General features: G+C 39.5%; 9 protein-coding genes across 10 annotated transcripts; 4 read left to right on the top strand and 5 right to left on the bottom strand.

Moving 5' to 3' along the window:
• Nucleotides 1-10968: 10968 nt before the first annotated feature.
• eif2b2 (eukaryotic translation initiation factor 2B, subunit 2 beta) lies at nt 10969-15506 on the bottom strand. Its single transcript, XM_054618784.1, has 8 exons — nt 15256-15506; nt 13348-13468; nt 12453-12604; nt 11878-12041; nt 11673-11768; nt 11458-11595; nt 11308-11374; nt 10969-11171 (listed from the first exon to the last, which is right to left on the bottom strand). Exons 1-8 carry the CDS (start codon nt 15425-15427, stop codon nt 11020-11022), a joined length of 1062 nt encoding a protein of 353 aa, XP_054474759.1. The 5' UTR covers nt 15428-15506; the 3' UTR covers nt 10969-11019.
• Nucleotides 15507-18455: 2949 nt separating this feature from the next.
• tmed10 (transmembrane p24 trafficking protein 10) lies at nt 18456-25251 on the bottom strand. The gene is made up of 5 exons (XM_054618590.1): nt 24988-25251; nt 23620-23740; nt 22978-23051; nt 20870-20996; nt 18456-19841 (listed from the first exon to the last, which is right to left on the bottom strand). The coding sequence occupies exons 1-5, from the start codon at nt 25162-25164 to the stop codon at nt 19720-19722; spliced, it is 621 nt and encodes a 206-aa protein (XP_054474565.1). The 5' UTR covers nt 25165-25251; the 3' UTR covers nt 18456-19719.
• Nucleotides 25252-31927: 6676 nt separating this feature from the next.
• On the bottom strand, nt 31928-34312 carry LOC129107117 (protein c-Fos-like). Its single transcript, XM_054618501.1, has 4 exons — nt 34043-34312; nt 33414-33632; nt 33195-33302; nt 31928-33074 (listed from the first exon to the last, which is right to left on the bottom strand). The coding sequence occupies exons 1-4, from the start codon at nt 34175-34177 to the stop codon at nt 32385-32387; spliced, it is 1152 nt and encodes a 383-aa protein (XP_054474476.1). The 5' UTR covers nt 34178-34312; the 3' UTR covers nt 31928-32384.
• A 4984-nt stretch (nt 34313-39296) lies between these two features.
• Nucleotides 39297-42428, top strand: LOC129107352 (protein c-Fos-like). Its single transcript, XM_054618816.1, has 4 exons — nt 39297-39425; nt 39968-40183; nt 40829-40936; nt 41120-42428. Exons 1-4 carry the CDS (start codon nt 39297-39299, stop codon nt 41846-41848), a joined length of 1182 nt encoding a protein of 393 aa, XP_054474791.1. The 3' UTR covers nt 41849-42428.
• An 8694-nt stretch (nt 42429-51122) lies between these two features.
• On the top strand, nt 51123-62349 carry LOC129107310 (jun dimerization protein 2-like). 2 transcript variants are annotated; one of them, XM_054618766.1, is made up of 5 exons: nt 51123-51225; nt 52460-52512; nt 59596-59810; nt 60887-60991; nt 61277-62349. In XM_054618766.1, exons 3-5 carry the CDS (start codon nt 59616-59618, stop codon nt 61466-61468), a joined length of 492 nt encoding a protein of 163 aa, XP_054474741.1. In that variant the 5' UTR covers nt 51123-51225; nt 52460-52512; nt 59596-59615; the 3' UTR covers nt 61469-62349. The 2 variants fall into 2 exon arrangements, with proteins under 2 accessions (XP_054474741.1, XP_054474740.1); XM_054618765.1 differs by having other exon boundaries at nt 59593-59810.
• A 1086-nt stretch (nt 62350-63435) lies between these two features.
• On the top strand, nt 63436-67749 carry LOC129107572 (leucine-rich repeat-containing protein 74A-like). Its single transcript, XM_054619075.1, has 13 exons — nt 63436-63592; nt 63698-63873; nt 64285-64392; nt 64557-64650; nt 64751-64800; nt 64905-64986; nt 65798-65883; nt 65990-66184; nt 66311-66406; nt 66513-66641; nt 66778-66882; nt 67046-67131; nt 67728-67749. Exons 1-13 carry the CDS (start codon nt 63436-63438, stop codon nt 67747-67749), a joined length of 1386 nt encoding a protein of 461 aa, XP_054475050.1.
• A 3851-nt stretch (nt 67750-71600) lies between these two features.
• LOC129107201 (dihydrolipoyllysine-residue succinyltransferase component of 2-oxoglutarate dehydrogenase complex, mitochondrial-like) lies at nt 71601-78186 on the bottom strand. The gene is made up of 15 exons (XM_054618615.1): nt 78058-78186; nt 76051-76084; nt 75702-75744; nt 75373-75437; nt 75208-75282; nt 75010-75065; nt 74787-74895; nt 74515-74652; nt 74331-74398; nt 74128-74225; nt 73759-73889; nt 73539-73612; nt 73353-73436; nt 73092-73259; nt 71601-72761 (listed from the first exon to the last, which is right to left on the bottom strand). The coding sequence occupies exons 1-15, from the start codon at nt 78118-78120 to the stop codon at nt 72627-72629; spliced, it is 1341 nt and encodes a 446-aa protein (XP_054474590.1). The 5' UTR covers nt 78121-78186; the 3' UTR covers nt 71601-72626.
• A 1111-nt stretch (nt 78187-79297) lies between these two features.
• LOC129107384 (prospero homeobox protein 1-like) lies at nt 79298-85708 on the top strand. The gene is made up of 4 exons (XM_054618865.1): nt 79298-80641; nt 81076-81177; nt 81779-81970; nt 84680-85708. The coding sequence occupies exons 1-4, from the start codon at nt 79298-79300 to the stop codon at nt 84845-84847; spliced, it is 1806 nt and encodes a 601-aa protein (XP_054474840.1). The 3' UTR covers nt 84848-85708.
• Nucleotides 85709-86696: 988 nt separating this feature from the next.
• Nucleotides 86697-105897, bottom strand: ylpm1 (YLP motif containing 1). The gene is given in 22 exon segments (XM_054618381.1): nt 86697-87010; nt 87589-87773; nt 87956-88077; nt 88667-88718; nt 94338-94412; nt 94501-94584; nt 94691-94774; nt 94860-95036; nt 95183-95302; nt 95490-95552; nt 95647-95798; nt 95982-96187; nt 96434-96614; nt 96703-96792; nt 96890-97025; nt 97205-97328; nt 98340-99675; nt 99678-101107; nt 101441-101952; nt 102220-102408; nt 104073-104294; nt 105030-105897. Coding segments are annotated over 21 exon segments (6075 nt in total). The 5' UTR covers nt 105603-105897; the 3' UTR covers nt 86697-87010; nt 87589-87626.
• Between the last annotated feature and the right edge of the window lie 948 nt (nt 105898-106845).

Below are 106845 nucleotides of genomic sequence, written 5' to 3'. Positions count from 1 at the left end.
AAATCATTATCATCAAATTCACTTTCTTTTTTCTAGCAGCTTAAGAAAACTTTGAACCACAAGCAGCTGGACTCAACAGGCTGCATTTCAACACTGAGCCTGTTTAACCACACACACACACACACACACACACACACACACACACACACACACACACACACACACACACACACACACACACACACACACACACACACACACACACACACCTCCATATGTTTGAGGCCATGTCTAATGGCAGGTGGAACCCAGAAGACTCAATATTTCATAACTCCCTCTCTCTCACATCCCCCTGCAGTCAAGGCCTCTCTCTGCTCAGGGGAACATCAATGCGATGTGCCCTCACTCCTTTAATTAGCTGTCAATTAGTGCAAATGAATCAACTCTTCGCCTAATTAAGCAATGCCACCAGGCAGCTCCCATATACGGGCCATTGTGTGAGCAGCATGAGAAAACCACAGCTAGCAAACTCGCTTTGGATCACGAGTGCAACTTAACAATCACACTGGCACACTGTGTTCAGGGAGCTTGTGTGTGTGTGTGTGTGTGTGTGTGTGTGTGTGTGTGTGTGTGTGTGTGTGTGTGTGTGTGTGTGTGTGTGTGTGTGTGTGTGTGTGTGTGTGTGTGTGTGTATGGGAGGGTGAAGTTACACACTTAATGCTACAGTGATCAATGCTAAATTATTTTTAGTAAATGATATTCTGTTGTTTTATGCATCTTGAGCACCATGATAGCTTTAGTGTTGCACTTGCATAAAATTCCTATTTTACCCCACTGTCACATTTACAAAGACGCACATTCATAAAATTAAAAACAAGCTCTAAACTCTTCCCATCTTCTAATCTCCCAAATAGCTCTTAGTTTCCCATCTGATTCAGATTGCTGCTCTGTGGATTGAAAACCAGCTTTTTCTTTTACTGAGAACACTTACTTTCACAAAACATCATGTCATTCATGCAACGCTGAATTAATTAAACTTTCACTGTATTTTTTGATGCATTTTGAAAGGTAACAGCACATCTGATTTCCAGGTAACTCTTTTTTTCCCAATTTAAAAAAGTGTAATTTTGTAGAATATTTCAATAATGAAAAACTTCAGGTCTTTTAGCTTTGAACTTCTTCCTGCCAGCCAACTTTCTGATCTGCATGAACAAGATTTTTCTTGACACTGAACAGAGTTTTGATTCCATTTTTTTTTTTCCTATGATTTCCCTAGGATTAATGGCCTGTGCTTTCCTCCCACTTAACCAGAAAAAGATGTTGTCATGCAATCCACATACTTCATTGACAGTCGGAGTGGAAATGTAATCTCTACAAACATCTGTTCACTTCTGACTCTCAAGACAAGAGCCTGTTTATATTCTTAAATACTTTTATTTTTACAGTTGACTGAATAAAATAGCACATTATTTGCCAACAAATGAGTTCAATAAATTTAGCTTTTAGATTTTTACAGGGATTTTTCAAGGTTGCTTCATGTCTGAGAACTGAAACAAAAACCTATTTTCACTCAAAGGGGACGGGTTATTTTACACAAGATGATGAATATTGATGAATGAATCTTTTAAGGTTTTGCAAAAGGTCAAGTGGGCTTCTAATTAAACAATCTGCACCTCATTGTGTCTCAATCTTTGTTCAGGTCACCCATGTGGCTCATGCTCTTGATACATTTAGTGCGGTGACAAATCAATAAGTAAAACATTAGCGATAAAGATACATTAATGCTCTTCTTGTAATGGCTGCGGAGTTATAGCTAGTATTTTATAAATACTGAGGTCACGAGTCAAAGTTCAACCAAAACACAGAAAGGAAAGTGTCCAGAATTTTCTAATTACATTTTTTGTCGTTAAATTATATTTTTAATTATATTTGTTTATATGTTATAAGTTTTATTGAAATGGGGAAGGACATTTCTTAACTTGATTCCTCCAGGAGAATCAACAACTTAATTATCTTAAAAAAAAACTGCATGTATCTTTCCTTTAATTTAAATTAAAATATTTTTTTATTCCCAGAGGATGATTAGATACCCATAAAATAAAATGTTTTGTCAACCTGCATAAAGGTTTACAAGCTCATTGATTGATTTGACTCCTATTTCATCAAAAGGTTTGGAAAAAATTTTGGAGGACAGAACCAAGAGTTCAAAGCAAAGATTAGTAAAGGTCTCCGCCTGTTAACCGTTTTAAGTCATTTATTAATAAGTGTGTCGAGTGGGTGTTGTTTTTTTTTACATTGTATTGAAGTGTTTCCTACTTTATGGATTTTGTTTTTAGGTGCATTACTTATGATTGGCCCTTTATTTATTAAGTGAAACACTGACATTGTTATGTAATTTAATGTTTAGGGAGGCTTCTCAGCTAACGTCCTCTTGGAGTATCTATTAGTTTGTGTGTCTGTGTTACTACTGTTGCAGTGAGGTTACCTGTATGACTTGTGTCTTTTCTATTATTTGTCATTGTGCATATAGTAGCTTACAGTTAAAATTAATCTCAAAACCCTCAACTGTGAAGAAATACTGAATCTTCTGGGATCAGCCTAAAAACGTTTTCTTTCACAGTAAAACATACTTAAATTATTTCCAGGATGTGCAGGCTGGTTCACTCAAACGCAGTGATGTTCGGACGCTTTGTGTCCAGAAGAAGCAAACTCATTTTCAGGGACGTGAGCAGTGCAGCCATGTTGCCTCTCTCCCTCCAGCAGCCACTCTGGACCATTACAGGCTGTAATTGTTATTTAATGGATTAAACATTCATCCTTCCTGTGCAGAACCCCCCAGAGGGCCCGATGACAGCCTCGCCATGTTCACACAGCTAAACATCCCCCCATCCCACACACCCGTCGACGCTCATTTGACGGCAGTGTTTGTGCTTAAAATTCAATTACCCACTTATTGATAGCTCTCTGGGGTGCTGGAGAAGTGGACATGGTGCTGGTGGAGGTGTGGATGATTTCCCAGGAGGCCTCGGTCTCCTCCGCACATCTCCAGCTGGATCTATTTCATGGCTTTACTCATCAGCAGCAGACGCAGATGGAGCAGAGGCAGCCGTCGTACACCTGCACACACCATCGCACACAGACACACACAAAAACACACGCACATACACACACAAGGAATTTATTATTGTATACCGACAGCAAGAGTAACAAGACATGAGCTTTTTCGGATAGTTATGAAAATTGCAAGATAAAATATCCCCAGAACAAGTGACCATTTTATGGAGCATAATAACACAATTTAGTAAGTAAGAATTATTTTCAATATTGATTGATCTATCATTTATTGAATTGATACATTTTGTCCATAAAATGACAAACTATTGAAAAAGTGCCCAACCGAATTTACAAGAGCTCAAATCAACGTCTCTAATGTAAATTCATTATTTCATCTAACTGATGGTCCAAAACTACAGCTGCAATGATTAATCGATTTATTGAGCAGTTGTCAACAATTCAATTAAACGTCTGATGATTTGATAATCGATTAATCGGTTTGGGAATTTCTTAAAGATAAATAGTATTCCAGCATCTTAAGTGTGAATATTTTCTTGTTTATTTGGTCCCCTGTTTCAGTAAACTGAATACATTTGAGATGTGGACAAAACAAGACATTCTAGGAAGTCATCTTGGACCTTTTTCATCATTTTCTGACATTTTATAAAGCAAACTGCATTTGTTGCAGCCCTATCCAAAACCAAAATCTCATTTTAAATTACATAAAACTGAAAAAAATGTGCCCCAGTCATAATACTATTATAAGTAAATAAAAAAATATACACACACACACACACACACACACACACACACACACACACACACACACACACACACACACACATATATAAATATAGAAAATATAAATGGATTATTATAATTCTCTCCACCTGCTCTGATCGTGAGTGTAGAATTCAAAAGCAAATCCATTTCCCCCTCTATACAGTCTCCAAACATTCATGAGGGGAAACATGTTTGTTTCGTCGCTTCAGATGCAACAAATCAGCTCTTGACTCTGCGTCAGAAGCCACAGGTAGCCCCACAGGTTAGCCACGCGTCTTAAAGTCCCCTGAGGCCTCCGGGGGCCCCACAGGACAACCCGGCTTGCCGCTGGCCTCGTTCCCCCGCTAATTACAGCACTCATCTCCACTCTCCCATGAGACGCCTCTGAAGACGAGACGCTGCACAGTTTGGAGCTCTGCATCACATCATATATCCTATATGATGCATCAGCGGGCAACAGCTGGGGCCGCCGGCTGCACGTCAATACCCGTACGGAGGGGGGATTATGTGTGTATGTTGGGGGGAGCACGATGCATTCATTCACACCGTGCAGGGATGATTTTGTAGCCATTTTGCAGCAGCCTCCCTAACCAGGGGCGCCGAAAAGGGGGGGTAAAGGAGACGGATTCTAGGGGCCCATGATGGAGGGGGGCCCAGAGAGGCCCCTAATGATGATGAAATTATAATACAGAAAAAATAATGACACTAAGTTATTAACTAACATATAATCACACATGTTTTATTTTCCATTAAAATGCATAATTGTATGTAAAATAGCATCAAAAAATTTTGCCGCTGTGTTGGGGGCCCTGTAAAGATTCTTTTCATGGGGCCCAAAATCCCTAGCGGCGCCCCTGTCCCTAACTCTGATCTAGTGATAGCTTCTCAATCTGTTGAATTTGACTCCTGCTTTGACTCTGAAACTGTGAAACCATCACACATCAACATGTAGCCTGAGGTCACATATTCAACATCATCCAACCCAACGTGAGTTCTGGTTAGAAAATAAAGATGAATCTTGTTGTCCTTTCATGTGACAGGGTCAGACTGCAGCTTACATGTCCCAAAGGGATGGCGCTGGATCGATGTGCTCTGTACATACTGTACTCCTCTCGGTGTGATTGCACTGACTGTTCATTAGCAGGATGCTGGGCTTTAATGGCCTGCACGCTTCTGTCGGCCGTAAATCTCCAGACTCCACCCAGGTTTGCTCCCCTGTCTCATCAAAGGACTGTGAAGAATGAAGTCAGCGTGATGAAAAAGAGAATGAGATTTATTTGCCTCCCCCTCCTCCTCCTCCTCCTCCTCCTCCTCCTCCTCCTCCTCCTCCTCCTCCTCCTCATCCTCCTCCTCTTCAACGCACCAAGACGAGCTCAAGAGCGCAGAAAAATGACAAGTGGGATCTCGCCAAGACACACCCATAAATGTGATGACGCCACTGGACGTGCTTGAGATGCTGATGATGAGCCTGCTGGTCGAAGACGGTGAACTCAGTGTGTCTTTCTGTCAGATCAAAATGTGGTTTGAGGGAGTAAGGTGAAGACTCAAAGGCAGAGTGAGACAGATAAGAGTGAGGTTCACTTTGTCTGTTTAGGACAGAAGGAAGCAACAACCAGGCAGGAAGCGAGGCAGGTAGAAAAAAAACAGGTAGCTGGAGCACAAAGACCTGACAATCATGCAGCTAACTAGTGTTTGTGGGCATGTTTCCAGTATAGTATTCACTGAGTGGCTGATTAAAGGGATTGGGGGATAGGTGTGTGATTTGGCAGGTGAGAATCATGTGACTCGCTGAGGACTACTACTGGATCTGCAGGGAACAGCAGCAATGTTGGAAGAAGTACTCAGATGTTTTAGTTAGTGACTATAATGACATGTTAGAACTGGAAGGCATGGATACTGACAGAAAAATACTTAAAGTTTATAAAGAAGTATGTATTCTAAACAATGTCTGACTGAAAAGCACCTTTTTTGGCAGGACAGCTACTTTAAGTATTAAGTGCCTTTTTGTGACATATCTGTTATCTATGTAGCAACTCCTTTAAAAAGGGACAGTAGGGATTTAGTGGCATCTATCAACTGAATATCCATCCGCTCATCCCTACCCTTCCTGCATTCATGTGAGCCTCTGTGTGCAAAGCCCTGCATGGCAACAGCCACCCTTATCATAATAACAATATTAGTAGCAACGGAAGTCAGATTGCGACTGGCGGTGCAACGTTTTTGCACTCACAAGCATTTCGGAGAACCACAGTGGCCTAAATGTGCGTAAAACCACAGAAGGCTCTCACTCAAGCCTTTATTTTTCAGGAGACAATAGAAGCAGCCTTGAACTTTGACTTCTCATCTTACTCCTCCCTTCAACGTTTACATGTTATGTATCAGTATTAATAGTTGCTGTTCTGGCACTTTTAAAACACAGCAGTAACCAAATGTAGCTGTCTTATTTCTCCCAGATTGTTACATAAGATTTTGATGAGCAGTGTGTTTCTCAAGGGCAGCTTTAGTAGAATTACACGGTTTCACACCTGTAATTCTAGGTTATTTTCTAGGTATCTTTCTACTTAATTTGTGACAGAGACTTTTCTTGCTGCTAGAGGCAGAACCCCTTAATAAATAACTAAATGTATTGTCCAATATGATGTGAGAAAAGATGCCAAGGATGGTAGTGGTGGATTTCGAGTCATATTGACCCTCTCTATGGATGTTTTTACCAATAACTAGGCAGTCAGAGTTGGATAAATCATTATCTATTTTAAACCCGGACCAGATATGTTACACGGCTGGTTGCAATCGTAGCTCTTATTCTTTCAGATGGGCTAATTGTGAGAAAATGTTGTTTGACAGTTGGATGATGTCATGGTCTGTCCAGCGAGTGTGGGGCAGTGGAGAGTGAAGACATGTTGCTGCGTCCCATTCATTCTGACCTTTTTTTTTTTTTTTTTTTGCTGCAGTTCCAGGTCAATAAATTTAGGTCAGAGAACAATGTACTCTCTCTGTTAGAGCGTAGCGGGGTGCCAGAGCCCCTCTCATGCTCCCCTCTGACCCTCATCCCAAGCCTTCACATCAAACCGCTCAACACGTTACACTTGGCAGACACACCAAAACCCCCTGTGGACTTTAGTTAGGAGGGCTGTTCAATACCTTTGAATAAAGCAAGATCGGGAGTCACCTTGTGGTTAGATATAACATTACACTTCTTTCTTTCTTTCTTTCTTTCTTTCTTTCTTTCTTTCTTTCTTTCTTTCTTTCTTTCTTTCTTTCTTTTTAAGTATGTATAGACTCTGAGGTCATGTCCTTGTCCTTATTTTTTGGGGCAGGATTTAGTTCAAGGAGGAGATAAAAAAAAATACACACACTGGATATTTTAGGTTGGTTCAAGTATTCCTAATTAAATATTCCATATTTTTTTCAATAAATAAACATATTATTCAGGAGATTCTGTATATTTCCTTATCAGAATTGTATTCCTGAAGTCTAAAGAAGACAGTGTTAATGTAGCCCCTCATGATGGTGTATAAAATGAACAGAAAATACATTTGCACAGCTAATTTCATAAATAACTTATGAAAAATCCAGAGGTGTGTCTTTTGGTATATCTGTGTCGGACAGTTGGGATGATGTCAGATGTTTCTTTTGATTATTTACAATAGCCTACATCTACTGCCAATATCATAAGATAACACTAAATAAATGGGTTTAAATATAAATAGGCTTTAGTTATATTTTTTTATGATAGAGAGCTTGGAAAAATTCAGCTCAAAAAGAGAGAAATTGTGCTATTGTTCACAGTGATTTTATATTATAGTCTGATTAAGTGAATGTACATAAATAGGCTACGAAATAAGTGAATTAACATGGCAATGTATCTACATAACACCACAGAGCCCTTAATAAACACTTTGCAGCATGTGTGTAGCCTAAAACTGATGAGCAAAAATAAATATATACAACCACCTTCCTCTCTGTAGCCTCACTAGATTTCACCACTAACTCAGACAATTAACAATAATATCTGACAATAAATAACTGGAATAACTTCAAGAAACCTGTCAGGTCAAATTACAAAACAAAGCATCACCAAAACAGACAGCGTGGACATGTATGAACAATAAAACCTCCACAGCTGCTGCAGCCACATGTAGTGTGTTGATGTAGACTGCTCACCTGTCTGGACCATAGATTTGTTTCCTCAATCAGGTCAAGGTTCAACTTGATATGACTTTTCCCACTGGCTCCTCATCATTTTCAAACATTTTGAGGTGGACGAGGCCCTGCAGTCAGATCGTGGATTAACAGTCACAAACAGGAAAAAGTCGTCACATCACTGGAGGTAAAAGTGCCACAAAAGTCAAGCTGGCATGTACGTGGTTTTTTGTATGTAGACCTTTTTTAAACCAGTGATTAATATGAATACAATATTTTTTTTGGTGACTCTGCTGAATTGAAATAATGCTAACCTTAACCATAACCTATTATTACATTTTTTGTATGTTTTTTTTATTGTATTATATATATTTTATTTTCACTCCTACTCCATACATCCTTCACAGAGATTGCAATAACTTGTTAGGAAGTGAATACAACCGAGCAGAGAAGGGAGAGTGTGACATCTAGTGGATGAACGTTATCAATGGCACCTTTATTTTTTAGCCCCAGTGTTTTGTGTAATGCGTGTGAGACTCCATTTATGAGATTTGTATTTCATCTACTAACACGTCTATAGATATTGTATTAATATTCTGTGTTGTTATTACTGGGGGGAAAAAGAGGAAGGGCTGTGTTTAAAGTGGAATTTGAGAAGAATTGAAGATGCAAAATATATTCTTAATTAAAAAGTAATGATAACCAAGTTGTTAAAATTGACACATCTGTATATTCTGGCTAATTACATTACATAACATTACATTACAGTCATTTACCAGAAGTCATAAGTGCATAATTCATGGATTTGCTCTGTGTCAGCCCATTATACAAAACAAAGATAAATATCAATATAATGAGACTTTATATGTTAATATGTGATTCAAACAGGCACATTATCGTCAGGTTATCTGTGATGCTTTATGGCTTTATCAGCCTGCTGCTGCAGTTTTATATCCAGCCACCAGAGGCCGCTGCAGCGTGCTGCGTGCTGCGTGATGACGTCACGTTAGTCAAACTCAAAAGCCCATTGAACGCCTCCATTCCTCGCCGGGCGCGGTGGCGTGCGCCTGTAATCCCAGTTGCTGGGAGGCTGAGTCTGGCGGACCGTTTGAGCTCAGGAGCTCTGAGCTGCAGTGGACTATGCCGATCGGGTGTCCGCACTAAGTTCGGTATCGATATGGTGCTCCTAGGGGAGCCCGGGACCACCAGGTCGTCTAAGGAGGGGTGCACCGGCCCAGGTCGGAAACGGAGCAGGTCAAAGCCCCCGTGCCGCTCAGTAGTGGGATCGCGCCTGTGAATAGACACTGTAGTGCAGCCTGAGTAATACAGCGGAACCCAGTCTTTTTCTCTCCTTTTCACACTTCTGCTTCTACACAGACACTCAAACATTATATATTTACATCACACGGCGGCTTTCTCTCTGTTTCTTTATCTTCTCATTCACATGAAAAACCCTCACAGACCAGCTGTTCTGAGTGTTCAACACTGCCTCCACCTGGAGGACACCTGCAACTACATCACCCACACTGTGACGTTTCTTATTATCAATGAAGCTTCCAACTGGATTTAATGGAGGTTTCATTTATCGCTGCCAGTTTATTCTGGCTGTGTCACAGAACCCCTAAAGATAACCCTTATCCTGTTTTTGATTATTATCTGGATAAGGCGTTAATATGGAATATGAAATACCTGGGTATTCATAACCTTGTATACAGGGGTGATATGTAGCAAATTACATTTACTCAAGTACTGCACTTAAGAGTAAATTTGATGTACTTGTAGTTTAATTTCTACACCTCCACTACATCTCAGAGTTAGATTTTGTACTTTTTGCTCCACCACATTTGTCTGGCAGCTATAGTTACATTTACATTACAGTCATTTAGCAGACGCTTTTATCCAAAGCGACTTACAATAAGTGTATTCAACATAGGTATTCAAGAGAACTACTAGTCACCAGAAGTCATAAGTGCATCTCCTTTCTTAAACAAGCATCTAAGAGCATAAACCAGAGCAAAAGTACAGAAACAAACTAATACGAATACAATAAGTGCAACAAACTAATAGAATACAATAAGTGCTAAGCGGAAGGCTCAGGGTGGACTCAATGGACTCATGTTTTAGTGACTGCATTATGTTCCTTATGGATATGTTTTTTTATCATTAATTGCTCTTATGTGTGTGCAGGCTGTGGAAACAAATGTTACTCTAATGGAGAGCAATAAATTATCTGTTGATAGATGTTTAAAAACATGCTGGAAATTGAGTTAAAAATGAGTGTCGTTCTTTTACTCCACACTATAAAACATCTGTGGTTGTTCAACCTTTTACAGCAGTTAAACATGTGAATGACAACATCATTTATGTCTCATGTATCATCATGTGACAGAGGTATTTTTTTGCAACACTTGAATTTCCCCCATGGGGATCAATAAAGGAATATAATAATAATTAATAAAAGAGAAATCCTGTCTCCCAGCTGTGTTTGTCTAGTAACAAACACAGCTGTTCTCTATGAATCTGTACTAATAAATACTTTGTTGCAGGACTTCTACATGTGACGTCAGCAGAGTGCAGTTGCTTTTCAGATAACAATTTTTCCATAAAAGCATAGTGTCCTTTGAAAACCTATTTTGGGATTTCATTTTTTTTCTGTTAACTGAAGGATTAAGTGTTCTATTATGAGTTGACTTATCCTACTTCTTCAAATAAACTATCACAACCAACCTTTGATTGACTGACACATTTTTAATATAGTACTGTATTGTCTAAAGAGGAAGCAAACACATATTTGTCTGTAAGTTTACAGTAAACAACTACTTTCACAGCAAGTTACTATGACTGAGTTATGCCATCATAGTATTGAGATATAGCATTATGTTTACTGAGGAATGGCTCTTTGGAAAAATATATATTTTTATGTTAATATTAACGTTATTTGAGAGTAATACAAAAATAACTCGTCACCATTGTATTAACAGGTTCCAGTAACATTCCCACTAGGATTCCTAAGGTACAGCATAAAGTAACTCATCAAAAGAGACACACATGACTGCAGCAAACATTATTTAATTTATTTGTTTATTACACCGGTTAAAGCTAGTGGTCTTCTGGGTGGTAAAGTTCACTCATCAGTCGGTAGATGTATGACGGTGCGTGTCCTCCAATGTTAGAGATGAACAGTGTGATGAGCTCAGGTGGGACGTAGTCAAACACCGGACAGTGAACGTTCACCTTTGAGAGAATCTCACCTGAAATTCAAAATGTAAACTGTGAGAAAATTAACTTGAGAACTATTATTCTACAAAACATTTATTTTAAAGCCTTAAAAGTGATGTTGAAAAGATGAAGATTTAGTTTACTGGCGAATATTTTGTGAGGAGTTACCTTCAGTGAAAGGAAGCACCTCGTGTGGAGAAACAAACTTGTGGAAGGTGTCTTCTTCATTCGGGAACTAAGGACACAAAAATAGTTTTGTCGTCATTTTGCCGTCAGAAGAAATGATGGATAACTGGCTAAACCAGAGTGTCTTCTTACCTGAGGAGAGAGCTTGAACATGGGAGCACAAACAATCAGTGGCGTTGAGTGATGCTTGGCTGCGAGGGCCAGAGTGTGTGTCCCATTAACGGCCCTCAGACCGCCGTTTGCCAGAACTGTCTGCGTACCGATGATAACCTGAAACGAGATTCCCACAAAGGTTAACTCACATGATCCAACATGACTGTTTAAAAGTCTTCTGTGGTGTTAAATACCTTATTAACACGAGACATGACCGCAAATATGGCAGCGTCTGCGATCACCGTTGTTTCGATGCCGGCTTTTGAGAGACTGGTTGCCATCTCATGTCCCTAATGAGAGGCAAAAAAATAAAATAAAAAATAATAACATCTTTATCCTCAGTAACACCAAATTTTACATCATTTCTTGTATCTTTAGTCTTTGATGGGTTATTCCTACCTGGCAGAAGGGGGCGCACTCTGCCACGATGACATGGAACTTGCGTTTGCGTGCGGCGTCTTTGAGGAAGGCCTCCACGGTGCGAGAGCGGCCAATAGTCATGATGACCTCATTAGAGTGAATGTGCTCCAGGGCCTGCATTGCAATGTTGTCAGTTGTTCCCTCTGAAAAGTGAAGTGGTGGAGGAAGAAACAGCAAAAGTTTTTAACCACACAGAATAAAAAACAGACTTCATTTGGATTAATGAATACCAGCTGGTTGATACATTCCCTGGATGTTAAAGGGAAAATCCGCCTCTTTTTAAGAGAATTTCCAATCAGTGCTGATGGTAAATGTAGTCCTATTAAGAAATAAAGTCTGCAGTGACCGAGAAAGCTGATTTCTAGTGCTGCTGAGCCATGCCAGCTGTGCCTACAAGTACCAGGATGCATAGCGAGAGCGTAGAGTTTGCCAAGTCTGATAATTAAACAAAAAACATCCTAAAAAAATGTCATGAAGGAAATATTCCTTCAAATAGGTAGATACGGTGGAAAATAGGCAATGTTTCCCTTTAAAAAAAACAACAAAAAACATACCCAGCTCAGTCAGCAGCTCATTGATGGCCTCGATGACATTTGCCTTTAGCGCCGCGAAATGCTGTATGAAGTTCTCCTCGCTGAGTCCTCCAGAGGTCAGCAGCTTGTGGAGGGATTCCTGCTGGTCCGTCTCTTCACTGCTGCCTCGAGATCTACAAGAAAACAACGGAGCAAATAAGCTCATAGAAAGAGGAGGTGTGCAAAGCTCAGCCATTTTTTTTGAAGACAAACTACATTCGCTTTCATTGACATTACAGAGAGGGGAACCGTAGATATAGTCAGCAAACAACACTAGTACTACTACAGCAAATACATATATCCAGAATGACATTAAAGGGAAAGACAACCAGGTCACGAAAGACACATAGACAGCACCACATTTGGGTCTGAAATTTTCTCATAAACTTTCCAATATTAAACGAATAAAGACAATATTCACTTGGCTTTAAATTGAGTTTGTTTAAAGATAAAAACTGTTTTCCCTACTATTAGTACTAAATTACATAATCTTTTCCAGGAAATTATTAGGTTATTGGAGCTGTAACATTAACCAAATTACTTTCACATTATCTGAAGAAACAATGTTTGCCTTTATTTGCGTTTTTCAATTTATCTTATGAAAATTCAAACAATCAGGTTACCAATGTTTAACACCTGTTCGAAAGATAATTCAATTCAAAAATGTCTGGTCAAAAATAATGGCCGGTGCTTTGTTAAGCTATGACAGCTATTGCACACAGGACTTTCAATATACCTGCCTCCTATTTGCAATTAATCCAGACCAGCATCCGTAAAACTCATGGCTCATGTGAGTGTGTATAATATATGACCTTAATCTATAACCTTTCCAATGCAGTGGCTGGTTTGAACTGGTGAGATTCTGTTAAGTCTTCACCTGGCATATTCCTCTCTGATGATCTTCAACACCCGTCTGATCATGTTACCAACCGTGGTCTCTGAGGGCTGGGCGGCCGTCATCCTCTTCCCCTCTTTACGGATTATTTCCATCAGATCGCCTGAAACAGAGAACATTCGAGTGGAAATGAGAAATCTGTGACTCAATCCACTGTTTACTCCTTTTACTGTTTAATAACATATCCAGCCTGCAGAGCACATCCAAATTGATGTACCACTAAATTGTCTTTATCATTCATACGTTACATGAACGGAGAGTGTAACACACTTTCTCTACAGTTTACTTATTGCTTTTAGTTGTAATAAAAAAAAAACATGTTATCGTACCCTGTATTCTCACTCAAATGCATTAAAGTCACCTTTATTTATTCTGCATGCATATATAACTTTTCCTCTGCACATATATTTTATTCTACTATGTATGCATATCTTACATACTCTATAGATTTATTGTACAGTGTAAACTTATTAATTCAATTCAGTTTATTTTGTATAGCCCAGAATCACAAATTTGCCTCAGAGGGCTTTAGAATCTGTACACATGCGACATCCTCTGTCCCGGGACCCTCACATCCTCTGTCCTACCCTCACATCCTCTGTCCTACCCTCACATCCTCTGTCCTTAGACCCTCACATCCTCTGTCCTACCCTCACATCCTCTGTCCTTAGACCCTCACATCGGCACAGGAAAAACTCCCCTAAAAAAAACCTTTAACAGGGAGAAAAAAGGAAGAAACCTCTGGTAGAGTGAGAGAGGAGGGATCCTTCTCCCAGGATGGACAGAATGCAATAGATGTCATGTGTAAAGAATGAACAGCATAACAGAGATACAACACATTCAATGTATATGACATAAATTATTCATACAGTACCAGTCAAAAGTTTGGACACCTTCTCATTCAACTACTTTAAAGAATCTAAAATATAAAACATATTCTGGTTTGTCGAGCATTTGTTTGTTTACCACATAATTCCATATGTGTTCCTTCATAGTTTGGATGTCTTCAATATTAATCTACAATGTAGAAAAAAATAAAAAGTAAAGAAAGCTCAAAAACCATTGAATGAGAAGGTGTGTCCAAACGTTTGACTGGTACTGTATAATAAGAGTAGTAAGCAGAGTAACAGCAATTATTAAGGAATTATAAAAAAATGAAGACTACTTATAATAACAGCAATTATTATAGTAGAATTATAAATATGAAATAGGGAATAGTAATAGTAATGTGAATGCAACAGTATATTGGACACAACATGACCTATCAGATAAATACAACTCTATCTGTTTGTGTCTCAGTTTAGCGAACAGTCTCCCATAGAAAACAAAAGGAAATCTACTTATTATTATTATTATTATTGATGATGACTCCTCTGTAATTGAAACTGTGCAGGTTCTGCTGTCAGATCACAATCTATTAGAACTAATTTTCCCACAGATGACAAAACTGTATATTTTAATTAAAGGTAATGGGGGAAAAACAAACACTTCCAGCCCCCCCATGTGGATATACTGTACATTTTTATTCCTGTTCTATCTTTATTTTGTTGTATAGTATGTGTATTTATTGTCTGTGTAGTTGTATAGTATGTGTATTTATTGTCTGTGTAGTTGTATAGTATGTGTATTTATTGTCTGTGTCTGTGTAGTTGAGCTGCTGCAACACTTGAATTTCCCCCATGGGGATCAATAAAGGAATATAATAATAATAATATCTGTGAAACAAAAAACAAAAAAATTGTCAATGTAAAATATAATCACCACACTTTTGACAGCTGTTGCAGCAGTCACTACAGGGTTTGATATAAGTCCTGCCTGTTCAGCTACAGTACTTCCATCCTTTACACCTGCATGAGCTGCACCATCAACAGAAGCAGCAGCCTGACGTACCGGCGTTGCTCCACCGAGCCTGGGCTGTTATTCTGCGGAGCAGGGCTGTCGTCTCTCGGGCCGTCTCCGCCGACCCCCGCAGCGGCCCCGTCCCGCTGCCTCCTCGCTTCAGGTCGGACAGAAACGACTCAATTCTCTCCGTGAGGTCCGTTTCTTTGTCTGGGCCCGGCATGGTTGTTAATAGAAGCGATAAGTTATAAGTGTGAAGACTAGACAGCTCCACAGGTCGACCATGCAACCAGGAAGTGGTTCAGGACTACATCCGGGTGAGTGTGACTGAGCTCTCATCTGATTGGTTGACCGCTGCAAGAGCTATTGCATCAATTCTGCACTTTGTAGAATATATATAAATAGACAGTACCAGTCAAAAGTTTGGACACACCTTCTCATTCAACTGCTTTGAAGAATCTAAAATATAAAACATATTCTGGTTTGTTGAGCATTTGTTTGTTTACCACATAATTCCATATGTGTTCCTTCATAGTCAAAAGTTTGACACACCTAATTCAACTACTTTGAAGAATGTAAAATATAAAACATATTCTGGTTTGTTGAGCATTTGTTTGTTTACATAATTCCATATGTGTTCCTTTTAGTTTGGATGTCTTCAATATTAATCTACAATGTAGCACATAAAAAAAAAAAAAAAAAAAAAACATTGAATGAGAAGGTGTGTCCAAACTTTTGACTGGTACTGTACACTTGACACTTTAATAATATACTTGTTTTAATGTACTCTTATTTGTTTGTTTGTTTGCCATATTTTATTGTACATTTTCACATTTCCTAATTTTAATTATGTGTTATACTATTGCATTGTGTCTACTGTTACGCACATATCACGTTGCCAAATTCCTTGTTTGCGAAACATACAGTACCAGTCAAAAGTTTGGACACACCTTCTCATTCAACTACTTTGAAGAATGTAAAATATAAAACATATTCTGGTTTGTTGAGCATTTGTTTGTTTACCACATAATTCCATATGTGTTCCTTCATAGTTTGGATGTCTTCAATATTAATCTACAATGTAGAAAAAAATAAATAAAAATAAAACCCATTGAATGAGAAGGTGTGTCCAAACTTTTGACTGGTACTGTAATTAGATGCACGGAAAGGAAATAACCTTTATCTTTCACTTTTGTAATAACCTTAGATGCTTTAATTAGTTTTCTCAGATGCGTCACGATTCTAATGACAAACTATGGTCTTTTAGTGTTTTAGTACTCTCCAACACAGGGAAACAAAACGTACAATCAACTAAATCTTTATTTTTTTTAAGTCTTTTTATCTGTCAATTTGGTCCGTACTGAAATATTTGATGGATTGCCATTGTAGTTTGTGCAGATATTAATGGAAGCCAGGAGATTACAGACATTTTGGGTTTTGGCTGAAATTTCACAACAGTTATTGGGTGTTTTATCATGTTCTTCTTAGTCAGAATTTAATATTTCTTCCAGCACTTTGATCAAAATTCCTCTTTGCCCAACACTTTGTTTATGACTCTTGTGAGATGGCAGGCCTGTGTTGGATTTTTGCTTTCTTCGTGGATGACCCATTTTTGTTTTGGCATCATCATATGGAGGCTCCTACTCTGAGATTATAAATCGAGCTCATCATAGGATTTACCAGTTAATGTAATAGTCTCATGCAGTGCAGTTGTAACAGGCACGCTGATCTGGGTCTCTTTGGCCATCAAACTATGATTTTTCTCCATCAAAATCATTTAATGGTTCGTAAAATCCCAAAGATTTGTTAGTGAATTGAAAATGTAAGTGGACAGTTAACCCCCAAAGTCATGGTTTGATTGTAATTTATAATATAATTTTAATTTCATTCTGTTTGATGTCAATTCAAACCAGATTTATTTTTAGTTTAGAGGGTATGATTTAAATTTTGTTTCATATTTATTCTCATTATCATCTACCCAAGATCTTCCTGTTTTGGTACATTTTGTAAAAAGAAAAAAAAAATGAAGTCTTAAATAAAGAGGTACAAATGAAACACCAAACATAGTTTAACTTTTGTACTACCTTGTCATTTGCAAATGCCTTCATCGTTTCAAGTGTTTATGTAAAAATAAATGTAATTTCTTGTAACTATCCTCTGATCGGAAATATCTTGATCCAGCTTGTCCAAAACCTGCCTTAAATCTCAACTGATGAGAAATCATACTTAGCATTGGTAATTTAACATATATACCCATATTCTTTGTTTTTTCCCCTCTAGTAACAATTGTGAGCAACAAGCCACATGGATTCTATAAATTACATGAAACAAGAACCTCTTTGATGCATCAAAGTAATAAAGCTCACTCACCCTCTGGTCCGTGGAGCTTTGATGACAGATGAAGGACACAATGAGCCTCTGTGCTGGTGCACCGTGAAATGCTTTTAGTTGTTTGTTTTGGAAGGATGTGCTCAATTTTCTCTTGCTATAGAGTTTGACCGCACTTATCAGAGGTTGTTTTGGATAATGATTTAGATAAAAGCGTTTTCCAAATACAAGTAAGGTCTGATTCATTGATCGAAAATTACACGTGAACATTGTACATATATATATATATATATATGTACGTCATACAACAAAATCATACAACACTCATTTTTCCTCTTCAAGTTATGTTGCAAACAGTAAGTTGGATGCATTGGCACCCTTTCTTGTTTCGCCTTAACAAAAAGGAAATAAATGCCACCTTTCCACATATATATATATATATATATATATATATATATATATATATATATATATATATATATATGTGTAGAAAGTAAATTTATAGTCTGAAAAATAACATTTTGATTGCTCACTATTGTGACCAGCAGAACAACAAATGCTTTGTCATTTAATTGTATTAAACTTTTGGAAATATTCTGAATATTTGTTATTTTACACTTGTATTTCCTCTTGTAGCAATCTGATTCTAGCGCACTCAACCCTGTGATATAATAGGCTACTTTGTGGGACGGTAAAATTATATTTAATGTCAAAACCACCCTTCAGACCCCATATATATATATAAATATAATATATATAAAAATATATATATATATATATATATAATATATAATATATAATAAATATAATATAATATATATATATAATATATATATTTTAGTATCACATTTTGGAAATACATGCTAGTCTACACTACAACTAATGTAAATCCATCCAATATTTTATTGAATAAAAGCCCAACACAAATTTACAAAATTTATCAGTCAACATAAAAATCATTGATTGCGCACAATGCGCATGCTCATTGTTAAAAATGTACCCATGACAGATGCCTCAATTAATCCCGGTCAAAAACAATCTGAATATTTGCAACCACCCACATTCTCACGTAACCCAAACCTCTTAAGTATTTCTAAAGAAAAGAAGCACGCTGGATGGATCGGCACTGTAATTGATTGGGAAGTGATATTTTGAAAACTGCTAAAGGATAATCAAATTTACTTGTGTGTGAATAAAAAGGGGTGCATGACTGAAAGGACAGCTCAGACAGTGTTTGGATTCCCAACATTACATTTCCTGTCAAAACCTCAAGAAAGACAAACTTGCAAGTATATATATGAATTGTATCATACAGGTCAGGTTGGTTAAATAACTAATAGTCATATACAAACAATATATAATGATGCAAACTCCTTCCTAAGGACCAGGTTCTTGGGTTCTGGCTACTTTTGATTTGTGACAAAGTGTTCAGGTGTTTCAAAAACAACTAGAACGTGCAAGAGCTCATAGAAGTGACCTAATTTATATAACAACTCACAACCCCCCAAAATAAACCTGTAGAAGCAACTAAGTAGCATTTACAATATGAAAAACAAACTAAAGACACGGTTAAATTTAGCTACCAAACATGTATGCAAATTAGGTGACATAACACATAAGTTCAGTGGTTGCTAAGTTTCTCCAAGTAACAGCAAACCACTTTTTTTCCCAAATAGCCTTCACTTGATAAAAGGGCACCAAGGAACTAGTTTGCTTGGCATGGCAAAGAATGTATACATTAACAGAAGGGCAAAAGACATTCTCTCATGGCACATCCATTCAAACTGAGCTCAAAAATCAAACATCACTGTTCAACTGGTTGAAGGAACAAGTTCTTATTCAGTAAGCTGCAACATTCAAAACAGTGCAGACAGAAAAGTGAAGTTCCATGAAGTGGACATATCTCACTAATGCAGTGACATACACCTCCCATGTCTCACAGTGCATTTCTCCCTACAGCGCTTTCAATGTTTCAAACCACTAAATAAGCAGGTGATCATTTTTTTTTTTTCTTTCAGAGGACAAACTTGGTACGCTTTCTCTTTTTAGCTGTGAAAACTAGAAATTGAGCCCCTGAACCCCACTTGCTGTTGTTTGCTGAAGCTAGTCCAAGGAGGGTGGATTTTGGGATGTGTTGGCTGACCGGCAGGCCGCTTCCCCCGGAGGGATAGGAGCTAACTACCCGCTCTACTCGATCAGCTTCTTTGCCTTGAAGAAGCGCCGCAAGTAGAAGACCTGCCATGTAGCCAGCCCAATGAGACAGCACATGGAGAATATGCTGAAGTACAGCACACGGGTGTTGGTCGACTCTGGAGAAAGTTGAAAGAAAAAGAGAGAAAGTTTATTACAGGTCAAGAAATCATACTTTATGTTTATACAAAGACCTAACCAACAAATCAGACAATTTCTCCTTCACTCCCTTAAACAATTAAATACGACACATGCTTAATAAGATGGGGAGACACTGTGCATTTGAATTAATCTTATATGTTGCATATGTTCAAATCGGCCTTCTGCATGATCAGAAACTGTGAGTTCTCTGCACACACTGAATGTGAACAGTGGTGTGGTATTTATCCATTAAAAAAAAATTCCAATGAAGTTTACTCATTATGACAAACATGTGCTTAACTATACTGAGGTTAAGAAAGAAAGTCAGCGTTACTTTGTGCATTTATGATGAACATTAATTAAAAATGTGGAGCTGCAGATGCCTAGAAGATGGAGACATTATAGTCTGTAACACAAGCTCAAGACCAGCTCCTTAGATAATCGCCATGTAGGGAAATGGATAGTGGAACTACTCAAACTGCAAAACAGTCGACTATAACTTCTGACATGCCAGAAATCCGTCTGATTGTCCGAAAGTTGATTATATAGGCAAATAATCATGCGTTGTAACTTTAAGTGCACGTCAAACAACCAACCAGGGTTTAAATCGGCCTAAATCCGATACAGTGTCTGCCCAGTTTAAGAAAACAAAACATGGACATGACGTTTTTAATGGTCTGAGTGACTAATTGACCCTATGCTAAATCCCGCCCCTTAAACGCAGACTGGCTAATTCCAGGCTTTACAGGAACAGTGTTGTGCCTTAATTTCATGGTCTTCTGTCTCCCTTGCCAAATGGTGAGTTTATTTTTACCCTGTGATCCGTCGTCTTTAGCTTCCATCTTTATCGTTTTAACCTGTTTTCTCTCCTGGTTGTCCATCCTGTATGTATTCCTCAAAAGCATAATGTGGACCCTTCTGTCTGCCTATCAGAGATCTTTTCAGATTGACGGAGTATCACAGGGAGGCAGGGCTATGCAAAGGGTCAACCGCATTGTTTTCTTACCATTGGTGTCTCGCATCTCCTCCTCTCTCTTCTTCATGTAAGCAAAATCATTGACGATGGACTCTGACAGGTCCTCCAGTCGCCTCAGTTCGACTTCGAGGGGCTTCAGCTTCTCCACTTTGGCAATCTGGAGAGACAAGAGAGAAGCAACTTAATCCACTGAATAGTGACGCATGAGAAGCCGATGGAGAGAAAGATAGAACTACTCTTGAAGCAGTGCTATTATATATTTTGTCCAGCAGGTGTCACTCTTAGGCTTTGTTATCAGTGTAATTATTTGTATAGCCCAATATCACAAATTTGTCTCGGGAAGGTACACACCTGGTGTGTTTGACCAAACTGTTGTCTACCATTTACTCCTGCTCATTTTGGCAGGTGAAAAAACTGCCCTTTGAACTCTGGTGGGAAGAGAACAGCTGCACCGCCTGAGAAGTGTTGGAAAAACTGCACCAACAGGAATATGTGATATGAATGTGTGACGTGTACACGTTTAACTGCTAAAGTAAAGTATTTTACAAGATTTTTGGAAGATACAATGCAGTTTGTTGTTATTTTATTAATGATGGAAGTCCAGTCTCAGTCTCAAATGATAATGCTCACCACAACTATTGCTTTTTTAGCACAATTTGCTTTTGGCTTCAAGACTTAGCTTTTCCTCTGTGTACTGTTGATGATACAGGACAGGTCACTAAACCAGCCCGTTGAATAGGTTACCTGTCCGTCCATGTGACTTATGTTTACAACTTTTGACACTTTCTGTGTAAACCCTAAATGGTCAACAACTTCACAGCAACAACGCATCATTCTCCCTTTTGTCTGGAACAAATGAACCAAGCTAGAGCCTTTAATTGTGCAGCAGTCCTAGACGTGGCCAACGTATGCCAACTACACATTCCAAAACATTGTGTAAGAGACGGGGTCTCTTTCAGCAATACATCATGGACTAAACAGCTTAAATTCTTTCCTAAAAAGTAATGCACTCATCTACGTAGGTGAATACAATTTCAGCTGCACCCTCTGTCCTTAAGACAGGCAAGCCCACTGGAGCTCTCCCTGAACATCCACCTACACGCACTCAGTAGGACAGAACGTGATGTTTGTGCAACATGAGTGGGGGCGACTATCAGCTCACAGGGCTTTATCACTTCATCATTATGATGTGTTGCCTGAGGCAGTCACAGTGCCACGTGTGACCCATTCTCATAAGAACCACCAATTCATGGAGGTGATAATGCACAACAATGTGTCCCTATTTAGATAAATGTTGAATGATGTCGAGCAAAAGGAACTCCTCCACTGATTTCCCTATTTTATGCACTGGGACACAGTGACGTTATTATGTTTTGGCAATGCCACAAATACAGCATCCACATTGCTGCCTACAGAACTAGAGAGGAGCAATATATAGCAGTAAAAAATGATCATCGATGTTAAGATATAGTTGAGTAATGTCTACCTGAGCAGAGAGTTTAGTCGTTCTACATCTGTGCTTGTTTTTGTACGAGCTTCTCTTTGATTAAGTTGAGAATGCCCGGCCTGCTGCCACGGTGCACTGCTCTCACAGGCAGTATAAGGAGATAACACCGAACCGACGGATAACGCTTAGCACCCACCCTCAGGTTCCCCTGGTAAACACTGTTTCTCTGTCAGCACGATTGCTGTAGTTTATACTGTTAGCGCTGTTAGCACCGTTAGCTACAAGCCCCCTGTTCAGGCACCGCCATGTTGAGAGCCACTGAGAGGTAATGAAAATGTGTACCGGAGCAGTTTTATTCTGCAGTTACTTGATTTATTATTCTCATTAACTCATTGCTTATTTTGATATTGCATAAAAGGTACGACTTGCACATTTAACCAAGTGGGTCAATCTGCAATTTTTTTTATTTAGGGCAATTGGGTGCCCTCTAACAGTTTCATAAGGTTTAGATTGTTGCAAATGATTAAAGTGGAAATGCTTACTATTTTTAAATTGGAATAGTGAAGACATCCTGTACTGCAAGATCAACGTCTCACATTCACCGACTTCGTATCCAAACCGCAAGTCATTATCTGCAGTATCTGCATCCTTTTAACAAAAGCAAGTAAATTGCAGGGACTCCAACACTTACCTCTTCATAGTTTTTAGCCTCCACACCATGCTTCATGTCCAGATTGACCAGCTGGTCAGGAACTCTTCCAGTCCCTGATTAAAAAGAGCGGAGAGTTTAGAATCATAGGCAATTATCTGACATACAAAATTATAAAATTGTGTTCACCCACTATGCTATGCAAACTTGGCCTAGTTCTTGAAAAACCTTAATTTTGAATAAACTAAGAATCCAACCAAGAAGCTTTTTACTGTTATGTTGTTGTTGTTTTTGTAATAATCTTGATCACTTTCCAATCATTCCTTCAACATATTTTACTTATCCTTTTTTGAACTACTGTGCATATGCAAACCATCACACAAAACATATGGTTCAATTACTTTAAATCAAATCTTTAATTTCATAATCATCTAATTTATGACTATAACAGAAATATCATTGAACATTTTATTTCTAACCTAAGTGGAGTAAAAAACATTTCTCACAAACTCAGATGTTTGCAAACAATTGTCCAATTGTCAAACTAATTGGGTGTGCCTGTTGATAACAGTCTTAGCATACTCTTTAAGTATATTTGTCAGTGAAAGAATAATTAGTGCTGTCCTCGACCAAAGACATTCTTAGTCAACTAACAATCATTTGGTCATGGGGGATAACACTTACCCATGGGTGATTTGCTCTCAAAGCACACCTCAAACATGTCATAGTCCTCTGTGGTGAATGCAAACTTCCCTTTAACTGCATCTTCCTTGGAGTAAAGAGTGTGGCTGGACGAATCTGTGATCTGCAAAGTTAAAGAACATAATGAAATACAATATCAACTGTTATTATTGAGTGTGAATTTATTCAGTTTCAATAGTAGTCTGGACATCATTCAAAATGAGAGCATGAGCGATTTAAATAAAGGGAAAATGAATGAATGAGTGTTGCTGCATCAACTGACAGTCAATCAATTGCCATTGATTCCAGCATCTCAAATGTGAAGATTTGCTGCTTTAAATATATGATGTTGTTGGTTGCATAAACCACACAATTTGAGTATTTCAATTTGGGCTCAGGGTATTTGCATTTAACATTCTTTAAATGTCTGTTCCTTTGTAGATTATACTATTCATTTAAAATAATACTCAACAGATGAACCAATATCAGTAAATTAACAGTTACTTGCAGCCCCCAATTGACTGCATAATATAAATATATAAAAGTCTGTAAAACATTAACCAAGGCTGGTAATTACCTCATTAATCAGCAAACCAGTAATGCTGCATTTTTGTGGCAGCTCTTACAATATAGAGACTTCCAGAATATTTTTCTTGATCATCAACAGATGAAACAATACAAGTAAATGAACAGTTACTTGCAGCCCCCAATTGACTGCATAAAACATTAAACCAAGGCTGGTAATTACCTCATTAATCAGCAAACCAGTAATGCTGCATTTTATATGGCAACTGTTACAATATAGAAACTTCCACAATATTCTTCTTGAGTTTGTACCTTTAATGGGTTAATACAAACTTGAGGATAAATCCCCTTTGTATGATCCCATGGAGTAAAATCTCCAAGTAGCCCCCATTCATTAAAACAACAGTGACGTCACAGGTAGCTAGGCTAGCTGCGGCGGCTAACGTCGGTAGCTCCTGTAAGACTGACGTGTAACAGCAGCAGAGCCGAGCCTGCGACCGTGGGAGGATTACCACACATAACACAACACCAAAAACACACTAGGGGACACAAGCACCGTCCACTGACCTCGGGGGTGCTTTAATTATGCGACATAAATGTGAATTATCAGCAGTAATGTCAGCGCGCATTGGCGTTAGCATGCTAGGCTAGTTAGCAGCTCGAACCAGGAAGACGTGGATTTCGGGGCCTAGATTAGCCGCGATGCTAACAACAGTTATCACACATGTGCGGCCTCATTGCACACAAACGTGAGGCGGTGTTAACACGCACGGTGGGTGGGTTGGTGTGTGTGGTCGGTGTGGTTAAACACAGGTGGTGACGGAGCACCGGGGGGTCTGAGCCTACCTTCAGGTTCGTCTTGGTGTTCGCCTGCTCGGTGATCTCATACTCCCCGGTCACCAGCACGTCTTTGTGGATCTCCTCCCGTAGACACTTCCTGGAGTTCACCGGGAGAAAGAACGAAATGGAAAACACCGATTCAATGAGGACCGGTAGCAGCAGCAGCGCAGCGAGTCGAGCCATGGCTACCCTCAACCAAACCGACCAACCAGCCCGTGCCAGAGAGACAGTTTAACGCCGAGTTACAGCTCGCACAGCCGGCCTGGAGGAGCCCTCTAGCGCCGCCGCCGGCGTGGAGGAGCAAACACAACAAAAAGAGAGATTATCTGTGTGGCAGTCACAGTGAGGCAATTTGAGCATAAAGGCATCTTCTTTTCACTGTCTTTATTTATTTTATTGTATTATACAGTACCAGTCAAAAGAAAATTCAATGTTTTTGTTATTTCTACATTGTAGATTAATATTGAAGACATCCAAACTTTGTTGTGTCCAATATACTGTTGCATTCACATTACTATTACTATTCCCTATTTCATATTTATAATTCTACTATAATAATTGCTGCTGTTATTATAAGTAGTCTTTTTTTTTCCTTCGTTACTCTGCTTACTACTCTTATTATACAGTACCAGTCAAAAGTTTGGACACACCTTCTCATTCAATGTTTTTTCTTTATTATTTTTTTCTACATTGTAGATTAATATTGAAGACATCCAAACTATGAAGGAACAGATATGGAATTATGTGGTAAACAAAAAAATGCTCAACAAACCAGAATATGTTTTTTTATATATGTCCACTTTGTCTTCTTATTAAATGGCCAAAACATAAAAAAGAGAGATTAGAGGTATCTGTGTAGCAGTCACAGTGAGGCAATTTGAGCATAAAGGCATCTTCTTTTCACTGTCTATATTTATTTTTATTGTATTATACAGTACCAGTCAAAAGTTTGGACACACCTTCTCATTCAATGTTTTTTTTATTTTTTTCTACATTGCAGATTAATATTGAAGACATCCAAACTATGAAGGAACAGATATGTAATTATTTGGTAAACAAACAAATGCTCAACAAACCAGAATATGTTTTATATTTTACATTCTTCAAAGTAGTTGAATGAAAGGTTTGGACAAACTTTTGACTGGTACTGTATGTTTTATTTTATTTTGGTAGGGACAGTGCACATTAATAAAACATTTCTGTAAATGCGCCAGAGTTAACCAGCATTTTTTCATCTGTAGTCAGATGTTACAAGAGATAATCCTTTATTAGTCCCGACACACCTTCTCATTCAATTCTACATTGTAGGAAGAAATTTGCAGACTTACAACAGTATTATACGCAGGTAGAGTAAAGTGCACACAAGAGACATAGTAGAAGAAGACAAGCTAAGAATAAAAAATAAAGAAATAAAAAATGAAAAATAAAATAAAACAAGTATTATAAATAAGCAATAAAAAACAGTAGAAAAAAACAAAAAAAAACATAACTGAAATATTATATTTACAGACAGAGAAAAAAACAACAACTATTTTAACTATTTTAACCTTTCTTAACTAACCTTTCTTAACAAAGTTTTTTTTAAAACAGAATATAAGATAAAAATAACAAAGATATTCATTATTTTTTATACATCTGTTTGGGTCCCCTATGTCCACTTTGTCTTCTTATTAAATGGCCAAAACATAAAAAAGAGAGATTAGAGGTATCTGTGTAGCAGTCACAGTAAGGCAATTTGAGCATAAAGGCATCTTCTTTTCACTGTCTTTATTTATTTTATTGTATTATACAGTACCAGTCAAAAGTTTGGACACACCTTCTCATTCAATGTTTTTTCTTTATTATTTTTTTCTACATTGCAGATTAATATTGAAGACATCCAAACTATGAAGGAACACATATGGAATTATGTGGTAAACAAAAAAATGCTCAACAAACCAGAATATGTTTTATATTTTACATTCTTCAAAGTAGTTGAATGAGAATATTTTATTATATATTTTATTTTATTTGGTAGGGACAGTGGACATTAATGTAAATGCGCCAGAGTTAACCAGCATTTTTTCATCTGTAGTCAGATGTTACAAAGTCACCCTTAAAACAGAATATAAGATATTCATTATTTATCCTTTACAAAGCTTGCCGAAACAATACAAGATTTCCAAAATTCAAATAGTGCTGGCTCAGGTGTAATTTCTTGATGTAGCAGCAAGTGGTCTATATGGGACCCATAATGGGAGAGATGGAACGGGTTCAGGTGGCACAAAGGGTCAAAGGGTCGGCTGATGAGAATCCCACCCCAATGTAAGACCAGGACAGACAGTATAAACTCAACAGGGACCACTAGAAGCCTCCCAATGGGACTAAACGTCTTTAGGTCACAAGACACTTACCACAAACTATTAAACATCTTAATATCTCTGCTGATATAGACAGGACTCAGAGAGGAAAACTGAAGTAGAGCGTGAAAGTCATGCAACACTCTGAATTTCAACTATTTTGTTACATATAGTGACATGTTTTGTAGTCTTGGATGTTGCAGTTTGTAGGATACAGGTGTCACACATTAGTGATTGATCAGGTGTATTTTCTAGTTTCAAGCTTAGATAGGGACAACCTGATCTCATATTTCCCCAAAAAGGTACTGTTTATGAAAAATAATAGATAGTACAATATTACTTCATATGTACAAATATGTCCCATCACCATATGTGGTCAAGCAGCAGAGCAGCACACAGTACAAAGGGCCCAGCGATACAATGGAACATGTAGCGGTTTTGAGATTATACAAGCAGATCATTTTACAAACAATTTAACTGCTAACACAAAACTCCTTTTTGTCAACCAAAGCTTTTGAGAATACTCTACCGGGGCCCTCACATAGATTACAGCACATTCATGACCTGTGGCCCCCTAGTGGGTAAAAACAGCCATTTTCCTGAGAATAATAATGAGTGGCAGGATGTAGGAAGACTGCTTACAAGTAATCATAAGGGAGTAAACCACAGTAGAATCATCCGGGGCTTTCACTTATTTCACAGGATTGCAATCTTAAATGGGAGTTTTCCTCATCTTTCAAAATAGAGATTTACCAGTCAGGGTCTGGTCTGTTGAGGTACTGTACTCAACATTGACCCTGTTTCATACCATGTAAACTCTATTTGACACTAGCATGCTTTAGCTGAATGAACCATGATTGATATACTTCTATCATTGTACATATTTGTTAAACCTATTCCCAAATATATTAATACTGCAGTTAGACTAAAAGATTTAAAATCATATCTTTCATTTTGTTGCGCTGGTCTTCTATCTATTAACGGTTATCTTTCAAGATTTTATCAAAAGTCGTCAATATTACAGTAATTGCATATTAATCCACCCTTTGTGGTCACTGTAAATCCGGGTTACCAAACAGACATCCTGCTCAGTGTTGGCTGGGGTATTTTAAAAATCCCCAAAGCTATTATTTTCCTGTCAGCAGCTCAGGGATTACCCAATTACATATGATAGAGCTGTCCAGTTTCCAGGGAAACATCCTTGCTACTGATACCGCACGACGAGACGAGGACACGCTGCTGCGTGGGGAGTCTGGCACTACGTGAACAGTAATTATTGGATAGAGAAATCCCTTCAGTATTGTAGCTTAGTGCGTCAAATAACTGCTAAGAATAGCACGCACTCCTCCAGACTACAGAGCTTTTAGGATGTAAATGAAATTCACTAAACTTTGCAGATAACTATGACTAATCTCAATTTTTACGTCTTTAAACTATACTAAAATGTGAATGTCACACATGCCCATCAAACCTAATTATGCTTGTAACCACTTTTCGGTGATTTTTAATACTCAAGTATATTTTCAACAGGTGTGAGGTGCAATGTGTAAAGTACTTCAATAATCTTACAATTGACTAACCTTTTGTTTTATCACCTCTAGTCACTGATTCAGGGTTGCGCGTCATTATGAAAGTCCAACTTTATACAGAGTGGAATACGGAAGTGTCTACACACCCTTCAGTCAGTTGCATTGTTATCTCCTCTTGATAGTGAAAATACAAACAAAAATCAGACCATACGCTGATAAGGGCACAGAACCCAGACTGAGTTAAAAACTAAATTTGATTTGTCATACACTACCGTTGATGATGACACAGAATGTGCCACAGAAATGTACTATTATAGGATGGCTGCATTATGTCAGATGAACTCCCTGCAGACAGAAAATCAATGAAAGGAATATAAATGTCAAGAAGGATTGTCTTTGCTGCAGTAAAACTTTAAATTGGTGTCATTGTTAATTACCTACTGAGTATCTGTTTATCACTTTCAGGCACAGGGGGAAACACTGAAGTATTCATGGTTTTGTAAAGCTTTCATATCCTCTCTGGACAAAAGAAAGGTATCAGGGGATGGATTTCTGTGAATACAGAACCGAACCAAACTGAGCTCTTGTTGTCGTGGCGTGGAGGCAAACCTCGGCTGTTTCATCATCACTTTGCTCACAATTACACCCAGGCAGAAGAATCTCTATCCGTCTCCCTCCCTGCTATCCTCATACACTCTCTTTTCCTCCTCCTCCCCTCGCCTCGCTCTTCCTTCCCTCCTCTCTTTCTATCAGGCTTACGCTGCCTGGTTCCTCCCTTGGGTTGCAGCACCGACGCAGGTTGGCGTCATAGTGGTCTAATTTTACTGCTGTTGATGCTGATGTTAAAAGAGGCAATAGGCACCTGCTATTTCTGCTGCTACCCCTTCTCCCTGGGGCCGGCAAGGAGGTATTAATAGACAGAGTTATTAGTCGCTGCATGGTCGCACATTGAGGCTTTATTGAGGAAAAAAAAAAAAAGGCTCTGCTTAAGTGCAAAGGAAAACAGATAGGCACTCAGAATTCAGCTGTTATACAACAGCACAGTGACACAGAAGAGGTTTTGTGAAAACACAGTTTCAATCCAAGTTAGTGTTATGCAAGCAAGAAACAAAGGAGAAGCAATGCACTTCTTCAACTTAAATTCTCTAAACTATAACACATATTTAAGTCTTTTCTGATGTTGTACTTTGGAAGAGCAGGTCTGTATCCAAACAGGAAGCAGAGTAACAACCGCTGCTATCTTGACTGTATTGCACAAAAAAAGGGAGTGTCTACACTGGAAGGGAACACACGTCAGAGTAAGTTAGTTATTGTGCGACGGTAGTCTTCCACCCAGCATGTCCCTCACATGCACACAACACCCATTTCCGGTCCAAAGCCATTTGGCAATCCGCCTTCCGATGATTCTTAACATGGTGAAATATTAATAAAAGATGAAATGAGCAAGTAAGGTGGAACAAAGACAAGTAGAAGGGAGTGGTAGGAAAGATTTTATGACAAACTGTTATACAACAATTGCTAAATCACCTGATATGTTGAGGGCAAAAACTTCATCAGGTAGTTTGATTCAACTCAGTAGAAAAAGTAGCACTAGACAGGGACACCAGGATCACTATCCTAGTTTTAATTATAATAGAATTCATCACTGACTATTGTTTGCGTAAGTAATGGATTAACAGTCATGTTTGGCCTTCTGAATAAGGCCAAACATGCAGACAGAGTCAGACAGGAAACTCCCAGCTGTAAGAGTACATGCAACTATGAAGCTGTGATGAAATAATGAAAAGTAAACAATTAAGACTACTACTTAAGTAAAAAAGGGTTGTTGAGTCAGTTGTGTTTCTTGGAAAACAACAAATAGGACCTTTCAGTCAGGAGTTAGCTCACGGTGCGTTTGTCTGCAGACTGTCACTGTTACTTCACGAACAACCAATGGAGAAAAAAAGACAATATGCAACACAATTAGCAAATACATTTTCCAAATCACCATCTTCCCAGTTAGGTATCTACATGTGAGCCACTCATCCTTCATGGCACATCAGTATTAAGTTTGGCCCAGATGTGCTTCCAGAAGAGGTGCATTTAGAGTCTGTCTCGTGGGAATAGGAAGAGTTTTTTTGGAACAGGCTGAATAAACCCACAAATTTGCACTTCATGTCAAGCTGTCTGCATGCCCCAGTCATCCAAAAAACACACAGCTAAAGAGGGTTAAGTTCAAACTACTGTCTGTGCCTCTATAAATTATTTCTGAGGACTATTTTCTTGCAGTGTGCTGTAACTCACATGTGTCTTTGACTGAGGGAGGTGGTATGTGTTTGTGAACTTCCGAGAGAACAGAATCAAGCAAACTAATGTATATCGTGGTTAAGACATTGCTTTCGGATCCTAATGCAAGCTGTGTTGTGTAACCATATGTGTGTGCAGCGGTTATCCTACACCGAGCCCATCACGTAGGAGACAATAATCGGTGCGTTTAGGGAAGTACTGCCTGGCGTTTTCCTCTTTTTCTAAATTCCAATAAGCAATCAGATTCTGTGAAGCGATAACCCAGAGACAGATTCTTAGAGGTGTGTGTGTGTGTGTGTGTGTGTGTGTGTGTGTGTGTGTGTGTGTTTTTAGTGGAAAAAGCCTGTCTGCATTCTGCTGGCGAACAGCAGCAGAGAATCTTGGCAGCGTTCTATATTTGGGCACGGAAGTACGACGTCATCGCGCTATGCTTGCAGATTTGAAAAAAATGGAAAGAACGCACTGACGTAGGAGCCCTGACGTGCAGTTAACCTTGGCAACAGGCGGAACAATAAATAGAGCCAGTGGAGATGCAGGGAGAAGACTGCGATCCCTTATGGAGACTAAGTTTAGGCCTTATTTTAATTGCCTGTTGAAAAAAGGACCGCTGTCCTATCTCACCCCAGAGAAAATGTTTATGCATGTGTGAACATACATATATATAAATACATATATATATGGAGAGTGCCACAGATTCAACCACACAGATAATTGAATTTAAATATCACTATCTTTTATTTACATATCTTACAAGCAACATTTAATCTTTACTCTCTCTGTAAAAAAATAAATTGGAATTTCATAAATTAAAACCACTTATGTTTTCACAGAAAACTTCATAGACCACTCAGACCATCATGGTTAAGACAAAGCACGTCAGTTTAAAGTTGTTGTTTTTTTTGTTTCACAAACAGTTCACAATTACTCTCACATTCCATTTAGCCAGAAAAACAAACTGGATCGATAATAACTATTGCTCTGAACACATCAACACTACAACAAGTTTTGTTTATCTAGCACCATTAAATCATATATGAACTCATAAAACGACTAGGTGGTATTAGTTGAAACATGCTTTTTTTAAACTTGCTACATCGGTGTAATAGGCAAGTATAGATAAAGGCAAATTAAATCATAAATAATTTGCTTCCTGGTAAATCTCCATTCACTAGCCCTGTGATCTGCACAGTTATTTCATACATCAAGAAAATGTGCTTAATAGGAAGTACTATTGTTGTTGGAAGAGTCTTTAAAGGGCCAGCAGGGTTGGGGAGCTGAGGGAATCAGAGGACTGGTCGTTGCTGCTGCTTCCTCTCCTGTGGGCGGTGCCACAAGAGGGGAAGGTGTCTGCTTCTGGGAAGGTAAACATAAAAGAAGATGTGTAGGTGGTGCCGGCTGGTGTGCAGGTCACCACAGGTGTGCACAGGGGCTCAAAGTCACTGGTGTTGGCTGAGGCGTGAAGGGGCTCCCAGTCCTGAGTTGTGTAGAGGGAGTTGGACAGGTCAACCTCCGGAACTGACCGCGCCGTCTCCATCTCCGTCTTTGCCAGCAGATCCAGAGACTCCTCCAGGACGGAGGAGTCCAGGTCTGTCATCTTGACCACGCTGCTGGAGGAGATGGTGGCGGTGGAGAGGATGGAGCTGTTGCTGCTGCTGATGCTGGAGAAGATGGAGTTGGAGGTTGAAGTGAATGTTGGCAGGCTGGAAGTGATAGTGGTTGACTTTGGGATGGTGATCTGTGTCTGGGAGGACACGGCGGTGGAGAGGCAGGGGTGGGAAGATGAAATGGACACCATGGAGAAGTCAGTGTCCAGCTCTGAGGGGATTTTGCAAATGGGTTGATGGGCAGCCAGTATGAACTCGAGCCTCTCCTTCTCCTTTAGAAGATTAGCAATATCATTCTGCAGGATGGACTTCTCATCCTCTAGCTCATCTGTTTCCTGCGAGAGGGGGAGAAATAGAAGAAGTGGCATTAAGCTTGGCTGTTGGATAACACGGCTATTAGCTGTGGGGCGAGAAATACATTTTGACAAATGGTGGTAAATCTGAGGAGTACTTACAGCTTGCAGAGTGTCTGTGAGCTCTCTCCTCCTGTTGCGGCATTTTGCTGCTGCCTGCTTGTTTCTCTCTCTGCGAACTTTTTTCTTCTCTTCCTCCTCAGGTGTCACCTGAACATAACACAAGAAATAAGTTAAGTCTCCAGCTCTGTGATAATTAATCCAGTGCAACGTGGAAGTTACACTTAAAATGATGTAACACTTTAGTTAGACGGTAATTACCTGTTCCATTCTGCCCCTCTTATTAGAGTTATGCGCCCTGAATGAAGACCTCATGCCTGGTCTGGAGTATGCAGGGCTGGGGCTGTAGGGGGGAGCTCTGTGAGAAGGGGCCACTGAGGAGATCAAAGGCTGGACCATCCACTGCAGATCTGGGCTTGTCGAAATAGCTGTGACGGTGGGGATGAAGGAGGCACTTGATGCTGTCAGGTCAGTGAAATCCTGTGGGTAATGAAGCAAAAAAGGATCATGAGTACATTTGGTATACGTTTTTCAGGATGGGGATGCAGCATTGCAGGATGGTCTATAAAAAGCCTGGTAGGTTTAAAAATATCCATGTGATGTCAACTGTGACGTTACATTCTCTCTAAGGGGTTTCCAGGTGGATGAATGAAGCGCCCCTTGAAGTGTATGCAGCGCAAATCAATAGGCTATTTCCAGCACAACTCGGCATATAAGCTATTGCTATATTTGTCAGTCAGTTTAGAATTATTATTTTTTTAATAAAGTTGAAACTTTATGAGAATCATTTAGTATGGTATATCTTATCAAGTTACATGCAAACACATACATGTGAATATCATATTGTTATACATTCTTATTAAACATTAGTAATATTTGACTGGACATACCTGAGACTGGGGAGATCCCATGCTGGAGTAAGATCCCGCTGGTGACGGGTAATATCCCAGATTGTCCCCGGACGGAGAAGCGGTGCTGCAGCGAGAGGAGGAATCGCACTCCGTGTTGAAAGTAGTAAACATCATTTTTCTCCCCCCAAAAAAAAGAAAACAAATAGGGAGATCCAAACAGATGAAAGTTGAGGAAATACTTTCGTAGGGTTCAGGAGAAAGTCTCAAATCCGGCTCCTGATATCTTTGCTGTTGTAGTTGCTCTGGTACTGAAAGTTTGGGTGCCAGCTCAGGGAGCACGGAGCGCTTTTATAGCCCGAGAAGGGCCGGCCGAGTGACGTCGGCAAAGGGGCGCGCTCTCTACCCGACACCGAGGGGAGAAAAACACCAAAACAGCCTCATAACGACGCAGCAGCCATGCACAATACTGCCTGGAAATGATTTGAACACACATATATGTGATAATACAATCACACTTTGTGCTGTTTAAAGTTAAAAGTAACAGTAACAGTAAGAAATATTGTTTAAACTAATCCTCGAGAAATGGAATATTCCAGAACGGGATCCCCGATACGTCATTTTCCTAATATGGTGCATCCTGTAAAAGGGCGGTCCCTGCTGGGAAACACACAGTCTGAGATTGGCCGACAGCGGCATGACGTTATGTAAGACAACAAACACAGCGGCTGTTGTGAACCCTGAATAAGTGGGATAATGGTCAGCTGAAGCACATCCTACATAGCAAAGGACATCTAAGATAAATTTGAACATGCAAATTTGTCTGTTCTGAACTGAGAGTATCGAACAAACGCAACAAAACACACAAATGCTGGTACATTTTCAACACTGCCAATTTCAATAGTTATTCAACTATTATCTATATCAAGGAGATGAATACAGCAGTCTTATTTTTGTTTCCTATTCTTTTTACTCTTCTTATACAGTACCAGTCAAAAGTTTGGACACAAACTGTGCTGCTGTTTAATACTTTACACATTAAAACATGTTAATTAATTAAACTTTGGCACCATTGTACAGTCATGTTACTGTCCACACTTTGTCTAATTCTTGAGTTTATACCAGATAAAGCAAAATGACTAGATGTGTCTCTGTAATAATACAGGCTGCAACTAATGATTATTTTTTATTATTAATTAATCTATGCATCATTATTTCTTTATGTACAGTACCAGTCAAAAGTTTGGACACACCTTCTCATTCAACTACTTTGAAGAATCTTAAATATAAAACATATTCTGGTTTGTTGAGCATTTGTTTGTTTACCACATAATTCCATATGTGTTCCTTCATAGTTTGGATGTCTTCAATATTAATCTACAATGTAGAAAAAAATAAAGGAATAAAAAATAAAGAAAAAACATTGAATGAGAAGGTGTGTCCAAACTTTTGACTGGTACTGTAAAAGAGCCTTTAATGCATTTTATAGCTCACTGACATGGTATATAAAATGCGAAAAAACTAAATACATTTACACTTTCATTAACCTAAACTATCATCAATCAGGTAAGTGCTTGTGTTAGATGTCTTTCAGTAGGCAGAGCTCCACCGACTCATCTCAGCTACCTCATCAAACTCCAACTGCTCTCACTACATATGCAACTCTCCAGTCATAGCAGAGTTTAGAGTTTGTCATATAAATAACAGACAAATGTCCTCATTGAATATAATGGTACAACCTATCACTGCCTCGGTCACACTGACTGGCCCCATGACATGACATGACATGGTTCTACTAAAAAGTTCTGCAAATCAATAAAAACTTGCTAAACTGAAGACATAGGTTTTATAAAAGGGTTGATGTTTGAATTCAGATGTTTGATTTATATTATTACAGTTTTAAAACTATATAGTTTTCACTTACAGAACTTACTTTCAACCTTTTTTGATTTGTGACTCTTTTCTTCTAGATAATCTGAGTTGGAAAAGACAAACATTATTTGGAATGGGCTAAAGCACTGTGCATGATTTGGATGTAATTCAAAACAACTATCTAAACACATGCCAAGAACCTCATTAATTCATGTCAGAGCATGGGTAACTGCATGTGTGTTCTGCCCACAGGCGGTGCTTGTACCTTCTGTGCGCAATACATGCATGGGTGTGTTTACTTGCAGAGCAAGCTGATAACTGGTTTTATGTGGGCTTTTGCACGACAGCAGTTTATTTTTTTAGGTGTGTCCAGGTGATCATAAAGGACTTCCCTTATACCGTTGTAGAGGGAATCCTCATTATTTGCATAGCAGGCTATACGAGAATCCCTGCAGTGAAACTTTGACACAACATTCAGACTTTAACTTAATGACTGCTTTACAACATGTTAACAAGCCCCTAGAAGTGAAGTAGGCCCATGGAACACAGTATTAGTAGTGTCAGCAACTTGCTGGCAGGTATTTTTTTGTGGACTAAGCATTTAAAAAAAGTTAAGAATGGGCAAAGAACATAAACTTAAACTTAAAGTTGTGTTAAGTTTCCCTCTTTTCCTTTGCATTCCAAGGGGTCATTCAGGGATTGCCCCACTTTATCAAACAGTGTAGGCTACAGGCTGTTGTTGTTTTTAAATGAAGTGGAAATATTAAAAACATAACGTTGAAAAAAGCACTCAAGTGTTGACAATAGTGTTAGTGTGGCAAAGTGCATGGGTTTAGGTTAAAGCAATTCTGTATTGTTTCCCGCGCTCCTGTTTTGTTGAACATTCCTCGTTGTCTTAGCAACACTCCACCCATTCACGTCAGTGACGTGCTCATTTTGCATAGCAACAACGATCGTTTGTGTTGTGACGAGGGATCACTCCACAAAGAACATAGAAACCGGCTCTTCAGCGTCGTCTGTGGGGACGCAGATTACAATACGTCACGACGTCTCTGGTTCCAGGAAACGGCGTCAGAGTGAGAGCTCTGTCTGTGTCGCGGCTCTCAGACAGCGCTCCCTCCAAACAACCCGTTTACCTCGGGGACTGTTTAGTGTTGTGTTTGACTGGTTGGCAGGAGCAGCTGACATAAACCATCAGTTTAGATCAATGTTTTAGTTATTTATCAGTAAGAAGAGCAGATTATAGCCTACTATAAATAAAAGATGATTTAACAATTGGCTTTACTTGGCGAACATACTAATTAAGAACTCATGACTGACCATAATAATGATAATTATAAAGAAATAATGCAATTAAAATAAACATACTAAATCATCTTGTAGCAACAAGGAGAATGGTTAATAGGTGAGATAGCCTAGCCAGAAAAACTTACATTTTTAGGAAAGCATTTTGAAATGCAATGTTGTCAGATTTATTTTGAGTTTGTATACTCTAAATTTCCCACTAGGCCTAGATTACTGATTTATGATTTTTATTTTATTTTTTATAACAGATTGGTTTAAAAGGAAAGCTTCCTTTTAAACCAATCTGTGATTAGTTTTTTATTTTATTTTATAACAGATTGGTTTAAAAGGAAAGCTTTCCTTTTAAACCAATCTGTTATAAAATAAAAAAAATAAAAAAATCATAAATCATCTCCCGTGACATTTAATTATAGCTCAATTAGGCCTGCATAGCATCAGCAGAGGAATAAATAACAGGAGCAATTATCTATTTGCTTAATTTACATGAACTGATGTCACTGAGTCTAAAAATAAACTCTGCTCTGAGCCCATTCACGCTCAAGTTGCTTTGATGAAAACAAGTCTTTGAGCTGTGGTGAGGGTCTGTCTGCAGTCATGCCCGACCTCTGACCCCCCTTCTGGTCTTCAGCTCAATGGGCTCAAGCCGACCACCTAATGATGTTCCCGTAAATGAACCCCAAAGGGAAGGGGGGGGTGTCTGCCGGGAAGCAGACGGGAGCTCAGCCCCTCGGAGCGGGGAGAGGCCCCCTCTATTCACGACTATCACTCTCACGTCAGCAATCACGTCAGGTCATCTGAAACCTAAATATAATCATATCCAGCCCAAACAATGAGATATACTGTGCGGGAATAACGCTTACATAACATGGTGCCAATAAATTGCAATGAAAATAATCATGCAAGAAAATCAGCCATCAAATGAATCAATAATAGCATTTGTAATCATCTGCAATAAAGCAATAGATGTCAGCATATGGTTAATGATTATATCTATATCTGCATAAGGAGGAGGGTTGAGTGCAGGGGTTTGCTCTCGTCTTCTGGTCCTAAAAGTGGCACAGTGACGCTGTTATCAGGTACAATGCATGACGATCGGCGCATATTTCACTTTCTTTTGTGACTGTGAGTGAGTGGGCCACACACACGCACACGCACACACACACGCACACACACACACGTCCGTCTGCGCGCTCTCAGAGCACCACAGCGCGCCCCTGTCTCACCGGAAACTCCATATATGGCTCGCTTGGTCCATTCGGCGATTGGCTGCTTTACTACAGCGACAATTCTGTTGCTGGAGCTCTATTCATATGCAGAGACAGGTGGGGAAAAAAATAGCAGTGTGATATATGGATGACACTTTTTTTTTTTTTTTTTTTTTTTTTTAGAAGCTCATAAATAATCAGCCGGTGTGCTGGAAGCTGTGTGCATTAATTAAATCATGCTGGGTTTTAATAATATTGGGCGAAATGATGTGATGGGGCAGCTGTTTTATTGTGTTTTAGTTTTTATAATGTACCATATGGGACATAGAGAAATGTATTTTAATATATTGCATTTCCATCACCTCTTTTCTCCTCCAAGAACATTCTGTTTCCTTGAATGCGCCAAAATAATTGAGATATGTCTGGTGAACATACGGGGACGTATAGGGAACATAATGTATATGATGCAGATGCTGCATACATGATGTGACGTAGCTTAGTTCATTCATGACGATGGGCTCCTCAAGCAGGCGGGGGTGTCACTAAATATAGGCTATGCTCGATTTTTTTTTTTTTTTAATATATGAGTTAAAAAAACAAGTACAGATTAAGTGGCTACTAATAGTGTTGTCCAAACAATTCCACGGATTTATTAGCTGAATTGGAGAACATCTGCTCGTCCCCCCCCCCCCCCCCTCGCACCTCTCCCTCTGTGCGATGGTTCGGTCTCACCAAACAGATTTCATTCATAAAATTCCAGCTCACTATAAAAGGCGGGCCTCTCCACTATATCTGCACAGTTTCCATTTATGAACCCAGCAAATGGAATATAAGAAGTGCTTTAGTTGTGAGTTTTCTACTTAGATTTGATAGGCTGTTCTATCTTTTTTTATGCAGTGATTTTAAACGAGAACATGCATCCAGACTCCAGCACTGAGTTCGACTCATCGTCCAGCTGTAGCACAGCATCGCCTGGCGGGGACACCCCTGGATGCAGCCAGCATCCTCCTGACTCGCTTTCATCATCAGTGGACAGCACCAAGGTAGAAGCGGATCTGATCATCCCATAAATAATCCTCACACATATTGCAGGGTCATTCATGCATGAGGCTAATACGGGTCGGATAAGGCGACCATGGTACAAAATGTTCACACGCACCCAAGAACATCTCACAGCATGTGTGCAGGCTGACAGCATTTCCTTTGCTGGGAATTATTTTATAGAAACACATATGCAAATGCATCTGTGTAATCCGCAAAAACAGCGCCATAATGTTCTGTTTTATTTGAAGGAAAATTGTTTGTCACAGACCTGTCTTGGTCGTGACCTTTCATTTTAGAGTAATGATGATGATAGAGATGATGGAAATGATTGATAAGGACTTGATGATGAGAGATGATTTTGATAGATTCGTAGACTGTATTGATTTTGTCTTTTTTTTTTTTGTGTGTGGCATTCCTCAGACAAATGATTGATGTACCATTTAAGCACATCCAAAGGTCAGCCACGAACGTGTGTTCTCATTAATCAGATAAGCTAAACGAGTGTTTGCCTGCATGCATATGCATGTCTCTCTGTTTCCAGGATTCTGAGTCCAGTGCAGCAGACTCCTTTGTTCCGACTGTGACTGCAATCTCAACCTCGCCGGTTCTAAGGTGGATGGTGCAGCCGACAGTCATCACATCTGTCTCTCCGTCATCCGGCCGTGCAAAGACCAAAACTCGCGGCTCGACCCAGTCGTCTTCCCCGGCAGGTGCAAACAAGGCAAAGCCCTCCAACAGGAAAGGGCTGAAAGACAAGGTATGCAAGAAAACAGGAAGGGGAGGAGGGGGGGTGATGAAATGTCAGCTCAGAGATATACAGGTAGCCAATCCATCAACCAATCAACCAATCAATCAATCAATCAATCAATCAATCAAGTCCGGATTGGTCTTTAATAATACCCTATCATATTCCTCACCACAACTCATTTCCACTGGTAGAGGTTAATATGAAAATGCAGTTATCGCGATATTTTCAACAGGACGCGAAAGAGAATGCAATTGTTGTTGTTTTTTTGGTGGTAAAGGAAAATTTACGTAGCGACTAGTGCAAATAAAGGACTGCAGGGAGTCGCACACCAGGTGATTGGATTACCTCTAATTGCTGCAGCGGGTAATTACTTTCGGAGTAAGGAGCACAGAGCTGTTTATGAATGGGAAATTGCATTTAAGTGCGCGTTCACGTGGTCGGCCGGAGCGTGCCAGTGGTGCAGCATTTTAACGCCTGAGCTGGAAGACAGTCTGCACCGACCAGATCAGTATTCCCAGCATACACTGGTTTTTCTTCTTCTTCTTCTTTTGGCAAGTGAAATGGTGCCGAAGAGCCAACTGCTGATATGGCAAAACTCAGCAGGAAGAGCATTTAAATGGTCTTTTTTTTTTTTCCTCCCCTGATTGATTTTAGCCTTCCAAAGAGGAGGAGGAAAGGAGGAAGATCAGGAGAGAGAGGAACAAAATTGCTGCAGCGAAGTGTCGCAACAGACGGAGGGAGCTGATAGACACCCTGCAAGCTGTAAGTATGCTGTTTTACTCTATGATATAGATAACATCTGCACAACATGTTCTCCTCTAGAGCCTGAGGACACCATGACATGTCACCGTCCAGCATAAAGAACAGGAGCACATACACCGGCAATGTTTTTGTGCATTCCTGGTGCAAAATTCCTTCATCTGATTTTGTCCCGCCTCACCTCAGGAAACGGACCAGCTCGAAGACGAGAAGTCTGCCCTCCAGATGGAGATAGCTGACCTGCTGAAGGAGAAGGAGAGACTGGAGCAGGTCTTAGTCTCCCACAAACCATCCTGCAAGCTCCCTGAAAATGACGGTGATGAGGCGGAGGTAGAGGAGGTGGAGGAGGTAGAGGAGGAGGATAAAGAAGATGATGTTGACACCATGCTGCAGGATCCTCCGGCCTCCCCACAGCTGCTGTCCATCTTAGATGATGGAAAACCCCCGGAGAGCAACGCATCCATCGGAGACGCCTCCATGGGTCAAGACATGGACAGTGTCCCCTGCATCCCCGCTGCTGCCATTTTGGGGAACTCCAACATCCTCCTGTGTTCGAGTGCAGAAGAGGAGACTCTGGAGGACTTGAAAGGAGACGACCTGGATGACTTGGTGCCCAGCCTGGAGATGGCAGTGACTCCAGAGATGGCTGCATCCGTCCCAGACATAGACCTGAGCGGCCCCTTCTGCCTCTCAGACTGGGAAACCCTGTACAAGTCCGTGGCGAACGACCTTGAGTCTTTGAGCACGCCTATCATGTCTTCCAGTCCCACTTGTAGCAATTACCGCACGGTGTTTTCCTTTAATTACTCCGAGATTGATTCCTTGGCCGAGGGCTTCGAGAGCCTCAAAGGCGGCCTCGGTGCGTCTGAGCTAATGAAAGATAGTCTCAACTCCCCGACACTTCTGGCCTTGTGAATGCAAAGAAGTTATGCAACGATACTGTTATTGTATTCTAACCAGCCAGCAAGCTATGATCCCTCTCTTAAAAAAACAAACAATGTTTTGTAATGTGAGTTTTGATGTTGTGTAAATCTTAACATCAAAGATTGTGTACATGACATGTTTTCTGTGACTGTAACAGGGTTTGACTTCTTCCATACTGCTGGTGAAACTCCCCGAGGTGAGACTTTGCCCTGGCTGACAAAAATGCATGCAAATACAAGTCATCTGTAGTCCAAGAAGAGGTGGTTTCTTGTGTTTTTAAATGTGATGTGAAGTTAGATCATGCTCAATAGCCTAACGTATGCGTAATACTGTTGACAAAGTTGTGTTGTAACAAGTGAAAATAGCAGGGTTACTAAAGTGTAGTGTGTAGGTGTCACATCTTGCTGTAAGGTGTCCCCCCTAACATGACATTTCCTTTCAAGTTTTTTCCATATAAAAAAAAGATCACGTCATGTATTTTAACAAGATGTATTTTATGACATAGTTTATTTTTTTACTTATCAGAAATTATCAGATGCAAAAAATTGTATAACGCTGGAAATAAAATATGACAACCATGAGCAGTGTTTTTCTGTTGTTATCATTTAGGAATATTCTTTTGATTAAACATTCTCACCACAGGTGTTTTATTAACTGTTCTGCTTTCTATCACCGTCATCAACAGGTGGTGTTTGCTCAGTAGGCATGGCATTGCAGATGTTCAAATTTCCTCATTGTCTGAGAATTTTAATGGCTTCTTATCGTTTTAGTGTTTTAACTGGTCTCTTCACTTGCTGAGGAAGTTCATGTAATAAGAATGAAAGCTCCTAAACCTTGGACCCTGTGATGAGATGTTTTCTGGACCGTGTTTTCCAAGGTTAGGTGTGAATTTTGATCCTGAGTTTAAAAAGGGACAAGAAGACAACAAGTGCTTGAGGAAAAAAAGGAAGTTTCATCATCAACTACAATTGAGCAAACTTCATATGTCAAAAACATATTATGAGATATGATCAAAAGCTCCAGAACAGCTACTTAAGAGACCTTGTGGTACGCTTTGGATAAAAGCGTCTGCTAAATGACTGTAATGTAATGTAATGTAATGTTTGTTGAACTGATATTTCCAAGGTCAAGAATGATCTCAGTTTATAAGTTTAACACAGAAACCTGAACATCCACGACAACAGTCCAATCTGCTAATAAAGATGACGTGATATCCTATAATAGCTTTATACAAATAACAATTATGCCCCAAGAAGAGGGCCAAGAATGAACTCAGGAATATTAATATTTTCATCTGAGCCCATAAAAGATGTCAGCGAGCCTATTTTTGGATCCAGGATTACATAAAGTGCAACCACTGGGGACTGAAACGTGTTTAAAACTGAGTGGGAGCTGCAGAAACAGCGGGTTAATTATTTATTCATAGCTCCTTCTCGGCTCCAACTATTGTCACGGTCAAGGGAATCCGGTTCTACAGCAGCGCTTACGTACGTCAGTGCGTGCCTACGTCAGCACGCCATTAGTCCGCATTCGTATCACTTCCGTTGACCATGTTTGGGTAATTGCAGTTGTTTTGTTGCCACGGCGACGGGGTGTCATATTTCAATGGCCTGGAGGACGTTACCGGAAAAGCTCGAAGCAGGAGCGAGCAGGAGGCCTGCTGCTCGGACACCGAAACGTTCTCATAAATTACAGAGCGGGTATCCCGTGCATGGTGATTAGTGCTCTAATTAGTCATTTAAAGGTGCCAAAGCATTTCTCGGAACAGTAAACAGGGCATTTAAAAAAACCAAAACATATATTTATTGGTTTTATACATTTAACACAATTTACATACATATATGACCCTTCCCCCAACCTGAACATATGGCAGTATATAAAAATATCACTTGGAAATAAATAAATAAATGGCTAAAATTAAGTTTAAACAAAGGTTTACAATGAAAAAGGTTTACAATGAAACTGCAAACAGGGCATTTAATGAGCACAGCCTGTTAGTTGTTAGTGATAACACTGCAGTGGTCAAATGCACTTCATTTAAACACATTCCACAATAAATTCAATTGCATTCATTCATTTATTTATTTATTGAGCTCTTTGCAACATCTGCCATGTTTCCATATAGCAGCAGCAGTGACAAGAGTATGTGAGAAGTGCAGTATTTAACTTTGGTCAGTAGGGGGAGCTACAACGTGAGCATTGTTCAGCATTAAACAACTGGGTTTCTCCTCATTTTATCAACATTGTGTGTGTGTGTGTGTGTGTGTGTGTGTGTGTGTGTGTGTGTGTGTGTGTGTGTGTGTGTGTGTGTGTGTGTGTGTGTGTGTGTGTGTGTGTGTGTGTGTTGTCTCGGTGCCCAGCTATTTTAGAGTGATGATGGATGGGCCCGTCAACAGATCTGATGATGTCTACTGACTCACTCTTTGTCCACTTGTTCCATCAAACTCTTGTGTGTCCAGCAGTGTGATAAACTCCAAAGATCTGTTTCAGAGTTTGAGAATATCACATAGATCATAGATCACGCTGTTCACAACCAACCATCAGTACACAAGCTGGTTTGGACTCCTCTGGAGAATGTGGAATGTGGTGGATGAAGTATTCAGATCTTTTGGTTAAAGTAACACTATCTCAATGTCGAACTCACACATTCATAATTTTACAAAAGTATAAGAACAGGAGTCTTTATAGCAAAATGTAATGTAAAAGGTAAAAGTACTCTGCATTGTTGGATAATTATTAATGATGAAATAATTTCTAAGCTTCTATCAAATACTGCAGCTGCTGTAAACTGAGCCGTCCTAGTTAACTGATGTGCTGTTGGGTGAAAGAAATCAATTGCATTTCATAAACTGATCATATAGTAGTACTTAGTAATAATTTAGTAACAAGTGCACAGGTGTTTGCATTATTTTAGCCGATTACAGTTCTTGTCAGGATTGTGTGGGCGTCTTCAATCTGCTGGATTGACATCTCCCTCACTCTCCTGTTACATTGGTTGCACTTGTGAGCAAGAGGACACCTTTTACTTATTCATGCAGGTTTGTGGCCTTATATAATTAAAATCATACCTGAACAGAGGTTTATTCACCCAGAATGTCAGAAAACAATTGTGTGTGGGTAAAGGGTCCTTTAAACAGAGTAACATGTTGATGTGTCATAGTAGAAAAAGCACAGGATAACATTCAAAAGTGTCCCAATACGGCATGACAGTGTGACAGCATGCACAAAACCAGGAACCTGAAACTGAAGCAGCTAATTGTTCACTATTTAAATGTGTGCTTTTCCTACTGTGACATGTCAAAATGACTCTCAAGGAAACAGCCCTATAAGTTACACTTTACCTTCGTCAGTGAAGTTAGTAGTTAGGGAATTTGGAAACAGCCTTATAATCATTTACTAATAGTAGACCATCTTGTGATTGGATCACACCTGCTGCAAAGCCAAATCAGACCAGGGGTGTAAAGTGTGTGTGTGACACCGCCTCATTTTTATCTACACACATGATAAGTTTTGTGACTGCATCTTGCACGGTTGTGTCGTTATTGCGGTGATGCAATCTGTCTACAGACATACAAACACCTGGCAAAGTCCTCCAGGTCCACATTATACCATGATGACTCAGACTCAGACTCACAAGGTGAAAACAATACCAGCGTCGCCGTCGCAGCTTGTAAATGTGATGACCTACTCCAAAATCTATACTTATCACACACACACTTATCAATATGGACAAACTGCAAAACTGTAAGCTTGTTACTTGTTTCCATTTGGTAGAGTTTAGTCTAAAACCTCCATACGTTTTGTTCTTATGCACTCTGCAGTCTATGTACACATAGCCTATGTATATTGTTGTGTGTGTGTGTGTGTGTGTGTGTATGTTTTCATGTTTTTCTACGTATAGCACCTTGAACAAATAGGAATTGTAAAACATTTTCTGGTCATTACTAATGTATAAGATGCAAAACATGGAGAAGTTTGCTTACTACAGTCATGTTTCAGGATGAACTTACTCCCAGCAACATCAGCACTCTGTAATATGTCTCACATTGCCTGGTTACAGACCTCTATCTTTCTATTCGTTGTTGTGTTCTCACTGTTTCCACCTCTGTTATCTCATCCTCATACACCTCCTGACCACTTGCTTCCCTGCTTGCTGTGATATTCCCAAGGAAGTGCTATATTTACAGGAATAAATCAATGTCATACAGAGTTTGGGAAGACTGGGTCACCTGACATGAGTGACGTTATGAGAGAGCATTGCTGTAACAGTAAAGATGAAATGAATGCAAAAATTTACTCAAACAATAATGTATTATTCCAACTGGAGATGACATTTTTAATGATATAATAGAAGGGGAAAAAAAGATCTCATTTGATACTTTATTTATATAAAACACATTTCTTTCACGACTACCGTACCATCAAATTATAGATGTGTATAAAACTGCAAATAACCATTTCTTTCCACTAAATAATGTGTTATTTAAAGACGGTGATGCTACACGATAACGGTGAGTCCATGTCTGACAGCGCTTACGTATAACAATGGGAGCTTTGACTCAAATGGAAACGCGAGCTCACAACAGCAGCCTTGTGTTCTGAGAGGGAGATGAAGATGAAGAGGGGGAGGGTTTAAAGTCAACAACAGCATGCAATTGTTGCACTAAGTGATTGATTTGTTATTGTGAATGGAGTTCATGGGAGTCAGCATCACACATAAATCCGTCAAGAGGGGCTATTATTTGATCTGTGTATATGTTCAATGCACAGGAATGTCACGATCATGTATAACACTGGGAAGCAGAATGTTTATACACAGTATGTATCAGTTGAGACAATGGTTGTATTCATCATGTACAGCATATTAATGCATGTTACTATTTGCAAGATTTGATGTTCAATGAATAATATCAGATTTGCTGATGAACCATTTGTAGTCAGAAAGGGGAAATACCATTCTGTAGTAATGCACCAACGGGCACACTGCAGGACATCTGTCCTACAGTTTTTAATAACCTGCATGTTTACACACTACTAGACATATTTTGACGTTTTCTACAACTGTCTGAGATTATTTTGAAAGAAGAAAAAAGGAAGTAAGGAAGAAAATTCAATGGAGCGGTGATAAAACACAATGTTTTTCTATACTGTCTGCAGTGTGGTGGTTGATGAGTCAGGATGTGTCTGGAGGTGTCTGGTTTTGTGGGTATTTCCCAAATATGTGGTTTTGGATAATACTACGACAAAAAAATGTAAGCTCAACAAACTGATTTGAATCATGGTGAATAAATGAGAGAATATGACTTGTTAACATCCCTTTTAAGTGGTCAACAGGAATGCAAAGTATTAATAAGAAGCTGGTGTTTTATCATTAAATATAATAACTAAAACTTGTGTTAATGTATAAATTAATAAATAAAGACACAGAAAAACATAATGCTTGGTTGTGCAAAAAGCTGTTTTTACGTTTTTACCTTGACTTGTGACGCCCAAACAGCAAGAACTCTGCATGAGTTTGGCAAAGCTGCAAAACCACAAACTGCTCTCCGTCTCCATTCATCATTTGGGCAGCTGGTGAAAAGTGCACAGAAGATTATGTGTTAAGACTTTCTGGAAGCTTGGAAAAGACAAAAATAGAGATGGATGTTGATGCGTATAATAAGACATGATTCTGATCTTTCAAATAGAGCAAACAAACTACATGCTTCAAACACTTAACAAGAAAATAACAGCAGTGCTTTTTGTCATTTCACATTCACAACTTGGTAACTTTTGTTGTACAAATTAACACACTCTGCATACTTGGACTGCAAATCCAGACTGGTATATATTTTTTTTCATAGGGTCATTATCAAAGCTTATTGTTCTTGGCAGAAACAATTCCCTCTTAAAGGCTTAAAGAGCTAAACGGGCCTGCACCATGTGTGTTCATGTACTGAGTGACATCTCTGGCTGCCTTCCTGCAGGGCACGGAGGAATTCAGCAGAAAGTCTACTCATGCAAAGGGGAAAACCTCCGAACGGTTTTACGGATGTCCAGGACCCTCTTGTTCATGAAATCCGTCTGCCTGTCTGCTCAGTTCTGCTTTATTAACCCTAAATGCCTCTATTGAAATTTGTCGTCTATGTTAAGAGGGACAGTGACGCACAGCCCCCCCCCCCCCCGACCTCCCTCAGATGCGAGACATAAATCACAGCAGAACCGAATTAGAATCTAAAAAAAGGAACTGAGTGGGGTATTTTAGAGAGCCTCTTATAACTCATCTGCTTATTGGAGGTGGAACAGTTGAGATGGCATTGTGTAAAAAAAAACTACTGAGCCTCAGATAAAGGTAATGATATTAACCCGAGGTATCCTAAAAGATGCACTGGATGGATGGGTTATTCTTGATTTAAATGATATATGGCTATAGTAAACGATGCATTATAGTCATGCACAACGTTGAGCATTGAAGTAAAAAAATGATATAGAGTGAGAAGCTATTAAGCATTATATTTCCAAGGGTAGTTTTCAGTTCTTTAAAAGTGTATACCCCTATAATGTGCTTTAAAGTTGCAATCTAGGAAATTTCATTTAAATAAACGTCAGCTAAGTCAAGTATTGCAATATGCATATATTTGTAGTATTTTAAACTGCACGTCTGTGATGACATTCCCAGGGAAAACATAGTCTTTTCCTGTTTTTCCTCAATTGTATAAAAACAAAAGATGTTTTTTAAACTTTGCAAAATATTCTGGAAACTTGAAGGTTGTGTATCAGACTGCTAAACTCTGAGCACAATACAATTGTTACACCCAAAAATAGAAATTCTAAATGAACCAGGACTGAAATCTTAAGAACTGCCACTTTAAAAAGACACAATTCATTTCTATAAGAGCAGAACAGTGTGATGTAGTTACAGCTGCTCTCACTAGAGGGAAGCAGCAAGAGGAGACATCCATCAGGTTTACTGAACTTTCTGGATTCTCCATCAGAAATACTTGTACGTGATTTTCTGCATGTGTGTGTTTTTAGTTCTTACGTGTTATGAATCAAGTCACAGCTTTACTAAGGAGAGCAAATAAAATTGGATTTCACAGCAGCTAAAGCTACATGTGCGAATGCCCTGCAGGATTTACTGCATTACTGAGGCATTAAACTTCCTCTACCACCTGAAATAATACCACTTCTGCCCTCTGTGAGTTAATCGGAGAAAATGGCCAAAGGACTTTGGGGTATAGTGAAATACAACCAATGAAAATCTTTCATAACAGTTGTGAAAATAAAGCATTTCTGTACTTTCATTTTTTTTGTCTTGTATAAATGTATAAACAAAGTGAAAGGTAAATAACCTGATTAAACAGGAAGTGATGGCTGTTCTTTGTACTGAAAAATAAAGCCAGAACTTGTTGTCAACAAACAAAACATTTATTCCCTCCATTTTTTGGAACTGTATTGGGTGTTAATTGGTTTGTTTTTGTTACTTGGAGGCTGCAAGTTTTATTTGGCTGGTTAATTTAGTTTGATCCTTAAAAAGGTCATTAGATGTCTGGGACCATCGTCAGCTGCTGACAAACCAAATTCACTATAAGAGCCTAAATGGCTAATTTCCTTTTTCATAGGTTTTGCAGTCAATTAACAAGTTAAACATCTTTGCAAAATAATCAGGTTTGAAGCCACATCCTTTCCCGTAAATTAGCATGAGTATTGTGTTCTGAGGGATTTAAGTGCCATTTAAATCTAATAAAAGACTAATAATAGCATGTGCTGCAGGGTAGAGTGTCCTAGTGTCAATCCTCCACATCAGAAGCTCCCAACCTCACAAGAGATCACTGGATTAATCTGAGGGATCAGAACATGATTCATGGTATACGAGAGGTTACAAATAGACACAGATTTGTTTTAGGATTCACAAGCAAAAAATGTTGGGAGCAGTTCTCCAATAAAAGTCCTCCAAATGTATTCAAATGTCTTGCACCTACTTACATGTTTTTAGAAAAAAAGAAAAGGCAAATGTTAGATTTTGTTTAGACCAACATTGCAATACTGTATTATACCTGTAGACAGGGGTGGAGCGTAAATAAGTACATATATTGAAGTATTGTAGCTCAATTAGGTCAATCTTGTGGCAGGTTTGCATTGAGTATTTCTATTTAATGCTACTTTAGTTTACTGTATAAAAGTTAGAAACATCATCCTTTTTTTCTCCACTACATTACTAATAACTTGTCATCATAAGAATTTAAAAACAGAACTCTTGAGGAGAGGAAGTTATGAACTGTGATGCAGTGCTTTACTCGCCACTAGTGAATAAAGTATTTAAAACTGGGCTGCACATTGAAAACTTAAACGTTACGATACCTGATAATAATGCATTTCAATACTCTGAAAGGAGTGTTTCTGCACCATGAGTGCATATACTTTTGTTACTTTACGTAGGAATACATTTTGCTGATAATACTATAATAATATTACATAACATTACATTACAGTCATTTAGCAGACGCTTTTATCCAAAGCGACTTACAATAAGTGTATTCAACATAGGTATTCAAGAGAACTACTAGTCACCAGAAGTCATAAGTGCATCTCCTTTCTTAAACAAGCATCTAAGAGCATAAACCAGAGCAAAAGTACAGAAACAAACTAATACGAATACAATAAGTGCAACAAACTAATACGAATACAATAAGTGCAACAAACTAATACGAATACAATAAGTGCAACAAACTAATATGAATACAATAAGTGCAACAAACTAATACGAATACAATAAGTGCTAAGTGGAAGGCTCAGGGCAGTATTTCTTGAAGAGGTGGGTTTTCAGTCATTTCAATAATACTTATTTAAATTTGAATGCAAGACTTTTACTTGTGCTAATGGAATATTTGCAGACTGTGAAATTACTGCATGTACCTAGGGATATGAATAGGATTTCTTCCACCACTGATTATAGGTCATAAATAAATAACAAATTGGACTGCATTTTCTTTTTTTTTTGCAGGAGCTCAATGTTCTCATCCCTCCTGCCAACTGTGCAATATAAAAACACATGCAGCTAAGACTAGACTATGTGTGTTCATAGCCATAACTTTATTTATTGACTATTATACTTCTACTACCCATGTCTATCTCTCTCTATCAGGCTGGAACTTTCCTCTCCTCCTCTCTGTGTATGTTATTCGGTTGCTAGGGGTGGAGCAAACATCTTCAGCCCTCCTCTCACATTATTTTCATCCATGCTTACGTCTGGGACAGCAGTTCCGCATTCCTGAGCCCTCGCAGACTAGATCAGTACTTAAACGGGCTGATGCAACTGCTCCACTCAGAACCAGAGCCTGCACCCGACCCGTCCCCACTATTACTGCACGTTTTTGGACGCACAACAGGTAAGACTGCGCGTGAACCGTCATCCCTTTTGCGCTGACTTGTAGTTATTTAATGTTGGTAATTATGCTATTTTTTTTTTTTTTTTTTTTTGCATTTTTTTTTTGTGCACTTTTCTCACCACGTTGTAACGTCACTGACTTAACACGCCGGATTTTTTTTTTTTTTTTTTTTTGCATTAGTTATAATATTTTAATAATATTTATATATGAATATGTATTTTTTTACACATATGCTGTGAAAAGTGTGATTTAAAAAAAAAAAATAGTTTTAAAGTTTCCACATGCTCTTTACAGTTTACTGTTGCTATACGACCGTTAAATACGTTGTTGTGGCAACCGTCGCTATTCACAGACCCGCTGACGTTAACGCTAAATTAAACAGCAGCTTGTTTCGTATTGAGCGCGTGTTCTTCATAATGTTCGGTGTTGCTAAACAACAGAAGTGTCGGTTAGCCTGGTGGAGACGGTTATGTAACACCGCACACTGTGGGGCTTCACCGTCACTGCAGCGCCAGACTGGTGCACCAAACTGTGCTGCTGTTTAATACTTTACACATTAAAACATGTTCATTCATTAAACTTTGACACCATTGTACAGTCATGTTACTGTCCACACTTTGTCTAATTCTTGAGTTTATACCAGATAAAGCAAAAATGACTAGATGTGTTTCTGTAATAATACAGGCTGCAACTAATGATTGTTTTTATTATTAATTAATCTATGCATCATTATTTCTTTATGTACAGTACCAAGTCAAAAGTTTGGACACACCTTCTCATTCAACTACTTTGAAGAATGTAAAATATAAAACATATTCTGGTTTGTTGAGCATTTGTTTGTTTACCACATCATTACATATGTGTTCCTTCATAGTTTGGATGTCTTCAATATTAATCTATAATGTAGAAAATAATAAAAATAAACCATTGAATGAGAAGGTGTGTCTAAACTACTGTATGAATCAATTATTCAGGCTATAAACTAAACACTGCCCATCACGATAGTTTTGTTAGATCAACCACAAAATATGTATATATATATTTGCATAAAATAGAAAAAAAGATTATCCTCCCATTTGAGAAACAGGAACCAGAGAATGTTTGGCTCTTTATTTCAATAATCCACTTTCACTTACGATTAATCAATTATGAAAGTGACGTGTTTCAGCTTTCATAACAATACTAAGACGTGTACTATGAATAGTAATAAATATCCTTATGCCTCTCTCTACAGCGTCCAAACACAGTTGCATCATTGACAGACGACGACTGACAAGTTTTCTCTGAGTAAGTGTTCAGTTTTACATTGAATTAATCAGAGGGGCTCTCTAGAGTATCACCTTCTGCTGCATGACTCTTCTTTTTTTGTACAGCTGGTTCACCTTGAAACATTACTTTGGCCCACTATGATGCACATGCTCTGTATGATACACTGTACTGAATAAGGGGAACTCTTTGATTGTATGTGTGTGCGTGCAGGCCTTAGTTTTGAATTTGCATACTACAAACAGACACCAATTTTACATTACCACATAAATCTTCTGCTTTCCCTGTGTTGTTGTGATGAGCCGATAAATAGCATCCTTTTGTCAACATCAAGATCTTTTAAAAAAAAGATTTATGCTTTACTGTGTAACAGGAACCTTATCTAGACCAGAGGTAGCTTGAGTCATCTGACCCCATTGGCCTGAAGGTTAAAGGCTAATCATGGAATGGGAAATATGACGGGTTGGGGTTGTATCATGTTTGTGGGTTTGTAACTTGAAAGTTCATAGGTTCAGTGTTTTCCTATATAGTGGGTGCATGTTCTTCAGCTGGTGCAGTGCTCACTGTAAAACCACATGCCATGCAGCAGGGGAAACGATGTGTGTGTGTGTGTGTGTGTGTGTGTGTGTGTGTGTGTGTGTGTGTGTGTGTGTGTGTGTGTGTGTGTGTTTATATACGTGTTTCCTTTGTCTCTTTATTTGTGTTTGTGAACAAGTGTGTGTTGCAGAGGGTTTAAATGCCCCAGCGCCTGCCTGGGCACATCCGTAGGATGGTTTCTGCATAAATGGAACGCTGCAGTGGATTAATGGGGAAGGGCTGGCGAGCCGACAAGCAAGCAGCACAGGGCCGACGGGGCTGAGAGGCTGGACGTGGGCGCACAGGGTTTATTTTAAGTAGAAATGCCTTCCAGTGCGTCTCTGGAGAGCTGGAATGGCCAAGCTGCACCCCGGCACACTGAATAGACAGCAGACGCATTGCAGCGAGCGAGCCAACTATGCAACAGCTAGGCTCAATGATACTAATACTAATGCTGGGGGGGGAGCAGCTATTCACTGCTGTGTGTATCACATTGTAGCCCCCATAAGCCTTTCCACATGGTCTGTTAAAACAGTGTCAGGACAGACTAGATGTGCACTGTGGAAGCAAACACCCACATGTCCAAAGGTGTAACTGAGAGAAGAGACAGTAAAGCCAGTGTTTAAAAAAAAAAAAAAAAAAAAAAGAGCACAGTAATAGCTCCTTTACGTAGTTATGATTTCCAGATTTCCTGAATTTGGTTTCTACTTGAGGCCAGTTTTCTCCACTGTGCACGAAATTGCACAAAATTGTCACTAAACGTGGACCTCAGCAATGACGTTGAGCTTGCAGCCAGAGACAAACTGAACACATAATACATTGCAGACGCCGGGGCTTGTTTAATCAAAGCAAGCGTGTGCTCAATGTGGGGCACATGAGGAAACATCAGAGGACAAAGTATAAAACGGAATTAAAGTGACAACCGTGCGTTACGTAATAACGACGATTACTTCAACAGGCTGCATTATATCAGATTTTCTGGACTGTGTTGGCCAATATCTTTAGTCAGGGATTGCACATATCTTGCCTTGGATTTGTCACAGACGTGAAGTACGTACATTTGAAATGGCTTTTGTCTGCATTTTTTTGTATTTGGACTCATTAAATCCATGTCTGAGCCAGGCTGAAGCTCAGAGCCATGCAAAGTCTAATCCTGATTTACAACGTGAAGAAAAATAAGTAACAATATAATAATTCAACCGGGACCACCCAGACGCAGAATATAGACGTGTGACTGTTTGAATAAGGTGAAGCGGGCCGAGCAGGAATCCAGCCAATGATCACATAGTAATGTTTGAATGAAGGCAGCCACAGTCCCCGTGCCTGGTGCATATCTGCAGGTGCTTTGTGTTTCGATTTTGCCTGAAAATGTTTTCATTCTTAGGCGGAAGTCTACAATAAAATGCAATAGTTAAACTACCTACTCTCTTGTGTAACTTCATTCATACCCTCTGCATGCGTTGCACTCCAGCTCGCTCACTGCTGAGACATCAAAACGGTAACTGCAAAGGGAAATTAAGCTAATTACCATCGCAGCCGAGGGTCTCATCATCATTGACAATATTGCAAGGTTAAATGTTCATAATTGTGTTGAATTGCTTTGGAAAGGTTTAGTTATCCTTCATAAGAGGAAATCTTGAAAGGCTCCTTAAATTTGTGGCAGCTGTTTAGCCTTTTAAGAACAGACAAAAGAGAAATGAAAGCTGAAATGAAAAGAGATCCCATTTTCTGTTGGCGATAATGACTTCCACTCCCACACACTGTCACCTCTGAGTTTAATGGCCAGAGATGACCGCAGTACGACCAGAACAACAGCCATTATGACCGTCTCTTCCCCCTCCTCATGCCTCTGTCTTGTTCCTCCAATGAAAATATAATGAGGGGTGGTGTGGGTGGGGGGGGTGTTGAGGAATGTTGACGCTGTATATTTGGACTCTCCTGTCCTCGAGGAAAGCCGGTGCCAAATTCCCTGGTTTCCTCAGAGGATTGCGAAAATGCTGTAACTCAACACACGGCCCGACTGAGTGCAGACGGTAATGATGATCGCCGAGACCTTGGCCGGAGATTGAGAGAGCATGCTTTGGCCCGAGCCTTTGCGCTCATTGTTCAATTTTTTTTTCATCGCTGCCTGTAGATGCCGTTTGAAAGAGTTGCGCAAGATGCCGGTGTGTGGGCCGTTTTAATGCGTTATTAGTCCAAAATTAGACTTCAATAAAGCACACTGGCAAAAAAAGTGGTCACATAGAATCTTGGAAAGTGTGTGCGTCTTTCACGTAACGCCATGATCCAGTGATTTAAAGTTAGGTAGTCTGGCAGCACAAAGATTTAACTTTGTATATCAAGCAAAGATATATTAGCAAGATATATATTGGTGCTTTCCTGTCACCAAAATGTACTGCACATGTAGAGGTTAGATGTTAGTGGGCTCCTTTGTTAAAAAAAAACAAAAAAAACAAACCAGGAGTATCTGAAGGTAATGAGTGGCCTTTGAAAACCCCCACCGCCCCCTCTCCTCCACCGTCTCTATAGGGGTTGAGGATAATGGGGCCTCTGGTCGTGCTGCTAGCTATTGGTAAGGGGCTGAATTCCTCCACACTGTTAATTGCTCTCAGGAATGACTCAGGAAATGGACGCATTTGGTGGAGCTGAAGACAGATGGAGTATGTGAGCAGAGAAACCAGCCAATTGTTAGATGTATGGAGTACCTGAAACAGTAACTGCCTACACATTACATATAGGAACCTTCAGAAGCACACACACTCTCTTCACACACACCTCCAGCTATCTACTGCTCATATGCAGCTAGATTAAGTTTTGGGGCTAAAGCGTAGAGTATGTGCCTATATTTCATAACTAATATATGACATTTCCGCTCCCCGCCCCTGGCTTCAGCTCGTCTCCTCTCCGTTAGCCCTGAGAGAGGCAGCGGCGCAGGGCTGTGTAGGTGTCTTTGTTTGAGGCTAGTGTGGGCCCTAAAAGCTGTGGCACTGGCTTTTCTGCTCGACTGCAAAAGCACAGTAACCACGTTGCATCATCAAACGCTGACCACTAATCCTCGGCTGCAGGCTGCTGCCGACAGAAAAAAAAGAAGAAGAAGAAGGGGAAAAATACCCTTCTTTTGAAAAATGTTGAAATCACTTTGACTCACACTTTTGGGTTTAATTAAAACAGAGCGAGACGTGCATCAGCAAACTTTCCCTGTCTTGTTCAGATGATACTTCTTCAGGCTTTCATGTCTCGAGGCTTGACGAGGTGTTGAATTTGCAAGGGGGATTTCAAGACACTTGTGTGGCAGGTTGAAAGAGACGGAACTGCTTAAACATAAAACAAACTTTCTACTCAACTTAAAAGTCACACTAGCTATTACGTGTTTGAGTTTACAGCAGCACTATAACTTGGATGGGGTTTAACTCACCTTTTTGTCTCATAATTGAAGGCGCCTTGCATCAGACAGGATTTCACCTTTGTTTGGAGGCTGCTAGTAAAACTTCTAAGGGTTTTTTTCGGGATTTTTGTGATCTGATGTCATGCAGAGAAATACGAGGTTTATGTATGTTTATGTGCTGAAGTATTTCTAAGTGTGTGTTGTGGTCTGGTCTCTGCTGCATGCCATGACAAGAAGCTGTATGGAATGGGTGCTTTCCTTGCAATTTATCTGACTGAGCAGGCTTGCATTACAAAGTACTGTATACAAGCCAGTCTGATTATCATAAAATACAATTATTTCTGGATTGACTTTTTTTTTTGGTGACAATTCCCTTCTTCAAAATGTGTTTGTCCAGCACAGAACCTAATCCAAGTCTGTAAAGTAGTCCTGATTGTCTGGCCAACTTGGATATTGGACTCCATTTTGGCTCTCAATGCGATTTGCTCAGTCATTCCTAATGGGTGCCTCAGTTTCCTGTGGCTGTTCTCTCAGCCCTCGGGTTAGTGTGCATTGCATCTTTTGAATTCCAGAACAGTTAATGGTCAGAGATGAGCAACGTTAAAAAAAACAAAACATGGCATACTCTTTTGTCACAAGCCATTAGATCTGATGTGAAACTTGGACCTTAATCTAACCGTCTAAAGGCTTTATAGTAAATGCAGTGGTTCACTGACTTCAGCCCAACAATTTTTGGTTTTGGCCATTAGCCTATTTAAGAGCTCTCCTTCTCAGTCACACCTGGATTTAGCTGCCATATGGTTTGCCTTGCTCTCAGACAGCCTCTCTGCAGAGAGAGAAGGCCTTGGCACCTTCCATTCCTACACCTCTCCAGGGAGTTTGAGAGAGAGGGAATTTTGTCTGAGAGAGATTTTTTTCTTTTCTTTTTACCAGGGCAGTCTTGTTCTTTTCCTCTCCAGCAAAAACAACAGGCTTCTGCCAAGTGCAGTGTAAATGGGAGTATACATACAGTGGGAGAGAGGGAGGGAGGCGGGGGAGGGAGGGGGCAGTCGGGATTTAAATAATAAAATGCCTCATTGGACACTGGCTCCACACACCAAGTTGTCCTTGGAGTGAATAAATCATGCAGACTGGAGGTGGTGAGGAACAGGTCAAAAGTAGAGAGGAGGTGTGACAGACTCGACAGTCCATGTACTGTAATACTTAATGTTTGTGGTTATTAATATCTAGATGCGACAGTCATCTCTTCCCAAAAGCAACCATCACGTCGTGCCAACAGATTGTTAAGTTTACGAGTTAAACCAAAAACATTAAAGCATTACGTGAAAGATATAGCTCAGAGTTGAAATTATTTAGCAGAGAAGAAAGACCGTTGTTCTTTAGAATTGATTCCCTCTCGATAAAAGTGGGCTGATTTGGTTTCCAGTCTGCTCGACAGTCAACTCCAGTCCAACTGTAAAAACACTTTGAGACCAGCCCATAACCAGGGTGGAGTACATTAGAATAGAGTTACATAACCTTGTTTTTTTCATTACCTCCTCTGTGACTTTTGTAATAGAGTCTTTCAGCCCCTGCAAGAAAAGTAGCAAAAAGAAAGTTTAAAAAAAAGAAAAAACCTGGTTTAACTTACAATACGGTCGGCCTGTCAGCTAGTCAGCCACCAGCAAAGTCAGCCGTTTCCGAACCACCTCACAATACTGGTCTTTGTTGGTTCCATATGAGAGGGGCTTTGTTCGTTTTGTGCCCAACCTGTGGACGTTCGGCTTCGGCCCAATACACAGATGGGATTCAAGATGTTAATGCACAAGTCACACTGATATCATCAATCTTTTTAAAAACTCCTCGTAGTTTTGGGTTATTCGGGTAATTCTAGCTGTCATTCTGTCAGCTTGTCAAAGTTATTGAAGTATCATTGATCAGTTGCATCAGTCAGTTTTGTCAAAACAGAACAAAACAGAATTTGTTCCACAAAAGAAGTTTCTGTTTCTATTCAGTGAAACATTTCATCAGCAGAAAATGTGCAATAGCTGCTGAATGTTTGCCTCTCCTACCCATCTTTTACCGAACTGGACATTTAATTGCATTTACTGTTGGTATTCTTCTACATAAATACTGAACAGTATGAGAAACAGTTTCACTGCCTCTCCACAGAGATTGCTGGGATGGGCAGGGTACAGTCGACTCGTGTTTCACTGTTCCCATCTGCAACATTTGTTTTTTATTTGGCCATCAGAAGTTTTTCCAACTCTTGGTCTAACAGTAATTAGAGAGACGTCTTAATTCTCCAGCCACTTCCTTTAGGCCTGCACAAGTTCTCCCTTTCCTCCCCTCTGTACCTCATTCCTCCCTGATTACATTAAAAGGAGCTGTGGTAAAAACCCCTTTAAACGACCCAAAATTGTTGAAAGAGGGTGGCAGTGGAATACATGAGCGTTACCCGCTCAGTTTTGACACGAGTGCTTCTGATGTCCTGTGAATCGTCTTTACGAAAACCCGAATAAACATTCAAGATGAAAACCACATGATAAATTATAAGATGAGTAAGTGTAGAAAGTCTTCAATTTATGAGATCACAGCGAAGGGGTTTCATTGCTTCCCTTTGCATGTGAAAGTACAGAGATGAGCGTGGTGCCGATGACAGTGAGAAGTTTGTTTTTTCACCGGCTGCTGACTAAGAAGATAACACAGCTGTCAAAGCTGTCAATGTTTAAATGCATTCTTGGAAACAGCAACCCGTATTTAGAAAGATGCTTGATGACAAGGAGAGAAGACAGTGAAATGAATCTTTTTTTTTTGGGATTGGAATGCCGACACTATAAGATTATAATAAACATAAAATATACTGTCAGATGATTAAAATATGAGAAGGAATGTTATAAATGTATAGCTCATGTTACGGCCAGAGAATAAAAGAACGAGAAATAAATCTATACAAAAATACCCCCAAAATACCCCAAAAAAGGTCCATACTATGAACTATACGCAATAAAAACCATATTTTTTTTAATGTGAGTGTACACTTTGCTTTCCACTGTATGTACTATAAATGTCGCATAACATTTTCTGTGCCTGTGACTCATTTTAAGGCTCGATTCTCTAGCGCTAACCGTTCCCTTCCTCTTTTTCCTCTCTCCCCATAGCAGCGGTGGTGGCCGGGTCGGACATGATGCCGGGACAGATACCTGACCCTTCGCTGGCGGCGGGCTCCCTGCCCTGCCTGGGCGCGCTGGCGGGCATCTCGGCCACCACGCTCACCGATCAACTCAAGCTGGCTGACTTCCGCCAGCTGGGCACCATGCTGTCCCCGCTGCATTTCCTGGGGAGGCTAGGGAAGAGGCCGCTGGCTATCAAGACAGAGGTGAGGAGGGCGAGAGAGAAGAGGAAGTGTGCAGCAGTAGGGTGTGTAAAGGATGTATATGTGAGGGTCAAAGAGGGTCAGAGGGTAGAAAGAAGAAGAAGAAGCCTATTTGATTCAGGATGTTTCAAAGCTGGGCGTTTAACAATGAGTGAAGTGATTTTAGATTCTGGTGCCGGTAAATGTCCTGACAGCAGGCTTGGTGTCCATAAAATATAATCTCCATCTATAAACTACTATTGGCAGGAGTTGTAGGAAACTTTTAGGATTAAAAAAATCTAATATTTTCACGTTAATAAGGATATCAAAGTGATATCTTTGATGTACACAGTATGTGGGCACGATACAATTACGTGATAATACAATATAGGAATGTTGATGTTGTACGTTAAGTTTTGCTCTCTCTAGTGCTCACAACAACATTTACTGTTGAGGTTGCTGTTGTTTGTGTTTCACAAACTTCTTTTTTATTTGGGACCCACTTTTTTAGCAATGACAAACCATCGCAATCACAATTCACAGAAGGCCTTATCTATAAATCGTGACAAGAGTGAATATGTGTGTAAATTAACATTCTTGACCATCTTTACTGCCATTTCGACATCACCTTAAATAAGTAACCCAGACAGTTTTAAGAAATAAACGTTAAAAACAGTGTTTTTTGAATGTGCTATTGAAAAAAAAAAAAAATATATATATACACACATTTAAAATAATTAATATATGAGACCAAATAAAGGCATGTAGGCCTCTCATCAGTAAAACAAACAGAATGTGCGCTAGCCTTTCATGCTAGATTCAATGTTATAAGTCGGCTACAATTATCAGAACAATACAAATATTCAGGCTCCCTAACGTGGCTCAAAGGTTTACTGCAGATATAAATGTCAAATAAAAGACAATGAAAGAAACTCTGCAAATTTATTTGGCGGCCTCAATGAAATCTCCTGTGGGTCCCGACCCAGTGTTGTGATTTCTACCATTAGTTACAGGTTTATGTAATTTAGAAAAATAACTTTCGTATTAAAATCCATTATGTAATCCCCGTTTCTCATATTTACAATACATTGTGTTTGCAGATGGACGAAGATGATGATAGGAGGAAACGGAGACGAGAGAAAAACAAGGTAGCAGCAGCACGATGCCGGAACAAAAAGAAGGAACGGACCGACTTCCTTCAAAGGGTGAGTTCATGACACCGTAAGGCATACTGATAAACAGAAGCAGAACAGCTAGGAGTGCCAGCCAAAAATAGCCTGACTACAGTTAACCTGAACAGCTGATTTTTGGCCATTTAACCCAACTCAGAGCTAACACAAGCCTGGTTTAAACAAACAAGATCACTGCACCTGCACAAGTCAGAGTTTACAGATGTGATAAAAAGTGATTGGTATAAGATTAACAACTTAAAAGTTCTCTGATTAATGTATTTGTCTTATAGTTTCTAATAATTCAACATCTCCGTCCAGGAATCAGAGCGTCTGGAGATGGTGAACTCCGACCTGAAGGCCCAGATCGAGGAGCTCCGTATGGAGAGGCAGCAGCTAATGGTGATGCTCAATCTCCACCGGCCCACCTGCATCGTGCGGACCGACAGCGTCAAGACACCCGAGAGCGAGACCAACCCCCTGTTGGAGCAGCTGTCCGCCGACGCAAAGTGAAAACCACGAAAAACCAGGGACGCAGAGTCCCTGCCGCCCCAAAACAAGCAACAAGTGCCAGCCATTTAAATGAAACATAACTGGCAAAACATTTTCTAAACAAAGCACTTGAGCTCCGAGCCGAAGACTTTTTGGAGACTCTGCCCAAAGACCTGAGGTTGTAGGGCTTCCTTAGTACTGCTACATGAGCTGGCTCTGTCCATTGGAAGACTGGAAATACCCAGTTTCATCTCCGCATTAAGTGTTGTCGTTGACACCCGGTGTGCCTAGTTGTTACTTCAACCATCTCTACATTAAAAAAAGGGACCAATGGAAACAGTAGAGTACGACTGGAAACAACGCTGAGGAAAACACACTAATATCAATATGGTGCTCTGTTACAAAAGCCCTGAATAGATTGTGTGGCATTGTTTCAATGCAGAGGCTTAGTGGTCTGCAGCTTTTTTTTTGTATGCTAGCCAAAATATACAGGTGTAGAGTTATTAGGATACAATACTCAATACAAGTACACCAGATGGAGTCGAGTTTTTTTTTTTCTTTTTTTGTACTGTTGATTTCTATACTCTGCCCCGACGATGGCAGTAACCGGTTGATCCGATTTGTGGTGACGCTGGCGTCATGAAAAGCACATATACACAAAATGTTTACACCCGTGTTTTTTGGACTTTGTTGTCTGTCCATTATTGTACTTGTTTTATACTGCTTTGTATACATAAACATATATGAAATGCTTGTTGATCACTTGATGTGATTTGTCTTTTCGATCTTTTTCCAGTCTGTGTCTGTCATGTTTTGCTGTCAAACAGCTGTGAACACAAGCAGAAATCAGATGAGCAGTATTCCAGCGTCTGTTCTGGACCTGTTTGCTATGTATGACTCTGTTACCATGAATAGATTAAATTTTATTTTCTAACTACACAAAAGTGCATGTCTTGTTAATTTTTATTACAAAATCGGACGTGCAAAATCTCAAGTGTTTTTCAGAGATATTAATCAAAGTCTTTTTATAGCTCCTCCCAGCTATGAAACTAAAAGAATCAAGTGACAAAAGTTGTGCAATCATGTTTCTTCAGCTGAGGCACGTTGCCAAAAGCTGGGTTTTACTTTCATTTGCAAAACTTGCAACGCGTTTATTTCTTCAAGGCTTGATATTATCGCAGCATTATTGCTAAAGTTTTCTCACGCATCCTAAGATCTTCTTACTTTCTATAAAGCTTTAAGAAAGATCTTAAAATGATCATTTCATTTCTATTCCAGTTTATTCATGCCTTGATCATATCAGATCACTATTTACATCTGTCATGTCCTAAAAAATTGTTTGGATTCATCCCACATACTTATTATTTGGATGGAGCCCAAAAAAACTCACTCTTTAAACATAAAGTTCATTATGTGGAGGGTTTTGTAACGAGTGGTGTCTACCGATGTAAGCCTTAAATCAGACTGCGGTCAACAGCGCCATCTAGTGAAACATTTTATGAACTGCATGATTTCTCACCGACCTGATAAATCAATATGACGTCAAAATAGTGATCGATAAGTGGTCAGGTAGTTAATAAATGAACAAACGTAGCGGATAAAATGTCCATATCCCTATACCTTTTTATTCTAACCGTCATGTCATTAAACATGTGAACTCCCTGGTAACAACCGTTGTTTTCCTGTGTTTAAAAAAACACATTTTCTTTAACACGTTAAAAAAAACAACTTTTTTTAAACACGTTACACTACAGAAAGTGAACATTAAAGTAAGTTTAATGTGGAAGCTGACCAGGAAAGCGTTTTAAATACGGAGCCTAATTAGTTTTAAATTGATCCGGTGTAATCACGGTCTGCTTTAACGGGTCGCCTGAACTCTCTCTCGGTATAAACTGATTTTAAATAGGTTCATACTGTATTTCTATTTTTTTTTGCGGCTCAAACTGCTAAAGAAAACCCTTGAGTAAAAGATCACCTCTCAGCTTCTGATGGATCAGTGTGAGGATGAGCAAGAGGAAGAGGAGGAGAAGCAGCCATCAGATCAGACAGTCCTGTCCTCAGGGAGCCAGGAGCAGGTGGAGAACCCAACCCAGGGTCAAGAGGTCGTCGATGCTGATGAGTGGGACACTGACCTGGAAACAGACAGTAGGTTAAAGTGGCGTTAATGTGACAATGGATGCTTAGAATTAAACCCATTCACCTATTTCTTCTGTGTTCCTCGTTGTTCTAACCTTGCTTTGTTCCTTTTAGATGCCACCAATCAGAAACCGAGTTGGCCTTGTGCAGAGCAGTACCTGCAGGCCTGTCAGCGGACGGGCTGCATCCCCGCGTCCTCCTTCCTACGTCACTTGGGTGAAGACGATCTCAACCTGAACCACTATGGGCTGGGACCTCGGGGAGCCAAAGCTCTGGCCATAGTTCTGCAAGTAGGGTGGCTTAAATCCTTTCTATCTACAGTACCAGCCAAACGTTTGGACACACCTTCTCATTGAATGGTTTTTCTTTATTTTTATTTTTTTCTACATTGTAGATTAATATTGAAGACATCCAAACTATGAAGGAACACATATGGAATTATGTGGTAAACAAACAAATGCTCAACAAACCAGAATATGTTTTATATTTTAGATTCTTCAAAGTAGTTGAATGAGAAGGTGTGTCCAAACTTTTGACTGGTACTGTATGTTCACTGTAATGACAGAATTAGCAAAATGATCACTAAAATTGACCAACATTTTTATAAAGTGAAGTTATGGATGGATTCAGGTAAAGGTAGGCGAATTTGTTCCCTTTGTAAATGTTGAAGAAATATAATAATAATTTTTTTCATGTTTTAGTACGACAATACCATTACAAACCTGGAGCTGGAGGACAACGGACTTCTGGCAGAGGGGACACGCTATCTGATGGAAATGCTTCAAACAAACATCACCATCCAGAGTCTAGTAACTATTCTCAAACTATCCAACACATCAGTTTTGAAAAATACGCCTGGTACTCATCTAATCTAAACTGCAAGAAGAACAAATTATTTTTAATTTGATTGATTTTTATTTCTTTTTTACGAATTCTTCTTTCGTCTCAAAATGACAGAATGTCTTCATTTCAGAATCTTTCCAACAACCAGCTGCACCTTGAAGGAGCACACATCATCTCCAGAATGCTGTCAGGCAACTGCTACATCAGATCCGTCAAACTCTCAGGTGATCAACAAAGTCTTTCCACGTTAGAGAGAGTTCATGTGCAGCACTGTAACACAATGGAACTAGGTGAGCTTAAATGAACTTCCACTTCTTCACTTAGGAAATGATTTTGATGATTCTGCTGCTAAATACTTTGCCGATGCTTTAAAGGTTAGTACAAAGAATTATCTGTTGAATGCATGTGGCGAAAGAACATTTGAGCTCATGAACACATTCCATCTTCTAAAAATTCGATCATTATCTTTCATTCTTAGGGGGACAATATAGTGAAAGAGCTGGACCTCAGTCACAACAAGATCTGTGAGAAAGGAGGACAACAGCTGGGTCACATGTTAGGTACAGTAGCTCATCGCTGACTGCATTAGGAGAATGTCACTGCTGATGCCAAAACCTTCTAATTAAAGGATTAAGGATTAAACAAAGTATTTAAATCACAAAGCTCACACACAGTTAGTCCAAGTGAAATTTTCATTATTTTCTCTTTTTCTGTAAGAAGATAAACTAAAACAATATTAAAACTATCGTGCATATTTGTCCGTCTTTAAAAAGAAGATAAAAACGTTAACGCTGGTTCCCACTAAAAGTTTCTTTTTCGTTCCTGTTTGAAAAGGTCCTGTTTACTCTGTGCTATGTCTGTCCCATATTATACAAAAGAAGTGGTTCTGTCTATCACAACTAACTTTCATGGGTCCAGCTGTGGTGATGGCAAATTGTCAAACATTGTCAAAACTCTCAACATGTTAGCCGCTGATTAAATTCAGGATACTAAGTCACGAAGGAACGTACGGAGTGCTGTAATCTCAGAGGAAAACTGAGTACAGCAAACGACATCAGCCCCACCGCCTGGTTACTTATCTGACAGTATTAGGAATTTTTTTTTTACACATACAAATATTGCAACAGCTAATAAAAGTACATATTGTAATCGTCAGTCTGTACCAAAAATCCCCAAAGTTTAGAGATATATTTAAGAGTCAAAACAAACACTAAGGATATATACTGTATATACAGATTTAAAAAAAAAAAAAAAAAAAAAAAAAAAATGATTTTAATTTCAGTTTGACTTTAAAATGACTTCATGAATAATTTGTGGGTTCAAGTTTCAAATGTATTGTAACATCTCACATTTGTTTCCCCTTTCTCAAAGCCACAAACATCGGTATTGAAGTCCTAAATTTGAGCTGGAACCATCTTTGTATGGGTAGTGCAGCGGCTTTGAGTTCTGGACTGAAGGTGACAAACACAACACGCTCAGCCTCCAGCCTTCAGTGTGTATTTCACGGCCCGTTTCCTATCATGGCTGTTTTGTCTCTCACATTTTTTCCCCCCATTTCCTCAGGTGAACTCCACTCTGAAGCAGCTCCAGCTGTCTTGGAACGGTTTTGGCCAAATCGAGGCGGAGTCACTGGGTCAGGCACTGAAACAAAACAGCACGCTGGTGCTGCTGGACCTCAGCAGTAACCTCATAGACAACCAGGCGGCAACACTCCTCTGCCAGGGCCTGGCCTCCAACGACACCCTCAGGGTCCTCAAGGTGAGCGGACAAAAAGGGGGAATCCTGAAGCGCTGGTATTGTTGTGTTGCGTTTGATCGGCGTCATTGCACTCTGTAGATTCATGCATGTTAAATGTAAGGTTTGTTGTTTCTGTATTCTATTCAGCTCTCCAATAACCCAATGACACATATTGGAGCTCTGTCGCTGCTCAATACAGTTACAAAAAACAAGAATTCAGCCATGGAGGAGCTGGATATTTCTGTAAGTATTAACTTCATACTTGTCAGTATGTGAATATGTGATGATTACGTCTGACTGCAGTACTATTTACACGCTCTGACCGTGTACGTGTACGTGTGATGTGCAGACAGTTTTTGTTTGTGAGACCTTTGTGGAGCTGTTGGAAGAAGAACATCAGAGGCGTCCTGGTCTGGATGTTCGACACAACGTCATGAGCTTCGTCAAAAGGAACATATCGGCCCTCCAGATCTTTCAGGTGAGTGGATGGATGAGAAATCTCGAACAGATATGGTTATAACTGGGATATTAACAAGATCGCGTTGATGCCTCATCCTAAAGAGATATCTTCTGTGCATGTGTACTCGTGAAACTTGATCTGGTTCCTTCCGTAGAAATTCCTCGATGAGCGAAATGAGAGCATCATGGACTTCTTCCAAGCTCTGGATAAAGAAGGAACCATGAAGGTCCCCACCTCTGACTTCAGGAACGCTGTAAAGGTCAGGGTAACATTTCTCACACCCACTGAAAACATTATATATTCAGATCATTAATGAGTACAACACATCTATAACAGAAAAAGTACTTCACTGGTCTAAATTATTCTGATATTCACTATTTTATGGATGAGCAATGGAGCAAATGATGTTGTCATGAATGCAGGAAGCTAACGTACCTCTGGATCAGCGGCAGCTCGAGTGGTTGATCAAGAAGTTTGACAAGAACTGCACATCCTCCATCATCTACAGGTTAGTCTGTGAACTCCTGTATGTATAATCATTTTAGTAGTCCATAATTTACCACGCAAAGTACTATTTGCTAGGCAGGAAGAAACACAAACATCAGTAACTTCTTTCACAAAAAATCTTTAAAAAAAAAAAAAAAAAAAAAAAAAAAAAAAAAAAAAAAAAAAAAAGGAAATAAACAGCTCTAGGTTTGGACTGAAGTTATTAGTTTTAAAGGGCCAGGTCACTCACATTAAAATTAAAACATGCTCCCTCTCTTTGCCTTTCGGTGTCAAACCATACAAGTCGTTTCAGGGTGCTTTTAACACCTGAATACATTTTGGATATCATCGGTTTTAAGTGGGAAAACGTGTTTTTTGTTCCTTGTTGACCTTGAAAAATAATCCTTTGACAAAACAATCTTAACTCAAGGTCCACTTACAAGCTTTTTCTAGAGCTTTCAAACAGAACTCACCGTCTTCAGTGCATTGAGTTTGCTCAGTTGTCATGGAAATGTTTTCTTTTTTAATTTGGGTGAAATGAACCATTAAGTGACATTTGGGTTAAGTGACTATTCCCTCTTAAGATCTTGTGAACACACTGGTCTCTCTTTGTTGCAGTGACTTTGCTGAGCTGTCATAGATCCGGAGACGGACAGCACGGCTAAGATGAGGATTAAATAGACATCATCAAATAAAAGTTAAAGGAGTCTCTTCTTTTTATTTTGTTCTTTATATGCTAGCAACGTGACTTTGTTAATTCAGGTTCTCCTTTTTTTGCCATACAACTCTGACGATGGGCCAATTTCACATTTTTGAAAAATATATTTTTTTAGCAAAATTAGAGACACTTAAAAGCAGGTTTAACTGACATCAGAAACCCAACGGTATTGTGCACCATGACAGGTGTATCCTAACAACACCCCCTCCCCTCTCCTTCCACTGGGGTCCTTAGCTCAACCCAATTCTGTCCAGCATGAATACTTGAACCTCTGACACCAACCAGCTGCACCCACCTGAGCACCGCCAGCTGTGTCTGCGGCTGGGCCACGGGGTCCTCCGCCTCATTCTCTCCATCCAAAAATAATCTTCTGGTATGACAACAGAACAGAGGAGGAAGAAAAAGAGAGCTGGCGTCCATATCAAAGGAGCGAGAGGAGAAAAAGAATAGGGCCAGATGCAAGCTAGTTGTTTCGCCACACTGGTTAGCTTTGAATGAAACGGCCTGTAAAGGAAACACGGCAGCGTTATGAATATGCATTACTTATGCAGGCCCTGCAGAGTGGGTTTATTAAGGGGGGATTGTCTCAAGGTGTGATATCCCACAGTGCAATTTGTTGTCTGCCTGGTGGCTTCAGTGGTAACCACAGAGGAGACAATGACAGGACGCAACTCTCTTTTGAGTCATGTGTAAACGGCTTGACACTTAATATTGTGGGTCATGAGGACACGGGACAACACTGTTAAACTAACACGCCATTTCAATTATATATGATTATATACAGTTTTTACTTAAACGGATTTTGTAAACCTCCGTGTGAAATGATGAAACTAGTTCTTACCCCGATGTGAGCTTGGCCTGTCTCCTTGTTTATGCATCTTAGTAAAAAAGATGAGGAAGAGAAATTGGTTATCTTAAATTTACATTACAATTGATGTACATTTAAAGTGTACATCAATTGTAAGTTGTATTTCAAATAAAGCAGTGTTTTTTGTACAAGAACAAGGTTAATTTATACATAAACTACCTGAACAGAAGTCTTTCTGAACTATGATCAGCTTTTCAAACGGAAATGGAGTCAAAGAAAACTCACTCCCCTGGATTTAATTTGTTTTAAATCTCTTTCTGAATAAATAATTAAACTCAGTAGTCCTTTGTAAAATAAAAGGACCATGGCCTTGGTTTAGAAAAATCTGAAAAAAGTCTCGATCTCAAAAACAATTCTGAGTCAGAATATATAACAGAATTGAAACGAGCTGAAGTGGAATTTATTTGTTCCAACTTCCCAAATAAGTATGACTTCGTCTGACTCATGAGCTGCTTCACAATCACTTTCTGTCTCTTCTCCCTCATCTTTTTCTTCAAATCAAATCAACAAACCTTCATTTGCTCCATGTTTGTCTCAACTTTCTCTCCACATCCTGAGTTTCTTCCTCTCTTCTGTCTCCTCATCCCTTCATTCACTCACTGAAAACATTTAAAAGTCAGATCGTGCATGATGCAGTACTTAAACTTGCAGTGTAAATTAAAGTAGTTGTGGATTGACAGCAGGAATACAGGTTATGAGCTGCGTAGTTACTTTTAGGATAACTTGAACTGCAGTTTAAAACAGCAACAAAGCTAATAAACTGTCGGTTTAGACAAAACTAAGTAAAAATAGCTTCAGGGCTCATACAACCTTGTGGTCTTCAAAGGGTTCACACTATGCCAGAGATCTTGTAAATTTAAAACAGCAGATCATTTGCCTCTGAGCCAAATAAACTGAAGACGGAACAACCAAAAGCTTTGAACATCTCATCACATGTGCATAACATATTAACACCAAATATTGTGGAAAGTGTGGAAGATTCAACTCTGTGATAGTGTTTCAATATTTTAACTACAACAAAGTTATTTTAATACCGTAGATTATTCAGAAATTATACAATTATAAAAGGACAGTAAACTTACCTTGTCTGGACGAGCCTCTTGTTGTAAACATTCAGTGAATTTCAGTCAGATTGTTTCATCTGATCATAAACTGGATCCTTCTCATAACCAGCAGTAATGTATGGAATGTGAGTCGAGGCTGAGGAAGTTTGCCTGTACTTCATGTAACTGGAACTAATGCAGCTATTTCATGCTTTTCTGTTCATATCTGATTAGAGCCCAGATAAAAAACAATACACCTACACAGCAGTTATGCTTTTGATTTTGGTCCATTTGTTGCTGGAAAGCTATCGTCATAATCTTTTCCCTGACTGCATTCAGAATTATCTAGATCACATAAAGCACAACAGGATGTTAGTTAGAATTAGTTTGTACATGCATACAAAGGTTATTCATTTGACAAAGCGTGTGAAGATGATCCACTATGTGAAGAGTACATGAAAGCCTTTACTCTTAAACTTTACACGGTGTACTCAATAAGTTTAAGCATAAAATGTTAATGGACAATTTTGCTTGTTAAAATTAATATCACTTTTATATCAAAGCAGACTTTTTAAATTGGAATAAAATACAATTCTTTATTTAAAATTGATATAATTAGCTATTAAAAAGACCGAAAAAATAACAGAATATTTTAGGTAAATTATCCCTCTGATGTGGCTTAATGAAAACAAACAGCTAGCTGCCAATTTCTAATGGGCCATCTTTCATCTGAATGGACACAAAGACTTAAAACCCACATCTTATTGAGCAGTGCAATTGGAAATTCACAAATTTGGCCAAATTTTGAAGACGAAAACAAAAACCTGCCAACAAACCCTTCAGATATCTATGCACCCACTGGCACACGCTGCCAATTAACATGATCTCGAAAGCGCTAATGGAATCTTGAGCGGTAATAAAGTAAATAATTAAATTAAAGGAACCCTTGTATCATTGTTTGCTGCATTCAGGCCCATTAGGACCTCCAGTATTCTCATGGTAATCTAATGTTTGGGGTTTTTTGTGTGCTCATAATGAATTCTGTGTTTTTTCCTCCAAACAGTGTTGTTCAGACATTTGTGTAGGTGCTGGCAGAGAAACAAAGACGTACATTAGGACCCTTTGTCCCCTGTGATTATTAAAGTAAACAGAAATACTGAAGGGGTATCATACACAGCTGCACACACTTGAGCCTGTGTTTGTGAAGTGGGAGAAAAGGGCCAAGCAACCCTTAAGACTTGGGCAGAGATGATGCCATTATTTAGAGCTTCTCAAGAGCAGAGCGGTTCGCCGGCTAATGAGGCTTTGAAGATCCGTCTTCAGCACAGAATTCATCTGCAGCAGAGAATTCAGGAAAAAAAAAAAAAAGATTTGGCACCAGATAAAAAGCTTCAGCCAAGACTACCACGGCTATGAAGTCGTTCTCTGCCTCGGCCTTGTACTTTTATTACAACATCAGTCATAATTCTGAGTCCGTTCTTAGAAGATAAGACTGAGGCGAAATGTTCTGTTAACAGTTTCTCTCGTTCGGTGAACTATTGCCATTGTTTGGACTTCAGGAAATGTACAGGAAAAATACTTTAAAATGCCCATCACAAGTTCTCAGAGCTCAATATGACATATTCAAAAGTCTTGTGTTGTGTAAACAACATTCATAACCCAAAGAGATTACATTTAAAATCATATAAACCAAACTGAAAGTAGGAAACTTCACATTTTAGAGGCGATTCACTGAAGATCTAAATTGTAACCAATTAATGGATTAGTCAATTGACAGAAAAAGATTAGACTAAGTCATTTTTGACTCATGGCAGTACAGCATGTATAAAGTTTGTGAAGTAAATGTGCAAGACAAATTTCAATTTTGAGATGTTTAATGTTTAAAATTGTTTCTTTAAATAGATACAAGTATTTTTTATATATATATATATATATATATAGAATAGCACAATGAAAATCTCAACGTAAAAACCTGCTGCCAAATTGTGCGTTTTGAACATGACTCCCAACATATAACAAAAAAAAAAATCCAATAGTGTTTCGTGTTTAGAACAGTTTCTTTGAATTCCCCATGTGTTTTACTAAAAGCTCGTAGAAGTTTGATCAACATTTTTAGACTTTGATGGTCAAAGAATCCGCAAGTCAGTTTTAAAGCTAAATCAAAATGATACAGGACATGGATGAATATAATTGGAGTTAGCTCCAAACGTGGTTTCCCGGTCACCAATTCCTTTTTCCAGACTGCTGCTAGTAACAATTACTAGCAGCAAACCAAGAAATTCTTTCAACCCTGCGTTAACATTTAAACATCTTGAACTAATTTGTGTGAGCTCCGCTTTGCTGTGGAAAAAGTGGCTCAGGGGCACCAACTAACGAGTAGGAGAGAAAGACATGCAGCCAAATGCTGCCTGGAAAAGCCGTTCAGTTTCATGATTACACAAATGTGACAAGGATGCAGCGAGTGTTTATCTACTGCCTCGTATTTTCATCTGAAGAGCTCATGGGTACAATAACACACCCATGTGTGCGTTATCTTCAACTTTTAAAGCATAGGTTTTCCAATTTTTGTCCCGTGACGTGTAATGTAAATGTCACATGTCTCTTTGCTAAATTAAAATGTAGCAAAAACAATAACTGTTGGAAGATGAAAGCAATCTGTTTGCTTTGTTAATGTAGCCAAAGCCCATTCTAAGCGCAGTCTCTACAGATAATATCACGTATTTGAGCTCAATACAAGTGTGCGAACTCATCCTTAATATCAACAAGAAGTCTGACAACGTTTTAAAGGGACAGCAAAAGATTTTGTACGACTTGTGCGTGTTTTGTGACGTGGAGTTCATTTTTTTTTATGCAGCTTTAAATGAGAGTAATGTGGTGGGAGAAACACATCACATGTCCAGAAGCAGCACTCGTGGATCTTCCACCACCGCTTTGATCTTGCGTAGGAAAGTGACCGCTTCTCTGCCGTCGACGAGTCGGTGGTCGTATGTCAGCGCTACATACATCATGGGACGGATCTCAACCTGCCAAAGCAAAGAAGAAGTTTGGAATTTGGAAAACCAGTAGGTCCAGATAAGTATGTATGATCATGCCTGTCTAGGCTGGCTGTACATGTAGATCAGGTCTGACCTCCCGTTTGCTGGACACTTGTCTCTTTAATGCTTCTTCTTGCTACTTCTTTGTCCTGCACAACTTTTTTGTTTTTATTTCTTGTGGCGTTTAATAATTAAAACAAAAACTTTCAAAGTCCCTCTTCACTGTTTTCTAGTCATATGGTTATAGTTCATTGAACAGTTTCTTTTGAATCACAGAAACAATGTTTCCATCTGCATCTATGGACACATAACTCTCACCTTGCCATTGATGGCCACCGGTCGGTCGAAGATGCCGTGCATGCCCAGGATGGCAGACTGTGGGGGGTTGATGATTGGTGTTCCAAACATGGAGCCAAACACGCCACCGTTGCTGATGGTGAAGGTGCCTCCGTCCATATCTTCAACGGCCAGCTCATTGTTGCGAGCCTGAAGGCACGCAACACAAATGGTTAGATTTTCATAATTAAAATTGCATTGTGCTCTAAAATGACAAAACATCATTGCATCAAGCTTTCTTACCTTTTCTCCCAAAGCATTGATGGTTTTCTCAATGTCGGCGAAGTTCATGGTCTCAACGTTACGGATCACCGGCACAACAAGCCCCTAAACAAACACATGTTTTAAGGTGTATTCAATGTTACCCAGCATTTAGCAGCAACAGTTTTAAACATAAAAATGTAAGGTTTAATACAGCGTAAGTCATACCTTTGGAGTTGCCACAGCGACGCTAATGTCGACATAATCCCTGTAGACAATCTCTTTGGTTGAATCATCAATAACTGCAGTAAAAACATTTTGGGGATAAAGTTTGGTTAAACAATAGAAAAAGGCACTTTAAAACTATAATACTTGGCTATGTTCCTTCTGAGAACGTTCAATTGTAAACAAAAGAAAAATCAGTGGAAGTAAGCCGGCGTGGTCTTACCGGCATTGACAGCAGGCTGCTCAGTCAGAGCGTGTGCAGCAGCCTTCACAAACGCTGACATAAAGCCCAGTTTGATGTTGTGCTTCTTTAGGAAAGCATCCTTATGGATTTTCCTCATGTCCTGAATGTTGCTGAAGCATAATTGAATAAGTATTAAAGACGGAATTTTGTGACAAAACATATTTAAAAAAAAAAAAAGAAAGAAAAAAAGTCTGTGAGGTCAAATATATCGTATGATTGTAAATTAGACATTGGTGTGAAAATTACACACTTGAACTGTGAGCCAGGTTGTTTTGTGCTGAGGCTCATAGTCCTAACTGGCTATATACTAACAAAGTTGGAATAATATGTTCAAAAGCAGCTGCTCACCCCATGTCCACCTCATTGAAGGTGGTCAACATGGCGCAGGTTTCTTGAGCCTCCTTTAGCCTCTGGGCAATCCTCAACCTCATACGGTTCATCTTCACCTGGACAGAAGGAGAACAAACTTCACTATTTCCAATATTAATGTAATAAAAGAAACAAAACATGTACATGAAACATAACAAGTGTGTCTTAAGAAGGTGTGTTACCCTGTTTTCTCCTCTCCCTCCTGATGTTAGAGGGGTTGGTGCAGGAGCTGTTGGCTTGATGGCAGAAACTTTACGAAGGTGGAAAGAAAAGAATGTGACATTAAGAGCCAAACACAGTGCTGTTGATACATTCTTGCACAGTGATATTAAATAAATGCTTTTTATGATAGAGAAGGAAACACACCAGGTTTGGCTTGTGCAGCCTGTGGTGGCACTGGGGGCACTGGAGGCATGGCAGTGGCTGCTGAAGATGGAGGAGGAGGAGGTGGTGCTGCAGCCGGTGCTTCTGCTGCTGGTGAGGGAGCAGCTTTGGCAGAAACAGCTGATGAAACACAAGTAAAGAAGGACAAATGTAGTATGGATCTAATGATTCACAACATACACATTTTGCATGTGTCATTGCTGTCATAGTTCAATACATTTTTGATTGATAAAATGATAGTCAATTAAGCTCACCTCCTTTCCGGAGTTTGAAGAGGGGCGTCCCTCCTTCTACCTTTCCTCCATCAGGCACCAGCAGTTCCTCAATTACACCAGATGCTGGAGCGGGGACTTGTACCGAGGTCTGAAAGTACAAAACACAGATGGTTTTTTTTAGGGGTAATTTTCTAAAACTCTCTTGAAGGAACAATAAATAAAAATCAGAGAGTTAAAGGTTGATGGTATTTCTTGTTCATACCTTGTCAGTCTCAATTTCACACACCACTTCATCTTCAGACACTGAGTCGCCCACAGCTAAAGCATAACCAGTAAAAGAGCATGGATTTAATTTACCGAAATAGGATTACTTTAAAGCTCATTGGTAATATAATATAGGACACTGACACCTGTGAAATACCCACAACATTTTACCTACGCTATGTTGACTTGTACTAACCTTTCTCCCACCTCACATCCCCCTCTGAAACGGATTCTGCAAATGCAGGCGTTTTGACTGTGACAACCTCATCCCCTGTGGAAAACCAAAAAAACGTTGCTTTGACTGAAACACAGAACGGAGTTGTCTTTAACACATAATGTTGAGAATTGTTGCAATACACACTGTGGACAGCAGATGTCTTGAAGTATCTGATGTGGAAGACATTTGCTGAGGATCCAAATTCACATCTAAATGTCAAGAAAAAAAGAAACAATTACTTGTATTTTTTGAGAAATGCAATTGTACAAACCAAATAGTTGCTTTCAAACACACACACAATACTGAGCATTATACTACACCACATAAAACCTCTCTAAGATTTGCTGCACAGCTCAGTTTATGAAACATGAATAAAATAGACCGATCTTTGTGCTGAAAAGTTTTTTTTAGACCTGAAGTTGGAGACCGAGGGGCATTCAAAGACAGACAACAGAATAAGAAAGAGCACTTACGGCTGAGAATTCTTGTAAATTAGCTGGCTGCAGACAGGGAGGCCTTAAGAGGAAAAAAGAAAAGAGAGAAAGAAAAAGAAAATCAACAACAACAACAACCATTGCTTCTCCTGAGGCTGTAACATGAGATATGAGTGAATTCTCTGAGAGCTGCGATTAACCACTTGTGGGCTCCTAAGGCATCTCAGACGTTCATCAAGCATCACTTATTCTGCTTTGGATGATCCCCTCATAAAGCTTGTTTATTCATGAGCTTAACATCAGACTGCAGTTTTAGATGTTGAATTACTGATGAGGTTCTCAAAACCAGCTAAAAAGGTCAAGTCTACTTAGTCAGAAGCACTCTTACCTGAAACACTTTGTCGGACCAGCACATTATTAGCCTGAAAGGATAAAAAGGAAAAAACATTTATATGCTTTTATGTATACATGTTGTTTGTGAATTTTTTTTAATGGTTTTGACAGCATTTTATACTGGCAGCTTTTAAAAACTCATCCTGGGATTTTCATTATTTGCCCTCCCCATGTGATTAAAAACATCATGTCTGCATCAAAACATAGATTTTGGGGGAAAGTAGTCTAACATAGATGTTAAACAATTAATGAGCCCACTTAATCTGCTATAGCACTGCAGAAACAAACAAGCTTGTGTAAACTGTAACTCTTCTAAATAATTTCATCAGTAAATGAGGAACCTCCAAAGCTTCAACTTTCAGTTAAAACCACTGGATTTTCCCAAGGCCAACTGCGCTGTATGTTATGAGTCACGTCTGTAGGTATTTTGAGGGCAGGGCCTTTAGGGAAGAAGCCCGTCTAGTTCCGGCTGCTTTTCCATTTGTGTTTTCCAGTTGGAGTTGCTTGTTAATCAAACCTAAACCTACTGATGTGGGATGCCGGAGGAGGGTGGAGTAGTCAAAAATGAATCTTCTACAGTGTGTCAAAGCACGTACAGGCATGCAGCCATTTTTTTGAGTTTTGGTTTCTTTGGCTCACTAACCAGCTGGTGTTGATTATGATCCACAAAGAGCCGAGAATCAAACATTACACTCGCTGATAAACCGCCAACATATTTAATTTAATCCTGTCTTCTGCATTAACTCTTTCAATCTGTTCTATTTTCAGTGTTTTCCTTTGCAAAAACTCTAGATTAGGTATTTCACAAGATTTCCCTAAAAATGTTTTGTGCCATTCGAGATACGAATTTAAGATAAAAATAAGATAATCCTTTATTAGTCCTGCAGCGGGGAAATTTACAGGATTACAGCAGCATAGATATAGTGCAAACAAGGTAAATAGTAGAAAAAAACAAACAAGTATTTTAACTGAGTAAGTTAGAAAAACAAAATCCACAATAACTCAAAAAAGAAATCTTATAAATACAGACAAAATAATTAAAGTTATAGTATTGCACAATTTGTGAGGTAATGATATGATAACGAAAGGAATGCAGTTTAAAGTAATCTCCCTGCAATAAATCATTATCTCTATAGCTGTGCTGATCCTTTTTCCCCCAATCCATTGATCTTAAGTCAAACAGAAGCTTTTAGAGCACAAATGCAGAGCATTCACAGAATCCAGTGTCTGGAGGAAAAAAAAAAAGAGAAATAATGAAAGTAATAATTAGTTGCTCCAGTTGTTATTCACTCAGTTCCCAATGTATTAGGTGCATCTAACTAAAGCAACTGCCCCATGACCCATCTGGCCTTCATGAAAGTTATAATGTTTTACATTGTTGACTCAACTGTATGGTAATTTTGTTTGTTGGAGCTGTTGATCTGGATTGTATTGCACAAAGCAGCATTTGTTATTTAACCTATCCTCATTGCTATACTTTGAGGTGAGCATTATAAATTGACCACTGAGTGCATCAACTCCATTTATATCAAAAAACAGCAACACAAACTCTCTTCTGGACTCTTTTAACACAAACATGCATACTTGCAGTATATTAGAGTGTAACTAAAACACTGTCATCTGTCTGTATTTAAAGACCCCAATGCAGAACACAATCCACTGGAAATACCAGCACAAAACCCTCCTTCAGGTGGGCAGAAGTCAGCAAATCAACCTTGTAAACACAGAGGAGTTACTACTGTCCTTAGAGGCACCTGAAACTTGAAACTCATGCACAGCACACATATGTCAAACATGACATGGGCTATTTCTGTCATGTCAGAGTTACAAACACCACATGCTAACATTAGCCCCACAGGTCTGACTGTCTGCCCTTGGTCACCATGTGAGGCCCTGCTTCACAAGCTAAGGTTAGCTAGCAGCTAGCTGTGTCTGGTTTTAATCAGTGGCAATCGTTTCAGAGTCAGGAATAAACGCTGAGGTAAGTGTGTTTCTAACCTACCTGGCTCACTGCAGACAGAGAACGACCGAGCGTCCGGTACGCACACCTGGTTCTTGACAACATGACGCTAGCTGCTAGCTGCTAGCTGTGTCCCTTAGCTCTGTTTGACAGCAGTCGACGAAGCGGGGACGGAAGCCCGCTCCTCCCAAAGCGCGAAGGCGTTCCAGAGTGGGAGGAACCATTGCAGCCGGCCGGGGAGGGGGGGTTTGGGTTACCGTAAAGCGGGAGCTGGGACTGGATAGAAAATAATTCTGAACACAATGAATTAAAACCTGATAAACATTAAAAACAGGGCGAATTAAAAAAGTTTTATTTCAGATAACAGATGAATAACAGTCAAGTGGAGCTAACTGGACTGTACCATTCCCTGTATTATGAATGGATCCATAATTTCAAAACTCCTTAGAATTAATTTCACAATAAACATCCATGGCACAACCACAATATTTCTGAAAATGATTGAATTAAATATAATTTGCATGTATTCCTCATGCAGTCCATTAAGAGTGCGTTGTCTAATTTAAACAACATATTATTAAGTACAGGTAGGATGGGATAGGTTGGCATATTTGACCACACCTCCTGTTTTTTGGAGGGGCTCTCAGCTGGACCACTACAAATACTTGAGGCACTCCTCCTCCTGCAGGCGCCGGACCTGCAGCGTCCTCGGGTCCTTTTCGACAGGCAACAGGTGGGTCACATAAAAGGCAACTGTAGGTAGATGTGCTTCTTATTTTCGAAGCTACACGTTTAATTTTGCACTCTTATATAAATCAAAATTGTAAGATGTTTATCTCAACCTTTGTATAGGTTGAGATAAGTCTATTTATTTATTAGTTTATTAGTCTAAAATTTGTTTATTAGTTTATTAGTCTAAAATTTGTTTATAAGTTTATTGGTCTAAAATTTGAAATAGCTGAACAAACACAAATGCAACTGAAAAGTGCCAATATACCAAATTAATGTATTTCAATATAGTCTTTCTCATCTTGACAATATGTATTATTGTGGTTTCATTCTTTAAAGTTGAACAGTTCACTTGAATTAAATAAATAAATATTTATTTTTTACTTTGTTATAATTCATATGCAAGGCAGTAAGATCTGTTTGTTCAGCAACCAAAGTCTTCATTTGTTACTCTAACATAGTAAGCCAGGATGAAATTTAATTTCTAATTTCTTACAACAGCTGCTTTATAATGTTTTTTTTCATCACTCTTTTTTTTTTTCACCCAACAAGCATGAATCCAAGTGTTTGGAGCAAAGGTATGTATTCTTCCAGCAGCATTTATCTTGACGGCTACCCTGCAGAGAACGTCTCTTCTTTTCAAATGGACCCGGTGCTGTTAAATACAGAAGTTTCAGGTGTTTCTGTGTCCTTACACAAAGACTGTGAGGACATAAAAATGCCACCGGAGAGTGCTTATTACAGCAGCGACGAAGTAAGTTTGATCTGTTCAAACCAGCTGGAGCTCAATCCATCAAGAGACAACACTACTGGACATTTACCCACGAGAAAGCACTCATCTCCTGCATCCAGTTCCTGTGGTCACCATGAGTGGAACTTAAACACTGGCCATCAAGCAAAGCGTGCCAGAGTAGAAAACATCATCAAAGGCATGATCAGCTCTCCCGGTATGCAATGCACAGATGGGATGACAAACCAGCACGAGGAGTCAGATGGCATGCAGGAAAACGAAAGGATTCAAGATCGGGAGCTCGTGGACAGGAGCGGATCTGACAGCCGGACGATGAGAAAGCAGCTCGAGAGTCAGCATCAGCACCTCAGACAGCTCAGAACAAGGTTAAACCATGTTAGTGGAGGAACCGACAGTTCTCCTGAAACATCTCCGAGGGACGCATTCACAGATTCATACGGTGAGTTCCAGAGCAGCTCGAGTAGAAAACATCAAGGATGGAAGAAGGTGAAGCTGATGAACTACTTCCAGTCGAAGCCAGAGAGGATAAAGCTGATTGCAGATGTTTTAAAGTACGAACTGAGCAGAGCTGTCAATAGGAGCGTTGACTCTATTTTTAAAAGCGTGCCACTTCTGCAGACATCTCCACATGACGAGGAAAACGTAGAGACCGACGCGTCTCTTCAGTCATCAGTTGGCAAAGATGACAAAGTAAGACTTTCCTGTTGTGGGGATCCAGAGATGCCAGAAGTCCCAGATGTTCAAACAGAAGCTCTGTCTCTGGTTGTACAAAAACCCCGACTTGAAAGAGCTGACAAGTTTACCCTCGAGTCCAGATCAAGAGCTCCCCATCGCCCCAAACCTCCAGTCCCCTTTGTCCACCACTCGGCTCTGCACGAAGATCAGCCGTCAGATGAGGATCGCAACGCCGAACATGCCCTCTGGTGTCTGCGAAATGAATGCTCCGAAGTCGGTCGAGCAAAGTTTGAGACGTACGACACACATTGGAATTCGGTCAAAGTGAGATCGAAGGTCAACTCCAGATGTGTCAGAAGCCCACAGACTCGAACTGTGTCGGTGGGTCCTTTGCTGTTGGAAAGCCTGTCTCTGCCTCATGTGAAGGTTGAGTCTGACTGCCTGAGGAAGAATAACCTGTACATGCTGAATGTATCCTTTAAAAGTCTTTAGATCGATGTATTCAGATCTTTTATGTTTTTTCTTGTGGCTTAAAGAAGCAATCAATAGTGACAGAAGATATTTCCTTTTTATTGCATCTTCTGAAGGAGCTGCCTTTACATAACAACTAACTCTTCCTTTGCTTATTTGGGGTCCAAATTAGAACCCATTGTGTCACAAACCTTTTCACCCCTCACAGGTATGTGATAAAAAAATATGTCTGCTCATCAACAGCAGCAACTTCGCACCTTACAGAATCCAGTTAGTACTCCTTTTGATCTTCCAAACAAAAAAATAGCAGCCTCTCCGTTGAGCTTTAATGATTACTTTGAGAGAAAATGTATCCATCCTCATTAACAAAGAAAAGTCCTAATGGTTCTTATGTCTCGGATGTGTGTTTTTCCCCTTAACACTGGTGCGTTTAGGAGGGTCTGACCACAAATCATCTGAAGAAAGCGAAGCACATGTTCTTCTACACGCGCTACCCGAGCTCACTGGTACTGAAGATGTGTTTCTATGATGTGCAGGTGAGAAAAATACTTGAAATATTCAGGGCCACTCCAATTCATCCACACATTTGTGTCATTTTAATAGATTAATATTTACAAAACACGACTTCATTTTTACTCTAAAAAAAATACAGATGTATAGCAATTTAACAATCTTGTAAATGTCGCTGTATTTTGCATTTAAGCAGAAATGTTTAATGCAGTTTCTGAGAGAAAATCTTCAACCTAAATCATAAAGCAGCTTGTAGTTGTTCATGTGCGGCATGTTTATTAATCCCAAACCAGTTTATCTTTTCAAAATGCATCTTTTTCACCACAGAATAAAGAATCAGTTCCAGACAAGACAAGTTAATATTTTTTATTTGTTATTATAATCAAGCAATCAAATCAGAATTAAGAACTTTACATCATGATTTCATTTCTGTAAATACCAAAATGTATAAACACGGCAACACAGAGGTGTGGTAAAATAGAGTTTATTCATATTTGATTTGCTTTATATTTTTAATATCGAGAAACATGTTTAGCAGCTTCTCTCTCTCATAAAGACTAATTAATCACAATGCATCAAATTACACGTTGATCATCTCACTTACCCGTCTCTCCGTTTTGTCCTCAGTTCACGCGCTGCATCACCTCCCAGCTCATCAAGTGGTTCAGTAACTTCAGGGAGTTTTACTACATCCAGATGGAGAAGTTTGCCCGGCACGCTCTCATAGGAGTGGCCGACGTGAGGAGTCTGACTGTGGGGAGAGAATCAGAACTTTTCAGAGCTCTCAACATGCACTACAACAAAACCAGCGACTTCCAGGTAAACGGATGCTACACTATCATTTTTACTGGTGATATCTTACTGACATCGTCTTATAAAAAAAAGATTAAACGGCCTCCTGCTCGGTACTTTTAGATTAAAGACTAATACGTGTATGATTTCTCAGATAAAATACACATCTTAAAAGTAACACTTAAATATCTAAGGTTTTTGGTAAGGTAAACTGACGCTACACTTTAATTCTTGCTGGTGATATTTTACACTCGCATCATACATATTTGTCACTCAGTTATTTGTGATGTTTTCATTTTTTTTGTTGCTTTGGGAGCCTCCAGTGAGGTTATGTTATCGTTTCATTTTGATCATGTTCAGTCCAACACATGATTTACTTTAGTCTCAAAGCTTAATTATCTAATCTGTCGGTTTTGCTGCATCTACATATTTGTAACCGGTTAAGATTATAGTGGTTTACAAGATTAATTCAATATAACAGTTCCTAATAATTTGCAGGTTATATAATTCACACATGTAAAAAATGTGAATTGCTTCAGAAATGTTTGCTATTTATTGTAAGTACAGAGGTAAAAAAACAACTAATGAAAAATAAATGAAAGGCATGCTTCATTTAAGCCAGAGCTCCAGCTTGTGTCAACACATGCTATTGGCTATAATAAATGTGTTAATGCATGCAGATAAATCCAAGGTGATGCACTGATGAACACACAGACATTCAAATACATTTTATGAAAAAAAAAAAAGGCACAAACAAGCGCATACTGTACACTGAGGAGGGGGACGGTATAGAGAAAGCCGCTCAGGGAAACACGTGCTTTATGGTTAAACACAATTTTTCATGTGGATTATTTCACTTTCATCCAGTTTGTAACAATAGTGAACCAACGTGTTTTTATATGAGGAAGAATCTACTTTAACTTGCCAGGAACAAGTTATTAAGTCCCTACGTTTGTGGACACCAGGCAAAATATAGTCATAGTGTTTTCTTATGCAAGTATACGTGCAGTATTCAAAGGATTGTGAAAGTGATTTGCATTGATCTCCTTAAAAGTGAAAAGTGAAGATAAGTTTTAGAAGAAGTAAAGTAACAAGCTTAACACTAAACACAGGATTTGCTTAAAAAATGACCAGCTAATTAACATTTCTGTATTTCATAATTTATAAGAGTGAATGCCATCATGATGAACACAGCTGATTAACACATGTAATACAACTTGCAGACTAGAATGCATAAGTCAGCCTATTAATTAAAGAGGCATTCTGTGAAGTTTGTGTTACAATGCACATTTTGTGTCTTTTTTTCTGGTATAAAGTTTGAATATTTACAAATTTAAACACACATTTTTAAAAAGTGCACTAAGGCAACACCTTACTGGTTTATTTTAGGACCTTTTTAATACCACATAAAATGCAATTTAATGCCAATTTCACGATCATACTGGCTAGTGTATGAAGCATGAGGGAAAGCCTAGAATTATTAGTATTATATAATACTTTTTTTCTAAATATTTCCCAGCAGCATATGACAATTCCTGATGCTAAAATTATTTTTTTTATTTAAATTGGAGGCAGATAAACTGTGATAATAAAAAAAAAGGAATAGATTACCCAAATAAAAAAAGTAACATTTAAATATTTATGGTTTTGTAAAATAAATTGAAAACTTTCTTCCAATCAAACTGAATTCAGTGCTTTTTAGGCATGTTCCATCCCCGCAGACGCCATGTTAAAGGATTTTGGATAGACAATCTTTTAAAAGCAACAGGCCAAAACACAAAGTTAGCCGTCAACCTTTCGGCTGCTAGGTTTTAGTTTTATTCTATATATTATTGTTTGTAGCAGAGACCCTGAACCTTCGAGGAAAGAGTTGTGGTTACTTCATGAAACACAATTAATAATGTTAGTTGAGTAATGATGCATCATCCACCCTCTTTTTCTTAATTTTCCTTGTCTACATGTTCTTCTCAGCATCACCACTGTCAATGTCGTCAAACTGTTTTTACTTGTTGCAGTGTTATTTCACTGTTTTGTCTGAAGTCAAACAGATGACACACATGAACACACACAGCTGTGATGTTGAATGAGAGCGCGGGAATAAAACACGCCTTTTAAACATAATATACAGACATAGCAGTGAGGATTCTGCAGTTCTTAGAAGCGGTGGAGCTGAAAAGGAAAAGTTTGCCTCGAGTTACAGAAAAGGGGTCAGCAAACGGTAGGATATTTGCTTTTCTAGATTCTAACAAAGCCCGTTTGCAAAGCTGAGCACATTGAATATCCAAAATAGAAAGGGTTCATCCTCTGGGGAGCACGAGTCGCTCACAGGATTTCATGGAAGATTTACTTATCAGATTCTGATATTTGTACAAGTAGGCCTTTTGAGCAGATAGTGGAAAGAGATTACAGTGTATCTTATATGGAAGAATTTGGCGGACTAATTAAAATGTATCATCCAGTATTGTTATAATTCAACAATGTTACAGCTCCAACATACATTAGTAAAGGTATTCAGGAATATGAAAAGCACAGGAAAAAAACTCAAGGTTTCCATTAAAAAGTAATAAAAGCAGAGTCAAATATCGACTGATGTGTGTTGATGCAGTTTGTTGTTGTTCTACTTGTTACTTACCTTGATTTTCCAAGCCTGATTCTGTATTTTACTGTATGTAAAATATAAACAGTTTTTGTTTAAAATTCCAATACATTTTTGAATCTCCTCCTGTGGATTCACAGGTCCCCGAAAGATTCCTGGAGGTTGCCGAGATTACACTGAGAGAATTTTACATTGCCATTTCAATGGGAAAAGATCGTGATCCATCTTGGAAAAAAGCAATCTACAAGGTGATCTGTAAACTGGACGGCGACATACCGGCTGAATTCAAAAGTAATCACTCTGGATGAGAACCAGCCATGATGACATCATGTGCCACAATGGTTGCTGTCACAATGTGGACTTACTCGGGCCTTGAACAGCAAACTATTTAGAACACATTGTAAAATAGACTAGTAACGAGCATGCCTGCACATATCAAATCTCCAAACATATGGCAGACCGATCTCTGAGTTTATCAAACGCTTTACTTGCTCGTTGAAGCGTGAGGGCATTTGACATATTATTATTTTTGACATATCAACCATATGATATAGCAACAACACAGTTTGTATTGTTCCGATTTCTTTTTTTGAGAAGCATTCTTCTTAAATAAGCACACACAAAAAAAAAAAGGTCCACACCACAGCAGGAGAGGAACATTTCTTTTAATATTTAGCAGAGCTCATATGTATATACAGGATAAAATGAAAATGACAAGGATTCAAAAATGACTGAATCAGTAAATGATGTCTCTCATCCGGTCCACTGTTGTTAAAATAGCAGCGTTTTGGTCTCTCTTCCATACTCACCATGTCGATCCATCCATCCACTTTCTAAATGATTCAGTGTGGGTGTCTGTCCGCGGGAAAATCAAACATGGTCTTCTTCAGTGGATCTGTGTGTTCGGTCATAATTGAGGATCCTTGTTTTCGTCTTCAGTTACTCCCGTAACAACGTTCGTAATCCATGTGAAAATTCTCAGGGGTGAAAATTCTGTTTGTAAATGTAAAATGTATCTTAAAAACTGAATACGTCTGCTTAATCTCACTCACTGAGACTGAATGTGGATTTCTTTGAATACGGATATGCAGTGTGCACATAGACATTTAAAAACTCAACAGCAATCCAATATAACTACACTTCTGTTTGATTATTGTTTTTTAATTAACTTGCTGTCAACAGCAAGTAAGAACCAGAGTCAAACAAGCAAATTATTCTACATATTAAGTGTTTGACTGTAATGAGAAATTATAGTCAGAGTAGATATTTTGTATAAAACATAATTTGCAACCAGCTCTCAGCTTGTTTCAAGTTTAACTAACTCTTGAGAAAGACGTATTATGATTAATTGTGATTTTTGATAATGTGCATAAGTGGTGATAACATATCGGAAAATCAGCTGAATGTGTTAAAGGGAAAATATGTACATCATGTCTTTGAATGTAAACATGTGTTAAAACAATGGCAAATAATGTAAGTCAATTTAGACATAAAAATAAAATAGTATTCCAGTGATGAAAAGGAACTGTGGGCTGAACTTGAGGAAACCAGGCTTTAACCACTTGAACCCCAATGTTCCCATCTTTACTTTGTTGTTTACAACCTTAAATGTTCTCTCATATAAATATTAAAAAACAATTAAAGGTTCAAAACAAACAGTGAGGTGGTTTTTAGTCCTACAATCATGCACGCACTCTACATTTTATCTTTTGACACACAAACCCATTCAAGCCACAAGTTGAGGGGAAATTGGCAACTTTCTGTGCAAATACCTCTTAGTATTTCTTGATTTAGATTAATGAAAAATTAAGACAAGGAGAGATTGGGAAATACACCACCATTATGAGACTGGGAGGAAACCCACAGGGGTGGAAAACTGTCATACATTTGCACAAAAATTTGCAAAGTTGTAGGGAATTGTTGGAATTTGCTAAACCAACCATTTATTCTTACCTCTATACTCCTTATTTAACTATACATAGTGATAAACCTGAAAACAGCAAGTATTTAAAAACTGTCACAGGGGCTAAACAGGTGATGTCAGGCGGATGTAAATAGTTATTCATAAGCTCCACTAATTCATTTCTAGCACATTCTGCTTTTTTCTGAAAGCAAAAAGTCCCTCATGCAAGAAAGACTCCCCCAGGTTGGTGATTTTGTGACTGTTTTATTGTGTTTTTTCAAGTATACATGGATCAGAAAACATTGCTACAAGTAAACGGTACAGAAAGCCTGAAGAGTATAAAACAGCAAGTATCATAGCTGATTACAGAAAACATGACCAGAAGAAGCACAGAGTTATAAACTACAAATTGATCAGAGAATAACCAGAGTGACTGTTTAAAAATGAGAAAAAAAACTATACTGCATCATAATCAATGAGATAACTAAGAGTTTGCTAACCATTGGTGGTATGGATGAGTCTCTTGTTTCACCAAAAGTAAGCTTCAGTGTTTTCACATTCTGGAAACCTGCGGAAAGAAAAAGAGATCATTGATAAGTTGGCCAAAGACACATTCGTTTGTGATCAAGGTAAACGTATATGTGTAACTTATGCGATAACTAGGAAAATGATTTCCTAATAAATGTAAGTTTTGTAAATTCAGTTACATTCAGGCATTCTGATAACACTTACTTTATGCAAAACAAAGTAACAACTTTATTTGTAACAATAGAAAAGGCATTACAGCTGTAAAAAATATATGGCCGCAATCAAACTTAGTGAGGTTTCTCACTTAGCATTTTATTCACTCTTTATTGTAATTAAGAAATGTAAAGACAAGCCTTTTTGAAGGCTTGCTGAAAAAAAGGTGACATAAGAACATAACATTCACTTGCATTTAACAAACGATTGATCCATAAAGTACATTATCAATACAGGATATGTAATAAGGAAAGACCTTAAGCATGTCCTCATCAAGTCATTAAATGTTAAATTTGTATTTTTAAAAAACATCAATATGACGATTTCTTACTTATAAGAGCCATCAATAAACATCTACAGCCATTCTAACAACATTATACAAAAAAAAGAAACATACATACATACCTTTCAATGAAGGGAAAAAGGGGGATAAGATTATCTTCTTAGAAATACTTGGTACGGTTGAGAGCTCTTTGTGCCAGCTGTCCGCTCTCGTCCGTTATTCTCTCCCAGTCCGTTTGACCCACCACAAAGCCGATCGCGCGCTTTCGATCCGCTTCCTTCTGCTCTTCCAGATCCGCCCAACGCACCTTAAGAGAGCAACCACGGTGTTGTGTTATGACCAGGAAGTGGATGACAGAGCACGGTGTATACAAATTGAAACAACCATTAGTATCTGGATTTTTGACATTCAATTTTTTGCCCCGTTGGCAAACAAACAGATGTTAAGATGACCAAAGCGGTAGCTCATCAACACAGTGTGGCAATTTACCCTTTTCTTTCCTGGTTCCGACATGCGCGTGGCATAGTCGTCTGGCAGCTGAAGGTAGTCCTCCAGGTGCTCCATGTCTTCACGTTTCCTCTTCCCACCGCTCCCCAGACCGTCCAGCTTGTCTGTATAAATGGAAGATCACTACATCTATCAGTTTCTCTTCTCCCATGAAAGACTTTAACTTCATCATCCTGACATCAATTCATCCGTGAAAATCCATCTAGTCAATCAGCATCATCTGTTTTTAGCAATGTCCTCCTAACAATAGCAAAGTGCCATCACATCAACACTACTGGAGGAGGGTTTCTTATTCACTTCTCCCCCCATTTGTCTGGCTTGGAATTTGTAGAATTTATGACCATGTTTACATTAACATGTATATTGAGTTGGAAAATAATTTAAATAAATGTCAAAGGAGGCACACTTTGCATGTTTTGGCCTTATGTGTGGAACCTCATCTTTTTATTCTCTCAGTATATTCAGCTGTATATAAAATACACTTTTTCTTCAGAGGGAAACAGAAGTTGACTTTATTTAAGTGTGTTCAATTTGAAGCATCTGTCAATCATTACATTCACAGTTTAGGTTGTTGTCTTGCTGTGTGCACGGGTACACGTGCGCACACATAAGAATGAATCAAACCAAGATCATCAGCCTTTTACTACTTTTTCAAAATCATAAATTTAAGACTAACAAAGGAGGAATACCTACCAAGTTTCGCCTCGGACGTGTCCATCTCCCATTTGCTTTTTGGAATGTAGCCCTATATTTTATAAAGAAACACTGCAGTGGTTAAAACATCTGGGTGAAACAGGGAGAGGGAGAGAGAAAGCAGGGGGTGGCTGTAAAGAGAGCAGACTGGTTTATCAGAAGTGTAAAGACAACACAGACTACTGAAGGATGAGACTGCGTGAGGACTTATCTGGTTAACACACAACGTAACAGAGGCATGCGAGTGTGTTGAGACTAAACCTTTTTGTTCTTGGCTGCATGCAAAAGAAAAGAAAGAATGGATACTAGGTGTGCTCTGCTTTGGAGAACACAAATTCTGTGCCAGTGTGCTTTCCTTAGGTAGGTATATATATATATATATATATATATATATATATATATATATATAAATCGTCAAGCAAACCTTTATCTGCTCTCAGAAGATTAAAAAAAGGAAAAAAACAAGCACTTCAGTCTCCAATCATGTAGTTTGTCTGTGTGAGCTGATGATCATGTGATCGACACAGTTTACATTACAAACAACAATACGTCTATGTACGAGTTTGCAGTGCTGCTGCACAAAATGTTCCTGCTCAAAAAGCATCGTGTGCTTTTCTGATATGGCATCGCTTTACTCTAACCAATGCTCAGCTGTCCAATCATACTGATGCTATTTGGCTGGCTAGCACTAGCCAGTTCCTCAGTAAAGACAAACCCCTGTATTCTTTTGACTCTCAAGAAATATAATTTCTTTTTAAAATCAACACTTGTAATGATGAAGGCACTTGCAAATGACAACGTAGTACAAAATGTAAACCATACTTTGGTGTTTCATTTTTACCTCTTTACTTAAAATTTCATTAAACTTATTTTTTTTTCTTTTTAAAAACACGTGCAACGAGGGAGATCTTGCGTAGATTAGGGACCACCTAATTTAATTTAAGTAAAATTGTCAACTACACTAAATTACGTATTTATTAGGAACTCACAATATATTCCTAAAAAGTGCAAATAAACCTAGCAGGATAATTAATAAATCTTGAGGGAAGCTAGCAGTCTTGAGAGCAAAGCAACAGAAGAGTCAAAATGTACATCACGTAAAGAGAGCACATCTTTTCACTCCAGCTGAGATGATGTTAATTTAATGTGCTCAACAATGATACCCTACCAAAACCATTACCCAGAGTAATATGACAGATAAATGGGCCTCTGCAACATTTTATGAAATTAAATGATTACAGTTGCATCAGTGGCCCGTCTCTGTCAGAATGTCATGATTTAGTACCACGTTTCCTGGTTTCATTGTTCCAATAATGATGATACATTTAGGTCCATTTCTTTCTTTTTGTTTAAATTTGTTTAGAATTTTTATTGCCACGTTTTTTGTCCCTACATACCTACCATTGCTCATCTTTCTTAAGAGGAACACTGAATCTTAAAATCTATTCACAGACTAGAGGTTTAGGTAAGTTCAATTACACATGAGATAGTTTTCTAAAATTAGTGTATTTTTATGCATTTATTTGTTTTTATATTTGTGACATTTGTTTTTGTGCTGTGTTTATTTGATGATTTGGTTTACTTATTCTAATTTACATTGGTGTGAATATATATTTTCATACCCTTTTTAAATGTTGTGTTTTAAAAAGGTGTTATTTTATGTTGTCATATTTGCAGATTAGATCTCTGCTCAGGTTCAAGATGGGCGAAGCTTTACGAGGACATTCGCAAGACACGCCCACTCAATCCTGACAGGAGTCTTATCAGGCACAGTAAGTGAAAACACCTGTGTGGGTGGACATTTGGTGGGTAGGAGCTTTAAAGAGGAGATCATTTTATTTGGGATATTTAAGGCAACATTGCAACATTATATAAAGTAACAAAATATAGTTGTAATAAATTGTCCTACATTTTATAAAAATGATGCCAGTCAATGTTCAATTTAGTTTTCGCCAATGCTCGTGCAACAGGATGCTGACTGCTGTTCACTTAGCGGTCTCAGTGTCATTAATAACAATCCATTGATTTCTGAACGTTACACACTGTTCCACCGTTTAAGGTTTTAAACCTTCTAAACGGTGGCGCTAAAGCTGGGTAAGATGGTGCAGCACCACATTAAGACAATTTAAAATGTAGGTTTTTCAATACAAAATAATCTGATTTACTAATTGAATGTTACTCAGCTGGTCTGAAGTAATGTAATGTAGTGCTACCTAACTTATAGTTTAAAAACCAGCCTAAAAATGCAATTACAGACATAAATGACCATGTTCTGAACAGGCAAATTACAAACCAACGTCAATAAACAAATGCATTTTGGAACATAAAACAGCAAAGTTAACACAATACTAAGTCGAGCACTGAATGATGGGAAATGTGGGCCATGGCTAACACATGCTAGCTAGAGCCATGCTCTGCATCCAGCAACAAGCGCATCCAGTGAGCTCGCTTTCAGCTCAGCCGGTTCGAAATAGGTTAAATTCATTAACTGTGGACGCCATTCTTTTTCTACACCGTGTAACCAAACACTAGCTTTAAAAAAAAAAAAAAAGACAGTATAGACCTATATACATAAGGTTACTATCTTTTTTAAATTCAATGTTTATTTAGCCTATAAATTCCTACTACTGATTGTTGTGGAACAAGAGGGTCCTGCTCCCAGCAGCAGAACTCATTCCTGACAATTATGCGACTATAATGCATAAAACTGGCGGTTTGCAGGTCGAGTTCTCATAACGGACGGGTGGGTGCTTGTATTAAATAACCCTGACCCCTGCATTACTACAGCACACTCTGCTCCGACGGTTACAGAATGTGGATAATCATATTATTCAGTGCCTTTTTTTGGGGGCATCAACTCCGCAGTAACAAACCTATTGTCTAAAAATAGCTGTGCAGACAGCTGGCAGCACAGAATATGTAGACGAGTAAAAAAACCTTCTGACAGCCTCCGGTCTAGACATGCACGGGCAAGACATGATTGAATGACACGTCTCACGGGGATACAGTGATAATAAACAAAGTGGGACAGGGCTGTAAAGTAGGGGGCATTCGCATTGCCCCCCTACTTTAGGGCCCGGTACCTAGAGAAACCAAACAAAGAGCGTACTGGGGACTCGCCTTGTGCTCATGGGCACAGATAGGCCCATTAGGTGAAGTGTTTTATGCCGCTGGATGAAGTAGTTCTGTAGATGTCAGTGAAGCTTTACAAATGTAACCTAAACTTTCTTGTTGTGACTGAAATGAGCCATATTTTATATGATTCGATTTCAGTCATCTTAAGCATCAATACAAATCTTGTCTTTCTGCAAACCAAAGAACATTGCTTTTGTATTTACACGTTTTCATAAATGTGGAGAAGTCCACTGTGGGACTGGGTTTGGGAAAGCTCGACAGGAGCTTCATTACAGCTACAGAGACACTTAAAGTGAATTAAAGAAATGTTTTTAATCAGTCTGATGTCTGTAACTTCCTTTTGATTTAGAACCAAAGAAATCAAAACTTTTTATACAATTATAAACAAGCCAATACCACTGACTTTTTTGGGGGGATAAATAATACATATATATTTGTTGACTTTTTCCTGACTTTTGATAACAGACCACCAGACCTCTGCCTTTTGTGTTGCGTCCACTGCTCACTGCTGTGTTACAGCAGATTTACATTTTTATTCATAGGCCCTAGAAACAATATATTTCCCCCCCTGGAGTTTAATGATATATCTTCAACCATTTTGTCACGATTTTAAATTTTGTGCAAAACACATTTGAATCCTTAAATCTTATAAATGAAGGACCATCCACAAAGAGGTTCTTCACAGTTAAATCAATGATGATGACGATGTAGCAGTTTCAGTAATATTATCATATTATCATATTTCAAAGACAAACCAACAATGAACTGTCTCTAAAACATCCGACATTTTCAACTTTGTTGTGTTCATTGGCCATACCGACACTTTGTTCTACGACAAATTATACCTCAAGATTCACAGTGGACTTTTATTACACTTTGTTTACACAAACTACATTCATGTAAAAGTCAACTTATGAAATCTGCTCATGTTTAAAGACAGTGGATTTTGGTTTGTAAATAATAAGGCCTATAATAAACAGTCAGAGCTTGAGTATGTGACTTTCAAGCAAAGCAAAGCAACTTCTCAAAAGAGCATTTTCATGAGCAAGTGGTTATTGTGCTGGTGCCGTACCAAACTAACAGATGGTGCCTCATGGCACTGCTTGAACCTTAATGGGATGAATCTCTTGCTTTCCATATTTCTTCTGCTGTTAGTTCTTTATCACCACTAACTCCTGAATAAAAAAGCTGTCTCTTTAGCTGCTAAATTCTCTACTATGTCCGCCACCTACTCTCCAACTGTGAGATGTTTGCTGCCGAGTAGTCTTCAGTGGGTTGTGAGAGCAGTGAGAGTGAACAAAAACAGTAAAGCTGCAGGACTAACGGCCAAACATGAACTGAAATTCAATGAGAGAACTGCAGATTTGGTTGATCACTACAAGAGACTCCTTTCACGTTATTTTTCATTGACATTTGATACATTGTTATGATATAGTTGAATAAGCTGCTTTAAGGTAAAGCAGATTTGTTGTTAAGGCAACTGTGCTATTGAGGCCAGTTGTATATTGTTTCTGCAGATCTTTTAAATGGTCACAAATTTATTAACTTTTGCCCCGCTGTTTAGTTTGATTTCATCAAAATGTCAACACAACTGAATAAAATCTTTCACTGAATCCTGATGGATATTAGAAAGTCCACCACTCTGATTTTCATCATCACCAATTCAACATTTTTTTAAAAGTTTGTTAAAATGTCATTAGAGTTGTTGTACAACTTCTTTAGAGCTGGATAGATAATCATATTATCGGCTTTGAAAGTGTTTCAAAATCTTAGCCCCAAAACACTCGGGTGTCTTATTATAAATGCGTCTGTAAACATTTTCCTTTATGTCAAAGGCAATATTTACCATATCATTTTAAAATGTATTTGGCATATGATTAAATATAATATTGTTTTTCTTTTGAAATAACTGAATTTTGACATTTTTTGCTGTTTTCATTATCAAAATTAATGAGAAATGTTTTCCCCATGAGTACGTTTCGCACATGATTTAATAGATTTCAACTCGATTTTTTGAAGTCACATAAAATGTATGTCTTTTAATTGAATTTTTAATGTTTTTCTTCCCTTGAATTCTATCTAAACTCAGCAGAATGGTCCAGTCTCATCCACAACGATGGAGGATAACGTTTTGGAACACTTTGCTTGATAGTGGTACTTTAACAAGAATATGAAATTTAAACTTCCAACATTTTAGAAAAAAAACCTTGAAGTGAAAATAAAAATGTATCTTTTCGACGAAATCTACTAAACTAAAACTAACCCCGACCTTGAAACTGTTCCTTTTGTTAATGGACTATTGCACCTATCGTTTCATTTTAGGACAGATTCACTACAGTTTTTTAATTGTCTCTATCTAGCTCCCTTATATTTTTTATTTCTAAAATGTCTCTGTTCTGGTCTTCTACGTGAATCTGATTTTTACTACATTTAAATCTAATTTCTAGATATGCCCTATGTGGAGGATGGGAATACAAATAAGTGAAAATGATTCTAGAAGCTATGTGGCTATAAATTTGAGCTTTTCATTTCCTACCAGATCGCCCTCTTCCTCCTCCTCTCTCTTCATCTCCTTGGGCTCATCATCAGGATTGAAGTCTTCCATTTCAACCTAATAACACAAGCACATGTTAGTTCAGCTCAGTTTCTGAAAAAAGGACTATAACATTATGAAAACCGTCAAGTCTAGAAGACCTCACCTCCTCTATAGCAGCATCCTGAAGCAGGGACCGGACATCCAAGCGCACCATATGACGTGGTGAAGGCTCCCAGTTGTTGGACATCTGTGTACAAAATGCTCCGTTAAGAGGTGTATTGTACATGTATGAGCTTTAATGGACATTCCTCTTATTACAAATGTATCTGAGACAGTAATTTGATATTACAGACCTTTAATATATCCTTCAGAGAGCGCCCATGGACATTTCTCTTTGCACACGTCTGAGTGTCTGCAGTGATTTCAGCAAGATACACCTTGTAATAAGAAAAAACTAACTTTAGCACAGTGCTGACTGGAACAAAAACTTCTTCTTCAGAGACATTCTTGACCACAACTCACCTCAAAGCCTTTCGTCTTGGCTGCGCTCCAGAACTGATCGAAATGTTTAACCCTGTCATTAATAGTGTCCAAAATGATGAAGGGGAAAAAGCCGTCATCCAGAGTTTTCTTAAATGTTTTAAGCATGCTGTTCCGGTAGGTATCTTCCATCTCTGGCTCATACTCGTACTCAAGAATCTGCAAGACAGATTTTCGTATTGTATTATATTGTTCATAATGTTCACAATAATAATTGTAATACATCTGCCAGTTGAAACTGCTGAATTTGATTTCCAGCCGCACTACTTTAGCACCACTTTGTTATTGTTACGTGTCAGACTCACCTTCTTTTTGATCCTTCTCCCCGTGTCTGGATCTTTATGTACTTTCTCAACCTCTGTCATGAAATAATCGTCCAAAACAAGAACTCTTGGAGGTGCACCGCCACAATCGACTTCCTTATCCTTAATCACGTCAACAAGATTAGAAAGCAAAGTTTTTATGTTTTAATTTGATTTGTTTCAAAAGGTAATACTATTTATTAAGTCAAAAAAGGACATATAAACAACTATATGAGTATTGTTTGGTTTGTGACGTTCAGTTACATCACATTACAATTACACTATGAATTGCTGGTATGACGCCACTCACCCGTATGAGCTTTGCAACATGACTTTTTCCGCTTCCTGGAAGCCCTCGCATTATGATGACAATCTGTTAAAATGTATCACATATATGAGCACTTAATATTATACAGCTGAAATTGTGACATGGTTACATAAAGAAACAGTGCAGCAGTAATAAGTACCCTTTCAGGGCGAGATGATCTGCCAGGTGGTTTGAGGATATCGTCAATATTCTTGCTTTCTGGCTTCCTCTCGACTCGTGGGGGTGGCTGAGGTGGAGGTGGGAGGGGTGGTGCAGTCGGAGGCCCTCGGTCCTCTGGATAACTTCTTCGGTCTACTGTATGATATTTATTGAAATTCAAACATTTCTCTAAATGGCATATTTTTTTCCCCCGTTGGAGATTTACTTAAAGTAATTGGGAAATTAACTTCTGATTTAAGTGTGATGTGAAATTATACCAAACACAGCTGAAATATGCGAGTACACGTCTGTAAACAGATGTGGGATTGAACATACCGTAAGGAGAGGAGCTATGTCCGTAACGCTCAGGCCCACTGCGGTCCAGTCCACTGCGGTCCAGTCCGCTGCGCTCGTACAGAGGTCGATCATAGCCAGGCCTTCCGTAATGGTCGTCTCGATCGCGACTGTCACTTCTATCCCTCTCTCGAAGGTCCCGCTCCCTCTCCCTGTACCCTGAGCGTGGAGGAGGTGCCAGCGGAGATCTACACAGAGGAGGAGCATCGTCAAGATTTGCTTTGCCGACAGAATTCTTTGATTCAAACTGGCACACACTGACGACTAATCACAATGTATTGACACAATGTGATATTGTACCTTTCTTCAACCACGGACTGTGTGCTTGAATTAAAAACAGACAAATAGAAAACAATATTACATATGTAAGAAAGCAGCGTGCCTCCCCACAGTGAGGAAAAAAGGGTGTCAGAGCTACAGAGGAAACACCATACCTGTCATCTCTCTCTCGTGGGGGATATCGCTCCCTCTCATATCTGTCTCTTTCATATTCAGGTGGCAGCTTATCTCTGTATGATTCCCGCTCTCGGCTGTACTCCCGGCGGTCCATATAAGGATCTGATCGTCTTTCATAATATGGATCTCTGCTGTAAGGATCTCTGGGACCAAGAGGTTCTAGGACAATGAAACAGTTCATCAATTAACATTTGTTAGAAAGTTGCAAAAGCTAGTTCTGTTGTAGAGAAACAGTAGTGAGACTCACCTTTTTCATAGCCCCTGTCTGATGGTACCGGGTCAGGCCTCAACACAATTCTCTCACCATAAGAGATCCGCTCAACAGTGGCTCCGGGATCTGAAACATCGAATGTTAATGTCACCAACAAGGTCCTGAAACGTAACCGGTTTCATCTGTTTAAATGATCAAATATGTTCATCTATGCTGCACATACCGTGCCCATGCCCATAATCCACAGTCTTTGGAATCATTGAGGGTTTGGTGAGAGATGGCTGGTAATCTGTAGCAGCAGGTTTTGTATCCCAAGACACAGGTTTGGTTACAGCTGTCTGTGATGCCACAGTCATGCCCTAAGGATGACAGATTTTATATTTTTAATCAACAGTTACATAGAAAGTGGCAAATTAAAAATGTAATTTCAACAAAAGAAATGTATGAAAAAATGAAATGTGTAAAAGTCTCTGTGCCTCTAACATAACCAGCAATCTTGCCGGTCATTAATTAGGCTTAAATAGTTAGTAAAAAGTACCTTCAGAACATTCCTGACGTCTGGTGGGATCTCCAAACCAAGAAGACCAGCAGGAAGCTCAGACAGGACTTCAGTTGGTACAGGCTGAGGTTCAGTACAAGGTGTTTTCCCCTCCTGCAACTCCCTGTGGACCCCAAAGAATGAAAGTTAAGTTCACATAAAAGTTACCCCAAAATCCATTTGGCCATAAACTAAAGTAGGTCATATGCTTGCAAAAATGGCAGAGCTTCAACCACTATAAAACAGCCTTCTGCTTTATTCACAGAGTGCAAAGGCTGGTCGGCCAAACATGTTAACATTTCCACAGCTTTTTGCGTGTAGGCAGAAATCACAGCGGGGGATACATAGAAATATAATCGGAGTAGAGTGGACAATTAACTATTTTCTGTGATCATTTGACTAGTACAAGAGAAAACATCAATTGTTGTTAGTCGTTATGGTGACAATGCACTTCCTGGCAGCGTAAGGTCGCAGTTTGCCAGGAAAATGGTGGATGTGGCTCCAGGGAGACGAATGGCTGGTTAGTTAGCTTGTCCTTCTCCAGAACAATGAGGAGTGAGGCATAGGCCACTGTACCATTGTTCAGCTCATTTTTTGTAACCAGCGTAGCATTAAAGCATTGGCGGAATTAGCAAGCTAGCTATATAGCCTTTTAATTCCACCATGCTTTTTTGCTATAATGGTTAAGAAAAGTATTGGAACAAAGCTGTCACTCATCTTTGCTCTTCTATGCTGTGACAAGAGCATGTAGATGAAGCATCAAGTTGTTCAATTTAACTCATTTACTCTGCCTCTCTACAATTCATATTGTTGCTAATCCACGGCTGGTTTTAGTCGTTTCTTTTAAACCTCAACTCAAGGAGTCCAAGACTTGCAATAAATCGATTTAGTTTATATTGAATTTAGCCATGCACAACGGTCGCAATGCCAACGGTATAACTAAAAATGGATGCAGCTCTCACCATCCTGCTACGTTAATTCAAATGGGAAAATCAGTTCAATTCCTATTCTATTTATATTCATAGATATTTCAAAACACTGCAGTCTGCATGGCTAGCTTCCACTATGGATAAGTCAGAATCTGTGAAAGCCAACATTATAATGTTTTAATCAATGATGAAGGCCAAGAAATTACCTTATAAGTTTGAGCTCCTGAGCAGCTTTCAAGATGATCTCATGCTGACGTTGGGAGAGAGCAAGTACGTTAGCCCCACTTGCTCCTTGTGATGCCGGATCAACTGAGCTCTCCGGCAAGTTTGTGACACCTGCGGCGGGAGATAGAGGTGGCCGTGTATCCAAAGGAGGCTCTTGCCTGTGCTCTTCATAACGACCTCTGCGATCCTCATACTCAGCAGGATAGCCTCTCTCTGGTGGTGGATGAAGTCTTGAAGGCCTATCCCATTCTGAAGGTGCTGCGGGTTGTGGGTATGATGGTTCTTCCTGCCGGTACGGTGGCTCAGCCCCATACTCACGAATTCTAAGTTCTCCTCTTCCCCTATCATGATCACCAGGAGGATATGGCTTACCCCTTTCTCTTTCCTCTGGCCAATGGCCATCTCTGTGAGGCTCTGATGGTGGCATGCGAGGGGGATAGTCCCTCTCAGGAGGAGCACGGTCTCCGTCCCATTCAGACCCATAGTACTTGCCGTCATTCCCATAGTCATTAGGAGGATAGTCCTGTGGTGGCCGCCAGTGATAACCATGCTGCCCATGACCATAATCTTCCACAAAACCCTCATTATGTCTCTCTTCATATTCGTCATGTGTTGGACCTGGCCGCCACATGCCTCTTGCCATCCCTCGACCCATAGGTCTCCTCCTCATTCCTCCTGAATCGATTATCTCATGTGGAGGCATAGGAGGGCCTCTGCCATGCGGCGGTTGCCACCCTAACTCAATGCCTTCATTGTGCAATGGCTCCTCCATGGGATCTATCATTTCGTGAGGTGGTGGTGGTGGCCCACGATGCCTGCCTCTTCCTACGTCAGAATGCATTGGATGGCCATGAGGATCATATCCACGGTGCATTGGATCCATTTCGGTATCATCAATGTCCATTCCATGGCCTAATGGTTCATGATCCATTGGCCCATGTGCTGGGTGAGGGGGGCGTCCTCGTCCCTGGTGCATAAAACCAGGATGACCACGTGGGGGACGACCCCGGCCAGGTGGAAACGGGGGTCTCATGCCTCTCATTGGAGGTCTCATTTCTCCCCAGTAAGGATCCCCTTCCTCTGAGTAATCTGCTGACTCAGGTTCTTCCCAGTGCCTGTCCATTGGCCCTCCTCTTCCCATGGATGGTCCCCCTCTCCCCATAGGCAGTCCCCCTCTACCCATTGGAGGTCCCCCTCTGCCCATAGGCAGACCACCCCTACCCATAAGAGGTATAGGCGGTCCCCCTCTGCCCATAGGAGGTCCCCCCCTGCCCATAGGAGGTATAGGCAGTCCCCCTCTGCCCATAGGAGGCCCCCTCTGCCCATAGGCGGTCCCCCTCTACCCATAGGTGGACCTCCTCTTCCCATAGGTTGACCTCCTCTTCCCATAGGTTGACCTCCTCTGCCCATGTGGGGTCCTCCTCTGCCCATGGGGGGTCCTCCTATTGGCCCTTCATAATACTCTTCCTCTGCTGAGAATTGATGTCCGTCTGGCATCCACATTTCTTCAGGGGGCTCCTCCAATTCCTCCCCATCACACTGCTCATATGAAGAATCTTGCCAGTGATATTGTTCCTGATCTTCAGGTACCTCCACATTGTCTCCAGGTGGCATGTAGTCATAAGACATTTCTTCCATCTCTTCCCGAAGTGCTACAGTGTTCGGTCCCCTGAACTCTCCAGGGCCCCTCTGCCCACGTCCTCGTCCATGCACAGGTACTGGGGGCTGACCACGTCCCCTCCCTGGGGGAAGCCTTGAAGGATCTGGTCTTGACTGCATATGCCCAGAAGCTTGTGGCTCCTGTTGGACTCCAGGTGGCTTTGGAACCAGTGGGAGTTTGTTGTTTGCCATTGGTCCATCTGCTTTGAGGGGATTTTGTGCAGCAGTACTTTTTGAAGCCACACTAGAAGGGGCAGTTACAGAAGGGGTGCTGTTTCCAGGTGTGAGTTTTTTGTCATTGTTAGAAGCTTTATTGTCATCCGATTCCTCTGTCTTTAGGTTTGTTTGTAATGTCTGAGGAATGGGGTCACTTTGGACAAAAAAGCCCTCTGTTCCGAGCATGTTGTCGTCTGTTAAATCATCAGGATTGGCCTTACCAGCTGGTTTTGATTCAACTTTTTCTTTTTCGGACTGTGGCGGCCCAGCTGACTTTCCAGAAGTTTTGGAATCCATACTGGCAGGTTGTTTAGTGGCTGGTTGGGCCTTAGATTGGGGACCTTGCGGTTGTTTTTGCTGAGGCACAGGTGGGCGTTCAAAAAGAGGTGGGGGGCCAGAGAGCCTTGGGGTCTGCTCAAACCTAGGCTGCTGTCCAAATCGAGGTTGGTCAAATCTGGTTGGACCATCAAAGCGCTGCCGTGGTTGGTCAAATCTGGGGGGACCATCAAAGCGCTGCCTTGGTTGGTCAAATCGAGGGGGGCCATCAAAGCGCTGCTGTGGTTGATTGAACCTTGGGGGACCATCAAAGCGCTGCTGTGGTTGGTCGAACCTTTGGGCACCATCAAAGCGCTGCTGTGGTTGGTCGAACCTTGAGGCACCATCAAAGCGCTGCTGTGGTTTGTCGAACCTTGGGGCACCATCAAAGCGCTGCTGTGGTTTGTCGAACCTTGGAGCACCATCAAAGCGCTGCTGTGATTGGTCGAACCTTGGGGGACAATCAAAGCGCTGCTGTGGCTGGTCAAATCTTGGAGGACCATCAAAACCTTGCTGTGGCTGGTCCAATCTGGTGTTGCTTCCGCTGGGACCAACAGGACTACATAAATTGTAAAAAACATAATTAATGATAAAGATTTCTAGGCATACAATAAAACAATACATACTTGGAAACACAAGTAAGTGTAACAACCCAACCAAATTCATTTTTTTTTTTAACAAATCATTCTTAAATATAAATTTCTTTGGGGGGGGGGGGGGTATCTTACCCAATGACAGGCATTAAGCAATTATATGGAAATAGCCAATATTCTCACTGACTTACGCAGGTTATGTTGAGGCATCAGCATTAAATTGATAACCAATTTTAAAAGTTCCTTGTAGTATCTTTAAATAAAAACCAAATCACAGTGGTACAAAAAACCCTACTAACCGTGGACCTCTGACGCTGAAGCTTGGTGGCTGAATGGTGGGGGGACCTGGGGGTCTGACTCCTATGCTAGCAGGGACCGCTCCTCTCACAGGGGGTCCAGCAGGTGATTCTGAAGGTGTCCCAAAGCCAGTGGGCCGTGGACCTTGAGAGTTGGGTCCAACACCAAGTGGGGAATTCTGCATAGCCGGCTTTGCCGACTGCTGCTGCATTTGCGTGTCTTGTCCAGGGTACTGGCCAAATTGTCCCATCATACCACTAGTATACTGGCTTGAGGCGAATGGCACCATGGCAGTGAGAGTGGCCACCCTTTCTTTAAGGTGGGCATTGGTGGCGTTCATCTGCTCCTGCCACTGCTTCCACTGGCGCTCATAGTCCTGTAATTGGTCTTTGTGGGGATAGGTCTTGAACTGCTCATACCACAGGACGAAAGAGTGATCCCAGTCTTGGAATAAAGGGGTGAACTGCTGTTGTTGCATTTCATAGTGCCTCAGCTGCGTTTCAGCAGACATTGTCTGCAAAAAAGGGACATTTGGTTTTAGTTATCATACAGGTAGCTGCGGAACAAAGACAAAACTGAGACATGGAATGTGAAAATGAAAACATATTGGCCTCCAAGCTTCTGCTCAGGTTGAGATCAGAGTTTTTGCAGCTCCAACTCACTCTAATGCCCTCTTTAGGTTCCACTAAACATACTATGCTTGTTTTTCATCTTTCATTATATACAGGTCATCTTAGGACCACGGAGAAAGTAGCTGTCAAAGAAACCACCATTTACCTACCTGAAGGTTTGTAGGTTGCTGAAGCAGCTGTTGGTATTTTTCCAGAACCTGCTGAAGTTTCTCGTGTTGTTGCATGAGAGCCTGGTATTGTAAGCCTGCCCTCTGTTGCTGCACCTTTTGCCACTGTGCTGCTGCGGCCTGTAACTGTTGTAGGCGGGCAGCCTCCTCTGGATCTTGTTGGACCTCAGGCTTTAAACATAAACAATTGGATTGGAGCAAAGCATACCTTTGAAACTCACAAAGAATATGCAGTAAACATACGTATACAAGTGCATTATTTTCACGTCTGTAACTTAGACTGTGCATGTAGGACAACTGCAATGAATGTGCTTGAGTACCATGAATTTCACACAATAATGACATGTCAGTTATCACAGAAATTGGGTTAATTATCTATAGACACGATGATGGTAGAGTAGGTCATGGAACTTACTGTGTCCGTATATATCTAGGGGATTGTCCTTCATTTTCCCACTTTATATTCATGCAAACAATATAAACTGTCTTTGGATTCAGCAATACTCTTCTATGTCTGGTATAGAGTTTAACTAGATTTTGTACGTTCTTAAAGGCTGTTGAATACAGTACATACAAAAGCATAAACAAATAAAATTAAAAAAAAAGCGAAATGTTCTGCTGTTCTTTACAGTTTTACAACATTATTTGTAGCACTATTCAGCATAGAGTATTAACAGAAAAACAGCAATTACTATGGATATCAAACAATAGATATAATAAAATATGTTGAGGCAATAATGCACCACTAGTTCACAACTAAATAGCCTAGCTAATCACATGACAGTGTAAACCGATTGTTGTTGAGATTGCGTTTAAACAGTGAACACTGATTTATTTTAATATTCTAAAAAAATAACAATCGCTCACGACAAGAACCACAGGCCAATGCAGAATATAAATGTCACAAGCCTGCATCACAGCCTTTGTGTCCACACTTTCTTTTTCCTTGTCAAAACCTGGCACCTACAGTACCCACAATGCAACTTGACCATCAACAGTTGGGAAATCTGGGTGTATAACTCTAGTTGCGGCTAAGGTAGCCTCGAGCTGCTAGCCTCAAGCAGAGATGAGGAGCAGGTGACAGGTCTGGTAAGCTTACTTCTTTTTTAATACAACACTCTCCGATTTTTTTTCAATTTTGAAACTTGTATTCTTCAGCCCCAAACAACACTGATTCACTGATGGGGTGACTGTTATTTTCAGCTAATATTATCATTAATCAAGGAGATCAATAAACGATATTTGCAACAGATATACATTTGCAGCACAACTATTCTTAGTGTAAAATTTACAATGACACAAGCTCCAACATTAAATGAAATGCTGCAAAAGAGAACTTTTAAACATTATCTTAAAAAAAAAAATGCTGACACCTTATTGCATGTATTGTAGTCTGCCTTCCCTGGTGTTGGTTGAATGTAATACTCTCAAACTGCACTTTTAGACCTTTTCTTTATTGCATCCATCAAGAAAGAGAAAGTGTTTTTTTCAGCAACTTCAGCGTAGACAATTGTGATGTTTAATGCAACCCCAGCAATATCTGCCGCCTTACATTTGAGAGACAGCTCTGCTCGCTCACCTGAGCCCCTCTAGTCTGCAAAAAATTCCTCTTTGCTAGTCCGATACTTAGTCGACCCCCATCAACTGACATCTCTTGAGGCAACAATGAAGATTTTGCACAGCTCACTATGGATCCTTAAAAGGCTTTATACTACTTATTTTGCATATGCAGCAGTAATCCCTAAAACCTGCGTAAATTTGTTAGGATTTCCTTTAACCCAAGAACAAAATGAATTCCCACATTCACACCTCTGTAACATAGTAGTAGTGCTTACCTTTGCTTCGTCAGGCGGTGGAGGTGGTGCTGGGGGCTGCTCTTTTGGAGGGGGTGGAGGAGGTGCACCTTTATGTGGTTCTGATGGAGGAGGAGGAACCGCTTGGCCGGAGGGTGGTGGCGGCAAAGGACCTTCCCCCTCTTTCTGATTCTGCTTGGCTTTCTCTTGCTTCAACTTTTGTAGATTTTGAAGATGTTGCTTGTACCATCGTTGCTGTTGCTCCTGTGTGAAACAATAACAAGGACATCTGTCAGACATAGCACACCAGGAACCTCACTTTCACCTTGCAAGTGTTTGGGGAATCTGGCTTTCCCGCTGAATTGAATTCATGATATTTTCTGATTTAATATTCGTATTACTTAGGGTAGTTTGTTTTGTATGCATTAATGATTTGACATTGTTTTAATTCTAACCAAATAGTTAAAATTTGTAAATGACCTGAAATGTATTACCGAGTAATAAAGACTCAATCTTTCTATGTTGTCATCAGTGATGCAACCTAAGAGTGTGCATATGTATAACATTGATGATTTTCTTGCATTAATGTGCACCACGGAACAGCTTTCAAAAGATTTCTTCTGGAATCGAAGAACTTCCTCATTCTTCCACCCAACCAAAGTCATCTTTCAAGTACAGTACCAGTCAAAAGTTTGGACACACCTTCTCAACCAACTACTTTGAAGAATCTAAAATATAAAACATATTCTGGTTTGTTGAGCATTTGTTGTCTTCAATATTAATCTACAATGTAGAAAATAAAAATAAAGAAAAACCATTGAATGGATTCGGTGTGTCCAAACTTTAGACTGGTACTGTACTTTAATGTATTATTATCCGCTCTTTGATTTTGAAACCATATGCTGATAGTCTCTGATCAGAAAGACCAAAACATCCAATCAATATGTATTTATTAAATATATAACAGCTGACTACCCAGAGCACAAACAGACACAATACCTGCAAATGTAAGGACTTGTCTTCCTCTGTGGTGGATGAATCTTTCTGGTTGGCCTCTTTGGGAGCACTGGTGTGTTCTGGTGGTTTGGATGAAGGGGGCTCTGGAGGAGGAGGAGGAGGACCAGGTTGGGGGTCGTTGGGGTGCGGCTGCGCTGGAGGGAGAGGAGGCTGTGGGGGACCAGGCTGAGGAGCAGGTGGACGAGTAGGAGTCTCATCTTTCTGATAGAATGACTGAGCCCCAGCACCGCTGTCCGGATGCCCTGCTCCTTCTGCATGCCATGCTGCACCTGCATACCCACCTGACTGTCCTCCTCCGTACGCATTCCCACTGCTCCCATGATGCAGCACGGACTGGAGCTGCTTCTGGTGCAGCATCTGCAGCTGCTGCATCTGCTGTCGGTGCTGCTCCTGCAGACTGGAGAACATAGAGCCGCCGGACGAGGCCTCGAAGCCGCCGAACCCCGGTGCCTGGCCGGCCTGTCCGCCACCTCCGGCCGGCCTGTGGGGACCAGCTCCAGCCCCTCCGAAGTTCTGCGACTGTGGTGCTCCATAATTCCCCCAGGAAGGGTACATTGTGTCAAAGTGTCCACGGCCTTTGTGCTCACATACACACGATTAGCTCAATGCTAACAGCTAACCTACCTTGTCTACAACACACAGCTATCGTTACATTTTCATTCCCAGACTGTGCCAGGCCGCATTAAACACACACATTCAACACCGACTAGCAGGAAACAGGGGTCCGTCAGAGGAATACAGCTGCACGTCCAGCCCATTAATGCATTAAGAGAACTAGTGTTGTGGAAATAAGCTACAAAAAACGGTTCTGGACGGTGAGAGGGTTGAACGTGTGCGGCTGAGGCTACAGGCAGAGCGCTCACGATGACGGAAATACGTCACGAGTCAGCAGGGGACTACTTCCGGTAGTGGTGAAAATGTTTCATTCACAAAGAAAGTTTTTCTAAAATAATAGGATATAATATAAATAATAATAATAATGATTAGATTAATTATGTATAATAATAATAATTATAACAATAATAGCTATTAGTTTTATTATTATTATTTGTATGATGGTTAACATTAATGTTATTATATATGCATATATATATATATACATATATACATATATACATATATACATACAAACATACATACATACATACATACAAACATACATACATACATACATACATACATACATACATACATACATACATACAAACCTACATACATACATACATACATACATACATACATACATACATACATACAAACATACAAATACATACATACATACATACATACATACATACATACATACATACATACATACATACATACATACACATACAGTACCAGTCAAAAGTTTGGACACACCTTCTCATTCAACTACTTTGAAGAATGTAAAATATAAAACACATTTTCTGGTTTGTTGAGCATTTGTTTGTTTACCACATAATTCCATATGTGTTCCTTCATAGTTTGGATGTCTTCAATATTAATCTACAATGTAGAAAAAAAGAAAAGAAAAAAGAAAAACCATTGAATGAGAAGGTGTGTCCAAACTTTTGACTGGTACTGTATATAGTATATGTCAAAACATGTTCAGAGGTCATTTCTGAGAAGCCTGATCTGGACGCTCTCTTGAGTTTTCAATCCTGCCACTGCAAATATATGACTCCGAGGAGCTGATTCTGGATCGGTGCTTTTACCACAAGAGGGAGACATTTACAAAGACATTTCTACTCAACTAGGAACCTTTGTCACCAAAAGAAAATAAAAAAAACTACAAATAAAACTCAGTTAAGGTCTT

This window comes from Anoplopoma fimbria, chromosome 18, assembly GCF_027596085.1.
Source record: "Anoplopoma fimbria isolate UVic2021 breed Golden Eagle Sablefish chromosome 18, Afim_UVic_2022, whole genome shotgun sequence".
In the NCBI taxonomy this organism is placed as follows: Eukaryota; Metazoa; Chordata; class Actinopteri; order Perciformes; family Anoplopomatidae; genus Anoplopoma; species Anoplopoma fimbria.
Note: the sequence above shows the minus strand (reverse complement) of the source record. Positions and strands in the feature narration are given on the sequence as shown.

Bases quoted from the DNA above. Each gene is read 5' to 3' on its own strand.
- eif2b2 (XM_054618784.1), bottom strand. From the start codon at position 15,427: ATGCCGGGCCCAGACAAAGAAACGGACCTCACGGAGAGAATTGAGTCG. The intron at 11,375-11,457 runs GTAAGAAGACAC...TTGTGTCCTTAG, and splicing joins TGTTCAAGCTCTCTCCTCAG to TTCCCGAATGAAGAAGACAC. The intron at 11,172-11,307 runs GTAACTCCTCAC...TTTGAATTTCAG, and splicing joins GGTGCTTCCTTTCACTGAAG to GTGAGATTCTCTCAAAGGTG.
- tmed10 (XM_054618590.1), bottom strand. From the start codon at position 25,164: ATGGCTCGACTCGCTGCGCTGCTGCTGCTACCGGTCCTCATTGAATCG. The intron at 20,997-22,977 runs GTAAGTGTTGGA...TTGTCTCTCCAG, and splicing joins AGGCTAAAAACTATGAAGAG to ATTGCCAAAGTGGAGAAGCT. The intron at 19,842-20,869 runs GTAAGAAAACAA...AACTTTCTCCAG, and splicing joins GGAGATGCGAGACACCAATG to AGTCGACCAACACCCGTGTG.
- LOC129107117 (XM_054618501.1), bottom strand. From the start codon at position 34,177: ATGATGTTTACTACTTTCAACACGGAGTGCGATTCCTCCTCTCGCTGC. The intron at 33,633-34,042 runs GTATGTCCAGTC...CATTACCCACAG, and splicing joins TGGGATCTCCCCAGTCTCAG to GATTTCACTGACCTGACAGC. The intron at 33,075-33,194 runs GTAAGTACTCCT...CCCCTCTCGCAG, and splicing joins TCACAGACACTCTGCAAGCT to GAAACAGATGAGCTAGAGGA.
- LOC129107352 (XM_054618816.1), top strand. From the start codon at position 39,297: ATGCATCCAGACTCCAGCACTGAGTTCGACTCATCGTCCAGCTGTAGC. The intron at 39,426-39,967 runs GTAGAAGCGGAT...CTCTGTTTCCAG, and splicing joins CATCAGTGGACAGCACCAAG to GATTCTGAGTCCAGTGCAGC. The intron at 40,184-40,828 runs GTATGCAAGAAA...GATTGATTTTAG, and splicing joins GGAAAGGGCTGAAAGACAAG to CCTTCCAAAGAGGAGGAGGA.
- LOC129107310 (XM_054618766.1), top strand. From the start codon at position 59,616: ATGATGCCGGGACAGATACCTGACCCTTCGCTGGCGGCGGGCTCCCTG. The intron at 59,811-60,886 runs GTGAGGAGGGCG...TTGTGTTTGCAG, and splicing joins CGCTGGCTATCAAGACAGAG to ATGGACGAAGATGATGATAG. The intron at 60,992-61,276 runs GTGAGTTCATGA...ATCTCCGTCCAG, and splicing joins GGACCGACTTCCTTCAAAGG to GAATCAGAGCGTCTGGAGAT.
- LOC129107572 (XM_054619075.1), top strand. From the start codon at position 63,436: ATGGATCAGTGTGAGGATGAGCAAGAGGAAGAGGAGGAGAAGCAGCCA. The intron at 64,651-64,750 runs GTGATCAACAAA...TTCTTCACTTAG, and splicing joins CAGATCCGTCAAACTCTCAG to GAAATGATTTTGATGATTCT. The intron at 66,642-66,777 runs GTGAGTGGATGG...TTCCTTCCGTAG, and splicing joins CGGCCCTCCAGATCTTTCAG to AAATTCCTCGATGAGCGAAA.
- LOC129107201 (XM_054618615.1), bottom strand. From the start codon at position 78,120: ATGTTGTCAAGAACCAGGTGTGCGTACCGGACGCTCGGTCGTTCTCTG. The intron at 74,653-74,786 runs GTGAGCTTAATT...GTGTTTCATCAG, and splicing joins CTTCAAACTCCGGAAAGGAG to CTGTTTCTGCCAAAGCTGCT. The intron at 73,260-73,352 runs GTAAGAAAGCTT...GCGTGCCTTCAG, and splicing joins TCAATGCTTTGGGAGAAAAG to GCTCGCAACAATGAGCTGGC.
- LOC129107384 (XM_054618865.1), top strand. From the start codon at position 79,298: ATGAATCCAAGTGTTTGGAGCAAAGGTATGTATTCTTCCAGCAGCATT. The intron at 80,642-81,075 runs GTATCCTTTAAA...TGGTGCGTTTAG, and splicing joins ATAACCTGTACATGCTGAAT to GAGGGTCTGACCACAAATCA. The intron at 81,178-81,778 runs GTGAGAAAAATA...TTTTGTCCTCAG, and splicing joins TGTGTTTCTATGATGTGCAG to TTCACGCGCTGCATCACCTC.